Genomic DNA, 121,896 nt, shown 5'->3' with positions numbered 1-121,896 from the left:
GCGTAAGAGGGGCCGAGATTTCCTTCAATGTTTTTTTTCGTTGAAAAGGGCCCTAGAACTTTTAATTTCCGTTCAAATGAATCCTCTTCCGATTTTCTAGGACCATTGGTTCGATATGATCATCCCTGGGAAGAACAAAGAAAAAAGACCAACAAATCCACACGCATCAGTGATCTTTCTTCTGGCAAAAAATATAATTCTACATAATTCCAAAAATTCCGCATTTTCTCAGAGGGGAGTTTGAAATTGTTACAGTAGATTTTTCTGATGCGCTGAATCTGATGGTGCAGTTGTCAAAAAATTCCTTGACTTTTGGGAGTTATTTTCCCCCTTTTTCAAAAGGCTGGCAAGTTTACCCAGTTTCAGGCATCAAGTTGAAACCTTCAGGAACCTTTTTTTTGCGGGAGGGGTAAGGAGGGAAGTGTACGTTGATCTTCAACTTGGAGAAATAGGAAATCAAAGAGCCTTCACACATCCTGGCTATCAAACACCAAATTTGAAGGATCAATATATCATATAGTTTCAACTAGAAAAGTTGGGGAGTGGAGTTGAAAATTAAAGGGAAAGAAAGAAGCGGGAGGGGTGAGGGAACTTTTAATTTTGAAAGGAGGATTATTTTAAAAATTTCGTGTCTCTGGTAATTCAGCAATCTTGGGCTATAAGTTCCTATGGCAATTAGAATCTGATCACGTCTAAGTTTGAAGGCAAGTCAGAAGAAACTATATGGTACGAGGCTATCAAAATACAGTATCTGCAATATCCCTGTATTTTCTTGGATTATCAAGCTTACACTTTGAGGGAGTGTTAGGGCTGCAAAATGAAACTCAAGCTATGACTTGGAGGGAGGGTACAGAGGATAGAGGGGAGGGGTAAAATATTTTTTCTAAGTTCACCTAAACACTTTTGTTCTACAAGCATATATAGTACTTCTATTATATTGACTGTTAAATAATTACTATCTGCAGATACAGTATCTGCAATATGGCTGTATTTTCTTGGATTATCAAGCTTACACTTTGAGGGAGTGTTAGGACTGCAAAATAAAGCCCAAGCTATGACTTGGAGGGAGGGTACGGAAGATAGAGGGGAGGGGTAAAATATTTTTTCTAATTTCACCTAAATACTTTTGTTCTACAAGCCTATATAGTACTTCTATTATATTCACTGTTAAATAATTACTGAAATCTAAAGATCATATAAGTTGTCTAGCGATCTAAAAATCAATTCCTGGTTAAGTAGCAATGTAGACTAAAAGAAGCCTTGTGCACACAGGTTATCAAAATAGCATATCTTCATTATCTCAAGCACAAACTGGAATCGGGATTCGCTTGAAATTGTGGGGGAGGCTATTCTTTTTTTTTGGGGGGGGGGCCTGAATATTGACTTAAAAAGAGGGTCAGAGGATAATCGTAGGATAATGAGTGTCTAGGTTGTCAAAATAACATAGCCTTTTAAAACTACTAAAAGATTTGGGATGAGTTTCATGTCCCCAAATAGCTAGAAAGTGAAATCTGGGGGCTGATATCACCCCCAATCGAAAAAATTTCACAGAGGGAGATTTTCTGGAGGGGAAAATGTTCTGGGGGGAGAAACCCTCTCCCCAGAACAATTTTCCGGGGAGAAACCCTACCATTGTGGAATTCATAAATTTCTTGATTAAGTGAATTCCTACGCAACAAACAAGGAAATGCCCTATTTATTTTTCTTCTTGGCTTTTGGCTTACAGGGCTATTAGACAGTCGATTTTTCGACTATCTTGGAAAAACGGACAATTTCAAAATTTCGATCAATGTCTACCAGGGGCGGAGGGTCTAAAAGGAACGACGAAGGTTGTTACCCCCTTCCTGTCAATCACTTTCCAAAATCCCTTTCAACAACCCCTGAAAGCTTCAACTTAGTGCCCTTGGCTGTTCCATAGCTATTGCTTATAAACATTTTTATCAACCCGCATGCAAATAATATGTTTTGATGTTGACCAATAACCCCAGTAGAATGGGGTCTTATAGTCCGAACATTACCACGTGGTTTATGGTTTTCTCACTGAGAATGAAAAAACAGAATTTTCTCACTTGAAAAAACAGGAATTTTCTCACATTTATGGATGTTTCTTGGACGATTATGTGTGTTGGTCAATTTATTTGATGTTTTTCATGGACGTCAACATCAATTTATGTCTGTTTTATGGTGTTTGTCAGTGAGAATGAAAAAACAGGAACTTTCTCACTTTGATGGATGTCAACAGCAATTTATGTCTGTTTTATGGTGTTTGTCAGTGAGAATGAAAAAACAACGACGAGTATAGCAATTTATGTCTGTTTTATGGTTTTTGTCAGTGAGAATGAAAAAAAACAGCGACGAGTACAGCAATTTATGGATGTTTTATGGTTTTTGTCACTGAAAATGAAAAAACATGAATTTTCTCACTTTGATGGATGTTTTCTTGGACGGTTATGTGTGACGGTCAATTTATTTGTTGTTTTTCACGGATGTCAACAGTAATTTATGTCTGTTTTATGGTTTTTGTCAGTGAGAATGGAAAAACAGGTACTTTCACACTTTGATGGATGTTTTCTGGATTATTGAGTCTAACGGGGACAGAGTCAATGACACCTCTTTCAAGATCTTGTTTAATGTCTTTGATGTATTTCCAAGAGAATTGTTTCCGGGGCAAAGTTTATTAATATCTTTGGTGTTTGATCAGAAGAATTGTTTCCGGGGCAAAGTTTTTTAATTTCTGACAGATGATGTCATGGTTGATTGATTTGTCAAGAAAGGGGAATTAATTTGTTGTTTCTAAGGGGAATTATTGATTCACGAAAGGGAATTAATTTGTTGTTTCTAAGGGGAATTATTGATTCACGAAAGGGTTTCCAAGTAATTTGAAATGTGACAGCGCAAGATTGCCAAAAACAAAAGGAACACACTGAAATTACGTTTAGGGATCATTTGGGCAAAACCGTCTTAGATATTTTAGGGAATTATTTCGGTGAAACAGTTAGAAACATTTTAAAAGATGATTTTAAAAGATGTTTTAGAAAAGGATTTGAGGGTGAAACTCTGTGGTCGTTATAATACACAAGTTGTATTTGAACAGTGTCGTGAGGTCCCTACCCCAACCCCAAAGGGCTCCAATCCCCCGACCCTAACCCCGAAGGAAGCCCCGGTCCCCAAAGGTTCCCCGGGCGCCCAAAGAGCCCCCGGTCCTCAAGGGCCCCCCAGACCCCCAAAGGCCCTCCCTGGGCCCCCAAAGGCCCCTGAAACCCCATTTTTAAATACTTTTTTATGGATTTATTATATCTTTTCAGAACAACCCATTTTACAAGTTCAAGGACCCATGCTTTTCACCCACAACTTTACTATACTGCTTTTTGAATGCTCCAACACCAAACAATACTTTTCAAAGACATTTTCAGAACAAGTTCTTTTCTCAATGTCCCTCCTAAACCCATTTTACAAATTAAAGTACTCATCCTTTAAACCCACAACTTTACTTTACAGTGCTCACCCAAGTAATTTGTATATCTAATATAAAAAAGCATAAAAGGTATATGCTACTATTATGTAATAACTATGAGGTAGATTTATATCTAAATATTCAAGGAAATCACACAGCCTACTAGGTGTCTTACCTTAGCTTACATAAGGTAGGCTATCAATGGAAGTCATCAGGTCTGCAAAACTACCAATAGGGTAGCCTATATATTGATACTTTCTTTTAGAATCATTAATGTTTACCTTTAAACTGCTTCATGGTTAAAAGATCCTGGAATGCCAAAAATCCTAGTAACATCAAGGCTAGGCCTAGTCTAGCCAAGTTCTTTTAAGAAGCATTCCTTAAAAGTATTTTTCAAAGAAAAGAGCTTTGCTGAACTTGGTTCTGATTTCTGTTTTGCTCGAATATACAAGGAAAACATTACAATAGAGATGACTAAGATTTTTGGGGTTGACTCATAACATACAATGTCTACAGAACTTGCTGATGAAGAAGCATCATGAGCCTAATTTTCCTGGCCACATTAAGTCTCAGGTAGGTTGACTAAGTTTTAGGATTGATATATGACCACCAAGTTGCCTGAACTGCATTTTGAACTATGAAAAGCCATCTGTATGACTTTGTTGTTGTCTCTATGTATTAGTGGGTTAATGTAATTTCTTTTGTATGACATTTTAGTGTATCATATATTAAATAAGAAAACCAAAAAGTATTCTGTATAACTTTATTCCTGTTTCTCTATAATAATTTGATGATTAAAAATTGTCTATTGTTTTAACTTTATAGTGCTTTGTTTATAAGAGTAAATGACAATATTTGTTGCTTAGAGTTGCTTAGTCAAACAATGCTCACCTAAGTAATTTGTATATCTAATATAAAAAAGCATAAAAGGTATATGCTACTATTATGTAATAACTATGAGGTAGATTTATATCTAAATATTCAAGCAAATCACACAGCCTACTAGGTGTCTTACCGTGGCTTACATAAGGTAGGCTATCAATGGAAGTCATTAGGTCTGCAAAACTACCAATAGGGTAGCCTATATATTGATACTTTCTTTTAGAATCATTAATGTTTACCTTTAAACTGCTTCATGGTTAAAAGATCCTGGAATGCCAAAAATCCTAGTAACATCAAGGCTATGCCTAGTTTAGCTAAGCTCTTTTCAAGAAGCATTCCTTAAAAGTATTTTTCAAAGAAAAGAGCTTTGCTGAACTTTGTTCTGATTTCTGTTTTGCTCGAATATACAAGGAAACAACTCTTTCTAAGGCTATATGCTGATTTATTTATTTTTTGGACAGTTTCTACTCTTTAACAGCACACGTTCTTTATTTATGAAATTGGCTACGAACTTGCGTATTGGAATACATTATGTAAACTGGCGATCTATCTCCTTAAAAATGAATTATCGGTTTTTTATACTAATTTAAGACGTATATGGCTGTGTAAGTTTGCACTTGACCAATTTAATGAATTAGTTTTCATTTAGGTGTCCTTGGTACTTTAGGTTGAAAGTGTAGCTCATGGTTAAACGGAGGTTAAAAACGTATGTGTATGGGTGTTTTCACTGGGTTTAGATGAAGTAGGCTAATCAAAGAGATATGGTGAACAGGTCGTAGTAATTAACCGTAAGGAGAAAATAATATTTTGCTATAAGATATCTCAACACCAAGAAATACCTTTCAAAAGCATTTCAGAGCAACTTCTTTTCTTAATGTCACTTCTAAACCCATTTTCCAACTTGAAGTACCCATCTTTTTCACCCACAACTTTACTTTACAGCTTTTTGAATATCTCAACACCAAGCAATACTTTTCCAAAGGCATTTCAGAGCAAGTTCCTTTCTTAATGTCCCTTCTAAACCAATTTTACAAGTTGAAGCATCCATCCTTTTCACTCACAACTTTACTTTACAACTTTTTGGATATCTCAACACCAAGAAATACCATTCAAAAGGCATTTCAGAGCAACTTCTTTTCTTAATGTCCCTTCTAAACCCATTTGTCGTGATTTGCCATGTCATAGCTTAGAGTTTTTGTTGAAGTTCTAGTTAAGAGTTTAGTTTTTAGCTTAGAGTCTTAGCTTAGAGTTTTTGTTGAAGTTCTAGTTTAGTTTCCTAAACCCATTTTACAAGTTGAATCATCCATCCTTTTCACCGACAACTTTACTTTACATCTTTTCGAATATCTCAACACCTAGAAATACCATTAAAAAGGCATTTTAGAGCAATTTCTTTTCTTAATCCCTTCTAAGCCCATTTATCGCGGTTTACCGTGTCATAGCTTAGAGTTTTTGTTGAAGTTCTAGTTTAGTTTAGTTTTAGTTAAGTGTGTGGGGTTTTTTAGCTTAGAGTCTTATCTTAAAGTTTTAGTTAATAGTTCTATTTTAGTTTATTTATAGTTAAGAGTTTAGACTTTTATCTTAGAGTCTTAGCTTAGAGTTTTTGTTAGAGTTTTAGTTTAGTTTGGTTTCAGTTAAGAGTTTTGTGTTTTAGCTTAGAATCTTAGCTTAGAGTTTTTGTTGGAGTTCTAGTTTAGTTTAGTTTTAGTTAAGAGTTTAGAGTTTTAGCCTAGAGTCTTAGCCTAGAGTTTTAGTTAGAGTTGAAGTTTAGTTTAGTAATAGTTAAGAGTTTAGAGTTTTAGCGTCGAGTCTTAGCTTAGAATTTTTATCAGAGATCTAGTTTCATGTAGTTTTATTTAATAATTTATAGCTTCATATTAAATTCTTAGATTAGAGTTTTTTTTATAGGTTAAGTTCAGTTTATTTATAGTTAAGAAGTTAGAGTATAGATTAGAGTCTCAGCTTAGAGTTTTAGTTAAAGTTATAGTTTAGTTAAGTTATAGTTATTAGTTTAGAGTTTTAGCTTAGAGTCATAGCTTAGAATTTATGTTAGAGTTCTAGTTTAGTTTAGTTTTAGTTAAGAGTTTGGTGTTTTACCTTTGAGCCATAGCTTAGAGATTATGTTACAGTTATAGTTTAGTTTCGTTTTAGTTAAGAGTTTAGTGTTTTATAATAGAGTCTTAGCTTATAGTTTTTTTTATATTAATAATTTTAAATAAGAGTCTATTTTTTTATATTGTATTCTCGTATTAGATTTTTTGTTAGACTTCTAGTTTACTTTAGCTTTAGTTAAGAGTTTAGTGTTTAGTGTTTTTAGCTTAGAGTCTTAGTTTAGAGTTTTTGTTGAAGTTATAGTTTAGTTTAGCTTTAGTTTAGAGTTTTAGCTTAGACTTAGAGTTTTAATTAGAGTTCTAGTTTAGTTTTAGTTAAGAGTTTAGAGCTTTTAGCTTAGAGTCTTAGCTTAGTTTTATTTACAGTTCTAGTTTAGTTTAGTTTTATTTAATAGTTTAGAGTTTTACAATATAGTCTTAGCTTAGAGTTTTAGTTAATAGTTCTAGTTTAGTTTAGTTACAGTTAAGAGTTTAGACTTTTAGCTTAGAGTCTTAGCTTAGAGTTTTTGTTAGAGTTTTAGTTTAGTTTAGTTTTGGTTAAGAGTTTGGTGTTTTGGCTTAGAGTCTTAGCTTAGAGTTTTTGTTGGAGTTCTAGTTTAGTCTAGTTTAAGACCATAGAGTCTTAGCTTAGAGTTTTAGTTAGAGTTGAAGTTTAGTTTAGTAATAGTTAAGAGTTTAGAGTTTTAGCTTAGAGTCTTAGCTTAGAGTTTTTATAAGAGTTCTAGTTTCGTTTAGTTTTAGTTAAGACTTTAGAGTTTTAGCTTACAGTCTTAGCTTAGAGTTTTTGTTAGAGTTGAAGTTTAGTTTATTTATAGTTAAGAATTTAGAGTCTAGCTTAGAGTCATAGCTTAGAGTTTCAGTTAAAGTTATAGTTTAGTTAAGTTATATTTAAGAGTTTTGAGTTTTAGCTTAGAGTCATAGCTTAGACTTTTTGTTAGAGTTCTAGTTTAGTTTAGTTTTAGTTAAGAGTTTAGTGTTTTACCTTTGAGTCTTAGCTTAGAGTTTTGTTAGAGTTCTAGTTTAGTTTAGTTTTAGTTAATAGTTCAGTGTTTTATCATAGAGTATCAGCTTAGAGTTTTTGTTAGAGTTCTAGTTTTACTTAAGAGTTTAGAGTTTTAGCTTAGAGTCTCAGCTTAGAGTTTTTGTTAAAGTTCTAGTTTAGTTTGGTTTTAGTTAAGAGTTTAGTGTTTAGTGTTTTTAGCTTAGAGTCTTTGTTTAGAGTTTTTGTTGAAGTTCTAGTTTAGTTTAGCTTTAGTTTAGAGTTTTAGCTTAGACTTAGAGTTTTAATTAGAGTTCTAGTTTAGTTTTAGTTAAGAGTTTAGATTTTTTAGCTTAGAGTCTTAGCTTAGTTTTATTTTGAGTTCTAGTTTAGTTTAGTTTTAGTGAAGAGTTTAGAGTTTTAGCTTAGAGTCTTAGCTTAGAGTTTTAGTTAGAGTTAAAGTTTAGTTTAGTTACAGTTAAGAATTTAGAGTTTTAGTTTAGAGTCATAGCTTAGAGTTTTACTTAAAGTTATAGTTCGGTTAAGTTTTAGTTAAGAGTTTCCATCTCTCCATGTTTAATTTAGGTTAGGTTAGGCTAGATTAAGTTATGTTAGGTTAGGTTAGGTAAGGTTAGCCTACGTACGCGCGCGTACGTAGGCTAACCTTACCTAACCTAACTTAACCTAACCTAAGATAACTTAATCTAGCCTAACCTAACCTAAATTAAACATGGAGAGATGTTTACTACATAACCTAACCTAACTTAGCAAACCTAACCTGACTTACCTAATCTGACTTAACCTAACCTAGTCTAACCTAAATTAATCTAATCTACCCTAACACTCTAACTAAATCTCTAAGCTAAGATTCTAGGCTAAACCTCTAAGCTATAACTCTTAACTAAAACTAAACTAAACAATAACTCTAACTAAAACTCTAACCTAAGACTCTAAGCTAAAACTATAAAACTACAACTCTAAGTAAAACTCTAAGCTAAGACTCTAAGCTAAAAACTCTAAATTCTTAACTATGACTAAAATAAACTTCAACTTCAAATAAACTCTAAGCTAAGACTCTAAGCTAAAAACTCTAAACTCTTAACTAAAACTAAACTAAACTAGAACTATAACAAAAAACTCTAAGCTAAGACTCTAAGCTAAAATTATAAACTCTTAACTAAAACTAAACTAAACTAGAACTCAAACTAAAACTATAAGCAATGACTCTAATTTAAAACACCAAACTATTAACTAAAACTATACTAAACTAGAACTATAACAAAAACTCTAAGCTTAGAGTCTAAGCTAAAAAAACTCTAAACTCTTAACTAAAACTAAATTAAACTAAAAATCTAAGCTAAGTTTCGAAGGTAAGACTCCAAACTCTTAACTATATCTAAACTAAACTAGAACTCTAAAAAAAACTCTAAGATAAGACTATAAGGTAAAGCTCTAAAATATTAACTATTACTAAAATATAATTCAAATCTAACAAAAACTATATTCTTAGAATATAAAATAAAACTATAAAATATCAACTAAAATAAAATATAAATTCAACAAAAAAAACTATAAGCTAAGACTATAAGATAGCAACTCTAAACTATAAATTAAAAATAAAATAAACTATAACTATAACAAAAAATCTAAGCTAAGACTATAAGGTAAAATTCTAAACTCTTAACTAAAACTAAACTAGAACTCTAACTAAAACTCTAAGCTAAGACTCTAAGGTAAAACACCAAACTCATAACTAAAAGTAAACTAAACTAGAACTCTAACTGAAACTCAAAGGTAAAACATCAAACTCTTAACTAAAATTAAAATAAACTAGAACTCTAACAAATATTCTAAGCTAAGACTCTAAGGTAAAACTCTAAACTCTTAACTAAAACTAAACTAAACTAGAACTCTAACAAAAACTTTAAGCTAAGACTCAGCTAAAACTCGAAACTCTTAACTAAAACTTAACCAAACTATTACTTTAAGTAAAACTATAAGCTATGAATCTAATCTAAAACTATAAATTCTTAACTGTAATTAAACTAAACTTTAACTCTTACTAAAACTCCAAGCTATGACTCTATGGTAACACTATAGACTCTTAACTAAAACTAAATTAAACTAAAACTCTAAATGAAACTAAACTAAGGCTCTAAGCTAAAAACTTTAAACTCTTAACTAAAACTAAACTAGAACTCTAATTAAAACTCTAAGTATAAGCTAAAACTCTAAAATAAAGCTAAACTAAACTAGAACTTCAATAAAAACTCTAAACTCAGACTCTAAAGTAAAACACTAAACACTAAACTCTTAACTAAAACTAAACTAGAACTCTAAAAAAAATTCTAAGCTGAGACTCTAAGATAAAAATATAAAATCTTAAGTAAAACTAGAACTCTAACAAAAACTCTAAGCTAATACTATATGCTAAAACACTAAACTCTTAACTAAAACTAAACTAAACTAGAACTCTAACAAAAACTTTACGGTAAGACTCAAAGGTAAAACACTAAACTCTTAACTAAAACTAAACTAAACTAGAACTCTAACTAAAACTCTAAGCTATGACTCTAAGCTAAAACTCTAAACTATTAAATATAACTTAACTAAACTATAACTTTAACTGAAACTCTAAGCTATGACTCTAAGATAGAATATAAATTCTTAACTATAACTAAACTAAACTTAAACTCTAACAAAAACTATAAGATAAGACTTTAAGATAAAACTCTAAAGTCTTAAATAAAACTAAACGAAACTAGATCTCTGATAAAATCTCAAAGCTAAGACTCTAAGTTAAAACTCTAAACTCTTAACTGTAAGTATACTAAACTTCAACTCTAACTAAAACTCTAAGCTAAGACTCTATTATAAAACTTTAAAATATTAACTAAACTAATATATAACTCCAACTAAAACTATAAGCTAAAATTACAAGCTAAAAATCCAAATTATTAACTAAAACTAAACTAAACTAAAACTCTAACAAAAACTCTAAGCTAAGACTCTAAGCTAAAAGTCTAAACTCTTAACTATAACTAAACTACAACTCTTAACTAAAAATCCAAGCTAAGACTCTATGGTAACACTCTAAACTCTTAACTAAAACTAAACTAAACTAGAACTCTAAATAAAACTAAGCTAAGACTCTAAGCTAAAAACTCTAAACTCTTAACTAAAACTAAACTAGAACTATAATTAAAACTCGAAGTATAATCTAAAACTCTAAAATAAAGCTAAAATAAACTAGAACTTCAATAAAAACTCTAAACTCAGACTCTAGAGTAAAACACTAAACAATAAACTTATAACTAAAACTAAACTAGAACTCTAAAAAAAATTCTAAGCTGAGACTCTAAGCTAAAACTCTAAACTCTTAAGTAAAACTAGAACTCTAACAAAAACTCTAAGCTAAGACTCTATGCTAAAACACTAAACTCTTAACTAAAACTAAACTAAACTAGAACTGTAACAAAAACTCTAAGCTAAGACTCAAAGGTAAAACACCAAACTCTTAACTAAAACTAAACTAAACTAGAACTCTAACAAAAACTCTAAGCTATGACTCTAAGCTAAAACTCTAAACTCTTAAATATAACTTAACTAAACTATAACTTTAACTAAAACTCTAAGATATGACTCTAAGCTAGACTCTAAATTCTTAAATATAACTGAACTAAACTTCAACTCTAGCAAAAACTCTAAGCTAAGACTGTAAGCTAAAACTCCAAAGTATTAACTAAAACTAAACGAAACTAGAACTCTGACAAAAACTCTAAGCTAAGACTCTAATCTAAAACTCTAAACCATTAACTATTACTAAACTAAACTTCAACTCTAACAAAAACTCTAAGCTGAGACTCTAAGATAAAACTCTAAACTATTAAATAAAAATCAGCTAAACTAAAACTTAAACTACAACTCTAAGCTATAAGTTTAAGCCAAAACTCCAAACTATTAACCAAAATCAAACTAAACTAAAACTCAAACAAAAACTCTAAGCTAAGACTCTAAGCTAAAAGTCTAAAATCTTAACTATAACTAAACTAGAACTCTTAACTAAAACTCTAAGCTAAGACTCTAAGCTAAAACTCTAAACACTTAACTAAAACTAAACTAAACTAGAACTTCAACAAAAACTCTAAGCTATGACACGGTAAACCACGACAAATGGGTTTAGAAGGGATTAAGAAAAGAAGATGCTCTAAAATGTCTTTTTAAATGTATTTCTAGCTGTTGAGATATTCAAAAAGGTGTAAAGTAAAGTTGTCGGTGAAAAGGATGGATGCTTCAACTTGTAAAATGGGTTTAGGAAACTAAACTAGAACTTCAACAAAACTCTAAGCTAAGACTCTAAGCTAAAAACTAAACTCTTAACTAAAATTAAACTAAACTAGAACTCTAACAAAAACTCTAAGCTAAAACTCTAAACTCTTAACTAAAACTATAGTAAACTTCAACTCTAACTAAAACTCTAAGCTAAAACTCTAAACTCTTAACTAAAACTAAACTAAACTAGAACTTCAACAAAAACTCTAAGCTATGACATGGTAAACCACGAAAAATGGGTTTAGAAGGGACATTAATAAAATAAGTTGCTGTGAAATGCCTTTGGAATGGTATTTCTTGGTTCTGAGATATCCTAAAAGTTGTAATGTAAAGTTGTGTGTGAAAAGGATGGATGCTTCAACTTGTAAAATTGGTTTAGGAGGGACAATAAGAAAGGAACTTGCTCTGAAATGCCTTTGGAAAAGTATTGCTTGGTGTTGAGATATCCAAAAAGCTGTAAAGTAAAGTTGTGGGTGAAAAGGATGGCTACTTCAAGTTGGAAAATGGGTTTAGAAGTGACATTAAGAAAAGAAGTTGCTCTGAAATGCCTTTGAAAGGTATTTCTTGGTGTTGAGATATCTTATAGCAAAATATTATTTTCTCCTTACGGTTAATTACTACGACCTGTTCACCATATCTCTTTGATTAGCCTACTTCATCTAAACCCAGTGAAAACACCCATACACATACGTTTTTAACCTCCGTTTAACCATGAGCTACACTTTCAACCTAAAGTACCAAGGACACCTAAATAAAAACTAATTAATTAAATTGGTCAAGTGCAAACTTACACAGCCATATACGTCTTAAATTAGTATGAAAAACCGATAATTCATTTTTTAAGGAGAAAGATCGCCAGTTTACATAATGTATTCCAATAGGAAAGTTCGTGGCCAATTTCATAAATAAAGAACGTGTGCTGTTAAAGAGTAGAAAATGACCAAAAAATAAATAAATCAGCATATAGCCTTAGAAAGAGTTGTTTCCTTGTATATTCGAGCAAAACAGAAATCAGAACCAAGTTCAGCAAAGCTCTTTTCTTTGGAAAATACTTTTAAGGAATGCTTCTTGAAAAGAGCTTAGCTAAACTAGGCATAGCCTTGATGTTACTAGGATTTTTGGCATTCCAGGATCTTTTAACCATGAAGCAGTTTAAAGGTAAACATTAATGATTCTAAAAGAAAGTATCAATATATAGGCTACCCTATTGGTAGTTTTGCAGACCTGATGACTTCCACTGATAGCCTACCTTATGTAAGCTAAGGTAAGACACCTAGTAGGCTGTGTGATTTGCTTGAATATTTAGATATAAATCTACCTCATAGTTATTACATAATAGTAGCATATACCTTTTATGCTTTTTTTTTATATTAGATATACAAATTACTTAGGTGAGCATTGTTTGACTAAGCAACTCTAAGCAACAAATATTGTCATTTACTCTTATAAACAAAGCACTATAAAGTTAAAACAATAGACACTTTTTAATCATCAAATTATTATAGAGAAACAGGAATAAAGTTATACAGAATACTTTTTGGTTTTCTTATTTAATATATGATCCACTAAAATGTCATACAAAAGAAATTACATTACCCCACTAATACATAGAGACAACAACAAAGTCATACAGATGGCTTTTCATAGTTCAAAATGCAGTTCAGGCAACTTGGTGGTCATATATCAATCCTAAAACTTAGTCAACCTACCTGAGAATTAATGTGGCCAGGAAAATTAGGCTCATGATGCTTCTTCATCAGCAAGTTCTGTAGACATTGTATGTTATCAGTCAACCCCAAAAATCTTAGTCATCTCTATTGTAATGTTTTCCTTGTATATTCGAGCAAAACAGAAATCAGAACCAAGTTCAGCAAAGCTCTTTTCTTTGAAAAATACTTTTAAGGAATGCTTCTTGAAAAGATCTTCACTAGACTAGGCCTAGCCTTGATGTTACTAGGATTTTTGGCCTTCCAGGATCTTTTAACTATGAAGCAGTTTAAAGGTAAACATTAATGATTCTAAAAGAAAGTATCAATATATAGGCTACCCTATTGGTAGTTTTGCAGACCTGATGACTTCCATTGATAGCCTACCTTATGTAAGCCACGGTAAGACACCTAGTAGGCTGTGTGATTTGCTTGAATATTTAGATATAAATCTACCTCACAGTTATTACATAATAGTAGCATATACCTTTTATGCTTTTTTTATATTAGATATACAAATTACTTGGGTGAGCACTGTAAAGTAAAGTTGTGGGTGTAAAGGATGAGTACTTCAATTTGTAAAATGGGTTTAGGAGGGACATTAAGAAAAGAACTTGTTCTGAAATGTCTTTGAAAAGTATTGTTTGGTGTTGGAGCATTCAAAAAGCAGTATAGTAAAGTTGTGGGTGAAAAGGATGGGTACTTGAACTTGTAAAATGGGTTTTTCTGAAAAGATATAATAAGCCATAAAAAAAGTATTAAAAAATGTGGGCTCAGGGGCCTTTGGGGGCCCGGGAAGGGCCTTTGGGGGTCTGGGGGCCCTTGAGGACTGGGGGCCCTTTGGCGCCCGGGGAACGTTTGGGGACCGGGGGCTGCCTTTGGGGTTAGGGTAGGGGGAGTGGAGCCCTTTGGGGTTGGGGTAGGGACCTCACGACACTGTTCAAATACACCTTGTGTATTATAACGACCACAGAGTTTCACCCTCAAATCCTTTTCTAAAACATCTTTTAAAATCATCTTTTAAAATGTCTCTAACTGTTTCTCCAAAATAATTCCCTAAAATGTCTAAGACGGTTTTGCCCAAATAATCCCTAAACGTAATTTCAGCGTGTTCCTTTTGTTTTTGGCATCCCTGCGCTGTCACATTTCAAATTACTTGGAAACCCTTTTGTGAATCAATAATTCCCCTTAGAAACAACAAATTAATTCCCTTTCGTGAATCAATAATTCCCCTTAGAAACAACAAATTAATTCCCCTTTCTTGACAAATCAATCAACCATGACATCATCTGTCAGACATTAAAAAACTTTGCTCCGGAAACAATTCTTCTGATCAAACTCCAAAGATATTAAAAAACTTTGCCCCGGAAACAATTCTCTTGGAAATACATCAAAGACATTAAACAAGATCTTGAAAGAGGTGTCATTGACTCTGTCCCCGTTAGACTCAATAATCCAGAAAACATCCATCAAAGTGTGAAACTACCTGTTTTTCCATTCTCACTGACAAAAACCATAAAACAGACATAAATTACTGTTGACATCCGTGAAAAACAACAAATAAATTGACCGACACACATAACCGTCCAAGAAAACATCCATCAAAGTGAGAAAATTCATGTTTTTTCATTCTCACTGACAAAAACCATAAAACATCCATAAATTGCTGTACTCGTCGCTGTTTTTTTTCATTATCACGTAAAAAAAACAAAAGAAAGACATTAATTAATGTTGACATCCATGGAAAACATCAAATAAATTGACCAACACACATAACCGTCCAAGAAACATCCATAAAAGTGAGAAAATTCCTGTTTTTCCATTCTCACTGACAAAAACCATAAAACAGACATAAATTGCTGTACTCGTCGTTGTTTTTTAATTCTCACTGACAAAAAACAAAAAACATACATAAATTGCGGTTGACATCCATCAAATTGAGAAAGTTCCTGTTTTTTCATTCTCACTTAGAAACACCATAAAACAGACATAAATTGATGTTGACTACCATGAAAAACATAAAATAAATCGACCGACACACATAACCGTTCAAGAAACAACCACAAATTTTACAAAATTCCTGTTTTTTCAAGTGAGAAAAATTCTGTTTTTTCATTCTCACTGAGAAAACTATAAACCACGTGGTAATGTTCGGACTATAAGACCCCTTTCTACTAACCCCTTCAAAACGATTTGAAAGCAGTCACAATTAGGATTGGTCCAAGTCGCAATTAGTCGTAGTCGATTAATAAGTAGTCGCAGCCGTTGTAGAAGGAGCAGTAGTAGGGGGCCGGAAAGCTTCAAGTTGAGGCCCTCAGCTATTCTTATAGTATTGCAGATACACATTTTTTATAAACAGGATGCACATAGTGTCTTTTGGTTTAGTTCTAAATACCCTCAACATTCACTAAAGTTTCACATTGACACCCTTACTCTTTTGGGACACAACTGGGTTGAAACATTCCCCCCTTTCTCAATGATAATTCTTGTGCGTAAACATTCGAAAATGTCATAATTTTTAAATTGCCAAAATAATTTATCCCAAAATAAGCTTGTTCTTTATTGTAAATATTTTATAAATTATCCTACCGTTTTTTCATTAATTAATTATTTTCTAATTTGACTCAGTTTCACATTTAGACCCTTACCCTTTTGGGGTACAACCAGGTTGGAACAATTTTTCCCTTTCCCAATGATAAACCTTGTGTGTAAACAATCAAAAATTGCATAATCTATAAACTGTCAAATAATTTACCCAAAATAAGTGTATTCATTCTTGTCAATGTTCCATTAATTATCCTCGCGTCTTTTCTTTAATTGATTTCTTTTATTTACTCCTTTTACAACTTGACTAAAGGCTAATGCTAAAACGGAACAAAATTCTTCATGTGTCCACTTTTTACGTTTTTTTTGTGATTTCGTCTTTTAAAATCATGATACAAATGAAAACCCTACTCTTCAAATTTTGCTGGGTCAAGTAAAAGAACGCCTTCTAAACCCGTTTGCATTCACCAAAGTATACTGCCCCCTTTTTTTTACAGTATGTTCTCTTCTGTATAGCTAATTTTCGGTAATCGTAATTTCCGGCCTTAAGCAAAAAACTAAAAACACCCGTAAACCTTTTAAAGGTTATTGCGTCATTTAAGCTTTACTGTAATATATTACCAAATATATTTAGGACAGTTTTATTTTAATTATAATATTGGCAAGTTTCTGTTAGTAGTAGTAGTAGTATAATATTTAACTACACTAACCACAGTCCTGAGGTGGCGCAGTGGGTTTTGTGAGCGCGGTGGCACAGTCCTGAGGTGGCCGTATTACCAAGTCTCAACTTGGTAATACGGGACCCGGAGTTCAAACTCAGTTGTCAGCAAGACATTACATGGCCATAGTCAAGAAGCGTCGGTAATCAGATACAATAAAATATTTAAATATAAAAATAATCTACTAAATGAGATTATCAGGAATTAATACCACTGTATTTTGAACCCTCAGTTTATTTTCCTGCCATCTAGATTATTATAGAATTATTATGATATATTTATAAAGATTATTATAGGTGCTTAATTTTTTTCTGCCAAGGGTTCCCCTAAGAGGAGGGGGTGTCTTGCTCCCCTATAAACCCCAAATTCCACCGGACAATTCTTATTCAAACTATCAAATAATTTTTTTTAGTGGTTTAAAAAAAAAATCATGTGTAGGCTACGCGTTTGAATAGAAAAATATATTTCACCCCACTTTTCTAAGGGATTCTTTTAAAGAAATCTTGTTCTTACATAAACAGTGTATTTCATGCTAGCTTATCCTGGGACATATCAGGGATTTTTTCGGAAGGGGGGTATACAAAAGGATTTTTTGGAGGGGGGGGACAAAAAACACATAAAAACCTTGTTTATATTCATTTTTGTTACGTTTTTACGACTCGAAAAAATATTTGGGGGGGGGGGGGTAAAGCCTCCTAACCCCCTCCCTGGATAAGACCTTGAGTTTAATGGTAGTAAAAATTTTGTACGGACTATATTGCAAAAACATATAGGTTGTATTTATATACTAAAGGTAGCTTAGGCAATATATTTTCAATATTTTTAAGGTTTATTCTATTTTTGTTAAAGGGTTCGTAAGCTGTTATTTTTTAGACCATGTATTTAGTATCTAACAAAAGTGAACTACGATAAAATTTCATTAATTGACACGTTGAATATTCAACCACTTCCTTTTTGCCAGTGGCAATTTATTATTTTAATGCGAAAAGTCACTGATTAATTAGTGAATACACTTCTTTGACCTCAAACTATCTTGGGATTTAAGTAATTCAGTTATATTTCAACTGTTGATAACTAAAGATCTTATGCTTAGTTATAAATAACTGGTTACACTTCGTTTGACCTCAAAATAACTTTGGACTGTAGAATTTTGATCATACTTCATTAGTTGATTTCTTAAATGGTATGTCTATTTTAGTTTCTCATTATTTTTTGGTGGATTATGTTTTTATTGCTGTTGTTGATAAACTACTGTTAGTTTAATTTTTTTCTCTCAGTGAGAAAAACGAATTTCCTATCAAGGTTTCCGGTCTAGGTTATAAATCTTGCAATCCGAGAGTATATTAAAAGTAGGTATATACCTGGAAGGAAGCCTTATCAACCTATCCCTGGCCTACCAATTTTGCCATACTTCAGGATATACTGCAGTCCCTTTCACCTATTTTTTTGACCGTCTCTTCTCGGAAAGCACTCCTGCGCTGTATTCTAAAAATAAATTGACTTAAATTGAAATTGCATTTTTTTTTCTTATATTGGACAAGATTACAGTGCTTCAATGTATATAATATAATCGTATTTTTTCTTAATTATGGACATCCACATTTAAGCTTGCTGGAAAATACGGGTATTCAATTGAATTTTGTTTTAGATTCAAGTTGCTCTTTATATTCAATTTATCAAATATTCTTCTATCTCCTTATCATAGTATTTATAAGTATGCAAACTCTAAATTTTGAGGGCGATTACAATTGGTGGATCTTCAAGGGCCATCCCTTGTTTCTCAAGACATTCTTCTTTTTTTCATGTAATTCACTTCTCTAGTGCCTCGTCCATCTACATTAAGTAGGACTAAACGCTCATCTGTCAGAGAAACCCTTTGCTCTGCTATATACTTGTTTTCTGCGCGTGAAACATATGAACAAACATCACATTTGTGTCTTTAACGCCCACTGGGAGATCGAGGGGGGCGGGGAGACCCCGGCCCCCAAGATTTTTTCTGGCGTCGTCTTATCCTTTTTTTTCTCTTTTTTATTCTTTTTTCTAGAATAAATTTTTCAATTTGGTCAATTATTGGCACCTTTGTCAAATTCCCTCCCCGACGATTTTGCTCATTGGCGCCCTTGTCACATTGAGCATCCCCCAAGATTTTACTCTAGATCCGCTTCTGTTAACCCCCACCCCCTCTAACCTATTTTCGGTGTAAACCACTGTACCAGAAGTTGTTTTTATAGAAAGGGGGTTGAGGAAGTCATTTCCACAAAATGTATGGGAAAGGGAGCAAAGTGCACTTTTCACAATCTAAGGGAGGGCATTTGTTTTTGGTTTCAATTTCTTAGATGAAAATACCAAAGAAGCATTGTTCAGTGAAAATAGCCAAAAAAAAGGTATTTTTTACATGTTTTGTCCACATTTTCGAACAATTAAGTGTATTTCATCTACGGTTTCGAAACCTCCCGAAAAACATACCGGCTCTAATGCCATATTCTAAAAAACCTGATTTTTGTTCAAAATACATTTTTTTGTAGTGTCGAAGAAGATGCAGTATTTGCAAGCTCATAATGAAACTAGATGTTTTGGTAAATTTCTTGTTGAAGGGCAAAACAATTGAACTAAGTGAATGAAAATTCCGGGAATGAATCCCGGGTCTAAAATATATACTGGGAAGATGTTATTAAGGTACTAACTCTGTCCTATCCTTCTATCTTGGTATTAGAAGATTGTATATACGACAAGTCAATTCCTATCGAAATTTTGACAAAAATATTTTACCAAGAATTTTGGGTTTTCAGTCTCTTTCTCATTAGCTCTAGTTTTGGAAAATATAACTTAAATTATTTAAGCAGGATTTTAACCCATATCAAGACTTTCCCACCAAATTCAAGAAATAGGTTTAAAAATCCTTAGCACCGTATAAGCAGAATTGAGCAAAGGTATGAGGCTCAAAACAATTTTCTTGTGCCTCACTGGAGCAGTAGATCTATTTCTCAAGATGTCATTTTTATATCACAAAGATTTTCAAACGTCACCAAGGTCAGTGCACTTTGAAAAGAAAAGGAGTGGCGATGGGGCTCCAAAATACCTTTTCAGGATATCATTTAGGCCCTGAATCCAGTCCTGAAAGTTTCACTCGCCTAACTCATCTACTTTCCTAGGTAGGCAAAAGCCCTTCGTCTAGAATTCTACCATATTTTCTTCTATGCATACATACAATTCTTACACGTGCATAATGTACACTTCAATCTATTTGAAAATGATACTTATTGAACAGGGGCGAATCCCCTGGATCATTATTGAGGGAGGGCAAGAGGGGTTCATATCCGGATTTTCAAGGGGCATAGGATATATAATAATCTTCTTTTTACATTATTGGGAGCGCAGCTGTCCCCTTGCCCCTCCCAAACGACGCCCCTACTATTGAATGAATATCAGTCACGGCTGTAACTTTAATGTAGTATTGTAGTAGTTTGGGTGGTATTACTGTAGGCTTGTGCCCAGAAAGAGTCCTCTCAACTACCTCTTGACCTTATATTTTTGTCCTTATTTCCATTATAGACATTCTAAAACCTTCTGATTTAAGTTGAAATAATTCAAAGTTCTATTTTAAAACAATAGATTTTTAAAGTGTCTAATGACGTTACCACCCTTAAAAGTGCATAATATAATTATTCTTGTTTTTTATAATGGGATTTACATTCATCAAAAAGTACTTATTAAAGAACTGTAAGTAAGGAGTGACTCGGCCCAGAAGTAACCAGAACTCTTCAAAAAAATTTGATAACAGTGGGATACATGAAAAAAAGGCTTTTTCTGCTATTTCCAAATAATTAATATTTATTAAGTTCAAAGTTAACCATCAAAATCTACAAGCCTGAAAAAACTTGCTGGTTTTGAAAAAGAAAGGAAATATCCATAAAAAGCAAAGCAACCTCAGTGAAAATCGCACCATTAGATTCGGCATATCAAAAAACCCTCCAACGTATCAAAGAGCTCCTATCTACAAGGATGAGGACTTTTGATTTTTTTTTCAGAAGATGGTTGTGTGATTATTTGATTTTGGTTTTGTTTTTTTTTGTTCCTAGGGGTAATGTTATCAAACCAATGGTTCTAGAAGATTGGGAAAGGGTTTATTCAAACGGAAATAGAAAGTTCTAGTGCCATTTTAAATAGGCCTACACAAAAACACTGGAGGGAAGCTGACCTTCCCCCTCCCACACCTTTTTCCCCCAAGGACATTAGATAAAAAATTAAGTAGCATTTGATTCAGTATAGTTGAAAGGTCCAGGAGCTACACATCTGAAGATAACAATGCAATTTGTTCATTGTTTACATATAGTATTTTTTATCGGGAAACAAACAGGAATGTTTTGAGAAGGAGAAATTTTCCATGGGGGGAGTTTCTGCGAGAAATTTTCCACGGGGAATCTTACATGAAAGGGGAGGGGCAAGTGATTTCCCGTCATGATTTGAAAAACGGTAAGAAATTAAATAAGAAAACAGTTGTTTTTTTTCTCAATTGAAAGGAATGAGCAACTTTAAAACTTAAAACAAACAGAAATTATTCCGTATATGAACGAGGGCTGCCCCCTCCTCAGCTTTTGCTCTTTACGTTAAACTTTGACTTTTTGTCACAATTCTTCGAGAGAGACTGCTGATACACAAGGGGTGTTGGATTAGAATGGACAGTGTTTTTTAAAGAACTTGATTTTAGCATAAAGAACGATTGTCGAGGAGGAAGAAGCTCTCCTCTTATACTGAAAATATTTTAATCGTTTTAAGTTTTAATGTTGCTCCTTATTTTCGGTAGAAAAAAACTTGTTTTTTTATTGAATACTCACAAAAACACCAGTACCATCTAAAGGATTTTTTTTATGCCTTGTTTTATCGCTGCTCTCAGTTGCACCTTTTATTGTTGTTTAGAAAATATTCTCATCCACTTATCTTAGCACCCACAGGAAAGTGCAGTCTAAGTGGCGTTGGACAGTATAATGAACTCATACCCTAATCAGGAGATTTTTTTAGCCCCCTTCCCATGACTCAAGATTTTTTTTTTTTTTTTTTTTTTTTTTTTTTTTTTTGCTTTTGCCAAGTAATTACCTCTTAAACATAATATAAGAAATAATTTGATCTTCTTGCTATATACCCTACATGTCTCAGGCCAAACTTTGTCCTACTAGGGCACTATTTATCCCCCGCTGCAAAACCAACTTTGTTGCATTGTTTGGATAACGAGACTTGTTGTCAGTTTACTGCGGAGACAAAAAGGTGCTTAAGCCCTTTAGTCACTAGTTAACACCCTTCCTTATATGACTTCCTCTTTGTGCATCTGTATCACAAGCTGTATTTCGGGAAAGAGGGGCTTTAGCAGCTTTAGAATGTACTTGAGTTTCTTTGCTCTTAAGAAAATGTTATCATTTGTGTTTGTTCTACTTGGCTCAGACTGCCTTCTTATAGTTGATGTTAAACCAGGGCTTATTTTTGCTTTATATCTCTATCTCATTGAAAGGTGTACTATTTTCAGTAGTGTCCTTGAGGAATGTTTTCCAATTCTAGCCGGCAAGCGTACTCCGAGTACCGTCCCGATTCCTTTTATTGTGTGTCGAATAACCATCTCGAGCTAGATCACTCGCGGGATCGTGGCCATGGTTCGTTGTAATCAGTTCGTGGTAACGAACTATAAATAAGGAGGTAGCCTACTTGGCTCATTAGTAACTGAAACTCTACAAAACGGAATTTTGATATCAAGAGATACATCAACATATTTTGCGCACCCATCAAACGCTACGATCCTGAGAATATTTGCTTGATTTTAGAAAAAAGGGAAAACACCTCCAAAAAATCAAGGAATCTTACTGAAAATCGCACCCTCAGATTGAACGTATCAGAGAACGGAAACAGACGAGTCTGCCTACTTTCAAAAAGTCCCATATTGGAGCTAAGTAGACAAAGATCTTGAATTGAGATTCGAATTTGTGTCAACTAAAACCAAACTTGTTGCGAATTTTTTCGGTTCTGGTGGGCAGCACCGGACAAGCTCTGGTGGTTGTTAATTTCTAATGAACCCATGTTAAGCAAAAAAGTTTTCACTCTTATGAGTTTCACATATACATTGTGGGTCAGACAAAGTCTTAGTATATGACATTTTAACGTCGTTTTCTTTTGATTACGGAACTGAATTCTTCACTGTCTATTGGGGTTAATAACGTACGTTGGAGGAACAGTTTTCAGTCCAGGCCAACCCCTGACATGTCACGATTAAAACAAAAACCTTTAATTTTTGTAAAAATTCACGAGAATTCAATGTGTCGGGTTATTATGCTGCCCCCTTCTAGATGAAAACCTGCGTACCTCCACAATAGACGTGATAAAGGCGCAACTAGCATTTGAAAACAAAAGCTTAAAGAAATCCATGTTGGGTTTCCGTTATTTCAAAAAATTTAAATAAATTTTGCCTGGGGAAGGAGAAGTGATGTAATTTAACGTGTAGAAAGTAAGGAGCCTTATATTTCTCTTATATCTTAGATAATGTCAAGTCTTGCAAAAAGAGAAGAGGCGTGTCAGTTGGGGAGCAAGGAGCGCAAGCGTGCCATTCAACAACATAGTGACAGTGAGGAGCCTCTTCCATCTTTTCCACTGATTAAAAAGGTAGTATGTTTACCTAATTTAGCATATTAAAAATACAAGAGGAAATTAGGTTTATTTATCTCAAAAAGAAATGTAACCCTTAGTTATACACAAGAGTTAGCTTGTTTTGTAGGTTGGTCAAGATTTTCTGCGCTTACTAATCATTAGTATTGGGGCGGGGCTCATAATTTCAAATTGGATAAATTTGAAACGAAACTAGTAACTCCTAACAGCCCTAGACTATACATAGACATATCAGTGTAAGCTCAGGGTCCATACACACAAAAATATATACAAAACACGGAAATCCCTAATAGAACAAATTAAAAAGCAAGAAAACTTTATCTAGAAATAATATAACTTAGTCTCATAAACCTATCTTTCTTTTTAAGCTTTTACCTTTACACACCAGCTCGAGTTATCGTCTTTGAGTTTTTTGTTTTGTCGTATTGTCACCTTTTGTTGTATTGTTCGCTTTGTCGTATTGAAAATACCAGCTCGAGTTATTGTCGTTGGGTTTTTCATTTTATCGTTGTTGTATCGTCAAGTTATTGAATTTGAAGGATGTAAGGAATCAGCAGATCAATCCCACGTATATATTTTTCCCTGAATAAAGCACCGTATACTCTCTGAGAAAAGGGTCCAAATCTCCCCCCTCCCCTTTTAAAGAGGGGGCAAGTATATTTTCCTTCAGGAATCACACACACACACTATATATATATATATATATATATATATATATATATATATATATATATATATATATTATATATATATATATATATATATATATATATATATATATATATATATATATATATATATATATATATATATATATATATATATATATATATATATATATATATATATATATATATATATATATATATAGAAAGGTGCTATTTATATCAATTAAATAGAAAAATTTTTTTTTGTTCAATTGAGAGTTATGAGCAACATTAAAACTTTAAAACGAATAGAAATTCCCACATTTATGAGCGGTGCTAACCCATCCTCAATCCTCAGGCTCTTGTGTTTCAGGAGTTATTGGTAAACAATTAGAAAAAAAGTCAAACGTTGGTGCAAAGAGTGAGGGATTGAGGAGGGGACAGTCCCCTCTGATACGGAAAAATTTCTGTCAGCTATACGCTTTAATGTTATTCGTTTTAAAAGACATGCCTAAAATCCCCTCCTCTATATGTAAAATATCCCATGGACATTTAATCCTGAAACCCCCCCCCCCCCAGACAATTCTCATTAAAATTCTCTACGCATGTAAAATTGTATAGCCAAAGAAAAAGTAAGACAAAAAGAATTCCGTGCATGAATTCAGAATAATTCCCCCGAGAATTTCCTCCACATTAAAAATTTTCCCCTTGTAGAGAATCTCCCATAGCAAATTCCTGTATGTATCTCCCGACAACATATGCTATATGCAAACAATGGGACTTAGGAGCGGAAATCTCTCGGAATAGGCTGATTTCTGTTTATTTTGTGTTCATTTTAAATTGAAAGAGAAAAGTCAATCCGAACTTGGCCAAGTTAAATAATAAATTTAAAATAACAGTTTTTTTCAGCTGAAAGTAAGGAGCAGCATTGGGGGGGGGGGGTAACCCCCTCCTCAATACTTCGCTCTTCGTGCTAAAGTGTTTTAGAATTTTGAAAAAAACTTCTTATTCTAATTAAACGGCCCTTGTGTTTCAGAAGTCGTTCTAAAAGATCTGTGAAAACAGTCAAACGTTAGCGTAAAGAGCAAGGTATTGAGGAGGGGACCATGCTCCCTCATGTACAGAACAATTTCTGTTCGTTTCAAGTTTCAATGTTGCTCCTTAATTTCAGTTGAAAAACCTGTTTTTTTTGTTTCTGATCGTTTTTCAAATAATGTAGAGAAATCTAGCTTCCCAACACGGGAAATTCCCCCTGGACAATTCTTTCCTCGCCGAAAATCTCCAAAGGAAATTTCCTGCGTAAGATTCCACTTGAAAAATTTTCTTAGCATTACTTCATTTGAAAAAATACTTCAATTTCTGATCTTTTTCAAATCATGTCATATATCCTCCCTCCGTGGAATATTTTGTCAGACCACCTCCCCCAGTAGAAAGTTGCCTCCCTCAGAAAGTTCCCCAATGAAGAATTTCTCCCGTTGAAATTCCCCCCCCGTCCATGGAAAAATCCTGCAAACAGTCCCAACCCTGCTGAGAATTTCCCTCGGAATATCTCGACACGTCAAATTTAGCCGACAATGACAAAGTAAGACAAATAAACATACATTCCTAAAGGAATTCTAGTAAATTAAGTTTTGAGAGAAGAACGATGCGGTTTTAGATATTTTATTTTATCCAACCAATAATACAAAAATATGCCGGAGTACAATGAGAAAAGTACCAAGAACAGCACGAAAAACACTACTTCAAGAAACAACGATTAAACTATATAGACTATGTACATTCATAGATCGTAGATGACGTGCAACGGCAGGAAATCGTAAAGGTGCTGAAGTGCACCTTTTTTAGCATTACTTTCCATCTCTGCCACAACTTCACGGGGGTCTGGAATTCGATACTTCTCCAAGAGAAATGTATTTCTCTCAGAGTGGTATACTAGTCAAAAACTTCAAATACTTGCAAAAAACAGATTTGATCTTTAGTCGCTCTGTTTCTGTAAACCATTCCCATAGGGGGGGCAGGTAAAGAACATATGGCAAAGCCAACGCTCTTTATAGCCTTGCTAAAGTTTACCGATTGTAAGAGTACTTCAACGGGGCGAGTTTGCCATAACCCACTCGCAGGTTTGACCCAAGGGTGTCAAAGCAAAGAGTTTTAGTTGTTTTCTTTTCTCTACCATAGAAACTTTCTACGAACTTCCCGTGAGAGGAGTAAATTTGAACGGGGGAGGGGCAGATTTACCGGCATTATTTGAAAAAACGATGAGAAATTAAATAAAAAAAAGCTTTTTCAAATGAAGAAAGGACCACCATTAAAATTCAAAACGAACAGAAATTTATTCCTTGTTTGAGGGGGTTGCTCCCCTCCTCAATACCCTGCTCTGTACGCTAAAGTTTGACTGTTTGTTCAATTTTTAAGAACGACTCCTGAAATGCAAGGGCCTTTTAATTAGAACAAGACAACAGTTTTTTAAGAATGCTCCAGCTTTTTTAAGAATGCTAAAAACTTAAATATACAGAATAATTTCTGTTCGTTTTGAGTTTTAATGTTGCTCCTTACTTTCAGTTGAAAAACCTAACTTTTCATTTAATTTAAAGTAAAATCCAACAATTTCAGGTGATACGTGACAATGATCCGACGAGTCATATGATTTTCAATGTTCTTGGTGAATTTAATGTTGTTAAGTCGTCTATAATTAAGGGACAGGCTGACCTTATTGGGGTTGAAATAATGCCAGCCATTCCAGCTAAAACCAGGCTCTCGGACAAGGATATTGATACAGAGTTGCCAACAATCATACCAACTCCTGAAAAAGTGGTAAGAATGTGGCTAATATGCATTTGAAACTGTGAAAATGATTGTTAATTCTGGCATTTAGTTCCTTCATTAAAAGAAAGATAAACGATTAAGAAATAATTCCTTAAATTTTCGGAAAACAAAATGTTTTCTAACTCTTCCGCTTTCTACAAATAAGATCGTATTGATTAATTGCAATTCAAATGGCAAACAAACTACTACCAAGGGCAGCTTTGCAAATGGCCTTTGGCAATTATCTCACAAGACAGTATGAAAATGTCAGACATGAGCTTTAGGCATGATAGCAACGATATATAAAAAAAATTTCGTGATTTTCGATAACCTATATGCATTGGTTCATTGCATAGAATAAAAATGACGTGACATGCAACCTAACTCGGATGTGCAAAGTGAGAATGAGAACATTCAATATTTTATTTTATTTTTTTGGATGACTTCCCGCCGCTCATTGTTTTCTTAATTGTCAAATCAACAGTCAATTTGAAACCAATTAACTCGATCCATTTATATTACCTTAATGGGTTGATTTTAATTTTCAAATTTCTTCTAACGAGTTTCGGCGCGCCCTAAAACCGTTGCCTTTTAGTTTGAAATAAAAAACTTTGGAGCGATTTGCGCTTAGAGTTCTTAATTCATATAGAAAATAATAATGCTTTGTTTAAAAAAAAACACAAAACTATCTTTTTTACCAATAATAAACTTAAAATAACAAATTATATGATTCCCTTTTTTCCCGATGTGTCAAAGGCTGTTTAATGCTATGCTGAAAAAAATAACTTGACACATAGGCAGGACTCAGTTTTTTTATCTGAAGTGTGAAAAGATGAAAAAAGCACAATGGTAACAAATTACAATACCGATAACAATGGACCGATACTGTCAATTTTAAATATTTACAGTGTATTTCGACCTTGGATTCATTTACCAAATTTTGTTAATATTTCAGCCTTGTACAACTACAAGACCATCAATCCCAATATCTCCCGGGTTTCAGCCACCTACGAATACTCACCAGGTTAAGGAGCTGCAGGGTGAAACATTCAGTAGGAAGTTAGATACCATTTTAAAGGTAAAATCTTCAAGCACACCTTTTGCAATGTTTAAGCTATTTTTCCAAGAACCAGTCTTTCATAAAAAGAGACTTGTTTAGAAAATAAAATTTGACCCTCTTGTATTTGGCAGAACTTAACATCCCATATTGTGCCACATACACTGTCAATTCTTTCGTGTAATTAATTAAAAAAAACCTTTTTCACAAAATAAGTTTTTCAAAGAAAAGTAAAGAACTCCATTAAACAAAAAATGAGCAAAAATAAAATCAAATGATCTACCAAGCTCGAAACTACCACAAATCAGCATCGATAAATAAATGAAACCCAAAACGAACAGAAATTATAATAATTAGCCGAGTCAAACTCAAAAAAAGCAGAAATTAACATAAGTTGGGCGCAAAACACCTATGCCTTCCCAAGGCCAGAACAAAATTTGCACTTTACTGAAAAAATACAAATGAATGTTTTTACTTTTATAACTTTAATAAATCAAATAATTTTAATATTTTGATTACTAAATATCAGTAAATGTATAATAAACTGACAATGTACATTCATTTGTATTTTTTCAGTAAAGTGCAAATTTTGTTCTGGCCTTGGGAAGGAATAGGGGTTTTGTGCCCAACTTATGTTAATTTCTGTTCGTTTTGAGTTTGACTCGGTTATTTATTGTAATTTCTGTTCGTTTTGGGTATCATTTATTTATCGATGCTGATTTGTGGTAGTTTCAAGCTTGGTAGATTATTTGATTTTATTTTTGCTCATTTTTTGTTTAATCCTTCGATACGAAGTGCCCTGGTCTAAACAAAAACAACAACAAAAATATTACTAATCACTTTCGACTATTAAAAAGGGCACTAGCCTTTAAATTTCCAATCGAATTAGCCTTTTTTGAAGTTTCTACGACAACGCCTTCTATAAAAACCTTATATGCGCCCAGGGCGTATCTTAAAACCCTTGCCCTGAGGGTTGTGGGGAAGTGTCCTTCTCAAAAACATATTTTCTATCTGGAAATCAACCAGCCTACGCAAAAAAAAAAATGGCTATCTCAAAATTTTTATTGGATGTGTTTGGGTGAATGATGGCCATGGGGGGGGGGCTAGTTGCCCTCCAATCACTTTTGAGTATTAAAAAGGGCACACGCCCTTTGAATTTCCCATCGAATGAGCCTGTTTTGAAGTTTCTACGACAACGCCTTCTATAAAAACCTTATATGCCCCCAGGGCATAACTTGAAACCTTTGCCCTGAGGGTTGTGGGGGAGTGTTCTCCTCAAAAACATATTGTCTATCTGGAAATCAACCACGCTGAACGAAATGGCTATCTCAAAATTTTGATTGGGTGTGTTTGGGGGAATAATGGGCGTGGGGGGGCTAGTTGCCCTCCAATCTCTTTCGAGTTTTAAAAAGGGCACTAGCCCTTTGAATTTCCAATCGAATGAGCCTGTTTTGAAGTTTCTACGACAACGCCTCTATAAAAAAAAATCTTATATGGCCCCAGGGCGTAACTTAAAACCTTTGCCCTGAGGGTTGCGGGGGAGTGTCCTCCTCAAAAATATATTTTCTATCTAGAAATCAACTACGCTGAACAAAATGGCTATCTCAAAATTTTGAATGGTTGTGTTTGGGGGACTGATGGGCGTGGGGGGGGGGTGGTAGTCCCTGGGGAATAGGCGGTAAGTTACGTAATTTTCTTGTTGTTCACTTATAGCCTAGATTTGTTACTGGGAAATGCCACATTATTTGGTGGTTGGGGAATTTTCTGCCGGGGGGTCTGCTATAGGGAGAATTTTCCGTGAAAAAAAGTTCTCGGGGGAATTTTCCAGTGGAAATTTTCTACGGGGGAAGGAAAGAAATTTCTTGGCATGACTTGGAAACGGTCAAAAAGTGTATGTATCTATCTATATATATGAGGATCCTCTATAGGAGGACAACTGCAGCAGGGCCTAAGACCCAGATCTATGGACAACGACCTCTGCAAAGGGCTGCCTCGACCCTTTCGAGGTACCTGCAAGACTGGGGACCTTACAGTCAGCTCTATCCCTACTTGAGGAGTGGCCCCCTCGAAGGAATTATAACTCGAAGGAAGTAAACGACACTGTATTTGCACGGGATTCTGACTAAAGGATAATTCCTCTGGACTTGGCCTGATTTGGTGGGCGGGCTCGGGCTGAAAAGCGTCTTCCTAGCTAATTCATCTACTATGGGCTGCCTCCCCGTAGTTACATAATATTTATAGGCATGAATATATAATGAACCAGAGGTAATAGGCTTGAGACGGTCTGTGTAGGATTTCGACTCTCCTTGATAGAAGAGCAGCGCCAAGTCCAGAAAACCATGTTGTGACCAAGATGGGCCCAGGATTGCACAAAGCCTCCATTCATATTGGAGGTCCCAAGGACCTCCAAGGACCTTGCTATCCGGTTCTAAGCGCTTCGATGTAGACCTGGGAAGATATGTTGGTCCCCGCCCTGCACTGGTACCCGGGACCATTACTTTTCATGAGGCCAACATAAATTCAATGATTTAAAGAATGTGAAAATTGCAACTTGGAATGTTATGACATTAAAAAATAACTATTGTATTGGCGTTTTGACTGATGAATTTAGACGCTTCGAGCTGGGCTTATTAGGAGTTTCAGATACTTATATCCTAGGGATATGAAACATTAAAGTTGGTGATGCGAGATTTTTTTACTCAGGAAAGAAATATGGAGTACATTGCCAGAGAGTAGGGCTCACGATGAATAAGGAAGCTGCTTAGTCTTGTTTAGGCTGGGAAGGTATAAATAATAGAATACTAATAGCTCATTTTGTGACTAAAAAGCTCAGGGTATCAGTTATAGAAACCTATGTCCCTCTAGAACTGACTGACGGGGATAGTAATAACTCAGATGAATTTTACTTACAGTTACAGGAGCAAAAAGACAGGGTCCCAGGTAGAAATATGGTGTTATTATTAGGAGATTTTAACGCCCAGGTTGGTAGAAATAGGAAAATATGGTATCCTAGCCTAGGTGAATTTGGTGTAGGAAAAGAAAACAATAATGGCTACAGACTGCTTCAACTTTATATGTATAATAATCTAGTTATAACCAATAAGACGTTTTGTCATAAAATGGCTCTTACACTAACATGGTATTCACACAGACAACCTTATTATGTTATTGTAAACCGAAGACTGGCAACATCAATCCTTGACACTAGGGTAGCCAGGAGTGCTGTTATCGATGTTAAAAGTAAAAGATCATTATCTAGTAGTGTCTAGGGTTAATTTAATGCTGAATTTTTGGAAGGGTAACTACCTCCCGGGAAGTTATGATGTTAGTAGATTCCAGGATGAAATTTAAGAGAAAACTTTCCAGGAACAGTTGAATACTAAACATGAGAGGTCAAAATTTGACAATGTAGAAGATGGATGGAATAATTTTAGAAAAATAATTTGTGAAGTTTCTGATGGTGTCTTAGGGAAGAAAGTTGGGAGCGCAGAAAAGAATATTAGTGAAAATGCTTTATGTTTAATAGACATGAGAAGGGGCTTGTACAAGAATTATCTAAGCGATAGATCATTTAAAAACAAAAGGAATGCAAAGAAAGTGGAGAAAGCATTAAAATATGAAGTGAGGAGGTATGAAGTGCAGGCAATGGATAAAATTGCCGAGGATCTGAAAGATGCAGCTAGACGGCATAATTATAAAATATTGTACTGGCATGGTAATAAATGGAGAGGGAGGAGTCAATCCGGGCTTGTCCCAGTTAAAACCTAAGACTTCAAATATAAACTCTATAATCTAAGTCTCAAAGACTTCAAATCTAAACTGTATAATTTTTTTTTAAATAATACAAAATCTTAAATTATTTTCTACATTTCCTAAAATTATATTCAATCATAAATACAAATCATCTTCTATCCTGCACTTTATTTTCTTTTTTCCTTTCGACTGTATTATTGTATTATTATATATCTTATACTAGCCAATACATGCTGTTTCCGGTTTTCTATTCATCCTCTTTGATTCACACTTAGTATGGATGGTAGCACCTTTTTTATACGGTTCACTAATAGGCTACATTAGACATAATTCTGTAATCGCAATCTGTGATATTAACTGGCCTCCAGTTGTTGATGTCTTCAGGGCTACCTTTTTTCGGTATTAATTTCACCATCCCTAAACACTGTATCTTGATATCATCGTTATTTAGTAATCCAATAGAAATATCTGCCAGCCCTAAACACTGTATCTTGATATCATCGTTATTTAGTAATCCATTAGAAATATCTGCCAGATGTTCTGCGATTTCTTATTCGTAAGGTATTCCGTCCTGGTACTTTATTGCTATCCGTCTCCAGTATAGCTTTCTTTTATTTCTTCTTTTGTTAATTTAGCCGTTAGTACAGTATATCATTTTCTTCCTTTGTCAGTTGATTATATTCAGTCTTCCGCAAGAAATCGTCCATTTTCTCTTTCTCTTCTTCCGTCTCTCTTGTAAATACATTCCTATAGAAGGATTTCACTTCTTCCAGGATATCTTCCATTTTCTTAGTTGTTTCCCCATTTTTCTTTTTAACTCTTTTAAAATTAGTGCCTTTTGCTGACATTTTCTCGTTGCATATAAGTGTTGTTGTTAGTTGTTCATTCCTTATCTGGTCTTCGAATTTTGCTATTATGCCTTCTTTTTTTCTATTTCTCTTATTTCTAGTAGAGTCTCGAAGTATTCCTTATTTGAATTTTCCCCTTCATTTATCTCTAATTTTAGTTCACGAGCCATACTATAAGGGAACTTCAGATACTCATCGCCAGTTTTTGATAATTCTAGTGAAATTGTCTTTACCTCTTGCGTAATTCTGAACTTCATCCTCTGTTTCCAGTATTCGGGTAGCAACTTGGAATCTGTTTCCTTCACCGATTTAAATATCTTCCTTGTCTTTGTCTTACACTCATCACATTTTAGGACTGCAGTATTCATTTTCCGTGTAGATTTCTTTCTTCTTTCTTGCATTTTTTCATTTTTGTTTGTCCCCAATACTACATTTTGGTCCGTGAAAGACACTATCTTGTGTTCTATGTTTGCCACACTTTGTATCAGTACTTTTGATGCAGGAACTCTGTTAAGTCTTGCTCCACCTCCATGTTTTCCTATCCAGTTTAATCTTTTAAAGCTATTTATCTTCTTAAGTTTCTCTCAGACATATACCAATCCCAGTCCATTTATCAGCTCAACCAATACTCTGCAAATATTCTCTTCTCGGGCTATGGCATCTTTCTTACTTATTACACAGTTAAAATCTCCAAGTAATTTCAATTCATCAGTATTCTTGGGGATAAATGCTGCAATATCTTGCCGAAAAATTACTCTCTTTTTTTCCTATTTTGGGATCCGGATGGCGCATAAACATTGATATATGTTTTTCTATTTATCACGCAAGTGATAATTCTTCCTTCTTAGTCGATTCTGACATTTTGTGGCTCAAAATGACGTTTATATACCACTGCTACACTACTGCCGCCAATACAAGTGTTTGTTAAGTATTTGTTTGCGTGTTCTACGCTTTTTAAATTATTAGTATCACTTTCTTATATAAAAGCTAATTCTATACTTTCCGTCATCAGAAAGTCTCTTAAAAGCTGCTGCCTTTTTCTTTGCTTCAGTCCATTTACATTTAAACTTGTAAGTTTTTTGGTTCTCGTTTCATTCTCCTCTTCCTCGCGGGTTCTCGCTTTTTTGTTCTTTTTTTCTGAGCCACTAGATAATGTTGACGTATTCATTTCTGCCTCTACCATATTACCCAACGTATTATCCACGTACTCGTCCACCGCTAGCACCGGTGGACGCTATTCAGCATAGCTTCCATATTTTCCATGTGCTTCAACGTTCCAGATTCTATCTCTTTTTCTTCGTTTTTCTTAAACTGTCTGTTTTTATTTCTTTTCATCCCTCTTGTTGTGATTCCTGGTGTAGATTGGCTACGAGGCCACATATCTGCGTTCTCTTCTTCTTTTTCACTATCTTCGTCGTTTTCCGATGTTTCAGTTGTCTTCCTGTTGGGTTTTTTCATTGGCTCTTTCTTCGTAGCCTCTTTATTTTCTGTTTCAGTCTTCTGTTTCTTTTGTAGTTCTTCTCTCATTTTCTGCAATTCTTGGTCTACTGTTTGTTCAATTTTTCTTTCATCTTTGCTTGAGGCTTTATCTGTAATTAAATCTCTTCGTTGTAATTCTTTTGTCAAGGATGGAAATGACACATAATCATCAAGTTCTACTATCTCCCATTATTTTCTTTTATTTGTGACTGGTTTTGATGGAGACACAGAGCAGTTCACCGCCTTATGTTCTTCTTGTTTGCACCTGGCACACGTTTTTATCTGTCCATCGTACCATACTCGCAATCGAAGTCCATCCACAAAAACGAAAAATGGAATGTTCCTAGCTATTTTCATTTTCGCTGTAAATCTTGTTTTGAAGTTTCTATATATTGACCTCCCTGTTAAACACCCTTCTACACCTTACCTTATCGAGTCAATGCTTTTTGTACTGTTGACCCTTCCATCTCAAAGGGTACTCCTTCGACTTTAACGTAGCTAGGTCTATCCTCGCAGCTTTCAATAATTATATATTTTACTTCTCCATCTGTCGTTACGACTGGTAACATTCCGTTTCTTCTTTGATCCAAAAAGCTCTCAAGTTCTTCACAGTTTGTAAATTTAACAAAAAGTGTTTTCTTAAACTTCAAACCTGACGCATCTATGCCTATCAGATTTTGTTTTCGTATATCTTTCTGTTTCATCCATCTGTGTATCTCAAGTTCAGTTGGCAGGTTTTCCTCTGTAAATGCGGCGAAACTCATAAATGCTGGATTTTTTCGTGCATATTTCAGTGTTTTCCCATCTTTTCCACCAATTCCTAGTACACTCATCTTTCTTTCTCCTTTTTCAGAATACTCTAAACACGAGTAATTAAACTAAATAAGTAAAATGGCACTCACAGGCGAAAACGAAGCAAACAAAAAAATACGATCAAAGAACCACCAACACCACCAATAAACACTTCCAAAAAAGAAAAAAAAACACAAATTAAACAAATTACCAGATTAATTACTTCTACTTAATCTTTCCGGTGCTTATACTTTATTTCAACACTCTCTACACGCTACCAAGCGGTCCAAGCAAATCTAAGAAACATACGAATTATTTCAGCACTCTTTGCACGCTACCTAGCCGTCCATGCAAACCTACGAGATATACACTACTTAATGGCGTTCCATATTCACACTTAATACCTATCTTTCCTAAATAACTTACTTATCCTGCTTATTCTTATTAAAGCTATCCTAAATAACTTATTCTATTATTAAATAATGTTAAAACTAACCACAAAAACTGAAAACACTTTTTAATCTTATAAATCTATATAATCTTATTTTCGCTATGGAACGCTAACATTGTCTTCAATGTTGATAGCAACTATTGATATTGACAAAATAGTCTATAGGTTTGCAATAGTGAAGCCTTTTGAGTTTGCAGCGTCAACGTTTTCAAAAGCCTTGCTGAAACTCTTGTACCGCGTCAAATAAAGGGGTGATTCCAAAATCATGGGCAGAGGGACAGATGTTTCTGATAGTTTTTGCTCTTTTAATATGTCTAACCAAGAACAATTTGTCACCTATCACAATATGGCATAGGTTCGCCGTCACGCCGTAGCGATTTCTTATTCGTAAGGTATTCCGTCCTGGTACTTTATTGCTATCCGTCTCCAGTATAGCTTTCTTTTATTTCTTCTTTTGTTAATTTAGCCGTTAGTACAGTATATCATTTTCTTCCTTTGTCAGTTGATTATATTCAGTCTTCCGCAAGAAATCGTCCATTTTCTCTTTCTCTTCTTCCGTCTCTCTTGTAAATACATTCCTATAGAAGGATTTCACTTCTTCCAGGATATCTTCCATTTTCTTAGTTGTTTCCCCATTTTTCTTTTTAACTCTTTTAAAATTAGTGCCTTTTGCTGACATTTTCTCGTTGCATATAAGTGTTGTTGTTAGTTGTTCATTCCTTATCTGGTCTTCGAATTTTGCTATTATGCCTTCTTTTTTTCTATTTCTCTTATTTCTAGTAGAGTCTCGAAGTATTCCTTATTTGAATTTTCCCCTTCATTTATCTCTAATTTTAGTTCACGAGCCATACTATAAGGGAACTTCAGATACTCATCGCCAGTTTTTGATAATTCTAGTGAAATTGTCTTTACCTCTTGCGTAATTCTGAACTTCATCCTCTGTTTCCAGTATTCGGGTAGCAACTTGGAATCTGTTTCCTTCACCGATTTAAATATCTTCCTTGTCTTTGTCTTACACTCATCACATTTTAGGACTGCAGTATTCATTTTCCGTGTAGATTTCTTTCTTCTTTCTTGCATTTTTTCATTTTTGTTTGTCCCCAATACTACATTTTGGTCCGTGAAAGACACTATCTTGTGTTCTATGTTTGCCACACTTTGTATCAGTACTTTTGATGCAGGAACTCTGTTAAGTCTTGCTCCACCTCCATGTTTTCCTATCCAGTTTAATCTTTTAAAGCTATTTATCTTCTTAAGTTTCTCTCAGACATATACCAATCCCAGTCCATTTATCAGCTCAACCAATACTCTGCAAATATTCTCTTCTCGGGCTATGGCATCTTTCTTACTTATTACACAGTTAAAATCTCCAAGTAATTTCAATTCATCAGTATTCTTGGGGATAAATGCTGCAATATCTTGCCGAAAAATTACTCTCTTTTTTTCCTATTTTGGGATGCGGATGGTGCATAAACATTGATATATGTTCTTCTATTTATCACACAAGTGATAATTCTTCCTTCTTCGTCGATTCTGACATTTTTTGGCTCAAACTGACGTTTATATACCACTGCTACACTACCACCAATTCTGGTGTTTGCTAAGTATTTGTAGTCGGGCTCTACGCTTTTTAAATTATCAGTTTCACTTTTTTGTACAAAAGCTAATTCTATACTTTCTGTCATCAGAAAGTCTCTTAAAAGCTGTTGTCTCTTTCTTTGCTTCAGTCCATTTACATTTAAACTTGTAAGTTTTTTGGTTCTCGTTTCATTCTCCTCTTCCTCGCGGGTTCTCGCTTTTTTGTTCTTTTTTTCTGAGCCACTAGATAATGTTGACGTATTCATTTCTGCCTCTACCATATTACCCAACGTATTATCCACGTACTCGTCCACCGCTAGCACCGGTGGACGCTATTCAGCATAGCTTCCATATTTTCCATGTGCTTCAACGTTCCAGATTCTATCTCTTTTTCTTCGTTTTTCTTAAACTGTCTGTTTTCATTTCTTTTCATCCCTCTTGTTGTGATTCCTGGTGTAGATTGGCTACGAGGCCACATATCCGCGTTCTCTTCTTCTTTTTCACTATCTTCGTCGTTTTCCGATGTTTCAGTTGTCTTCCTGTTGGGTTTTTTCATTGGCTCTTTCTTCGTAGCCTCTTTATTTTCTGTTTCAGTCTTCTGTTTCTTTTGTAGTTCTTCTCTCATTTTCTGCAATTCTTGGTCTACTGTTTGTTCAATTTTTCTTTCATCTTTGCTTGAGGCTTTATCTGTAATTAAATCTCTTCGTTGTAATTCTTTTGTCAAGGATGGAAATGACACATAATCATCAAGTTCTACTATCTCCCATTATTTTCTTTTATTTGTGACTGGTTTTGATGGAGACACAGAGCAGTTCACCGCCTTATGTTCTTCTTGTTTGCACCTGGCACACGTTTTTATCTGTCCATCGTACCATACTCGCAATCGAAGTCCATCCACAAAAACGAAAAATGGAATGTTCCTAGCTATTTTCATTTTCGCTGTAAATCTTGTTTTGAAGTTTCTATATATTGACCTCCCTGTTAAACACCCTTCTACACCTTACCTTATCGAGTCAATGCTTTTTGTACTGTTGACCCTTCCATCTCAAAGGGTACTCCTTCGACTTTAACGTAGCTAGGTCTATCCTCGCAGCTTTCAATAATTATATATTTTACTTCTCCATCTGTCGTTACGACTGGTAACATTCCGTTTCTTCTTTGATCCAAAAAGCTCTCAAGTTCTTCACAGTTTGTAAATTTAACAAAAAGTGTTTTCTTAAACTTCAAACCTGACGCATCTATGCCTATCAGATTTTGTTTTCGTATATCTTTCTGTTTCATCCATCTGTGTATCTCAAGTTCAGTTGGCAGGTTTTCCTCTGTAAATGCGGCGAAACTCATAAATGCTGGATTTTTTCGTGCATATTTCAGTGTTTTCCCATCTTTTCCACCAATTCCTAGTACACTCATCTTTCTTTCTCCTTTTTCAGAATACTCTAAACACGAGTAATTAAACTAAATAAGTAAAATGGCACTCACAGGCGAAAACGAAGCAAACAAAAAAATACGATCAAAGAACCACCAACACCACCACTAAAAACTTCCAAAAAAGAAAAAAACAAATTAAACTAATTAACAGATTAAGTAATTTTATTTAATCCCTCCAGTGCTTATACTTTATCTCAAAACTTTCTGCACGCTACCTAGCGGTCCACGCAAATCTACGAATTATTTCAGCACTCTTTGCACGCTACCTAGCCGTCCATGCACACCTACGAGATATACACTACTTAATGGCGTTCCATATTCACACTTAATACCTATCTTTCCTAAATAACTTACTTATCCTGCTTATTCTTATTAAAGCTATCCTAAATAACTTATTCTATTATTAAATAATGTTAAAACTAACCACAAAAACTGAAAACACTTTTTAATCTTATAAATCTATATAATCTTATTTTCGCTATGGAACGCTAACATTGTCTTCAATGTTGATAGCAACTATTGATATTGACAAAATAGTCTATAGGTTTGCAATAGTGAAGCCTTTTGAGTTTGCAGCGTCAACGTTTTCAAAAGCCTTGCTGAAACTCTTGTACCGCGTCAAATAAAGGGGTGATTCCAAAATCATGGGCAGAGGGACAGATGTTTCTGATAGTTTTTGCTCTTTTAATATGTCTAACCAAGAACAATTTGTCACCTATCACAATATGGCATAGGTTCGCCGTCACTAGAATATAATAATAATAATAATATATTGAGAAAACAGGCTTGTGCCACTATCTACAGAAATTTTAATAATCAAATGCTTTTTCACTATAATGATTGTCAATCTTTTTCTTAAATGCATTGACTGAATCTGAGTTAACAGTGTCTGATGATAGTGCGTTCCACTCGGAGACAATGCGGTTGCTGAATGCCCATCTACCAACATCTCTTCTGAAACGTTCTTCAGTTAACTCAAACTCGTGACCTCTCAGGTTATTATTCTTGAATGTTATTATCTCTTCTGGAGGGATGTTGTCGCAGTATCTGTTACATATTTTGTATACTTCAATAAGATCTCCTCTCAAAAATCGGTATGAGAGGCTTGGGAGCGACAGTTTTTTCAAACGGTCTTGGTATGATAAGTCTCTAAGTGACGGAACAAATTTAGTAGCCCTCCATTGGATTTCTTCTATTGCATTGCTGTCTTTTTGAAAAAAATGGTCTGGTTGTTGTATGACCGTATTTGATCATTGGTCTCACTAACGATTTGAAGAGTATAGAAAACAGTAATGAGTCAGTAAGAGAGAAATTTCTTTGAATAATTCCCAAGACTTGTGATGACTTAGAGATGATTGATTCGTAGTGCTTGGTGAAAGTCATGTCACTGTCTATTGTCGCTCCCGAATCTAGCGCTTCTTCTTGTATAGGTATCTGTTATCCTTCAAAGCAGTACTACTGAGAAATATGTTTTGGGCCTAGCCCAATGTGACTACTTTTTTCTGTATTCACTTCCATGCTCCTTTTTTTTATCCATTCTGCTGTTTTTTTTAAGTGTTGCTGTAGTATTTCTGTATCTTCAAAGCTTGTTATTGCGCGAAAGATTTTTGTGTCATCTACATAAAGCAGTATCTCTGAATCTATGTTTTTTGGGAGATCATTTATGTAAATATTAAATAGTAAAGGCCCTAGAACACTACCTTGAACCACTCCACCTGTGACTTTTGTCTCATTGGTGCTAAGATATCCCTCCAGTTTTACTCGCTGAGATCTTCCTTTCAGAAAGTTGAGAACCCACTTTAGAATAGTATCGCCAACACCGATAGACTGTAGTTTTCGAAGAAGTTGACTTTGTAAGACTTTATCAAAGGTTTTTCTGAGATCTAAGCATAAAATATCTATCTGCATCCTATAATTCATATTTTTTCTCTGGGCTTTTGTTGCGACAAGTAGTTAATCTTCTCCTGATCTTTTTTCGAGAAATCCAAGCTATGCGGGTGAAATGAGTCTTCTTTTGATTAGGTTCTGTAATATATTATCCTGGAGTAAAGATTCTAGCATTTACTTGGATCTAAAGATACTAGTATTTACTAGTAATTACTTGGATCTGAGTTGCTTCCTTTTTTGAAGAGGGGTATCACCGCTGCTTGCTTCCATTTATCAGACAGATTCCCTGTTTGTAGCTACTTGACAAAAATGTAGTGCAATGGCGCTGCAATTTCTTGTGTCAGCTCTTTGAGCACTCTAGGATGTAGGGCATCTGGACCTTCTGATTTGTAAGGGTTTAGATTTTTTAGTTTTTTGTAGACCATTTGTTTTATCAGTTCTTTGTCTTCAAATTTACCTACGACTAGTGGCTGACATTCCTCTTGACTTTCATCTTTGTCCCTCTCTGTTTTGAAAACTGTGGAAAACTGCTGATCTAGTAGGTTGGCTTTAGCTATTGGGTCACTGATCGATAAATTTGTTGCTGAGTTTCTAAGATCGGGAATAACCGGCTGTTCTTTTCTTTTTGAGTTCACGAAGTTCCAAAACGCCTTGGGGTTGATCTTTGAGTTTTCGGGTACTTTCCTCTCCTTTTCGCTTGCTTCTTATCTAGTGGCTTTCCTGACTTTGTTGGTGATTCCGTGATAATTTCTAAAATAACTTTTTGTATCGGTCTGCTTGAGTGTCTCCCAGGCATACCGCTTGGTTTTTATTAGTTCAAGGATCTCCCGTTTTAGAGGCGGTCGTGTAAAAATATTGTCTATTTATATACACTTCTTTGTGAGGTCTGTGATTACCGATTCAAACTTTCTGTACATGCCATCTACTAGATCTGTGTTATTTAGTATTTCAGTCCAGTTGAAAACTTCTAGCTCCGTTCGCATGGTATTGTAATCACCTTTTGAATACATCCACCTCTCTTTTTTCTCATAGTTTCACAACTTATAATCACCTCTAAGTAAATAGTGGTCCGACTGGTCCGTGGTCCGATTTTCCAACAGGAGGACCTATAGTAAGTTCTTATATTAGTATAGGATATAGGATAACAACTATATTATTAGTATAATATAGGATAACAACTTTATACGAGCATTTGTTTCCTGTAAAAAATATTGTGTTTCATACAAATTAGGCTGCAATTTGACAAATATTTAAATTGTCAATAAGAATGAACCTAAGTCAAAAGAGCCAAATTTACTGATTTAGCGAAAAAGACAAAATTAATTCATAAACTCAAATATTTCTTGACCTCTCTAAGAGATAACTACTTTTACTACTAACAGCTCACCACAAACGCTAAGCAACCTAAAGTCAACAACGCGTATGATTCTCCTCTACCTGGCAGCATAAAACGGTCCTTTTTTCTCTCTTCCATGAAGCTTACATCTCCTTTAAATATTTTTATACCCTCTTCCCAGTCAATTTGACGCTCTCAGGCTTTTCATTTGGACACAAGTGCATGACTAGAAAGTCACAAATTATTCCCTGCAATGAAATAGCTTTGAGCAATAACGGTTTCAATTTTCGGGCTGTATGAAAAACTGGTATCAAATACTTTGTTTGGAAGAAAAGAAATTTAAAAATATAAACTTCAAAATATGTTTTAAAAATAAAAAAATATATTACCGGCATATAGCATGCGCATTTTAGTGGAAACAGGAAACACCTACACCAGGCCAAGAATGTCTTTCGACTTACTATTTAAATATTATTTTCTATATTGTTATCATCTCAACTTTCTCTTTTAAATTTTTTTTCTGTTTCCTGTCTTTATCATAAAAAAAATTATTTTGGTTTTGAGAATATCTTTGAACCTTAAGATAATAATCAAATTTGATATTTTTAGGATATGTCGGTTCCCAGTCCTATTGGTCAACTGGCTCCAACTCCAGGACGTTCGGAGCTGAACTCATACTTAGAAGAGGCACCAAGGTACACATCTAAATATAACCTTAATTTTTTTTTTTATGATATATATGAAGAAAAGGCAGATGTAAACGCAGGCCTTGGCCCTTAAGAAATTGACGTCTACTAAAATTTTCTCCTTGGGATGTAACCTTTCAACCAATCTAGATGAAGCCTAGATTGGAAGAAAAGCTAGCCAACTAGCCAATATCATACTAGCCGACCTTTTGTTCGCTAGTAAGATGAGTTGTTAAATAGAACTAGTATGTGAATACGCATGGCAAAATCAGTATTTTTTCAGTATCTTAAATGTGGCTTATTATTCTTATAAGCAATGTCCCAAAACTCAGCCAATGGTCAACTTTCCCGAACTATACCCTCAAGTCTAACATCCACCTTATAAAACAACATCAGCCGGTATGTAATCCTTGTTGGAAATTTGCCTATTCAATGCTCTTTAGTTAACACGGATAACTTACATTTTTGTATACAGGGGAAATCAGCTCGTCATTCATATTGACAAAAATTTCCAGTACCTGTAATGGCTTCAGTAACCCTTCATGTTTCCAAAAATAAATCGTATAAGATGTTTAGTCTGTGTGGGAATGAACTTCTGAATAATGCTTTTGTTTCTTTGCATCCTAACTTTCAGATATTCAGATCTTTCAGATATTCAGACCTTTCAGATATTCAGATATGTCAGATATTCAGATCTTTCTTACCCTTGTCTCCCTATTGCTGTTTCCCAGTGACTCTCAGAGATAGGAATGAAAGACTCAGGCTCCTTGCATATCAGTGATGTCCCAGCCTTAGATTCTTCATCGTCCAATTAATTACCTGTAATGCCTGAGTGTTCTTGCGCCACAACATCAGGACAGTTCGATTTTCGTTTGATTCTATACTGTTTAATTCTTCATAGCATCCAAACCGCTATATATTCTGTCTACTTTGATCCAAACAGACATTTTTTCTTGCTCTTAAAATTCTCAAGAGTCTTAGGAAACAATGGACCATTATAAATACCTCCTTCCCTATCTTTATTTGCACCAGTCAGTTAAATAGCTTAGTGTTCGTCAGTGTGTTTGTATCAGTCAGTTAGCTGCCTGCTTTTTCTCAAAAATTAAATAATTAAGAAATCAACTGAAAATAAGGAGCAACATTAATACTTAAGACGAGCGGAAACTCTTTAAAACGGATTTAAAAATAGTTCTTAAAACACTTTACATCCAAATTTGACGGCCTTTGTGTTTGAGCAGTCTTTCTAAAAGAAATATGACAAAAAGTCAAACTTTAACGTAATGAACGAGAGATTGAAGAGGGCACCACCCTTATACATGGAATAATCTCCGTTTATTTTAAGTTTTAATGTCGCTCCCTACCTTAAGTTGAAATTTTTTTTTTAATATCTGACTGTTTTTCAAGACATGCCAGGAAATCCCCTTCCCTTCCCTCATCGTACAAACTTTGTTCACCCTGGGAAAGTTTCTTTGTCTTTTTTACCTTCTTCTCCTTGACAATACCCACCTCCCACAGAAAATCCCCCCCAAGAAAAAATTTCGTATATTTCTCAATTGCAAATACTATATTTGAAGCATTGGTAACTTACGCCCCTTTCTAGAGGGACTAAAGGGGAAGGGGATCATGTCATCCCCAAAGAAACAGTCATAGGATCATTCAACAATGCTGAATCAAATGATTATCACAGAATTTTGATCGGATAGCTTCGGGGGTAAGTGCATGAGAGAGGGGCAAGCTGCCCTCCAATCGTTCTGATAAATTAAGATAAGCACTACAAATTTTGATTTCCGTTCACATAAGCCCTCTTCTGGTCGCCAAGAGTCGTGGATTTAATATGATCACTCCCAGAAAAAAAAAATAAAAGGCATCCATCATCTTTCATCTGGAATTTTTTTATACAAAATTCCAAATCTTGTAGATAGGAGCTTGAAACTTTTAAAGCAGAACTTCCTGATATGCTGAATCTGAATCTGTAGTTTTTCATTGAAATCACTTGACTTTCAATGAAAATATGACAAATTTTCTCAGACTCGTTGCCTCTAATGGCAACATTAAACTTAATGAATTTTATATATTTGGAATAAGCATAAAAAGTCAGTTCCTTTGACAGATCTACTGCTATCAAAATTCAATGTTTTAGAGTTCGCTTACTTTTAGGCCGAGTGGATCTGTACTTACAGTTTGTTACAACGAACTGTTTTGTTTTAGCCTCGTAGCAGATTCCTATAGGTAAGAGCCTTTTATCATATCATCCATTATATGAATTCTTGCATTCTCTTTTTTAGTCTACTTTGGGATGTCACTTCACAAAGCTGCAAGGGGCAAGTGTATGTTTTAAAATCTAAAACACAAGGCCGTACCCAGGATTTTTTTTCGGAGAGGGTTTTACTAAAAAAAACTTGAGGGGGGGGTACACAAAAAAACTCACAAATGCATACAAAAATTTGTTTATGTCAATTTTTGTTACGTTTTACAAGTCAGACGAACATTTCGGGGGGGGGGGTCGAACACCCTAACTCCCCTGGATACAGCCTAGCTAAAACATACAGGAGGAGGGGTTAGTTCGTTTGTTTTTTTTATGATAAAAACAAAAAAACTGATATTTAATATTTAGCAATATCTTTTAACCTAAGAATAATAATCCCGTCTGTTCCTTTTAGATTTCGATATGGCGTTTTACTTTTATTGAAAAGAATTATTTTTCCCTTTATGATCTTCTGTCTATTAAAAGACGCAAGTAAGTACAAGCAGCAATTTGGTTCTTCATAGGTAATCAAATAAAATAAAAACTGTCTTTTAACAAAAGTAAAGAGCAAAGCTATGTCTTGAGCAGAGCAAAGAACTACCAGAGATTATTGAACAATAAACTAAAAGTTAAAAGAAACAGATATTAAATTTAATAAAAATGAAACCAGTAATGAACATAGAATGTACCGAAAGTAAATCTGATGCTCAAGTCAAACTAAAAAAGAACAGAAATTACTAGATATATGAACTGGGAGGTCGTCCCCCTTGTACCCCAATTATAGTTTAAAGAAAAAACAGATATTGAAGTTCAAAGAAATAGATATCAGCCTTGATGAAAAAAATGAAACCAACAGTGAACTTATTATGCACCTGAAATAAAACTTCTATTCAACTCAAACTCAAAATGAACAGAAATTACTAAATATATGAACTGAGGAATAGCCTCTCTTACACCCCAATTATAATGCGATTGTTATTCGCGCTTTACTGAAAGCAATAAATATTTTAAGCAATTTTAAAGGGAAATAAAAAAATTTATGTTTTCAAATAAAACTCAAGGATGTATCCAGCATAAGGGGTTTACTGGGTTTTAGCTCACCCCCCCCCCGTTATTAAAATTTGGATCGTTAAGCTAAAAACATGCAAATAAACAAGCTGTGATATGTTTTGTAAAGTTTTTTTTTGTAACTACCCTCGAACAAAACATCCAAAAACAAGAATCCAGATTGAAGGGTTTTACCGGGCTTCAATCCCTCTCTCTCTCTCTCCCACCCAAAGTTTAAGTTCTACTTATAAAAGGTTACAAAAATGCATACAAATTTTGATGTGTTTTGTTGAGATTTTTTTGTACACGCCCCTCCCCCAAAACAAAATCATACTATCTCCTCCAAAAAAAACATAGATATGGTCTTAAAAAGATATACTATTCAAAATACCTATTTTTAAAATTAAATACAGTTGAAAATTTGTAAAACGGAATAAAAGCAAAAGAAAACACCATTTTTTTGTAAACATTGATTAGTCCCGAGACACCATTTTTTTGTAGTGTTGTTGTTGATGTTATAACAAATAAAGACCAATTAATTTTTAAATTGAATATTAAATAAAAGTATAATAATTGAAAAATAAAATCCCTCTAACAATCAAGATCACGCAAAAGTAAATACATGTTCAAGGAAAAAAAGTTTTATGTCTAGATTCTCCTCTTTCGGTCAATTTAATTTAAACATACAGAGCAATGGTGCCTAAATTACATTCTGAAACAGAATATTTTTGAAGAAATAAATTGTACTCTTATAGTAAAGTTTTACAAGGACAAACCTATGCGGCTTTTTTATGCATTTTGAAGGAATATGTTTAGAATGAAGAAACTATAAATAGAACTTTAGTTTCTATCAACCTGATGGAACTAGATTTGGGTTATTAAATACAATCGCATTAACTTAGAGAGCTTTCGTTAATCTATTGATTTATCAACTTTATAGTAATAAAAGGGAAATTACTTAAAATTTATATTGCTTTCAGTAAAGCGCGAATTACACTTGCACTATAATTTTGGGTGCAAGGGGTTGACTTCCCAATTTATGTTCGTTTTGAGTATGAGTTGAATATCAGTTTTATTTTCGGTAAATTATAATTTTATCGTTGGTTTAATTTTTTTATCTTATTAAGTTTAGGCTAATATCTGTTTCTTTTAACTTTTAGTCTATTGTTCATTATAATTTCTGGTAGATTTTTTTTTTGCTATACTCAAGACATATAGCTTTGCTCTTTACTTAAAAAAAAAAAAAATTGTTGTTTTTTATGTAATCTCGGTTCGTTGTTAATTCATTTAAGTAAAAAATGATAAATAAAAAAAGACAGAAGAAGACCTAAAAATATGGCTTTAAGACAATGATTGAGTAATTTATGATTTTATTCCAAGACCCTAATGGAATGAGCAATTAATATTGACCTTCCATTAAGGGCCCAAATAAAAAAAATAAACCTGAATTTACCAAATACCAAAGTTCTGAATGTATACTTTCTTTTTAGGAGTCTTAAAAGAGTGAATGAATAAAATCTTTAAGCATTTTTTGAAGTTTATATTTTGGTACTCTTTTACCCCAAAAAGTATTTAAATATTCCTCTTATCACTGCATTGTCACAGTCGTTAAATAGACTACAGATTGAGTTATAAATTGTTTCCTCATCAGTACAAGTAGCGCTATATTGTCTTTGAACGGTCACTATAAGCAAATGGCTGGGTGTTACAAATTTCATCCTCCTTTCAAATTAAAAACTATTTAAGATTACCGTTTATAGCTTTTTATATAAGAATTGTAGAATAATCAACATCGTTATTAAGATCAAGAAGATCTAACAGATCATTGTGCATTCTTAATCCTTTCTATTTTTAAAAAAGGTACTAGATAACATGGTTAATTAGCACGAAATAAATTAATTCTTGACCTAGTTTAAACTAGAATTGAAATCTAATTCAGCCGGTAATTTTTATACCTCAAGAATTTTGTTATAAATTATTCAAAATGCCAAGAGGAAGGTTGTACTCCATCATTTGCTCCAAATCGTTCCATATCCAAGTGCTGAATACGGCCTTGATTATTACGTATCCTTTTTTCGTACTGAAACTTAATAATTCTAATTAATTTCCCCATCCCCTCCTTCCAAACAATGCTTAGAAAATTAAAGCATAACTTTATCTAAACTAAAATAAATTTAATTCGTTTCTTCGTTCGTTTTGTTTTAAAATGTTTCAATAAACACATTGATTTCTTGACGATTAACTCGCGTCAATTTTTCATAGCTTTTTTTACACAAATGATTTCTTTACTTACTATTTCGGAGATTTACAATTCCTATAAAATTCCTCATGATTTCTTATAGTATTCAAACTAGTCATCTGGTTTTTAATTTTTATTTAGACATAGGAAACCTCCTCGCCCCCTTTCTTAAAAACAATTGTTTTTAAAATTAAATTATACTGTGATAATGCATCAAACAAATTTGTGTCACACGAAGAACTTTTATCACCCGAACCTGATTAGTTCTTCTGTACAAAATGTTAAGCCAATAAAATGCTGGCACTTTTGAGCGACAATATTTTTACAAGCAAAATTTGTTTCTCTATGGCTTAAATATTACAAGTTTGTATTAAGTCCTCTCTTAATACAAATCTAAAACCTTATTATTTCTTCAGTATAAAATGTTAAGCCAATAAAACGGTGGCACTTTTGAGCCATACTATCTTTTTACAAGCAAAATTTTGTTTCTCTTTGGCTTAAGTATAACAACTTTGTATGAAGACTGAATTATGATTTCTTTCTTTTGTCAGTATATACCTAATTATGCTTGTAATATTTATCAAAGTTTATATTTTAGGAACCTAATCGAAGATAAACCCACAGTATCAAATGCAAAGGTGAAAATTGACCTTAATCGCACAAAAGCACATGGTGTACCAATTTGTCCCCCAGTTAATACAGATAGACCTAGTCTTCATGAATCCAAACGTGGACCATCCCACCCGAGGAGATCATTAGGGCTAGATATGGTACTGTTTCGACCGCTTTCACCGATTGACAACCTGAGAATTGACATCTCTCAGATTGTCAATCAATTCAAGACGCACAAAGCTGTTTCTCCGCTTGGGTAAGTTTAATTCATTTATTACTAAATAATAACACTCTGGATATGATTATAAAATCTTCTGGTCCTTTTCGTAAAATGTATATGCTTCTAATAGTATTTTGTCGCGAAGTTTGAAGCAGTAATAATTTTATCACATTACCCACAATTTTTATTAATCGCTTTTAAAACATGTTTCGGGCAAAATTTGGGAATTTTATCGTTGATTTTTTTTATAATCCAAGCAATATATGATACAGATAACATTAACTTTCGTGAGGTCTATCTCCTTTTTCATCCATTTGACCAGAAAAGGTTTCGTATTCAATTTCTTCCCTAAAACTATCTGAATATATGTTTTAATTTTACCCTATGGTGGCATACCGCTTCTGGAGCTACTGCTGTTACATACTATTTTCAACTTCTTGCTGTGGTTGTTCACTGTTTGTTTATTGCAGTTATTTTCTATATTATTTGAAATTTGTTCAGGTAATATGTTTCACTTACAGACGAAATGCTTGCTGTGTAATCTCCTAAATAATATAAATGAAAATCATGTAACCTAGAACAAAAGAAGAAGAAATTTTTGAAAATAGCTTAAAAAGCGCTTAGATAATTGTTGGATTACCTCGTCAATAGGTTATTTATTTTGTACTGAAATTCCTTGCAATTAAACATCTTTTTCAATTAGCTTTTATAAAACATTAAAGAGACATTTTTATATGTTTGGTATTCATGAAATGTCCTATCTTCTTGTTTTATATTCATGATCAACAGAAAAGTCCTAGAATTAGTTTTCACCACCATTATGAGAGACTAAAAGCATCAATTTAAAACATCAAGTTCTTTTATGAATGAATAATGGTATTACCAATAAATTATATTCGGTTCTGAAGATTCAGAATATTTTTTGTGAACAAAAGAAATGAAAATTGTAGGGAAAAGAACAAAATAAAAAATACATACATTTCATCAAACATTCACAAACCGGCAAACAACAAACAAAGATCAATTTTCACATGTGATTGTTTAAAGAAAAAATGGCTCCAAAAAATCGGGAGCAGCTCTACTAAGTTAACTTTCTTTGTACAATGAAGGCCCTTGGTATAGATCTGCAGTTTTCAGATTTAGTTCGGGAACGGGGTTAATCCTTCGAATTGTGTTCATAGTCTACATTGTCATCTTAGGAAGATTTCCTCATGCCATGATGAAGGCGTAATTTTCACAATAAGTCGTAGTCTGGAAATCTACGTAAAAAGAATTGACTCATATTATTACTACAAATATTCGCTTTACTCTGAAAAGTTTAAACATGAACTTAAGATACAGGGTCTAGCCCTATCCCTAAATTGTCAAAGTTTACAAAGCGTGTGGATGTATGACTAACATCTTTATCAGTTTCTTTTTCTTCTATTTTAACTTCAATGGTTTAAATATTCAGCACGCATTTTTATTTTCATTTGTCTTTATTTTTTGTACTGACTGTTCGGGCAAGTTTAGCATTCTGTGTACATTCTCGAATTTTGTGTCAATAAAACATGACTCATTTAATCTTTGTTTTTCAAGAAACATGTAAAAACAATTTACACCTTTCAGAAAAGTTGAAATACTAAATCTTAGCTCCCATAGATATGATTGTTTTCCTATTTTATAACAAGTAAGGACTTACGTAACACGAAATTTCATCTTCACGTGCCTGTAGCTTTAATAAGAAACCCTGGTACCTCTAGCCAATATTTGGAAGCCAAATATTGCCAAAACAAAACTATCTTGCCAAAAAAACTAGCCAAAACTATTGGAAGCCAAAAAACTAGCCAAGTTCGGCTGTAAAAGTTCGGAATATTGTATGTGACATTTTTTGTCAAAACCGGGCAAACGTACCAACTCTTTAAATTGAGCAGACTATCTGATTTGGCCCCTAAGATCTTAAGGAGTTTCTCATCTATTTCTGATCACTAAATTTACACCATAATTTCTCATTTTCGCAATTAATTTGGAAGAATTTAGAAATTGTCTTTGGATAGAGGATTAAAATGGTTTTAGCCACAACAATTATTCAGCTCTCCAATAAATGCTATACAACATACACTTTTTTCGCACACGATTCGGCATGTTATTTTTGCATATTTGAATTATCCTTACTCTATGCCTTTTTACTTTAGTTCTGCTCTAGGATGAATGATGGAATTTCTACCAAAAAGTGAAATGAATCATTTTTATACAACTTGAAAACTGTTATGCCAGCTTTGCCTCTCACAGAGACCATCTATCTTGGGTTTACTCTATTTAGTCATGGCACTCAAGATTTTATTCACTTCCACCAAGTCAGTGGCGGATCCAGGGGGCGAGAGTGGGCCACGCCCCCCTAACATAGTCTAAAGTCCAATGCAAGTTTGCATTAATGAAACTTGCTCCTTCTACATGTTTATCCGATCAACCTATTTTGCCCCCCCCCCCTAAAAAAAATCCTGGATCCAAGTTGATTTTAATTCAAAAAATCAACAGACTCGCGCAATATAACAATGTTAATTATTACTTTTGAATAAATCTACTTGAAAAATGATGTGTTAATAAATTAGTTTATCAGTCAATATTGGATGTTATACACAATAAATGCAAAATATACGTACATTATACGCAACTAGAATAGTTGCCAGTAAAGCAAAGAAATATATACTCTAACTTTTATACGAGAAAAAACATTTTATTCGATTTGAATATTAAAATTAATTACACGAGTTGGCAAGAACAGTAATTACGAGTTTATAAATAGTGTTTGGTTTTTTTCTAGTGTGTGAAGTTTTTTTTTAATATTCTTTCTATCATTTGTATAATAGATGGCGCTATGGTATCAGCAATAAACAAACAATTTCAGCCGCGTTTTTAGGCTCAGCGGGTTCGAACACGGGTTGTTCTAGTCTAGTTTCAAGTTTCTAGTTTTTCGTCTAGTTTTTTCTAGTTTCAGCGGGTTTGAAGCTTCAACCCCGTGTTTGATGCACTAGATGCACTGCTGTACAATGCTTGATGCACTAAACCCAAACAACCCGTGTTTAAAGATGGGTTGTTCATGGATCAGCAGATTCAAACACGGGTTTTTCTCGTCTAGTGCATTAAGCATTGTGCATCTAGTGTATCCAACACGGGGTTAAAGCTTCAAACCCACTGAAACTAGACAAAACTAGACGAAAAACTACAAACTTGAAACTAGACGAGAACAACCCCTGTTCGAACCCGCTGAGCCTGAAAACGCGGCTTTCGCAACACCTGATAAGCACATATATACGATTAAAACTGCATTCTTTATAATAAAGCACACACATTTAATGTGGGAGGGTTCTTGTTTTCCCCCTGGACATAGGCAGAGCTGGCAGGGGGTACAGGTGGGCAATGCCTACCCTACCGGACCTTTTCTCTACCCTAGAAAAATTGCCTGTATTGAAAATAAAATTTTGTTCTGAGGATGAAGATTTAATCCCATTTTTTGTTAAATTAATTTGTCATCCCCGACAACCACCAGTTTACCAAACGTTATCTCAATTGTCACAGAATTTTCCAAAAAAAACTCTAAAAAGCTAATATATACAAGATTTCGATAAAATAAGGTTTCAGTACTTTCAAGTTTAATTTTTCTGCATTTAGTAATTCATGAAAAGTAGGTACCTATTACCTGATTAAAACAGTGTTTATTACCATATAGATTAAGTCAAAGATTACAAAATAAATACCATTGTGAAATCTATGATTAATTTGTTATTGCCTGCATCCTGAGATTCTTTCTGTACCGCATATGTAAACAGGGATAACTGTAAACATTTTTTAAAATGGAAGAAAGCATGAAGATTGACAGCTAAGTAATTTCTTAAACCACATTGGCCTGACATCACATAAAGAAAGAAAAACGAGCAAAAATGGGGTTTTTATAGGCCAAATGAAGATACTGAAAAAAGTTCATATTTTTTGGATTTTGTGCAAATTGCGGATATTGGCGAATAACTCGCTTTTATGGTTGTTAGGTAGTTGGTTTTAATTCTTTTAATTTTTGGCTTTTACTGATACATCGTTTCGTTTCGCGCTGAAGAAGAGAGGCGTTTGTCCTCTCGAAATATTCGCTTCGTTTTTTCAGTATCTTCATTTGGCCTATAAAAACCACAGCTAAGTAATGTTTCAATTATACTTTTATAAACATTAGGACAGTTTAATTTATTGAATTCAGTATATGCTTAAGCGCTGGTTTTAAGGTTAATATGGAGAAGTTTAACAAAGGTTACAAACAATCATCATATTAACTTCAATTTCGTGACATTGGAAATAAGATTTTTTTTTGTACCTGGGCTCAGTATATTTTGTGCTATGGATGCAGAGCTGCCAAGGAATTATCGGCATGACAAGCTGTGTATCTTAGAGATGCAAAGAAATCTTGACCTTTTTTATAAAGTCGTTTTTATCTGAGCCCAATTCTGGGGTTTGTAAGATTTCTAATAATTCTTGAAACGATGGCCATTGTTAGTAGAAATTACCCTATAACTCCGAACAGCACACCCTATATGGGCATAGAGTCCCTAGGGAGAACACGTTGTTAATGGGGTCAATGACCTCTTTTTCCAAGGTCGATTTATTTGTTGTTGTTGTAAGTGCACGCTCTCAGCGAATGTCAAGGTCGATTTATTTGATGTTGTTGTTCAAGCCAAATGTTATGAGTTTCCCGGAAACAGTTAGATCACATGTTTCCTTCTTAGCAAATCAGAGGGCTTGTTTACATAGTAGCGGCGGAGTGAATATAAAGAAAGGATTTTTGCTATAGTTTTATTAGTCTGTGAATAGAATTCAAGGAGTGAGAAGAACAGTTTGACTCTAATCATTTGGATATATATTTGTGATGGCGATGATTGGAATGTTTACCCTATTAGAAGTTGATAGTGGAGTTGATGATAATAGTACAAGAGCACCAAACATTGCGGTGGAAATTACGAAAGGATCGCGGCTTTGTCTGGAATGGGATGCAGTATATACAAGATATGTAATATCCTTGAGCAAATTTAAAATGGAGGATCAATTATGTTTTGCCGCTAAAGTTGATATAGCACATGTGAATAGACTTCAATGTGCTTTAAGTGCATTGATGAAACATATTGAAGACAATAAACAGTATCGTTAATTGTACATGCTCTGTATTATTGTTGTTGTTGTAATTATTCAATAAAATTGTTTCGAAATCGAAAATGTTCTCATTCTTTTATGGTTAGGGCTAACGAATCATGCTCAGTCTAGAGTCAGCAGTCAGAGTGAAAGGACTGAAAAATGTATAAATTTGAGAAAGAGAGAATTAGATCGAATCTGGTGTTTATGGACAAATATTTGATTTTGGATGATGATTTTCTCAAGTTATCACTTGAACGCAGGATATTCTCCTGTCAGGGAACCCTTGACAATATAATGAGGAGTGATTCTCCCCCATTGGACTATTGAATGAAACTTTTAAAATGTGACTCAAATGCTTATAGTCAATTTATTGATATATTAATTGGAACAAAGCAGAATCATATAGTGGATATACTTTTGAAAATATTGCCAATGGATTCAATGTAGATGGCTCCCCCCATCATTCGAAAGAGGTAACGGCAAAGAGTTACTCCTCTCCCCCCGTTCCATCTCATTGAATTTATAGAGCGAGGACGATCTGTTTCGGTTTATCTGGTAGTGAGTCTAAATAGGACACCGAAAAATGTTATCTGTGAGTACATTTTTAATGCACTCAATGGGCAGGTGGAATCAATGTGAGAATTGTACAATTATTAATGACTATAGTGAAAAGTGTAAATTATGTAATCCTTGTAAATTACATAGAGGCTATGCAGTACAAATTAACGGATGTAATTCAAGTCTTGAGGAGGTGTGTGACTCACATCCTAGAGGGCACCTGTGCTCCAATTGTCACTATGATAAATATGATCAGTGGGAGAATACTTACTCCGCTATGATTGGAAAGAATCCCAAACGTGATTTAAGTTTATTTCTATGAGATTGGTATCGTCGTGGATTTAAATTATTCTGGGAAGAGGAATCTGGTCTACGATTCAACTGTTTGGGTAACAAGACAATCTGGATTCTACGTCTTCGCTGCGATGACACTACCTACTATGATTATAAACTAAGTAATTTTTATTTGATAGTTACCGAATGTGACTCACCATTTGAAAACATTGTATGTGATATTGCTTCAAATAGACAGATTGAAACTCGTGAATTTCATAATATGAATGCAAATAGTATCATTGACTATACAAAGAGATATGACAAGAGTGAAGTTACATTGTACTGTAGAAAATGTGACCCTGACTTTGCAGTCAATCAAGATCAATATACAGTGAATCCAAAGGATTTACCAGCATTAGTGGTTCACGACAGTTGCCTATGCATCGAAGATGAAGAAATCTAAAGTGAAGATTTAAAGACATTGTTGTATATATATATATGCATTTTATTAATTAACAAATTTACTAACATTTTTTAAGCACTTTAAGCTTAGGGTACTGAAATCAATAGCATATAGGTCTGAGAGGATATTATCCACTAGAAAGTCATTCAGACGTGGATTGTCAACATAAATGTGGAGAAACTGCTTGTAAGTATAGCCGCGACATCGAAAAACAAAATATAGTAGTGCATGGAAGCCGCATCTTTTACTCGTTAGATCCTGCACCCTCTTCAGATTTTGAATAATTGTTTTCCCACTACTCTCGATATAGTTGCTAATGTGGGGTGTTTAGAATGTATATGGTAGACCAAGAGGATCAAAAAATTCAATCGCCTTCATTGTTTAAAAGATGAAGAGCCAATGATCCATCAACACCGTCGACGGACTGCTATTAACAATAATTAAGGTATTGTTGCCACTTTAAATTTTTCCAAGAAAGTCTGAGGGCAGACAATAGGATTTGTACTTAGACATGTAGGGGTCCATATTAAATACATTAATTATTTGACTGGTGTTCATGGCGCCAAGTCTAGTAGAACACTGCCTTCGGGAGTGATTTCCCAATAGGTTTCATATTGATTTAGTGAGATTAGTGCAATACTCTCAGCCAATGGGTCGGTAAATGTGCACTCTAAACGCACACTCCCCGTACGTACTATGCTCATATCCTGTGTACCCGACAAATCCAGTACAATGATACCATGTGTTTTAGCAAACATATCTTCGGTTATACCATTTTCAAATAGTTGAGAGTCATGATCTAGGGTTTGCATGGTCAACTCATACAATGTTCTATAGGATTTATCAAAAGATAGATTGTAGAGTGGGATGCCGTTTACTTTGCACACAAGAGATGAAAGTCCAAACATCTCGAATTTATTTGGGCATTCAGTCCATAATCATAGTGCACTGGCGCTTTTTAAAAATGCCAACGCTATGTTTGACGAGATTTCACCATTGATAAGGGATGAATCGGTGAAGGTGCGTGACCCCATAGCAATATGACGTTGATTGGTGATTTTATGAGGAACAAGTAATTTAACATTGTTGCCATTGGCTCTCAGTTTTTCCACGGCCAAAGCAACAGAACTCATGACCTGGTGTTTGAGTACATGAAGTATTGCCGAGGTGAGGGAGAGACTTACATCAGGATTGGCAGCAAGTTCTTTTCTCAATATGAAATTGGATGGTGCTAGAGTCAGTTTTATATCCAATTTAACATTGGGCGGCATCCATTGGGGTATATTAAATATTTCATGATATATTTTTCCAACTAGATGTAATTCACTAGTTGTAGCATTTTTAAGTGCATCTGTACTATGAGTAATAGTAATATATTCATATCCATTGGAGGTGCCTCTCAATTCATTGTATGACTTGGGTGTCATCAGCATGAATTACATATAGCTTGTATAATTTGAGAGATTGTTGCTTGTGCTCACCAGCGTGCCATTGATGTAGACACTGATTTGACGAAATAGATTATTTAGTATACAATTTTCATAGGATATTCCATCGCCCCGAATTGGCATTGTATTATCGGATTTCCGGAATTTCATTCGTAAATCTATAAATGTTGAAGACATGTCCATAAAGTTGTTTTCATTGGAATAAATTTGAAAGTGGATATTATCGGAAAGGGATTCTTGTGGATAAAATTGTTCATAGTATCCATGCTTGACACTCACATCAACATTTTCAGCATTCAAAAGATTCAATGAGGCGGTGATTGAAGGTTGAGAATCCTTATGCGGTAGGTAGGACATTTTAGGAGAAGAAATCTAGTTTCTATCTAACAATTTTCCTTCTGAGACTTCTGGTTACACTGCGTGTCGGATTTTCCTTCTTTTCTTTGACAAGAGGGGTGTTGTCTTTCGTTTCCGACCTGAGTAGAGACTGATGAGTGATGCATTGTTTCTTGACCTTTTTAAGCCTATACCATTCTGTTTTAATCTCTCGCCAAGGGTTCGCGCACTGGACCTATGATTTTCCGAAGCACTTTTTTGTAAATCCTTGCCAGAGCCCCAATCGTATAGTGTAGAGGATGCAAAATCTGTCGCAGCCGGTACAAGATATTTTCTAGCCAGTGGTAGTGAAGAGCGAAACATCTTAGCAAACCAACTGCCAAGACCGTAGCCAGACATTGACGAGCGTCCTTTGTAATAGTCCATTCCATTACCCTGTTGTCTTGGACCAAGAGTATTAGCATGGCAGTCAATATCAGAACAAGTGAATACCACTTTTTTATTAGACATCTTGCTTTGGAACAATTGGTTGAAAATGGCATGTAATCACAGCCAAACCTTTTGAAATTGTTATGGGATCACCCAATTCAGTTCTTAGTGTTAACTGACAGAGTTCCAAATGGGTAGTGTATAAATGAATATATTGAAGATGCTTTATATTGTAGTGGTGAATATGTTCTTGATTTGTTTTTAGTTCAAGAACTCGCAGGAGGGGAACATTTGAATTACCAACCCGGGATGTTTCCACAAATGAGGCGTAGAGAAATATACAGGTGTCTGTGGAGAAGACAGGTGGGTAGTCAGCAAAAATGAAATTAGTGTTTCCGGCACTTTTACCATTGATTATATTCAGCTTAAAACCAAGAACATCCTTTAGATTATCGTTGAGAATAACCTTTTCACTGGCAATAGGTGAACTAATGTAGATCTTGCCCTCCTCCTTTGAATAGTTGAAATGAAAAGCTCCTTTTTTACGAGTTGAAATTCTTTTATTAATAGAACGACTTAAATCATTCATACAGGTGAGTTTCTCGTAGGGTAATTCAATGTACGGATAATCCATCCAATTGATTTTTTGAATTTTTTCTTGATCACTTGAGGATGGTGGTGGCCAATCATAGGGTCTAATTTTTAGTTTATATTTACGATCCTTTCTCAGGATGTCGTAGGTATCTTTAAAATACAGTCGACAAGAGCCACTTCATACTTCCCGTCGTCGAATTTGATGGTGGGGGAGAGTTTCGTCCAAAAATCACTTGTTCTATTCAAGTCATTGTAGAGAGGATCATAAAAATTGGACATGAAAGTCACATAGAAATCATTGGGCATTGTCAATATCTTCAGCACTGACCCAAGAATCAAAATCTGAGTTGTATCCAAGCCAGCAAACATGCAACTTTTTCTTACCCCTACGAGTACGACTCTTTAATATCATTTCAATTTGATAAATTTCACTAGTGTTCCTAACTGTTTGCAGTTCATACTCATAAAAACCACCGAGAATTTCATCATCTTTGATCTTTCGCAGTCCATACGTTGTGGGCTCGGTGTTTAGAATTTTTGACACTTTAAAAAGTTTAGTGCTCCATAAATAATTCCCCGTTTCAAAAATATTGTTGTTTCTATTAATTCGAACAGTATCACGAACATTAAATTTCTTCTTCTTTTTCTTCTCATTGCTATTGGAGCATTTCTTTAGAAAAACATCAAATGTATTTTAATTGTAGTGAACATCCGTTGGTGTAGAGTTGGACAGAGATCGATGTGGTCGTTGATTATAAATCAACATGATTTTATCTAAATTATTAATAAAAGACGTTGTATTTTTCAATTTACAATATCTTGAAATTAATAGACGAATCGTTCTTATTAATATTTCAGCCAATGCAGCCTTTATCGGGCTGTGACTATGATAAAGTGTTGTATTATATTTCAAAAGAACCTTTTGCAAATGTGGATTAACAAATTCACTACCGCGATCCGATTGAATTTTTCTATACGAATCCCGTTCAAGAATACTTTCAATGGCCCGAGCAACTTCAACACCTCTCTTTGATCGTAGTGGAATGGCATAGGCATAGCGACTAAAGATACTGATTGCCACTATAATATATTTGTAGGGTGCATTGTGACGTTGTTGAAATGCGTCTAAAGTTAAAAGATCCATTTGCATTATATGCAGAGGGAAAAAGGCTTTAGTTTGTCGATATTGTTTAATGCGAAATCTGTGATTCCGATGCAGTGTGTAAATCGGTTTATTCTCTAGATACTCTTTTGAATTTTTCAATGTGGTGCCGGAGGCTATGGAAAGCGTTTTGGGAGAACTTAAACCCCCCGCATCGCAAATATTTTCATAGACACCTTTCAGAACTTCATCCATTTTGAGCGTAAACACGTAGTGTAATGTCCACTCCCCTTTTGCATACTTGCGGGCAAATTAATTCGTCTTCGCTTTTGACTAGCAGCCACAGGTGTTGTAAAATCAGTAGTGCTAGTATCTTCAAATATTGAATCTTCTTACTTTTTAAATGGTGTTGTTGGGGGAATATATTCTCTTAGTTTTTTTAGAATTTTCTTATTATCAACAAGACTTTTGGGGAAGTTTGATACACAGAGAAAAGTGTATAGATTATTGTCAAAGTATAAGAGACCTTTACTATTCGCCACCATATAACAAATTAAATAAAATACATTATAAATTTTTCCTTGAATTATAATTATTTTACCTGTGCTCTCGACTTGAACTCGATCTCCAGTTTCCAAAATGATATAAGATAATACTCTTTTACTCTGTTCTTGATAGGTGAGTGGCAATGGCTTTCCAATTTTAAAACAATTGAATTCAATTCCCTCTCCATTGATTGCACTGCAGAATCTTGAGATGTTTCCTGTTAAGTAGGATCAGTGACGGGTCCCTCACGATATGGTTTATGCTTGTCCACACGCCGCAATGCATCTAGAAGTAAAATCAGTTTTTTGTCATCGGCAATATTCTCGTCGTTAATGAATTTGCTTAGATTGTCTTCAAAATGTTCGATGGGCGAGAGGACAAGTTCAAATGGTGTCAATTTATAGGGTTTTGCCATTCTCACTAGAGAAAACTGTTTACAAGTCCTGCAATTATCGGTAGTAAAAGTGTGAAAAAGCTACCGCCCGCTTGAAGGAGCCGTTTTCTTTTAAAATTTTTTCCCCTTGTTTTTAAAATCTAAGGCGCGGACACTGGCAAGATGTTTCTTTTTGTTTTGTCTTAAACCTTCTGACAGTTGTAAATTTCCCTCGGTTAAATTTAAACAAAGTTCAGATATTAGATTAATGAAATCATTGTCAACCCCATGTTTGAGTATAGCCTTCCTAAGCAATGGTTTTGAAGTGCTTAAAACGGAAAATAAATGCCGTTGTTCGTGTAGTTTCTTCAGTGTCATAATGACGACTAATAGTCTTTTCTACTGTTCACCGGAAGATATACTGTAATTTCATTGTTGAAAATGTCGGTGATTCCACGTAGATCCTCGGGCGTGCTCTGATTAAGATCCAGCAAAATGTAGCCGTAGGGCTTGCTAGTCGCCTGAGTGTATGCTGACAACAGAAATTTTGGAGTGCCGGGGTATATCTGTTTATTGAGAGTTATGAGTGAGCTAGAATCACGAACGACTCGATAGATAATATAGAGGGTGCAATTCAAAGCAAGGGTTCGCATACATTTGCTCTGATGAAACAGATTGTGTAGAACCAGAGTAACGGAAATGTGTTCATGATGGGAGCGAACAGTAAATAGTTGTAGCATTTCCTGCGAGAACTGTTCAATGGATTCAGCCAAATCATCAATAATCAACAACGAGTTCGATTCAATACTATTGAAAACATCAAGTCCCCGTATGAATTGTATTGGTATGGTTGTGTCAATAGCTTTTATTTTATCATAGGACTCCTGCCAAATACTATAGCAATAGTAGATTTTTTTCGGTTTTTCTAAAAACATTTTATCGCAATTTTGAATTATTTTAGCTAAAAGTGTTGTTTTCCCCGACATTGAGGGACCACACAGAAACGATCTGAAGGGTGTTTTAAATTGATACATGCTGCTGACAACAGTTGGACTACAACTAACTGTAAATCATATGTCCTCAATGAATAAGTAGTAATTTCCCCCATAGATATATCTATTCAAGAACAACAAAAAAAACAATATTTCATGGCAGCTTTTATTTCGACACCGCATGAAAACAAATATTTGCAGTCAACATTAACCTGCAACCCTGCCACCCTGGGTGGCAACGGGAAGGGACCCCCCCCTCCCCCCGGGAGCCGCGATGGGAAGATAAGAGTTGTCGTCACTGCTACTGCGGGGGAGTGGTTAGGTTAGTGGTGATGGTTTGGGCTGTGGTTAGAGTAGTTGGCGCAGTTAATTTATGAACAGTTAGGGTGGTGGTGATGGTTAGTTCAGGTTAGGTTAATTTATCCAGACCACGTTGATTACGAGAGTCTATACATTCAACCTGATCTGAAATATGGTAGTGACCACGAGGTAGAGCAGTCAGACCATTCTCGAGCACATATACTTTGTCGGATATACACGACATTGCATTCTTTTCCGTTCCCAAAGTAAAATGTTCATTTTGTAGAGAGCAAATTGCACGCACTTGTGCTCTCAGCACAAGGCTACTTTCTACACAGTCTCTGTACACCCTCATGTTGAAATTGCTCTTTACAAAATGTGTAGGCACCCCTTTACACGCCTTCTTTTCATCACCACTATCTGTTTCAACGCAATAGACTTTGGGACCTGGGACCACCCCCCGGGATATCCAATTACTCCCCGTCTCTGATTTTAACATTAATAGTTGGTTGGGGGCTTGACGTTTCACCAACTCGGGGTAGAGAGATAGATTCCAGTCGGTGAAATCCATCCGCGAGCTGATGTGCACCCCATTTTGCAAATCACCCAATAAATCTTCAGTCCCATTTACCTTTAACAGCAGAGAATCTGTATCACCATAGTAAACTTGAACCTCCCCCTCCCGTGGCCATTACACCTTGCACACATTGTACAAGAACGACAACATGAGCTTTTTGGAAATTTCCAGTACTGAACTGCCGCCTGCTATATTCTTGTTCAGCACCACATTTCGCTTTCGCCTGAGTAGAAGAACCATGCCAGTCTCTATGCTCGTGAACGATGTAAAATTGGGGTCGGCAATAATTCGTGCACACTCTAGACGGTCAGTCACGACGTCGCAGCGAGATCTATTACGTACGCTCTCACACATTTTGCCAAACGCTGAATTTAGGATGAGCTTGTACATTTCCTTCTCCACCTTTGAATTTGCCTTAGAGCGTTTATCGACAAAAGTGTCGATAAACGTTTTCAAGTAGGGTCGCTGATTGAACTGTAGGACCCTGTGTATGTTAGTGATTTTGAAGCCATTGCTCACCATCCAGTGCAAAAGCACATGGTGAACAACAATATTCTCTTGAGGGTTCAAATCAGCAATCAGTTTCTGTTTGGAGGGAGTACAGTGCATCCCCATTTCCTCAACCACTGATCGATTGTAGTGGCTCAGAGAGTCCCTGCTCACAGGTCCATTGATACAGGGAAAGACAAAATCTTTGACTGAGTCGTGAAGCGCCAGCGGAATGTGACCGTCAACTTCAAAGAACCATCCTTGTGGCCCATTGTCCTCGACGGTGGTAATGTCGGGGAAATCACAAGGATTCTCAAGCCATTGATAGTTCCCACGCGGCAAAGAGTAGTGTGACATTGCCGAGGGGTACAATGAGTTCATGTCCAAGAACACTGCATTTGACTTTGCACCGGTGGTTTGTCCGCTCGGATCGGTTGATAAGACGCGGTCCCCATGAAAAACATACCCTCCCCTCATTGAACGCTCTACAAAAAGGTGCTGATCTAAATCGGTGATTAGGCCTATTTCCTCCCTGCTAATTTTTAAAATTAAATCCATCACTAGCTGGGATGTGGAAAAATAATAGCCTATATCTAACCAGAACTCTGAATAGATCTGGTCTGTGTTCTTAAAGAGTATATAAAACAGAGTTAGAACGTCACTGGCCAAGTACAGTCTACAATTAACCCACCCATTTTTACTATCCCCATTGGACAACACCTTATTGGCAAACTCATAATCCTCTGCTATGCATTCACTGTTGGTCAGTGAATTGTAAAAAGCTTCAATTGGAGGTAGTTTCTCCTCACTTAAGCGAGCGCCAGAACAGTAATAATCGTATGCATATATACCTTTGCAGGTCAACAGGTCATACATTTCATTGTCTGGAAAGTGCTGTTTAAGCAAGGGAAAGCTATCAAAATTGTCGCTTTTTTGCACTTGAATCAATTGACTCAATGCCTTGGGGAAAAAACTAAAGGAATCTAAAAACCTGATTTTATTCCAGCACGTATGTCCATTATCCACTGCCTGCCATTCCAGTTCAAGAAGCAACAACTTCTCAGCCGATTTGGTGATAAAATTATAGGTAAATGAACTATTTCCCCATGGAAAATCTACTCCCCCTCCCTCCCTCAGCATACGTGCCAGTGCCCGTAAAATAAATTTTAAGTCGTAATTAGAGTTGTGGATAAAATCAGGGATAAAAAACTGGTGGCTAACATTTAAATTACACGATTGATGCGCAACCCCCCTTAAATTACTACCCCCCGAGGATATGTCCTGCCACAAATGATTATGGTCTCTGACTTTCCCCCTCCCCCCTCTTTTCCCTTTTGTCCCCTTATCCCCCTCTGCAAACTCTCCCTTACAAACCCAACAAAGTTTTTGATTTTTATTCGCCAAACGATCCTCTGCGGACAGCACCATTGGATAATGTGTATTTATCAAACGAGAAATAGCACCATTAGCCGCGCCAATTAGTTTAGTCAGCGCCTTGTCCATGCACTCGAGCCCCTCATCCACGGTTACTACGATTTCTAACAACTGCATGGTGTTAGAATTGTCTCTTTGCGCATGGGCGTAGGACACTGCAATATCCTGATGTTCTTTGACTCCATTTGTATATTGGGGGTCATTCATTTTTACCAGCTTAGCTTCACAGTCTAAAGATATTTTGTTGCACTGGAGAAGGGTGTTTTGGAAATTTTTGAAGCGTAAAATTGCCCTATCCCGTGAAACCGTTACTACTGTCTGATAGCCGTGGCGTCTACAATGCCTCATGTGATTTCGCAACTTTAGTTCAGTCCAAAATCTAGAGAGACATGTTGGACAGTAGAAACGTACTCCTCGTCCCTTTTTACCCTCCCCCAGAACTCTACTAATTTCAGTGATTGGATTAAAATGCCCGATTGTGTTCGGTTGACTAGGTGGTGTGTAAAGCAACCAAACCCAGTGTTTAACCAAATCAACTGACGGACCCCGTACAAGGAAGACCATCCCTTTCTTTTTAGAACGATTTCCATCTTTAAATTCAATTTCGGATTGTACCACAGTAACGCCGATATTTAAGTGGGCATTAGCCCTTTCAAAAATATCAATAGATCGAAGCGTTACTGGGTATTTCCCCTCTAAGCATGAGAAATCTACAACTGGGAAATCGGACCCGTCCTTCCCATGCACAGCCCAATTGTCTAAATTCGTCTTAGTAGCGTCCCGAGCTAGAAGCTTGAATGCTGAGATGAGGAATGCATATCGGAAACACTTTTGACTTGTTTCAAAACAAATCCGCTTGAAACCATGACAACCTACTAGATCTGGATTATATTTTAAAACTACTGCCTTGTCCCCACCCTCTCTTAAAATAAAATCTTTATTAAATCTAAAAATATTTAAGCTTAAATTTTCAACAAAACGAACTAAAGAGCCACTATCGTTTTAGATAAAGTTCTCGAGATGCGTTATAATTTGATCCACCAAATCCGTGAAAGCATCCTCAAAATTTTCTAAATTTGAATAAACCAAACGCATCTCGGAATGTACATAATGATAGTAAACCTCGCTTTTTCCCTCATTTAAATAAAACACTTTTAAAACAATGGAAACCTTAATTGAATCCCTACCTCCCCACAACTGAATTTGATTCTCCAGAAGTGCACGAATTTTATCTACATAGTTGTGTACAATTTCTACAGGGTCAAAAACAAATTTTCCCCCCATAAGTGAATTAAAAGGGTCTCCAAACGTCGCAGTGTAAACAACTATTGCATTTAAAATTCTGTTGGTTAATTGAAAATCTGGAAATGGTGTACCCTCCTCCCCCTCTTGTATAATATCCCCTCCTCCCAGCTGTTCAACAATAACTGGCGACTGCACCACTTCAGTTGTTCGTAGTGGAGTCGTTATGGTAAAGGGGGTTTGTGGGGTACCGGGTTATTCCCCGGGAAAATCCTCAAAAATCAGCAAATGATTAGGCCTTAGCAAATGTAAGTCCCCCTGTTCAACTGTGCTACTATCTACATTAAAATAATCAGTTAAAAAATCATTGATATTTTCAGGTATTTCATTAACTATACCCTGCCAAGACATTTCATTTTGACAATACCCCAAAGATACATCGTCTTCTCCTTCTCCAACTGACGAGCAGGGGGGAAATGGTGAGTATGGAACCAGGACAGTCTATAATATATGAAAAAATAGCTTATTTTCAAAGTGTTCAAATCACCCCTACTGTTAAAATTTGGATTATTATTGCTTAATAACATTTGGTTAATTCAACTGAAAGTTCCAACTTAAGATAATCTAAGATATGACATAGAAGGCGGCAATTTGGTCGTTTATTTTCAAAGTGTTAAAAAATTTTTTTTTTTTTAGTGGCACTTTCCCGCAGCGCTTCTCGCAGCGCTTCCCGTGGCGCTTCTCGGGGCCCGCATCGCTTCCCACGATGCTTCTCGGGCCCGTGGCGCTTCTCGGGCCCGCGGTGCTTCCCCCGGCGCTTCCCTAACCTTGCCCCACAGCGCTTCCCGGACCCATCGGCGCATTCCGGGCTCCGCGGCCCCTGGTCAATTACATAATGTCCCAAAAAACCGCATTGTTAGGCGGCATAAGTCGTTTCGCCTACTTCCCGTACAGGTTGTCTAGGACTCCAAATGAGCCTAGATTATTTTTAATCTCATATTTGTTCTGTTTCCAAGCGTATTCTCTGGGAAACAGTACAATTAAATTCGAGAACCGTTAATTCTTATTTAGGAATGTCTCTCCATGCAAAATCTTGGCAAGTTGATCTAGACAATCGTTACGCAAATTAGAATTAGACCTATGTGTAAGAGATTGCAATGCTACAATCTATGTCCAACACAAATTGAGTGGGGGAAAAACATCTTTTAAAATCTATGAAATTTTAATTTAACATTGTTTAAAAAAAAGCGAAAAGAGAAAAGATGGAAGAAATGGGTAGAAACTAATCAGCTTTTCAAAAAACTGTGGTCTTTACTTTATAGCCTCCTCATACAAAATTGTGTTTAAATAGAACGGCAGTTTATAACACAAAGGCAGTTTTCTATGAGGAAATTATGTCCGGGATATAGTATCCCTTTTCGGCTTCACTACGAGCCGTTTCAGCAGACTGCTGAATGTATGCGATAACAGTGACCTGATTTAAAAGGGGGAACAATGTCCTTTAATATCTCTGACATAATTTTACTGTGATGAAATAAAAGGTTTACTTCTAGGCCACTTAAAACTATAATATTCTAGCAAAAGTAGCATTTTGAGTTTCAAAGGCGGTGATTATTAATAGAAATTAGCTAAAAATATTCACTTATGAGATATCGAAGAGATAGCAAAGATTAGAAAAGAGCGGTTTCTTTGCAAAAAAAATTACATTTAGATATGTAATATGGGGTTAATATCTCGCTGAGAAAAGTTTATATTTGGGATTGAAAAGGACTAAAACTTGGAAGAAATATAAAGGTAGGAAAAAATATTTACCTTTGCATAATCCGTGTGGGCTTGGGTGCCGGATGGTCCAGATAGTGCGTGTTGGAGGGTGGCCAGAGCAGGGTCGCTATGTTCTTGTGCAGATTGGACTGCGATGTTATGGGATTGCATAGATGAGCCGGCAGGGTTCACCATATTATAAGAAGCCGTCCATTCTCTTTTTGGTTTTTGACCGGACTGTATGGGGGCTGGCAGTGATGGCTGCACTTGGGCCGACAACACTTGTTTTGGGGTTGGGCCAGCATACTTAATAATTGATGGTCTTGGCTCATCCACTCTCTCTTTCTTAGCGGGTGACGGCGACAAGCATTCTTCGCTATTTGCCTTAAAGAAGAGAAAAAATTAGTATCAAAATAATTTCTCCCTTTTTAAAGAAAGAAAGTTATTAAACATAACCTAACCATAATTTTGTCTAGAAAAGCATTAATCACTAAGAAAGCACAACGTAAAAAAATTTCGTGAAATATACTAATTGCATCCTTTTGAATCTGAGAATTACGGCTCACTGAGCCGTTCAAAATTCAGTCAATATAAGTCAGCCTAATTTCTTATTTTTTGGTGTTTCTTTTCTTTTCTGGTTTTAATCTGCATTGAGCATGCCTTGTTTGATGCATTTAAAGTATTAGCAGTTTTTTTTTATCTTTCCATATCCTTTTACGATAGCTGGTATTTACCCCACCCACAGAAAAAACACCCCGAGGAAAATAATCCCCACGGAAAATATCCCTGAGAAAAGACATGGAAAAATACCCCCCCCCCCCCGAAAGATATCGCATCCTTTTCAATCTGAGAATTACGGCTCGCTGAGCCGTTCAAAAACCTGCCGAGTTTGTTTGAAGAAAATCCTCCCTTACTTTTAATGCAACGAACTCGTTTGTTTTTTTTTTACACTGATTGCGATAGCCTTGAATGCCTTTCGGTCCCCCTTTCCATAATGTACTTACAACTAAGCTGTTTGAAGCAATGTCTTTCCCCCTCCCCCCTGTCACATAATGTTCTAAATATATTGTTAAATTTAATTTTAAAATAATATCTTTAACCGCTTATCTGACAAATACAAGGTTACGAAACTGCAAGCTTAATATACAGCAATCTCTTTTTGCTTAAAACTGTTTTAATTTGAAAGTCAAAACAAAACCCTTTGACTAGACCGATAGTATGAACACACTGGGAAAGGGTGACAGCTAATTATAGGCCTCACATCGGAGTCTTGTGTCAAATCATAGCGAGGTAATAACAAGAGAGTGATGGATGTCTCATTTATAGAAAAGAATACAATTGAGAAAAGCCAAAATTTACCGAAAGGATAATTATTTCTTTTTGCGAGATTTTGGGATTGTAAAACATTGGTGGGGGGGGGGGGGTTAGGGTAAAAAGAATATATTTTATGTTTTCCATTGATTATAATGATGTTTGTATGATTTGGAGGGGGAGGGGTTTGGGGTAAAGGAATATATTTATGTTTTAGCTGAATATACTGGAGGATGTCCAAGGAAAATTCATTTGAAAATAAAAATACACTTACACTGCTAATTGCGGTTGCCAAGGCCTCAAGCTCATCAATTATGTTAATTGTTCTATCCATTCTTGTTGTGTGCACTGTGTCAAAATACTTTCTAATAATTTAATTGCATTACGTGTCCGTTATATACGACATATCACGGGCGACTTGTTATGTAGTGGCGAAAATTATATGTAAGCCGCCCTCTGATTGGCTGAGAAGGGGGATGTAACCGACTCGCTGATTGGCTGAGAAGGAAACACGTGATCTAACTGTTTCCTATTTCTGGAAACTCTTAACATTCGCCTCGAGCATGTACATGTCCAAAACAACAACAACATCAAATGCTGTTTCCTATTTCTGGACACCTTGACATTCGCTGAGAGCGTGCACTTGGACAAAACAACAACAACAACAAATACTGTTTCCTATTTCTGGACACCATGACATTCGCCGAGAGCGTCCACTTTGCAAAAACAACAAAAACATCGAATACTGTTTCCTATTCTAGGACACCTGGAAATTCACTTTGAGCATGCACTTACAAAAACAACAACAAATTAATCTACCTTGGAAAAAAGAGGTCATTGACCCCATTAACAACTTGTTCTCCCTAGGTAGTCTATGCCCATATATGGTGTGCTGTTCGGAGTTATAGGGTCATTTCTACTATTGTTTCCTTTATTTTTTCACGGTTAAAATTTTAGCCATTTGACAGTTAAAATGGCCAACTTTTAAATGTTAATAACTAGTGAACAATTGAAGATAGATAAAGGACGTTACATATGAAAAATGTTAAGAATTTTCTGTAGAATGTGCCATTAATATACGAAGAGTTCCATTTAACAAATGTATATCTTTTGTTCTTCGCAATTTTTTAAACACCCTGTATAGACAAAAATATATTATCTAAAAACTGCTTTTGAAGCTGTTGTATTTAAACATTTCCTCTACATCGTGCTACCAAAAAGTGAAGGGGGTGGGGGATACAAAAAATTACCCTGCACACAAATATGAGCAAAATAGGTGGAAATATTCAGATACAAAAAATTTAGGAATTGATAATAGATTTTCCCACAGAAATACAGAACCGGGAGTTTATCCTTAGAAAATTGTAAATGGAAATACTGAAAATATTTCAACATGCGCCGCATTTTATAGACAAGTGGAAGTTCTTATCAAAACTGAATTATTGTTGCATAAAGGCCGATGTGTTTACCGCATAAGGAGCAAACTTCTGTTTCTGTGTATGTTGTGTTTCTGTTGTCTGTGTCTGTGTGTATGTTACATTTCTAAAGTTGAAGGGTTTGAGGCCACTACAGTTTTAAGTACCAGAAAACACCATTCAGATGACCTACTGCGGGATACTAATCACTGAGCTTTTTCGAACAGGTTCAAACAGGCATCAAACACTTCGTGGTAATGAACTGCAAGTAAGAAGCGATGCGGCTCAATAGTAACTGAAACTCTAAGAAGCAGAGTCTTGACAAAAATAGATACATCAAAAGATTTGGATATTGATGCTGATCGAAAATATGTAAAATTCATTAAGTTTAATGCTACCCATCAAAAGTTAATAGCCTGATAAAAAATTGCTCAATTTTGGAAAAAGCCACCACCCCCCTCCTCCCCCAAAAAATATCAAATGATCTTAATGAAAAATCCACCATTAGTTTCAGCTTATTAGAGAACCCTACTGAAGAGGTTTCAAGCTCCTATACACATAAATATGAAATTATGTATATTTTTTTTGCCAGAAGAAAGATCACGGATGCGTGTTTATTTGTTTTGTTTATGTTTTCCCCAGGAGTGATCGTATCAAACAGTGATCCCTAGAAGATCGGAAGAGAGCTTATTTGATCGGAAATTAAAAGTTGTAATGCCCTTTTTAAGTGACCGAAGAATTAGAGGGCATCTAGTCCCCTCACATGCCTCTTTTTTCTCTAAAGTCGTCCGATCAAGATTTTGAGATAGCCATTCTATTCACCATAGATGAAAGACTCAATAACTATGTCTTTAGGGATAATATGACCGCCCACAATTCCTAGGAAAAGGGCTTTAAGTTAAAAAATTTGTTCATTGTTTACGTATAATATTTTTCAGCAAGGTTGGAATAATCTGGAGGCAGTGGCAGATCCAGAGAGGGGCGATGGGGGGCACGCCACCCCCTAGCGTAGTCTAAAGTAGTGTAATTTACTTAATTAACTCAAGTTATCGTTAATTAAACTTGCTCCTTACGCAAGTTTATCGGATCAGCCTATTTTGCGCCCCCTCAAATTTTTTTTGGATCAACCTAGTTTGCCCCCCCCCTAAAAAAATCCTGGATCCGCCCCTGTCTGGAGGAAATTTGAGGAGGAGGGGGAGGGGGTATTTTAAATGGGCGAACTTTCCATGCAGGAGTTTCCGGAAAGAGGAAATAATTTTTCATGAAGGGGAGCCTGATGTACTGGCATCATTTGAAAAACGATCGAAAAAAAACAGTTTTTTTTCAACTGAATGTAAGGAGCAGCATTGAAACTCAAAACGGACAGAAATTATTCAGTGTATGAAGAGGTAAGCCCCCTCTGCAATACCTTGCTCTTTACGCTAAAGTTTGACTGTTCGAAGAACGACTCCTAAAACACAAGGGCCGTTTAATTAGAATAATAACTTTTTTAAGAACTGTTAAAAACCTGAAGAATAACATCATTAGAACAAGGTTTCACTTACGTACCTCTCATTAAATTTGCTTCCAAATAACTTCCAAAATTAGTCAACTTTACTAAAGATGGATAAATCCTAAATTGAATTACTAGAAAGTGAGAACATGCTGTGACTTTCCATCAGCTGGTTGGCTGTCCCAACCACCTCCCCCCTAGTATAAATTCCTAGCTATGCCAATGTCCCTAAGAGGCTCTTTTCTGCTTCCTAAGAATTCTGGAGACGAATGAAGCTAATGTTGACATAACTAGATTAGTGTTGATTGCTCGGATCTTATAGTATTAGAAAAGATCAAGTTAATTTAATTCCATTGTTTAGATTGATATTGATAAAACTAATGTTATTGTATTTATGTTAATAGGCTATCTATAATTAAATAATGAATATTTATATCTTTAAAATTAATCAATAAAAACTAAAAGCATAGCGAAATTATAAAGGCAATCAGTTCTGTGGTAAGAATTAATTCGGTGACTGAGCCCCGTACCTTGAGTCAAATTATAAATTACTGTAACCATCGTACTCATTCCTAGAAGTAGAATTTACAAAATCTTCTATTGAAATTTTCTAATCCTACAGCACACATTTTAAAATTTTATCTTATTCATTTAAAATTGTTGGTTAGTTCTGTCACTTTAAAGCATTTTTTAATTAGGATCATTGTTGTTCTATATTTACCTATGGTTTTAGGATTGAAATACAAGATACGAAAATACACATCTTTTTTTGTTGTCATTGACAATCAGCTAATTGCACATTTTATGTCTAAAAGTTACAAAAAAAGTGACATTAGAAGTTTTAATTTGTAAATATTTCTGCAAGCAAGAAGAGAGAATATTATATATATATATATTTTTTTAATGCAGACACTTCTAAGAAGGAGGCACATGGGAATTTGTTTGAGGGGTCATAATATCAAAGTGGGGGAAGGAAGGTCTTATTTTAGGAATCCAAAAAGAAGTGGACCTAAATACATTTAACTTAGGGAAGATCACACAGTCTTTAGATTGGGACAAAGCCTGAAACTCCTGATGCAGAATGTACCTGCTTCAAATTATACCTGACCCAATAAGATATGTTTTAAAAACTCAATAGTTATGTTAAAATATTCCAGTTTGACTTTTTGCTGAAAACACTAATTTTGGGGCTTATTCATGCCCTTCCTAACCCTCCATGAGCTGTTTTTGACTTCTAAATACTGATTAATAGATTTCTTTTCTTTAGGAATTCGGAAGGTTGTAAATCCAAAAATCCGTTTGCCAATGAACTACCAACAATGGCAAATAAAAAGAATGAAAATGAAATAGCTGTAAGATCGAATCTCAACGCAAGTAGTGACTTAGAATCCAGAGGCCAAACACAAAAAAATGATGTGAACACAAGAAAAAGGGATATGGTTCAGCCACTTAGTAAAAATGAGTGGATAATGGACAGGAACAAAACAAGATCAATTCGCCAAGTGTTCCGAAAGAAGGGGAAAGCGATTTCTAAACAAGAAATAGAACAAACAAGTGACAATAAGAACCATGACGCGGGAAAGTGGGCTGACGAGTGTCACGAACAATGTGTACAAACAAAAGGCAAAGAGAATGTACCCACTCAAGTTCCCGTAGTTAAGTGTAGTTTGAACCTGTTGTTAATACGAAGACTACCCACTAGCCAGAAAACTACTATTGATAAAGATATTGATCAAGTGGTAAGAGATGGTGAGAGACCTTTGCTTGACAAAAACACCTTTGTTTTTGGTCAGACAAAAACACCTTTGTTTTTGGTCAGAGATGGCGAGAGACCTTTGTTTGACAAAAACACAAATCATTCTGGTGATGACTGTGCCAAAAGCAGTGCAACGGATTTGAATGCAGATACAAAGGTGAATGAAAGGGATGATAAATTCTTAATTCACAGAAAGGAAGAGAAACGAAAACGAGTAAATTCAAATAATTCTGTGGATGAGAAGAATAGTCTTTACTTGCCTAGTCAGGTACCATTTTTCCTTAGTGCTCTTTTTAAATGATATGGGGCATTGTTTTAAAAGTAAATTGATTCATCTTGGGGAGGGGGGTTGGGCTGGACATCATTGGAGTTTTTGTTGATGCACATAGGTCAGCCCTTTGAAGAGGAGGATGGAAAGTATTGTTAAATTTCTATAATCATATTTTTAATTTTTTAAGCATTTTTTATTAGAATTTCTTATAAGTGTTTTAGTTTAATACCCTAGAAATCTCCAGTACACCAACTAGTTGGGTAAATTGAAACTTTTTAAATCTGAAAGCTGCTCTGGCTTGGTACCATTAAACATATCTTTTTACTGATAACCTTCACACGACTAGGTGAAGTGGGATAGGAAGAATATGGTTTCTGGTGTTTTCCCATGTAACTCTCAGCCGAAAAATTATTTTGACAATGCCTGGTGACTATTGAAAATATTTAAAAGATAGTAAGTTTTGGAATTAATAAGGCAATGGTGTATATTTTGGAAACTTCGAATGACATCAGAAGATTTTCCAAGAGGCAATTTTTGAAATTTACAATTAATTAAAACATGTTAGCCCTCATTTCTTCATATATCTTTTCTGACATGCTGTATGGAAGATCTTCGTGAGTCAAGTTAATATTTTATCCAAGTCCAGGAAAGATTATCTAAACCCTGCGAAAATTTAATAATCCGGAACTATTGCTACAACTGGTTTAAGGTAAGATCAAAGCTGTGCTGCTGTTCGGGCACAAGGGCTGAAAATTAGCTAAGAAATAATGAACCAGCAATAGCATTCAGAAATTTGGTAACTTAACTGTAATTTAGTAAACTTTAACTCTATACCTTTCTATGAAATGATTTTATTATCCTATAAATTGTACTAGAGGCTTACTATCAAACAGTTCGTGGTAACGAACCATAAGTAAGGAGTGACCCGGCTCAATAGTAACTGAAACTCTAAAAAAAACGGAATTTTGATACCAATAAATACATCAAATGAATTGGATTTTTATGTTGATTTCAAATATATAAGATTTTTCAAGAAAATTTGCTTTATTTTCAAAGTAAGGAAAAACAGCCCTTAAAAGGTCATGGAATCTTAATGAAAATCATACCAACAGATTCAGCATATCAGAGAACCCTAATGTAAAACTCTCAAGCTCTTATCTACAAAAATGTGGAACTTCATATTCAAGGAAATGAATTATGTTCTTTTAATTTAAGAAATTTTAAATTTCAGTCGGTCGCTCACTCAAATTCGTCAGTTCAAAACGGCCTGGATACAGATAACGACAGGTCGGAAAATGACCTTCCTTATCTAGACATTGAAGCTGACCAACCATCAGGACGTTATGAACAAGGGCTCCCTCAATCTGATGCAACAGGCGAAAGTGGCTATCAAAGTTTACGTGTTGTTGCCTCTGACCAGGAAGAATATCAGAATTTGCAACATTCGCCCTGTTTTTTATCCAGCTATTACAAAAGAATGAAAATGGAAGCTGAAGACAAGTCTGATGAAAGGTAAAAATGTTCTACTACTACTACACTAACAATTCACCGCAGGACCAAGCCACCTGATGCCAACAAAGCTACGCACGCTCCTTCTCCAACTTAATCTATTCAAAGCCTCTCTTTTTACACCCTCCCATGAGTAGAAGGGCCTTATTGACTCGTGACATTATCACGTGGTTTATGGTCCTAATATGGGCATAGAGCCCCTAGGGGAGATGGATTTCTGAGAAATTGATTGCGTAATCAAAGTGTGTCAATGACCTCTTTTTCCAAGGTCGATTTATTTGTTGTTTCTATGTGTAATAACTCTGGGGCGAAGGTTCCACATGCGCATTGAATTCTAACGGGAACAATGTTATTGATCTAGGACTCTAGGGGGAAGTAAATTTCCGAGAACTTGGTTGCTTAATCGATCGCGAATGTCATGGTGTCCAGAAATAGTATTTGTTGTTGTTGTAAGTGCACGCTCTCAGCGAATATTATGATCTAGAAATAGTATTTGTTGTTGTTTTGGTCATGTACATGCTCGAGGCGAATGTCATGGTGTGGGTGTGTAAGTTTTTGTGTGTGTGTGTGTGTAAGTTTTAGTGTGTGTATGTAATTTTTCGTGTTTATGTGTCAGTTTTTGTGTGTGCGTGTAAGATTTTGTGTGTGTGTAATTTTTTGTGTGCATGTAAGATTTTATGTGCATGTAAGTTTTCGTGTGCATGTGTAATTTTTTTGTGTGTTTGTGTGTGTGTGTGTGTGTGTGTGTGAATAAGTTTTCGTGTGTGTGTGTAAGTTTTTGTGTGTGTGTGTTTGTGTTTTTGTGTGTGTGTAAGTTTTAGTGTGTGTAAGTTTTTGTGTACATGTAAGTTTTTGTGTGCATGTAAGTTTTTGCGTGTGGGTGTAAGTTTTTGCGTGTGGGTGTAAGTTCTTATGCGTGTGTGTGTGTAAGTTTTTGTGTGTCTAAGCTTTTGTGTGTGTTAGTTTTGACGTGTGTGTGTGTGTTAGTCTTAGTGTGTGTGTGTGTGTGTGTGTGTGTCAGTTTTTGTGTGAAGAAAACTAGCTCATAAAAGACAAAAATATCAAACCACTCATCTCAATCATAGGTTTCAGTCAACACACACCTATGAAAGGCTAATAAATCCAGCCCAGAAAAGTCAAAAATAGCAAACTACATAATCCAAATCATAGGTTTCTGAAAGGACACACCTATGAAAGGCTAAGAAATCTAGCTCAGAAAAGTCAAAAATATCAAACTAGTCATCACAAACTATAGGTTTCAGACAAAACTCACCTATGAAAGGCTAAGAAATACAGCTCAGAAAAGTCAAAAGTAGCAATCCATCCATCCCAAATCATATGTTTCAGACAACACACACCAACGAAAGACTAAGAAATCTAGCTTAGAAAAGCCCGAAATAGTAATTTACATATCCCAAATCATAGGTTTCAGACAACATTCACCTATGAACGGCTAAGAAACCTAGCTCAGAAAAGTCAAAAATAGCAAACTAGTCATCCCAAACTATAGGTTTCAGATAACAAACACCTATGAAAGTCTAAGAAATTCAGCTCAGAAAAGTCAAAAGTAGCAATCCACCCATCCCAAATCATAGGTTTCAGACAACACACACCTATGAAACACTAAGAAATCCAACTCAGAAAAGCCCGAAATAGTAATTTACATATCCCAAATCATAAGTTTCAGACAGCATTCACCTACGAAATACTAAGAAACCTTAGCTTAGAAAAGTCTGAAATAGCCAAGTACTCATCCCAAACTCGAAGTTTCAGACAACAAACACCTATGAGTGACTAAGAATCCTATCTCTGAAAAGTCCAAAAAGCAAACTATATCTCCCTAATCATAATTTTCTGAAAGGACACACCTATGAAAGGCTAAGAAATCTAGCTCAGAAAAGTCAAAAATAGCAAATTAACCATCCCAAATCATAGGTTTCAGTCAACACACACCTACGAATGGCTAAGAAATCCTGCTCAGAAAAGTCAAAAAATAGCAACACACACACCCCAAAACATAGGTTTCAGACACCACACACCTATGAAAGACTAAGAAATCCGTTTATGAAAGGTCAAAAATAGCAAAATACATATCCCAAATCATAGGTTTCATACAAAACTCACCTAGGAACGGCTAAGAAACATAGCTCAGAAAAGTCAAAAATAGCTAACTAGTCATCCCAAACAATAGGTTTAAGACAACAAAAACCTATGAAAGGCTAAGAAAACAAGCTCAGAAAAGTCAAAATTAGCAAACAACACATCCCAAATCATAGTTTTCAGACAACACACACCTATGAAAGACTAAGATATCAAGCTCAGAAAAGTCAACAATAGCAAACTATATATCCCAAATCATAGGTTTCAGTCAACACACACCAACGAAATACTAAGAAACCTAGCTCAGAAAAGTCAAAATAGCAAACTACTCATCCCAAACTATTGGTTTCAGACAATATTCACCTACGAAATACTCGAAAACCTTAGCTCAGAAAAGCCTGAAATAGCAAACTAAACATCCCAAATCATAATGTTCTGACAACACTCACCTATGAACGTCTAAGAAACCTAGCTCAGAAAAGTCTAAAATAGCAAACTACACATTCCCAAATCATAGGTTTCAGACACTACACACCTAGGAAAGACTAAGAAATCCAACTCAGAAAAGCCCGAAATAGTAATTTACATATCCCAAACTATAGGTTTCAGACAGCATTCACCTAAGAAATACTAAGAAAGCTTAGCTCAGAAAAGTCTGAAATAGCCAACTACTCATCCCAAACTCGAAGTTTCAGACAACAAACACCTATGAGTGACTAAGAATCCTAGCTCTGAAAAGTCCAAAAGCAAACTACACCTCCCGAATCAGCGTCTTCAGTCAACACACACCGACGAATTGCTAAGAAATCCAGCTCAGAAATTTCAAAAATAGAAATTTAACCATCCCAAATCATAGGTTTCAGTCAACACTCACCTAAGAAATTCTAAGAAATCCAGCTCAGAAAAGACAGAACATAGCAAACCACATATCCTAAATAATAGGTTTCAGACACCACACACCTACGAAAGACTAAGAAATCTGGTTATGAAAAGTCGGAAATAGCAAATTACATATCCCAAACCCTAGGTTTCAGACAAAACTCACCTATGAACGGCTAAGAAACCTAGCTCAGAAAAGTCAAAAATAGCAAACTAGTCATCCCAAACTATAGCTTTCAGACAACAAACATCTATGAAAGGCTAAGAAATCCAGCTCAGAAAAGTCAAAATTAGCAAATCACATATCCCAAATCATAGGTTTCAGACAACACACACCTATGAAAGACTAAGAAATCCAGCCCAGAAAAGTCATACATAGCAAACTACATATCCAAAATCATCGGTTTCAGTCAACATACACCAATGAGAGACTAAGAAACCTAGCTCAGAAAAGTCAAAAATAGCAAACGACACATCCCAAACTATTGGTTTCAGACAACATTCACCTAGGAAATACTAGGAAACCTTAGCTCAGAAAAGCCTGAAGTAGCAAACTACACATCCCAAATCATAGGTTTCAGACAACACACATCAACGAAAGACGGGTGCACGGTGGGGGGGGCACAGGGAGGGCCGTTGGGGGTCCGGAGGGACATTTGGGGACCGGTGGGCCTTTGGGGCACAGGGAGGGCCGTTTGGGGTCCGGAGGGACATTTGGGGGCCGGGAGAGGGCCTTTGGGGGTCCGTTGGTCCTTTGGGAGCTCGATGGGCCTTTGGGGGCCCGGGGTGTCCTTTGGGGGTCTGGGTGGGCCTTTGGGGGCGCCGGTGGCCCTTTGGGAGCTTGGGGGCCTTTGTGGCACAGGGAGGGCCTTTGGGTGCCTGGGGGACATTTGGGGACCGGTGGAGGGCCTTTGGGACCCGTTAGTCCTTTGGGAGCTCTGATGGGCCTTTCGGGGGGGGGCCTGGGGATGTCCTTTGAGGGTCTGAGGAGGGCGTTTGGGGGGCGGGGGCTCTATGGGACCTTGGGAGACCTTTGGGGCTGGTGTAGGGCCTTTGGGACCCCGTTGGTCCTTTGGGAGCTCGATGGTCCTTTGGGGGCCCGGGGATGGCCTTTGGGGGTCTGGGTGGGCCTTTGGGGGCACCGGTGGCTCTTTGGGAGCCCGGGGGACCATTGAGGACCGGGGGAGGGCCTCTGTGGTCCGGGGGCCCTTTGGGGTCTGGGGGCCCTTTGAGGACCAGAGGAGGGCCTTTGAGGGTCTGAGGAGGGCGTTTGGGGGCTGGGGCTCTTTGGGAGCTTGGGGGACCTTTGAGTACCGGGGGGTTAGGTTAGGTTAGATTAAGTTAGGTTAGGTTAAGTTAGGTTAGGCTAGGTTAGCCTACGTCCGCGCGCGTACGTAGGCTAACCTAGCCAAACCTAACTTAACCTAACCTAACTTAACCTAACCTAACTTAATCTAACCTAACCTAACCCCCCCGGTACTCAAAGGTCCCCCAAGCTCCCAAAGAGCCCCAGCCCCCCAAACGCCCTCCTCAGACCCTCAAAGGCCCTCCTCTGGTCCTCAAAGGGCCCCCGGCCCCCCCAACGGCCCCCCCGCCCCCAGCGGCCCGCCCCCCCGGCCTCAAGGGTCCCCCGGGCTCCCAAAGGAGCCACCGGCGCCCCCAAAGGACCACCCAGACCCCCAAAGGCCATCCCCGGGCCCCCCAAAGGACCATCGAGCTCCCAAAGGACCAACGGGGTCCCAAAGGCCCTACACCGGCCACAATGGTCTCCCAAGGTCCCATAGAGTCCCAGCCCCCCAAACGCCCTCCTCAGACCCTCAAAGGACCTCCCCGGCCCCCCCCCAAAGGCCCATCGAGCTCCCAAAGGACCAACGGGTCCCAAAGGCCCTCCACCGGTCCCCAAATGTCCCCCAGGCACCCAAAGGCCCTCCCTGTGCCCCAAAGGCCCCCCCAGCTCCCAAAGGGCCACCGGCGCCCCCAAAGGCCCACCCAGACCCCCAAAGGACACCCCCCGGCCCCCCAAAGGCCCATCGAGCTCCCAAAGGACCAACGGACCCCCAAAGGGCCGGCCCCGGGCCCCCCAGGGGCCTCCCGGCCCCCCCAGGCCCGCCCCGGGGCCCACCGGCCCCCCGGGCCCCAAAAGGCCCTCTCGGCCCCCACAGGCCCACCCTGTGCCCCCCCCCCGGGCACCCGGCTTTCGTTGGTGGGTGTTGTCTGAAACCTATGTTTTGGGATGTGTAGTTTGCTACTTAAGGCTTTTCTGAGCTAAGGTTTCCTAGTCTTTGCTAGGTGAATGTTGTCTGAAACCAATAGTTTGGGATGTGTAGTTTGCTATTTTTGACTTTTTCTGAGCTAGGTTTCTTAGTCTTTCGTTGGTGTATGTTGACTGAAACCGATGATTTGGGATATGTAGTTTGCTATTTTTGACTTTTCTGAGCTGGATTTCATAGTCTTTCATAGGTGTGTGTTGTCTGAAACCTATGATTTGGGATGGGTGGATTGCTACTCTTGACTTTTCTGAGCTGGATTTCTTAGCATTTCATAGGTGTTTGTTGTCTGAAAGCTATAGTTTGGGATGACTAGTTTGCTATTTTTGACTTTTCTGAGCTAGGTTTCTTAGCCGTTCATAGGTGAGTGTTGTCTGAAACCTATGATTTGGGATATGTAATTTGCTATTTCCGACTTTTTATAACCGGATTTCTTAGTCTTTCGTAGGTGTGTGGTGTCTGAAATCTATGATTTAGGATGTGTGGGTTGCTATTTTCTGACATTTCTGAGCTGGATTTCTTAACCATTCGTAGCTGTGTGTTGACTGAAACCTATTATTTGGGATGGTTTATTGTATATTTTTGACTTATCTGAGCTGGATTTCTTAGCCATTCGTAGGTGTGTGTTGACTGAAGCCTATGATTTAGGAAATGTAGTTTGTTTTTTGGACATTTAAGAGCTAGGATTATTAGTCACTCATAGGTGTTTGTTGTCTGAAACTTCGAGTTTGGGATGAGTAGTTGGCTATTTCAGACTTTTCTGAGCTAAGGTTTCTTAGTATTTCGTAGGTGAATGCTGTCTGAAACCTATAGTTTGGGATATGTAAATTATTATTTCAGGCTTTTCTGAGTTGGATTTCTTAGTCTTTCATAGGCGTGTGGTGTCTGAAACCTATGATTTGGGAATGTCTAATTTGCTATTTTCGACTTTTCTGAGCTAGGTTTCTTAGCCTTTCATAGGTATGTGTTGTCAGAACATTATGATTTGGGATGTGTAGTTTGCTATTTCAGGCTTTTCTGAGCTAAGGTTTTCTAGTATTTCGTAGGTGAATGTTGTCTGAAACCAATAGTTTGGGATGAGTAGTTTGCTATTTTGACTTTTCTGAGCTAGGTTTCTTAGTATTTCGTTGGTGTGTGTTGACTGAAACCTATGATTTTGGGATATGTAGTTTGCTATTTTTGACTTTTCTGAGCTGGATTTCTTAGTCTTTCATAGGTGTGTGTTGTCTGAAACCTATGATTTGGGATGGGTGGATTGCTACTTTTGACTTTTCTGAGCTGGATTTCTTAGCCTTTCATAGGTGTTTGCTGTCTGAAACCTATAGTTTGGGATGACAAGTTTGCTATTTTTGACTTTTCTGAGCTAGTTTTCGTAGACTTTCATTGGTGTGTATTGACTGAAACCTATGATTTTAGATTTGACTTTTGCTATTTTTGCCATTTCAGATAAGATTTTCTTAGTCTTTAATAGGTGAGTGGTGTCTGAAACCTCGGATTTGGGGTGAGTGGGTTGCTATGTTTTTACTTTTCTGAGCAGGATTTCTTAGCCATTCGTCGGTGTGTGTTGACTGAAACCTATGATTTGGGATAGTTAATTTGCTATTTTTGACTTTTCTGAGCTAGATTTCTTAGCCTTTCATAGGTGTGTCCTTTCAGAAAATTATGATTTGGGAGATATAGTTTGCTTTTTGGACTTTTCAGAGCTAGGATTCATAGTCACTCATAGGTGTTTGTTGTCTGAAACTTCGAGTTTGGGATGAGTACTTGGCTATTTCAGACTTTTCTGAGCTAAGGTTTCTTAGTATTTCGTAGGTGAATGCTGTCTGAAACTTATGATTTGGGATATGTAAATTACTATTTCGGTCTTTTCTGAGTTGGATTTCTTAGTCTTTCATAGGTTTGTGTTGTCTGAAACCTATGATTTGGGATGGCTGGATTGCTACTTTTGACTTTTCTGAGCTGAATTTCTTAGACTTTCATAGGTGTTTGTTGTCTGAAACCTATAGTTTGGAATGACTAGTTTGCTATTTTTGACTTTTCTGAGCTAGTTTTCTTAGCCGTTCATAGGTGAATGGTGTCTGAAACCTATGATTTGGGATATGTAAATTACTATTTCGGGCTTTTCTAAGCTAGATTTCTTAGTCTTTAGTTGGTGTGTGTTGACTGAAACCTATGATTTGGGATGGGTGGATTGCTACTTTTGACTTTTCTGAGCAGGATTTCTTAGCCTTTCATAGGTGTTTGTTGACTGAAACCTATAGTTTGGGATGACTAGTTTGCTATTTTTGACTTTTCTGAGCTAGATTTCTTAGCCTTTCATAGGTGTGTCCTTTCAGAAACCTATGATTTGGATTTTGTAGTTTGCTATTTTTGACTTTTCTGGGCTGGATTTATTAGCCTTTCATAGGTGTGTGTTGACTGAAACCTATGATTGAGATGAGTGGTTTGATATTTTTGTCGTTTCTGAGCAAGTTTTCTTCACACAAAAAATTACACACACACACACACGAAAACTTACACACACACACGAAAAAACATACACACACAAAATCTCACACACACAAAAACTTACACACACACACACACAAAAACTTACACACACACACAAAAACTTACACCCACACGCAAAAACTTACATGCACACAAAAACTTACATGTACACAAAAACTTACACACACACTAAAACTTACACACACACACAAAAACTTACACACACACACACAAACTTACACACACACACTAAAACTTATGCACACACACACACACACACACATAAAAACAAACAAAAAAAAAATGACCTAGAAAAAAAAAAAGAACAAAAAAAAAAAAATTAACACAAAAAATTACACACACACAAAATATTAAACGCTCACAAACAAACTTACACATACACACGAAAACTTACACTCACACACGAAAACTTACACACACACACACACAAAAACTTACACACCCACACCATGACATTCGCCTCGAGCATGTACATGACCAAAACAACAACAAATACTATTTCTGGATCATAACATTCGCTGAGAGCGTGCACTTACAACAACAACAAATACTATTTCTGGACACCATGACATTCGCGATCGATTACGCAATCAAGTTCTCAGAAATTCACTTCCCCCTAGAGTCCTAGATCAATAACATTGTTTCCCGTTAGAATTCAATGCGCATGTGCAACCTTCGCCCCAGAGTTATTACACATAGAAACAACAAATAGATCGACCTTGGAAAAAGAGGTCATTGACACACTTTGATTACGCAATCAATTTCTCAGAAATCCATCTCCCCTAGGGGCTCTATGCCCATATTAGGACCATAAACCACGTGGTAATGTCACGAGTCAATAAGGCCCTTCTACTCCCATGAGGTTCCCATTTCCTTTAAATCTTTCTTTACGACGTCCTCCCATCCCAGACGAGGACGACCTGCTTTCCGTTTAGCCCTAGACGGTTGGCCAAAAATGACAATCTTCGGGAATCTGTCATTCTTCATCCACGCAACGTGCCCTAGCCATCTCAACCTTTCTTTCATTATAGCCCTAGAGAGTGGTATTGACCCACATTTTTTGTCCAGTCTATTGTTTGGAATACGGTCAGTCAGCCGGGTACCCCAGAACAATCCTTAAGCAATTTCTCTGGAAAACATCTAGCAAATCTTCATCCGTTTTTCGAAGCGCCCATGCTTCAGAGCCATATTTGACTACTGTCATCACTGTAGTTTCTAATATTCTAACCTTGGTTCTTGGTTTGCCGACTTATCTTCCTATTCTTCGAAACTTTTTTTTAGCTGTGAAAAATCACCCTGAGCCTTGGCTATTCTACTTCTAACATCCTCACTGCTCCCACCATCTTTACTAATAATACTACCAAGGTAAGAGAAGCTGCCCACTTGATCAATCTTTTCATTACCCAGCGTCACCTTTTCATCTTCACTTATTCCTAGCCTTAGTGACTTAGTCTTCTTAACATTGGAAAATACAAATCCAAAGTTAATGCTGATCAGAAAGGTATAGTAGGTTTTTAAAGGTGAGAATCAAGTGATGATAAAAATAGGTAAAAGGGTAAAAATAAGAATTTTTAGGGACCGCCCTTTCCTGAACTCTGGAACGAAAATTCTGCTCTGTTTAATTGAAAAAAAAAATTCACACTTTCTAGTGATATAACCTTCATAAAAAATGAACCACTCCGTCTCCGGTACAAAACGAGAGAAGCCAGTGTTTTTTCTAATATTTTTGGGAAGGCAGATGTCAGCATTTTTTAGCTTTATGTTGTTTATTTGGATCTCTTATCCAAGCTCTTACAAGTTATGGCACGAGCCAATTCAATATTTTTGGCCCCACTGAATAAACACGTTTATTATTATAGTAGGCCGATTCTTTAAAGTATGGAATCCCCTTAAGTGGTTACGTATTCTTTTTTTTTCTCTCTCTTTTCCGCTCTTATTTATTTTTTTTTCAATTACAGGAATCGTAATGACTACATAAATGAAGCAAAGCGACTGAAGTATGTAGCTGATAGAGGACGTGATATAGTGCTTCAATATATATTTTATGTTAAGGCAGCCATGTTTTTTGTTCTGGCGGGGGCTTCAATGGATTCAGATGGCAAGCAACCCAATAAAGGAAGCCAGAATATGTACAGTGAAGCTAATACCCTAATTAAGTAAGTTTTCAGGCTATACTTTCTTTTCTTCCTAATTATTTCCAATACTACCAGGAAGGGGCATTTATCTTTCCAATGGTTTTGTTAGTGTTGCCTCTAAATGTTTTGTCATCTTTTTAGTTCAAAATTCCGTTATTATTACTGCTGCAATTTTTTTTTTTTTTTTTTTTTTTTTTACTAGCACTTCGAACTAGACAAGCGTCTTTTTAGTGGCTGTGTTGGGTAGCTCTGGTTAGCCACAGTAGACTTTTGAGACCCCGGTAGGTACTGCTTGACAGTAGCAAGTGCTGCAAGGTACCTTCTACTAACTGTTCGTTATCAGCATCTTTGCTAAAAGCAAGTATAAGGTCAGTGGTCAACCCTGGCTTGTTGAACAAATTGTTTTTATGGAAATTCGTGTTGATTCCATAGAACTACACATACAGCTGACTCATTGCCTAGAATAGTCGAATGCCAATTAGTAATTTTTGGAGGCACAAATCTGGCTATATAGCAAATTTGACTTGTATTTTGTCCCGAAAATGAACAAATATCCTTGTCATAATGTTTATTTTTTGTTTTTTTTCTGTCTAACATCTAGAAAAACAACTTTAAAACGATTAAAAAATGAAAATTAACAAATGTCCTTGTCACAATGTTAATTTTTTGTTTTTTTCTGTTTAACATTTAGAAAAACAACTTTAAAACGAGGAAAAAGAATAATCCGAGGATGAAAAAAAAGAATAATCATAAGTAGCCTCGAAATTTGAAATAGGCTTAATTCTTCAACCATGTTCTTTTAAGATTCTTAAATCCAAGGTATTTTTTCTATCCTCCAAATATGGCAAATTTTTCACATGAAGAATGAAACAATGGATTTCTGGATAATTAAATGTAATGTACAATCTCAGTAGCATGAGTTTATTCAAATGGAATTGCTAGATTGTGTCAAGCTCCACCTGCTGAAATGTTCAAGAAGAACCTGGTAGACCATTAGAAAAAGCGTTATGAAAGAACTTTCGGTTTGAGTTTTAAGTCATTTAAACCAAAAGAGCCCCAACAATGCCAGAGCTGTAGATAATCGCTCTACTGAGGTACACTGAGACAAATACAGTTCTATGAGAGAGGCCTTAATAGTTGTTAATAGGAAGCCCAGAATTTCTATTAGATAATAGGGGAAACTCAGAAAGAATTTTTATTTATTTGGTATTTTGTTGGCATTTTATACATTTCCTTTTATTTATTGTCTGTCTTTCTAACTTGCTTTGCTTTCTTAAAACTATGTTATTGAAACTTTCACATGATTAGTGCTTTTCATATTCGATCTTAGACCAGTCCTGGTATAGAACACGTATTATTTTTTCCTCTTTTTTAAATAAGGCTACATATTCATCAATTTTAAAAAATGATAGTTTTGGTAGTTTTTATGATTAATTAAGCTCTCTTTCATCTCCTAAAAATTTGATATTCAAATACATAGAAGAAACTCTCTTTCACGACAAATTTTTGGTAAAGAATTATCTATGTAATTGGCTCCAGGGTTTTCCTAAAATCATATTGAAAATAAAAATTAATTTTGATACCAGATTTTCAAAAGAGGTGGAATTGCTGGGACTACTAAAAGGTTTTATCTCGTCTTTAAAATAATCAGTTCAAAAGACTGAGCTCTGTTTTATTTTAACTAGATTGAGTTTCTTCTAAATAGATTCTGTTTTGTCTTCTCCCCTACTCACTACAGAAAACAATTTCTTTTTAAAGAATTGTTTACCACAAAGAGACTTTTTAAACTCCAAGAGGCTAATTATAGAAAAAAGGTAGCTATATCTTGCCTATAGAAAAAAGGTAGCTGTATCTTGCCTATAGAAAAAAGAAAAACGGGGTTGGCCATGGTCTGCGTTGTGCAGGTACCGATCTCCCGATTCAATGCCTTCGGCCGGGAGTGCAATGAGTGGTTAGGAGCAAACCATTCGACGCTTTTCGTGTCTTCCCCCAGTTTCCTCAAGGTATCCATTTAAGCTGGGTCGACTCTGGCTGAGCTTAATGAGCCGCATCATGGGCCCCGGTTCCAAACCAAACGAAGAGCTTATTATTTATGGATCTTTAATTCACGGTGATTAGATAATTCATTTCAGAATTGTTTGAAGTGGTTAAAGCTGTTTTTCTCTAAGTTTGAAATATTTTTAGGAACACTTCTCGAAAGCTTCGACCCCAAGATTCCAGTTCACCTCACAGGGAAACTATAACCGTACTCCTGATTTTAAGGTATATTTTATTATTTAGTAGAAATTAGATTTTCAGAAATGCAATTGTAGTAATAGTTTTAGTGCAAAGCTTTTCCACCATGTCCTTAAAACGATCTTTTGCCTATGGTCCCTGGTGTTTGCCAAAAAAAAAAAAAATTATTCAGTAATAGCGAAAAGGCAAATGAATAAAAACCGATATATATAAAAGACATGTACAAAATAAATTCCCTATTGAAAGTCTTGTCTGCCCTTCCATATCGGCTTTTTTCATTCAGTTCCATTTTCACCGTTACTGAAGAAAGGGCTTTTACACTTTTTGTTTCACTTGTCTTGGCTTGGTCTTGGTCCAATGTCTTTGGTCCAAAGTCTATCTTCCTTGTGGAAATATTTTGTATGTAACTTTTCTGTAGTTCTGCTTGTTTAATGCCTCAAGGCAAGACGTTAATTTCGCTAAAATGTTTTAGCTTAGATTTAGTTTTATTAATTTATCAAATTACATTTTGAAATTTGCTTGTATTTTTAAAGATTTAAAAATATATCAGAACCATTCAAGTAATTGTTGTTAATTACTTGTAATTTTCAAATACAGACAAGTATTTTTTATGAAAGTTAGGTCCTTCTCTAAAAAAAATCTGTGTAACATAACAAAAATGGCTCGAGAATACACCTGAATCTGATGAATCAAGTGAAATAAGTATCTTGTCCTTCGTTGTAAGTTACAGCTGTAGTCTTGACATAAAATCGTATATTTTTCAAAGAATAAAAACCTTTGCTATTAGAATATTCAAGGGAGACAAAAAAACTCCTTGATTGTTTCCAGAGGCGTGCAACCAGAATGGCATACAACTTAAGCATCCCTTAACATAAGAGGCTGTATTGAAAATTCCATCACTTGATTACTGTAGGAAAAGGGGTGATGCCATCACAGTTTTTAAGTCTTTGCAAGTCAACCATCGCTCAAGCCTTCTCCACATCCACCTGAACCAGAAAACCACAGGAAACCTTCTGAAAATTACCAGACAAACTGCCAGCCGCAGACAACGCTACCCCTTCTCTTCCGACCGTGTTGCTCCATTTCGGCACTCTTTAAGCAATGAAACAATCCAGTCTCATTCCCCAGAGTCATTCAAGCTTGATGTGGACAGGGAATGGGAGCAGAAGGGATGGCTTCTACACTGGGACACCCGAGAGCCCTCAACCAAACTTTTAATTCATCATCAGCAGGCGTATCACAAGGCACATCCTTTCATGCCCGCATAATGGAACTTAAGGTGATTTAAGGAATAGTTCCAGAACTGTGTGCAATTACTTATTCTATTTATAATATTTTTTTCTTATTTAATTTGCATATACTTAGTCAACTGCATTTAATTATAAACAATTAAACTCTGAATCCAATTTAGCCTCTTCAGAAGGACACACGCTAGAAAAGAAAGAGGCACATTTTATATTGATAATTTTATGCTTATTTTCATGGTTTGGTTTGCTTTTTTGAAAATTCGTCTCCAGCCCCCTACAATGTGTCACATAGCCTTAGGCTATGTATAAAAAATTAAAATAATAATGGATTGAAACTGATTAAACAGATAAAAATGGGACATACTTTCTGCTTAGTATAAAGTAAGAATTCCATCATTTTTATAAGTTTGTTTATATAGCCTAGAGCTATATGACACCATTAGAGGGAGGGGGATGGGGATGAGTTGTAAAAACACGTACCAAAATATAAATATGAGAATGGAATTAGCCATCTAAAAGTGTCTCTCTTTTTTTTTTAACACATCTCCTTCTGAAGAAGACAAGCTCTAGACCTTTACCGCCTTTTAAAATTGTACATACGCAGCTTGTGGAATAGCTCAATAAAGAAGCCGTTGAGTACAACACTGTCAACGCCACAATCCTCGTATACACTCAAAAGTGGGCTTTGGAATTTAATATAATCCTTCTTGGACTATAAATTTTTGGTTGTCGATAAAGCATCGGTCTCTGAAATCCTTCAGTGTCAGAAGCTTTCATTTTACTCTTTTTTCTTTTTATAATTGATTGCTCGAGTTTTTTCGGTGGTTTATTTTTAGATTAAAATTAAATTATTATTTAATTTTATAAAATGTTGTCCGATAAGACTGTTCTTATTTTCTAATTCTTTACTGAAGTTTGATTAAAACAACGCTTACAATACTCGATTTCAAAAATTAAAATGGCAGATAAAATCCATAGAAACCTAGAGAGATGACCGAACTGGGCTCTAGCCCCCTCCCTTACTCCAGGAAGACAAAAGATCGATAAACTGCCACATGTTAAAATTTTGAAATTTTAATGACCAAAAACACCCTTTGCCAAACTTAGCTTTTCTCGAAATTTTGTTCCTCCCTTCAGGTAGAAAACTATTTCCTGGTGCCCATGGAATGCATACAAGAACAACAAATTTGTTTGCAATGTATGAAGTCAACACAGAAATATTTTTTAAGAACTAAAATTATTTCCCCGTAGAAACGATCAATCTAGAAACGATCGTTGTTTATTTCAGCATTTAATTATATCCATTCCACATATTAACATTCTTCATTTTATTGCAGTATGAAAGCACAAGCAATACTGCAATTGAAGTTGTACAAATCAAAGCGTTCAGAGATCCAGGAGCACGCTAGGATGCTAAACAGATATTTTGCAAAAGTAAGATTTTTTTATTTATGATAAAATTCATAGTGCAGGCTACCAAAAAAATTAAGGCATGTTATCCCACTAGTCAACGTTTTATCTAAGGCTTCTTTATATAAAATTGTCTGTTGAATTTCCTATACAGGAAACAATAATTGAGTATTTAATAATAACATCCCTCGAGAGACCATTCCAAATGAAGGAGCAACATCTTACAAGTTTCGAAGCCGTTCATCAAGTTATCAGCACAGGTTGTCTTCTATTTAGACAATCCAAAGGTACAGTGTTTCATTGTGTTTACTGTTTTCAACAGGAAAGTAGTGGAAAAAATAGAAATATTTCGTCAGAAGAAAGATAATGGATGTGCTTGCTTAAAAGAGCCATTGAATCCACATAGAGTATTTTTCTGACAGGTTGTGAAACTATGTTGTGAAGTGTATTTTATGGTATTTGGGGGTTGTAGTCGTAGATACATTTATTTCTCCCTTTATAGGGGAGGTAAACTCTGGCCCTAAGGTAATTCAACTTTGGTAGCGTGCCTTAGGCTATGACCAAACTAATGAGGCGTACCAGCTGGGTATGTTCGAGGGGCTAAAGGTAGATTGTATCGAGGTTGTCTATAATACAATACTTTTATTCAATTAACATATAATAATTCCAGATATCGATATTCTACTGGGACTGGCTGTCCCAAGTACACCACAAGTCTCAGAAACTACAATAATATTTAATAAGATACGGACGCATACAATTATCCGACAAGATTCTAAGGTATTTCTAAAAACAACGGATCAGAGGTCAGTCCTCCATAAAGTTAGTACTAGATCTAAATCTAGTTATTAACAGTCCACCCCTTCCGATAAAATGTATCTTTTATACATTCTTATCAACCACACCTTCCTTTAACCAACCAACGCAATAGCTAGGAAGTGATATTTCTCAATTTCCCGTTAAGCAGAAACTTGGCAGGATATATTCTTTATCTTAATAAAAAGGGACATATCCAAACTTTGTATTTTTGTCTTACATATTTTTACTAAATTAATAATTGAATTAGTTTGAAGGATTTACTAAAGTGCTACCGATTTCAAGAATAGCTGTTCAAATTATTAGTATTTTACTTTTAAAACAACTTAATTTTGTTTACAGCTATTATGCTGCCATCTTTGGGTCATTATGTGAATCTACCCTCAATGGGTTTCCTTAGGGTCATGTTTCTGGTCCAATATAGGCCATGTTCTTTTTTTCTTAGGATTTCAATTTGAAATTCATCCTTGTTTCTCTTTTTCTCTGTCTCTAGGACTGAAAAATACTCTTTTACCCTTCTTCATATTCATCTTCTGTTTTAACTTAACCCCATGCGGCTTTAGCATTATATTAGTGGTTCTGCCTAAATTAGATTTCAAGCTATATTAGAAACGCTTATTAATTATTTGAGTTTAAATTTAATTCCCATTAATAATTTAATTTATCTGTGTGATGTGGTTGATAAACCGTTTATTTTTAGTTTTAGAAATACCTTGGATGAATTACACATAACATTTTTGATTTTTAAATTTTCACATATTTTCCAGCACAAAGCATTTTCACATATTTCAATAACATAAGCCATTGGGCGATGTTGCACATTTTCTAGGCCTAAATTAAGTTCTGATGTTATCTCACTTTCTGACGAACTTGTAGTAAAGTCTGTATTACTGCTATAGTTTCCAAAATATCAGTTGATCGAGTATGGTTTGGTTTCTGATGGTATGAGATGATAGTATCAGGATACATTTGAAGTGGCTTCAAAATTTGTTACTTTCCAAAAATGTGTCAAACACTTTCCAATATGATTGAAAAAATGGATCCGAAAAGATGCTACGAAAAATTTGATTTCCAAAAAAAAATAGTTAAGGCTGTATCTAAAATAAATATTCACATTAGTATACATATAAAAGCATATAGTTTTACATATATAGTAGAAAGAAACACTCAAAATTTGTATATATCAATGTATTCTTTTTTTTTTCTTTAACGAAAGTTAATTACTTTTAATTACTTTCTCCTCTTTTTTTATTACTCCAAAAATAATATCCCGCTTAAATCGAAACATTATGTTTCTTGCTGGATTATTCTTTCAAACTTAATACTTAACGGATTATTTCACAATAAAAATTATTTATACGTTTAGTCGAAGTCAAACATTTACATATAACATTAAATCACTAGTTAAAACCTAAAGTAAGTTAAAGCAGAGTATATATATATAAGCATTGTGTAATAACTTACACAAGTATTGTTTTTATTTGCAAATCTAGATAGGATATTTAACTACTGGTTAAAACTTAAAGCATTACAAAAAAAAACACAGTATAGACTAGCATTGGAATTAATTCCAATTAGTGTTTTGTTAATTGCTTATGAAGTATTAATGTAGAATACTTCTTGCATGATATAAAAATAAAAAAACACAATTACTCAACATTTAATTCACTATATTTACATGGATAGTTTAGGTTATATAAATATTTATTAGGTTATATATATTGTATATATATAATTATATATATATTAACCAAAGTTATGCTGATACTTAATTGTTAAAAACAAATAATAATTATGTACCCTAATAATTTTTTTAATCACTGCAATATTTGTTCTTTTTACAACTTTTAATTAAGTCCGTCAAGACTTTTATGTGATAAGTCCTAACTGCCATTAAAATATTTACAAAGCAAAAGCAACTCCAACAAATAGATTTATGCAATATAACTGATAACTGTGATTAGCCTCTCTATAAGGGCTTGGCAATAGTTCATATAACATGACTTTGCTCAATCTTTTCAGACTTTTGAGCTTTCTAATTCTTTTCGAATTTTTGGTACTTGAGACAGTTTTATAACGTTTTTGTCTGTAATCTCTCTTTTTTTCAGCTTTAATGTCCATTTGGTATAAAGCTCCATTTACAGCTTAGACGTGATAAGCTAAAAATTTTTGCTGTACATTTTATACCTCTTATGCTATTATCAAATGGCTCTTGCCTTTACCCTGAAGGTTTGCTTACCAGGACTGCCTTCTGGTAGCTCCTTATAACGTTTCCAGGTCCTCTTGTCATGGCTACAGCTAAAAGGACTATTATGAACCTGCACACATAATAGTTAATTATTTAATAATGTATTGCTACAGTTTTCCCTTAGGCTATTCTTTTTTCAGAAAATGTGACCTTTCTTTATGAAAGGATTGGGCTTCAAGGCACACAGTAGTTCTGTTCTAAACATAAAAGTGACAATGACTATTTTCATTTTAACTTCAGTAATGTCAGTAGTTTTCGTTAAGGTTTGAACTTTAAGTTAAGTCCTTTCGAATATTATGTGATTTTTTTTTTAATTTTTCATGCCATGTTAGTCATTTTTCTGAAAACGAGTTCCAGATAAGTGAGCCAAATTTCTTTTCTTGACTACTTTGAGCATTTCTCCAATATTTCTATTAATCTCGGCCCGCTTTAACCAGTGTAACGGTGGCCCCGTAGCATTAATGCTACTTATTTGTACTTATTTAGTACAATTTTCATACTAGTTTCGTTCGGCAAAGTCAATAAGTGCGCATAACAAAGTTTAGCTGACTTCATTCAGTTTATTTTGCTTTTAATTTCGTCTGGCTATATTTTCAACTTGAGCCCTTCTCCTTTTTTTTCTTTACTTCAATGAAGCCTAAGGTTTTTTTTCAAGTTTTTATTCCGTTTTTTCTCAGTAAGATAGGTCTTTTCTAAGCCTATATTGATATGTTTCATGTTTTATCAATAACTTTTTCAAGTTTTTATCCTAATTACCCTTCTATGGTTAAATTCATTATCCCTTTATTTTTAAGGGGTGGGGGTGTCTATTGTTGCACCCTGTATTTTTTGAAATTATTTAAATTTCTTCATCCGAAAGTTTTCGTGTTAGAAAAGTACTTTATTTTTTCAACTGAATTTTAGAACAATTTTAATTAAGTTTTTAACCGCGTTTGCTAGTTCTCATTTATTCATAAAAATATAAGTTTTTACGATATCCTGATTGCCAGTTTTATCCTAGCTTTAATTACTTTTATATTTGCCAAAGAAAGAGAGACAATAATTTCCTTGGCAAGGTTACATAGCTTTGAATGCGATTTCCACTATCTTTGGTTTATTGATAAGCTTAAATCTGGGAACTTTGTATGAATGAATTTCTGTTCATTACTGCAAGTTCTTTTGTTGTGTAATGTTATATTTTATTTTCAAAGAAAAAGTGGATACGTTTAGTTTCTGTTAGGGTTTGACGGCTTGGGATTTGGGTGTTTGGGTTGGCACAGGTGAAAGCCAATTGTTTAAACTAGGATTCTCCTATGCCAGTTCGTTTTCTCAGATCCAATACATCGCTAGAGTTAAAATTATTACCTTGAACTATTATTGTAGTTTGCTTGTGACGATGGGGTTAATTTTTGGCTTAATTTTAATGGATTTTGTCGTTGGCTTTTACCTCCTGGTAAGTTTTTATGTTATGATTTATTTTTATATTGCTTTTCGTTCTTTTACCTCGCACTTTTTTTGCTTCCTAAGCTTATTCTAAGTTTCACTTAAATCTTTATAGCACTTAATTATTGTCTTTAATTTTTTTTTTCTTTTTGCCAAAAATTATTATATTAGACTATAAATAATTATAATAAGATTACAGTTAGCTTGTTCACGAATCGCACACTTAATGTACACTCTTGATGTTTTTCCTATTATAATTATTTTAAAATTCTTCAAAAACAATTTTTTTCAAATTCGATTTGAAGTGTCACCTCAGAGAGTCAAAGGTTAGTAGATGCTTCGAATTTACTTAACAACGAGATACCAGCAGTGATTGAGTTCAACTCCAAATTTGCTAGCTTCCAATGACCCTATTTCAGTAGACTAACCTCCTTCGTTTTTTTTAAATTATCACCCCAAAATATATTTTTCAATATACATATCAAAAGAATTGTCTTTTAATGCTGATTCTAAATATATAGTGTTTATTAAGTTTACCTTAACCCGTATAAAGTTAGTAATTTGAACGTTAATTATTTTAATATAAACTGTAACGTCCTGTGTAATTATTTCCGTAATATTATTTCTATTTAGTTCCTGGATACAATCTACTTTTAGGCTAATTTGAATATAAGGGACAATTGGCTTCATTCTATTTGATTTCTACTATCAGACCGTGTTTTATCTGATATACACTCTATATGATATTCGACTAAACCTTACTGATTTATAATCAGACTAGACTTGAGGATGATTCGTCATTGAGTAACCGTAAGAGCGGACCAGAATTATCAATATTAGCTATCCCAAAAGGATGAATTGCCTTCTCTGTTTGTCCTAATGTGGCTTATATTCTATGTAAACAAGCATAACAGTTTTCATACACTGGTAGCTTTACATCCACATGGCTCGAAAGCAGCCATGGCTTAAAATTCAAATTATAACTTTCTTTGGACGCATTTTGTGCGGCTAATTCAGAATTTGAACTTTTTCTAACACCATTATTCAGATGAAGGTCCTCTGTGTAGGTAAAGAAGACCCTTTTAAGACCTATCCCCATTCCTCCATTTTCTGTGATTAACGGTTTCTTTCGCCGAATTTCTCGCCTTATGCAGAGTTCCCATCAGAGATGGGTAACAACTCTTTTTTTCGCTTCCTTCGGCGACTTTTGCTAAGCTTCCATATTTGCTTTCTTACTTATAAGGTTATTTTTCTCGTTTTTTCCATCCCTTTCCTCAAGTACATTAATTATATATTTATATATCTTTTCCTTCCCTTTGCTTGTGAAACTACATAACTAACCTAGTATTTGTTAGCTTTAACAAAGATAATTCTGTTGCTTATTACGTCGTAAGATGCCATATTTTCGAAGCATCTCTACTCCTAAAACACTCGGAAATGGCAGCTCCTAACCAATGATTATTCGGACCACAATTTATATGCTTTCTTTGCTAAATTGTAGCAGTGTTATCCTTGAACAGTATGTCTATAACCTCTACCTGTAGTAAGGCTGACTTAGGACCCTATTTGCTACTATTATGTCTAAAATTCTTTTATTTCTACCAGCGTTTCATCAGTCCAGCTAGACTTTTTTTTTATTTACGTATTATTTTTTTATTTTATTCTTTCAATTCACGGTACAAATACTTTATTATTTAGTAATATACGGCAATACTGCATTGTATTTATCTTTAACACTAAAAAAACTACTAATTATACACTTACTTCTACTTGATAAGAACTAGATACAACATTTTTTTCTATTTTACAAATTTTGATTGAGCCTTTTTTTCATTTTCTCTATTGTACCCAAATCTTTGAGGGGTCACAAACCTATTTCTATTTGCCAAAGTTTGAGCAAAGCTGCTCGAAGTTTTGCTAATTCGAGCATCGCTAAAAGCGAAGTTCATTTACTTTCCCCTTCTAATACGGTCATTTCGATTTGTTTATTTTTTATTTTGCAATCTTATTTAGTCTCCTCGACCCATTTCTTCTGCAATGCCACCAGTTGTTGTGAAGTGTATTTTATGGTATTTGGGGGTTGTAGTTGTAGATGCCTTTATTCTCCCTTTATAGGGGAGATAAACTCTGGCCCTAAGGTAATTAAACTTTGGTAGCGTGCCTTAGGCTATGACCGGACTAATTAGGCGTACCAGCTGGGTATGTTCGAGGGGCTAAAGGTAGATTTTATAGAGGTTGTCTATAATACAATACTTTTATTCAATTAACATATAATAATTCCAGATATAGATATTCTACTGGGACTGGCTGTCCCAAGTAGACCACAAGTCTCAGAAACTACAATAATACATAATAAGATACAGACACTTACAATGATCCGACAAGATTCCAAGATATTTCTAAAAACAACGGACCAGAGGTCAGTCCGGCATAAAGTTAGTATCAGTCTAAATCTAGTTATTAACAGTCCGCCCCTTCCCATAAAATGTATCTTTTATACATTTTATGAACCACACCTTCCTTTAACCAACCAACGCAATATGTAGTAATTAACACTTTTAAATTTCCTGTTAGGCAGATATTTGGCACAATATATTCTTTATATTAATAAAGAGGGATATATCTAAACTTCGTATTTGTATCTTATATATTTTAACTAAATTATTCAATACCTTAAATAGAAAGACATACAAAAACTAGCCAATATAAACCCGAATGACTGTTTATAAATATAAACTCATGGGTGAATGGCTTCACCCATGAAGCTAATCTAGGGATGTTAACGCATGACCTGGAATGCAAATTTTCAAAAGATTCTCCTATTCCACCTTTTACTTTATCCCGTTTTTTTCTCTTTGTCTCCCCTATCTCTTTATCTGTTTCTCTCTTACTTTGTGTGCAATTTCACGTTCCCTATTGTTGTTCCTAGGGTTAATATATCGTCATTTTTATTCTATATTTCTTTCTATCATCTTATATGTTTTATTATGCTCTTTTTTAAACCTATCTTTGTTGTGTTCATCTCTTCTTCAGCTTCTGTACGGCTCCCCTTACTATTTCTTTCCTAGCTTTTTTAATATTTCATAAAATTGCAATTCATTTGAAGTTATTTAATAAGTTTTAATACACCTTAGAGCAATTTATCATGGTTCGCAAAACAAATAACACTTCCAAAAAGTGATTTAATTTTTTTTCCTTTGACAAGGGAATATCTCTCGTTTAAAAAAATAGTCTTATATTGCCTGCTTTTAGATACTTTTGATGTTGTTCAATCCTAAAACAAAGAAAAAGAGAAATCTCACAACGAAGAAAACAAATGGAACTATGGCCAGTAGAAGGAAAAAACAAAATTAAAGCAACATGGATATTATGCCTGTATCAAACGAGACGTCTTCAACGCTAAGAAAACAAAGATAAAACTAAAATAACCTAAATCAAATAAAATCTAAAATCGAGAAATAAAAAATACAAATATCTGTATGCATAATTGTGTTCTAGTTGCTTTAGTCTAATCGCTTTATGGCTGGCCAGTTTGGCTTTTGATCTTTTGTTGTACAATCCTGCTCACCAATTCCTGAAATAATATTCTTATGACGAGCCATCAAACGCATTAAAAGAACCTTAAAACTAAAGGCGGTGCTTCAGTACTCCTGTTGATCTAATACCAGGGATGCTGATTGCTAATTTCAATGCCCAGAAAATTAATAAAGTAATGTAGATAACAGTAATAGTAACAGTAATGTAGATATAAAGTAATAGTAATAGATAACAGTAACAACAGTACTAGTAATAACAGTAATAGTAGATAACAGTAATAGTAATAACAGATAACAGTAAAAGATACCAGATAACAGTAATAAAGAGAACAGTAAAAGCAATAACAGTAATAGTAGCACTTATGTAGATATAAAGTAATAGTAATAGATAACAGTAACAACAGTAATAGTAATAGTAGATAACAGTAATAGCAATAACAGATAACAGTAAAAGATAAGAGATATCAGTAATAAAGATAACAGTAAAAGTAATAACAGTAATAGTAGATAACAGTAATAGCAATGTAGATATAAAGTAATAGTAATAGTAATAGATAACAGTAACAACAGTAATGATAATAACGGTAATAGTAATAGTAGATAACAGTAATAGCAATAACAGATAACAGTAAAAGATAACAGATAGCAGTAATAAAGATAACAGTAATAGTAGATAACAGTAATTGTAATGTAGATATAAAGTAATAGTAATAGATAACAGTAACAACAGTAATAGTAATATTAGATAATAGTAATAGTAATAGCCATAACAGATAATAGTAGAAGATAAAAGATAACAGTAATAAAGATAACAGTAAAAGTAATAACATTAATAGTAATGTAGATATAAAGTAATAGTAACAGATAACAGTAACAACAGTAATAGTAATAACAGTTATAGTAATAGTAGATAACAGTAATAGTAATAACAGATAACAGTAATGAAGATTACAGTAAAAGTAATAACAGTAATAGTAGACAACATTAATAGTAACGTAGATATAAAGTAATAGTAATGTAGATAAAGTAATTGGCAGTTGGGCACTAGTGGGATCGGTAGTTGCCAAAAATGCTTTGCTATGAAAAAATAATTCAATAATGTAGGTGAAAGAAAACAAGGGACAAATGTTTGCCCATGTACAGCCTCATCCCTCTTCCTAAGAGTCAAAAATGTAAGGTTATAAGAATAAAAGATTATATTTTGATTTATTGAACACCCATCATTCACATAATATAAGCTGGAGTAAAGAAAAACGAAACAAAATCAGCACATGAACAGGGAACAAAACACTGCTCTAACTCTGGTCGTAACGACATATAACGCTAAGAATAAGACATGAAAACGAACACAAGTTTAAATATTAGTGGACTAAAAATGGTCTTGACAAAGACACACATAATTACGTGAAAAATTAAGTTTTCGGTTTTGCTTAGAAATCAGCTTGGAAATAAGCATTAGATTCTTTAGTTGATAAATGTTCATATGATATCTAAAAAAAATCTAAAAGAGAGCGATATCTCTTACATCCATTCGATGCTTGCATATTCCTCTACACTCACTTTGTCGTTCCGTTGATGATTTTGTGTTTTTTGTGTTTTTTTTCTTTCTTTCTTTACTCCAAAGACAATTCTGTTATATAATGAGAACGGTAAACATAAATTGTTGCCATGGTTAGGATTGTCTCTTCAAGTTTTAAACTTAGAAACGTTTGTTTTCAGAAAATTGTTCCACTTTCTTCAGTAGAGGTACCCAATGGCTGTGTAAATTTCACGTCCTCTAATTCATCACCAAGCGGCAGGGTCAAAAGTGCTGGTCTTCCGTCAAGTTATGGTTCTCTGCCTGCAAGCCAGAATAAGAATTCAAAACAAGTGAGTTTGGCTTTTAAATTGATAAAGCTATATTGACAAATCTTAATAGGTGTTGTTTGTTTTGTAAACTTTTATCACGGTGAGATCCTGTTAATATTTGTAGTTATGTGGAAAATGCATTCACAATATACGTTATCGAAATTTAGAAGGTGTGTGCATTCTGGGTTTGTACACCCGGCCTTACCTTTTCCAGACAAATTTAATAGTTATAATTGTGTTCATCCTAATCTTAAAATTTGTAAATAAACTCTTTTTTTTTAATTTTCCTGTTTTGACAAGGTTTAAAACTTGTGCTATACCTATTTCAGCGAAGAATTGCTTAGTTGCAAAAATTCCAATGTAAACATGATAGGTAAATAAAATATACACAATTCAGACTTGGCTTAGGGCCGTTGCAAGGGTCGAAAGTCCGAGGGCCTTATTTTGGAGAACACATGGCCGTTGGTGTTTTTTTATAGTTGAAAAAAGTTTGGAAGAATTGGAACATAAGTCTGCAAATTAAGATTAGAATATTGAAAGCTTCAGTGATGACTGTGGTCAATCATGGTTCTGAAGCACGGGCACACCGAAAAACTGAGGTAGATTTGCTAGATGTTTTCCAGAGAAATTGCCTACGGATCGTTTCGGGTACCCGGATGATTCACTGTATTTCAAACAGTAGGCTCTACGAAAAGTATGGTTCAATCCCTCTTTGCACATTCTGCGGATGAAGGATGACACACACACACATATATATATATATATATATATATATATATATATATATATATATATATATATATATATATATATATATATATATATATATATATATATATATATATATATATAATTGCCCTTTTCGGTCAACCGTCTAAGGCTAAATGGAAAACAGGTCGTCCGTGGTTGGGGTGGGAGGATGTCGTAAAGAAATATTTAAGGAGAATGGGAACTTCCTAGGAGGGTGTATAGTGGAAGGCCTTGAATAGATTAGGATAGAGGAGGAGCATACATGACTGTGATGGCCTCAAGCAGCTTGGTACTGCGGTGAGTTGTTAGTAGTAGTAGTATGGCTGTTGTTCCGAGCCTACTATTGGTAAGGAGTGAAGGCCCCAGCGACTGAAGGAAGGTGGCCAAAACCAGCGAAGCTAGTTAGCATATATTTTGGTTTAAACGTCATAGTGACGTGTTTGTAATCTGTTACGTAGTTTCCCTATTTTCCATGGATGATCTTTATGAATACTTTGCTGTGATAATTTCCCTTCTGGTTGCCGTGTGTGCGTTATTTCTATCACAGCTATGAACCACAAAAGGCTTTGTTCATTCAAGAGCAGAGTATCTTTGTATCTATCGGTTTCCAAAATGGGTTAAATCCATGTTCCACAGTTTTGAATCAGAAAAACCGAACACAATCAACAACCCTATCGTATTTATTATTAGCTCTATGTAAAATTTTAGAAGGTGTCTTTATAAATTCTAAGATCCCAAAAATATTTGTATCATGAAAAAAATCCCTATAAGAATACATGAAGTCTCAAACGTGCTCCTTCCAGTGAATTTTGAAGGGGGGACCTTCTTCTATAGTCTAGGCTTCCTTTAGTCTAGAAGAATATACTTGGAGTAAACACGCAATGCAACTGATGAGCTCTTCGTATAGAAGACCTTTATATTGAAGTAAAAAAATTACATTCACTGTTTACCTGCACAGACAGGGAAGGGAAGGAGAAAAGACCAAACCAATGAACCGTTCTGGTAATTGAAAAATTACGACCTGTATAATATTTTTTTTGCATTTAAGATCAATTAAGAGTCAATAAATTAATATTTCTTTTTAGTCTTCTCAAATGGTTGTGGTTCCAGTGTCAATTCACACAACTTTAATGAAGAACCATTATAATGTAGGATTGTTACAAGCTTCCTTGGATCTTTGGGATCAGGCACATCAAATGGTTTTGAGAATCTCCTATGAAGGTGAGTAAACCATATTTTTTGTGTATCTTGCGTATATTTCATTTTATGTGTACTTTAGTTAATCTGTTTGCAACGTATATTCGAAACATGTGTTTTACTTCAAGCAAATAAGCCAGTTAAAAAAAGCCAGAGCTTTTTTATTTTTACGGAAAAAATGAAATATTTTATCAATCTTTTTTAATATCTTGCTTATGTATTAAACAGTTCGTGGTAACGAACTGTAAGTAAGGAGCGACCCGGCTCAATGGTAACCAAAACTCTAGAAAACGGTATTTTGATACAAATAGATACATCACAAGAATCAGATTTTAATGCTGATTTCAAATATATAAGTTTCATCAAGTTTAATCAAAGTTTAATCAAGTTTAATCCTACCCATCAAAAGTTAGGCACCTGAGAAAATTTGGCTGATTTTCGAAAAAAGGGGGAAAGACCCCCTAAAAGTTAGAACCTTAATGAAAATCACACCATCATATTTCGCGTATCAGAGAACCCTACTATAGAGGTTTCAACCTCGCATCTACAAAAATATGGAATTTAGCATTTTTTGCCAGAAGAAAGATCACGGGTACGTGTTTATTTGTTTGTTTGTTTGTTTTTGTTTTTTTTTCCCCAGGGGTGATCGTATCAACCCAGTTGTCCTAGAATATCGTGGGAGGCCTCATTGGAATGGAAAGTTCTAGTGCCCTTTTTAAGTGACCCAAAAAAATGGAGGGCAACTAGGCCCCCTCCCCCCGCTCATGTTTTCCCTAAGTCACCTGATCAAAATTTTGAGATAGCCATTTTTTTCAGCATGTTCGAAAATATTATAAGCATGTCTTTTAGGATGACTTAATCCCCCGAAGTTCCCGGGGGGAGGACTGAAAGTTATGAACTTTACCCAATGTTAACATATAGCATTGGTTATTTGGAAGTATACAGACGTTTTCAGGGGATATTTTTCCTGGTAGTGGGGGGGAGTGGGTGGGTCGGGGGTTATATGGGACGATCTTTCCATGAAGGAAGTTTTCATGGGGGAAGAGACATTGCTATGAAGGGGACGCCGGACTTCCCAGCATTATTTTAAAAAGATCAGAAATTTAATATAAAAAAACAAGTATTTCAACTGCAACAGCAGCAACATCGAAACTTTAAACGAACAGAAAATATTAAATATATAATTGGGTTCACCCCGTAGTCAATGCCTCACTCTTTAAGCCAAAGATTGTTTAGTACTTTCATAAGAGCTATTTATTCTAATTAACGGCCTTTGTGATTAAGCGGTCATTTTTAAAGAATTAGAACAAAATTCGAAATTTCTCTTCAAGAGCAAGGTATTGACTAGGGGGCGAACCCCCTAATAAAAGTATGAAAAATATATGAATATAGAAGTTTGTTGCGGTAGTTAATTCGTTAGTTACGTATATCTATTGCTAATAAAAACTTTAGTAAATAAAATTAAACAAGTTTTGAGAAAGCCATTTCATAAAAGTAAATCAATATGAAAAAATTGTTTTAACTATTCATGTACGGTGAGCCAAGATCAAAACCTGCATTTATTCAAAAACGTTCAGAAATTAAATAAAAAAAATAAGTTTTTTAAACTGAAAGTAAGGAGCGACATTAAAACTTAAAAAGAACAGAAATTATTCCGTATGTGAAAGGGACTGTCCCCTCCTCAACGCCTCGCTCTTTACGCTAAGGTTTGACTCTGTCTCACAACTCTATTTTTTAAAACAATAAATAACTTTAGCGTAAAGAGCGAGGCGTTGAGGAGGGGACAGTCCCTTTCATATACGGAATAATTTCTGTTCGTTTTAAGTTTTAATGTCGCTCCTTTCTTTCAGTTTAAAAAACTTGTTTTTTTTAAAGCTAGTTTTTTTTTTTTTTTTTTTTTTAATTTAAGCTAGGATGCATGCAGCGGCGTAACTGCGGCGTTTTTTATTTTATAAAAATTGTTTTACTACTTCAGAATAAAAAAAAGGTTATCCAAACAAAAAGAAAAATACACATGCTACTATTTACAGAATACAATTATCATTTAACAAAACAAATCAGCCACTAGGCGTTTGAAACTGACAAAGGAATAACAGTCCCTTACCTCAGCTGAGAGCATCTTCTGTATTCTTGAATATTCCACCAGAAGACTAAAATCAGACCAATCACAAGGCATGGCTGGGTATCCATGTTTCCTGAGCAATGTAAGTTATATGACGAACTGTCAGATGCAAAAATAGGAGGCTGGAGGACAGTTGGAAGTGTCCCATACAGCCGTGCAAAAATAAAAGAAGTTCTTTTTTTCTCCAGTAGTAGCGGGTCACTGGAACCTCGTAGGAGCGTTGAAATGGGTAACCCGCCAAGGCTCCCAAAATTAGAGTTTAATTTCAGCACACCATAAAGGTCTGCGTGAATTGTTCACTGGTTTTGATGCTATACAGTATACTTCACCCGAAAGTTCCAAATAAAAAAAAAGACAATTGATTCACTATTCAAAGTTGCTCCTGAGTATATTAATAGCTACCGTTGCATTCTTCTTCTAGAGCCTTTTTTGTAGCAGAAATTTTTAACCCTGTAAAACTTTTTTCTACTCTACACTTCTCAGTTTTTATTCAAATTCTTCTTTATTATTGTGTTCCTAGCCGTCCTATGCCCACTCAGCTAGGAGCCGTCCTAGCCAAATGGTTAACATGCCAGAGTTGAGATCCTTTGCCCTTGAGGACAAGGTTTGAGTCCAGGTTACTTGGTTTGGAACGAGGGCCAGCAGTGTGACTCTCTAAGCTCATCCAGAGTAGACCTAGCTCTAAATAGGTACTTGGAAAAATCGGAGGGAAAACACGGGAAGCGTCGGATTATTTGCCCCAACCACGGTTTGAACTCCCGGCCGAAGGAAGAGAATCGGGAGATCGGTACCTGCACTACACAGACCATTGGTCAGCATACAAAAATTTAATCTTTTTTTTCTAGACTAGGTACTGCATCTTATTAAAATTTAAGCCCGACCTCAGAAAAATCTATTTCTAGTGATGGAATCAATGCCCAAATACAACGACCCTCCGTCCTCCTGATTTAAACATTTTAAAATAAACTAGCCACAATATTCACCGAGAAGAAAATCTTGAGGTTCTAATCAGGGCTAGTTTGAAGATTTTCTTTGGGGGGTTGAGTTAAATAGAGGTTGATTTAAATGGGACTGAATAAAAACAGGGGTTGGGTTACAAGGGGTTGAGCTAAACGGGTGTTCAGTCAAATTAGGGTTGAGTTCAGTGGGGTTCAATTGGATGAGAGTTAAGTTAAACGGAGGTTCAGTTGAACAAGGGCTCAATTGCTTGGCTCTCAATTAAATTGAAAGAATCAGTTAAGTATATACCATAATTCGATGTCCACTTACTTCTTCAAAGTACCCTTAAGGTTTTATTTTAATACTCAAAGCCGTTCGTGAGATGATGCAAATACCCTATTTTGACATCTTGGCAGAACTGATGTTTTTAGATTTTTCCCGGTGCTTCATTGTCCATGAATTATGAGTGCCATAGGATCGTAAAGTAGAAAAATGTTTATTTTGTCTGAATTGGAGCTAAAATTTGCGCAACCTCTTTCCTCAATAATTAGTTTTAATTTCCATCTCCACCTCCTTTCTCTCCTGAGACGTGCGAGAAAGCTTTAACCCTCCTCTAACCCTATTCTTCTCCTAATGCATCAACTACAGAATCAGTTAATTTAATGAGTATATCATCATAAGTCTTGATAACTCTTTAGTAGTTTAAAGTACTGCAAAATCATAGATTAATCCATAATCTTTTGTGAGGATTCGCAAATCTCGGACTTTTTTGTGAACGGAAAAGTTATAATTATTTCAAAATTACTTCATTTAAAAAAAAGACCAAACTTGTAAATTTTTGGGAATTAAAATCTATCCTGGGTTTCTGAAATTTAGCAGTAGTAACAGAAGTGGAACAATAATTTGTTATCAATCAAATTCCATATACTGATCAGTATTATAGCAAAAGCTAAGCTTTGTGAGGCTATGCTGCCAAAACAATGACACGAAATATAGTGATAAAAACATGAAATTTTCAGGAAATTACTGTTTCTCTTTCTAATAATTTCCTTTTCTTGAGAATAATGTCACTATACATTTTTAGAAAAATCTAACATTTAAGGTTATGTGTAAACTTTCAACCATCTTTTTCTGTAAATCAAGCTGGTGTGTAAGAACATGATTGACTATCTTTTCTTCATCAATCACTGATTTGTATAATTTTATCTTACAGACTTTTTTATCCGAATTGCCGACAAATTTGGGTCACTGACTCTTCATAGCTCTATAAGAGAATTAGTTCGTACAGTCAATGATGTATTGGAAGCCCTTGGCAACGATTACAGGGATTATTCTATTTTCTGTGATATGAACTCACCTCAAGATGATTTAAAAAAACTCAAAATATGAGCAGTCTAATGAGCAAGATTTCACTCAGTCAATTTAAAACGCCATAGTGGAGACAAAGTGTAAATTGGTCATAATACCATACTTAATGCACGTTGACAATGCATAGGAAGAGTGTCTTTTGGGAGTCTTTTCAAGTATTTGTGTGAGCGAGTTTGTTGTTGTGTGTGTATACATTTATTCACATATATTTATACTTACCTATGTTTATTTTAATACATATACAGTAATTTTTATATTTTTTACATTATAGTATGTGTTCGAGTCTAGATCTCCGAATGATGAAAAAAATATTGGCACGTTAAACTTTATAAATAGTAAGATAGATTCTAATGGACGTATCCGACCATTACCCAGTCGTACTACGCTAGTTCTAGCTGCAATAACTTGTTATGTTTTTTTTTTTTTTTGTTGTGTTGAATAAGTGTCTGTTTTATCTTGTAAGCCAATTTTTGAAAGAGGGTAAAGAACATCTATTTTGATCGTATTTTAAGCCGGTCAGAGCTCTTCTTTAACCATTGGAAAATACAAAAGTTAGTAAACGTAGCAGTAAGGGTTTTCTCGTTGATGTATACCTGGTCAAATACAGAGGTAAAAGCACAGAGAATTTCCTGCTTAAATTTCTCTTAAGGGACTCTTTACTAAACATATCAGTTTTTGGAGAAAAGACCTAGCAGCCAGAATTTTCAAGATCAATAACCTGACATTACTGCTACCCAGAGGCGGTTTAAGGGGAGGGACAGAGGATGCACTTACCCCGGGCGCAGGAATTTTAGGGGCACAAAATTTCAAACACATAATCTAACGCCACTGCTGCTACCGCTATCTACCCATCGGAGTAGTTCAAAACAAACAGATTTTTTATGAGTAGGCCTATAGCCCACTAAGCCCTGAAATTTCGGTTTGGTTAAATTCAGATTGTTTTTCTTCTGTCCCTTCCTGCTTAGTGAAACATGTTCTATGTATACGATGCAGTGAATTATTAAATTCTTCTTGTCCTTAGTGTATAGTAAGGTGAGTAAATCAGTACTATTTTTCTTGTGGTGGGTTTTTAAAGGGATTAGTTTGACCCTCAAGGCAATTGATGTCTTTCAGTCGAAGAGCCTGAGGAGGATCGAAGGTCTACGATGGTTCGACTTTGTCAGCAATGAGAAGCTGCTGCAGCTCACCAAGAAGTCTCGGTTTTTGACCCAAGCAGCCGAGCGAACACTACGATGGTTCGGACACCTACTTCGAATGCCTCCACACATACCTGCGAAAACGATCCATGACTTCGACCCTGTCAAAGCCGGTTGAAAGCGACCTCGCGGCCGACAGAAGAAATGATGGTCTGACAGCCTGTCCGAGTTCCTGGCGATGGCAAATATCAGGTTGAGCGATGTGCAAACGCTTGCCATGGACCGAAGTGGATGGAGGAGGCAGACGTCACTCTCTACGCCGAGCAGCGCCCGGCAGGAGACATAAGTCAAGTCTGTTGAACTAGCGTCTGTTTCACACATCAAACATCTAGATTGATCGTTTTTAATGTTAATTAAATGAAAAAACAAGTTATTTTTAACTTAAAGTAAGGAACGACGTTAAAATATAAAACGAACAGAAATTATACCGTATATGAAAGGGGCTGTCCTCTCCTCAACGCCTCGCTCTATACACTAAAGTTTTTTATTGCTTTGAAAAATAGAGCTGTGAGAAAGTCAAACTTTAGCGTAAAGAGCGAGGCGTTGAGGAGGGGACAGCCCTTTTCATATACGGTATAATTTCTGTTTGTTTTAAGTTTTAACGTCATTTCTTACTTTCAGTTAAAAAAACTTGTTTTTTTATTTAATTTTGAAAGTTTTTGAATTAATGTAGGTTTTGATTTTGGCTCACCGTACATAAATAATTAAAATAAAATTTGCATATTAATTTTTCTTTTAATTGGTTAAATGGATTTCTCGAAACTTGTTTAATTTTATTTACGAACGTTTTTATTAGTAATAAATATAGGTAACTTACGAATTAACTTACGCAACGAACTTTTATATTCATATATATTTAATATGTACATTAGGGGGTTCACTTCCAAGTCAATACCTCGCTATTTTCGCTACAGTCCGATTTTTGTTCCAATTATTTAAAAGTGACCCTTAATAAAAAATGCCACTACTCATAATAAAAATCTCTTGTGAAAGTACTAACAAATCTTTGGCTTAAAGAGCAAGGTATTGACTAGGGGGTGAACTCAATTATACACGTAATATTTTCTATTCGTTTTAAGTTTTGATGTTACTCCTTATTCTCAGTTGGAAAACTTGTTTTTTTTTTATATTTAATTTCCGATCGTTTTTTAAATAATGCTGGGAAATTCGGCGCCCCCTTCATAGCAATGTCTCTTTCCCCAGGAAAACTTCCTTCATGAAAAGATCCTCCCATATAACCCCCGAATCACCCCCACCCCCCACCACCAGAAAAATTCCCCCTGAAAACGTCTGTATGCTTCCCAATAACCAATACTATATGTTAACATTGGGTAAAGTTCATAACTTTCAGCCCTCCCCCCGGGGGCTTCGAGGAATAAAGTCATCCTAAAAGGCATAGTTATAATATTTTCGACCATGCTGAACAATTTTCAGTTGGAAAACTTGTTTTTTTTACATTTAATTTCTTACCTTTTTTCTAAATAATGCTGGGAAATCTGGCGCCCCCTTCATAGCAATGTCCCTTCCCCCAGGAAAACTACCTTCATGGAAAGATCTCCCTAAATAACCCCCAACCTGACCACCCCCCTACTACCAGAAAAAATCCCTCCTGAAAACGTCTGTATACTTCCTAATAACCAATACTATATGTTAACATTGGGTAAAGTTCATAAATTTCAGCCCTCTCCCCCGGGACTTCGGGGGATTAAGTCATCTTAAAGGACATAATTATCATATTTTCAACCATGCTGAACTAAATGGCTATCTCAAAATTTTGATCAGGGGACTTTGGGAAAAAAATTAGCGTGGGCGAGGGCCTAGTTGCCCTCCATTTTTTCGGTCACTTAAAAAGGGCACCAGAACTTTTAATTTCTGTTCCAATGAGTCCTCCTACGATATTCTAGGACCAATGGATCGATACGATCACCCCTGGAATAAAAAAAAAAAATAAATAAATAAACACGCATCGGTGATCTTTCTTCTGGCAAAAAATGCAAAATTCCATATTTTTGTAGATAGGAGCTTGAAACCTCTACAGTAGGGTTCTCTGATACGCTGAATATGATGGTGTGATTTTCATTAAGGTTTTATAACTTTTAGGGGGTCTTTCCCTCTTTTTTCCAAAATTAATTAAAAAAACTTTTTCCACAAAATAAGTTTTTAAAAGAAAAGTAAAGAACTCCATTAAACAAAAAATGATCAAAAATAAAATAAAATAATCTACCAAGCTCGAAACTACCACAAATCAGCATCGATAAATAAACAAAACACAAAACAAACATAAATTACAATAAATAACCGAATCAAACTCAGAACGAGCAGAAATTAACATAAGTTGGGCGCAAAACCCTTATGCCTTCCCAAGGCCAGAACAAAATTTGCACTTTACTGAAAAAAATACAAATGAATGTGCATTGTCAGTTTAATATACATATGCTGATATTTAGTAATCAAAATGTTAAAATTATTTGATACATTTAAAGTTATAAAAGTAAAAAACATTTATATTTTTTTTAGTAAAGTGCAAATTTTGTTCTGGCCTTGAGAAGGCATAAGGGTTTTGCACCCAACTTATGTTAATTTCTGCTCCTTTTGAGTTTGACTCGGTTATTCATTTTAATTTCTGTTCGTTTCGGGTTTCATTTATTTATCGATGCCGATTTGTGGTAGTTTCGAGCTTGGTAGATTATTTCATTTTTGCTTATTTTTTGGTTAATGGAGTTCTTTACTTTTCTTTGAAAAACTTATTTTGTGGAAAAAGTTTTTTTAATTAATTTCTGTTCGTTTTATATTGACATAGTCTTTTCAGGGAAAGAGAATATAACACTTTAAATATTTTCGTTTTTAAAAACTTTATAGTTTGGCCTGCTATTTGTATGCTGCAGAAAAATTTTCAGCAATTTTTAACAACATACACCATTTTAAAAATCTGGACACAAATAGTAATGTTTAACTTAGTTTCATGCCTCCTCTAGTTGACCTGAAATGGAAAACTTAATACCATTCGCAAAAAAATCTCTTTACTTTCTTTGATAGCTTTGATACAATTACACTATTTTGATTTGGTTAAATTTTAAAAGCAGAAGTTGCCTCGAAAGTTTGAACATAATACCCTCAGTCGTTCTTGGGATACTGCTGAGATGCCTTATTGGGAATTAGCATTATCACAGTGCATTTTGAATTAATCTTGAGGCCACATTTAGTTTTTAAACATAATGGGAAAATGGGAGGGCGGGAGTGGAAGGGGGATTAGTAGCCCTCCAATCACTTTTGACTATTAAAAAGGGCATCATCCCTTTCTATTATCAATCGAATGAGTCCCTTTCGAAGTTCCCACGAAAACTCCTTCGATATGAAGTGCCCTGGTCTAAACAACAGCAACAGCAAAAAATATTACTAATCACTTCCGACAATTAAAAAGGGCACTAGCCCTTTGAATTTCAAATCGAATGAGCCCTTTTCTGACGTTTCTACGACAATGACTTCTATAAAAACCTTATATGCCCCCAGGGCTTAACTTAAAACCCTTGCACTGAGAGCTGTGGCGGAGTATCCTCCTCAAAAACATATTCTCTATCTGTAAATCAATTACACTGAACAAAATGGCTATCTCAATATTTTGATTTAATTTGTTTGGGGGAATGATGAGCGCGGGGGGGGGGGGGGATATTTGCCCTCCAATCACTTTCGACTATTAAAACTGGCACTAGCCGTTTGAATTTCCAATCGAATGAGCCTTTTTTTGAAGTTTCTACGACAACGCCTTCTATAAAAACATTATATGCCCCCTGGGCATAACTGAAAACCCTTGCCCTGAGGGTTGTGGGGGTGTGTGCTCCTCAAAAACATATTTTCTATCTGGAAATCAACCACGTTGAACAAAATAGCTATCTCAAAATTTTGATTGGATGTGTTTGGGTGAATGATGGACGGGAGGGGGGGGGGCTAGTTGCCGTCCAATAACTTTTAACTATTAAAAAGGGCACTAGCCCTTTGAATTTCCAATCAAATGAGCCCCTTTTGAAGTTTCTATGACAACGCCTTCTATAAAAACCTGATAATCCCAAGGATATAACTTAAAACCCTTGCCCTGAGGGTTGTTGGGGAGTGTCCTCCCCAAAAATGTATTTTCTATCAGGAAATCAACTACGCTGAACAAAATGGCTATCTCAAAATTTTAATTGGATGTGTTAGGGAGAATGATGGGCGTAGAGGAGGGGCTAGTTCCCCTCCAATCACTTTCGACTATTAAGAATGGAACTAGCCCTTTGAATTTCCAATTGAATGAGACTGTTTTGAAGTTTCTACGACAATGCCTTCTATAAAAATCTTATATGCCCCCAGGGCATAACTTAAAACCCTTGCCCTGAGGGTTGTGGGGGAGTAACCTCCTCAGAAACATATTTTCTATATGGAAATCAACTACGGTGAACAAAATAGCTACATCAAAATTTTGATTGGATGTATTTGGGGTAATGATGGGCGTTGGGGGGGGACAAGTTGCCCTCCAATCATTTTATACTATTAAAAAGGGCACTGGCCCTTTGAATTTCCAATCGAAAGAGCCTGTTTTGAAGTTTCTACGACAACGCCTTCTATAAAAACCTTATATGCCCAAAGGGCATAACTTAAAACCCTTGCCCTGAGGGTTGTGGGGGAGTGTCCTCCTCAAAAACATATTTTCTATCTGGAAATAAACTACGCTGAACAAAATGACTATCTCAAAATTTTGATTGGATGTTTTTCGGGAAAGGATGGGCGTGGGGGGGGGGGGCTAGTTGCCCTCCAATCGCTTTCGACTATTAAAAAGGGCAATAGCCCGTTGAATTTCTAATCGAATGAGCTTTTTTGAAGTTTCTACGACAACGCCTTCTATAAAATCATTAAATGCCCCCTGGGCATAACTTAAAACCCTTGCCCAAAGGGTTGTGGGGGAGTGTCCTCCTCAAAAACATATTTTCTATCCGGAAATCAACTATGCTGAACAAAATGGCTATCTCAAAATTTTGATTGGATGTATTTTGGGGAATGATGGGCGTGGGAGGGGGGGGCTAGTTGCCATCCAATCACTTTCGACTATTAAAAAGGGTACTAGCCCTTTGAATTTCCAATCGAATGAGCCTGTTTTGAAGTTTCTACGACAATACCTTCTATAAAAACCTTATATGCCCCCAGGGCATAACTTAAAACCCTTGCCCCGAGGGCTGTGGTGGAGTATCCTCCTCAAAAACATATAATCTATCTGGAAATCAACTACTCTGAACAAAAAGGCTATCACAAAATTTTGATTGGATGTATTTGGGGGAATGATGGGCGTGGGAGGGGGAGGGGCTAGTTACCGTCCAATCACTTTCAACTATTAAAACTGGCACTAGCCGTTTGAATTTCCAATCAAATGAGCCTTTTTTGAAGTTTCTACGACAACGCCTTCTATATAAACATTATATGCCTCCTCTGCATAACTTAAAACCCTTGCCCTGAGGGCTATGGTGGAGTATCCTCCTCAAAAACATATTCTCTATCTGTAAATCAACTACACTGAACAAAATGGCTATCTCAGAATTTTAATTTGATGTGTTTGGGGGAATGATGGGCGCAGGGGGGGGGGGCTAGTTGCCCTCTAATCACTTTCGACTATTAAAACTGGCACTAGCCGTTTGAATTTCCAATTGAATGAGCCTTTTTTGAAGTTTCTACTACAACACCTTCTATAAAAACATTATATGCCCCCTGGGCATAACTTAAAACCCTTGCCCTGAGGGTCGTGGGGGAGTGTCCTCCTCAAAAACATATTTTCTATTTGGAAATCAAATACGCTGAAAAGAAGACATATTTCAACATGTTTAATCTTGGTGTTTGGGTTAATGATGGACGTGGGGGGGGCGAGTTGCCTTTGAACCCAATTCAACAATTAAAAAGGGCACCAGCCCATTTAATTTCAGATTAAATGAGCCCCTTTGAAGTTTCTATGACAACGCCTTCTATAAAAACCTGATACACCCAAGGATATCACTTAAAATCCTTGCCCTGGGGGTTGTTGGGGAGTGTCGTCCTCAAAAATGTATTTTCTATCAGGAAATCAGCTACGTTAAACAAAATGGCTATCTCAAAACTTTATTTGGATGTGTTTGGGAGAATGATGGGCGTGGGGGAGGAGCTAGTTCCCCTCCAATCACTTTCGACTGTCAAGAATGGAACTAGCGCTTTGAATTTCCAATTGAATGAACATGTTTTGAAGTTTCTACGACAACGCCTTCTATAAAAACCTTATATGCTCCCAGGGCATAAGTTAAAACCCTTGCCCTGAGGGTTGTGGGGCAGTGACCTCCTCAAAAACATGTATTTGGGATGAATGATGGGCGTGGGGGGACAAGTTTCCCTCCAATCACTTTCGACTATTAAAAAGGGTACTAGTCCTTTGAATTTCCAATCGAAAGACCCTGTTTTGAAGTTTCTACGACAACGCCTTCTATACACACATTAAATGCCCCCTGGGCATAATCTAAAACCCTTGCCCTGAGGGTTGTGGGGGAGTGACCTCCTAAAAAACATATTTTCTATCTGGAAATCAACTACGCTGAACAAAATGGCTATCCCAAAACTTTGATTGGATGTATTTGGGGTAATGATGGGCGTGGGCGGGGGGGGGCTAGTTGCCATCCAATCACTTTCGACTATAAAAAAGGGTACTAGCCCTTTGAATTTCCAATCGAATGAGCCTGTTTTGAAGTTTCTACGACAACACCTTCTATAAAAACCTTATATGCCCCCAGGGCATAACTTAAAACCCTTTCCCCGAGGGCTATGGCTGAGTATTCTCCTCAAAAACATATTCTCTATTTGTAAATCAACTACACTGAACAAAATGAATATCTCAAAATTTTGATTTGATGGGTTTGGGGGAATGATGGGCGCGGGGGGGGGACGCTATTTGCCCTCCAATCACTTTCGACTATTAAAACTGGCACTAGCCGTTTGAATTTCCAATCGAATGAGCCTTTTTTGAAGTTTCTACGACAACGTCTTCTATATAAACATTATATACCCCCTGGGCAAAACTTAAAACCCTTGCCCTGAGGGTTGTGGGGGAGTGTCCTCCCCAAAAACATATTTTCTATTTGGAAATCAACCGCGCTGAACGAAATGGCTATCTCAAAATTTTGAGTGGATGTGTTTGGGTGAATGATGGACGTGGAGGGGGGGGCTAGCTACCCTCCAATCAGTTTCTACTATCAAAAAGAGCACTAGTCCTTTGAATTTCCAATCAAATGAGCCCCTTTTGAAGTTTCTATGACAACGCCTTCTATAAAAACCTGATACACCCAAGGATATAACTTAAAACCCTTGCCCTGAGGGTTGTTGGGGAGTGTCCTCCTCAAAAATGTTTTTTCTATCAGGAAATCAACTACGCTGAACAAAATGGCTATCTCAAAATTTTAATTGGATGTGTTAGGGAGAATGATGGGCGTAGAGGAGGGGCTAGTTCCCCTCCAATCACTTTCGACTATTAAGAATGGAACTAGCCCTTTGAATTTCCAATTGAATGAACATGTTTTGAAGTTTCTACGACAACGCCTTCTATAAAAACCTTATATGCTCCCAGGGCATAAGTTAAAACCCTTGCCCTGAGGGTTGTGGGGCAGTCACCTTCTCAAAAACATAATTTAGATCTGGAAATCAACTACGCTGAACAAAATGGCTATCTCAAAATTTTGATTGGATGTATTTGGGAGAATGATGGGCGTGGGGGGACAAGTTTCCCTCCAATCACTTTCGACTATTAAAAAGGGTACTAGTCCTTTGAATTTCCAATCGAAAGAGCCTGTTTTGAAGTTTCTACGACAACGCCTTCTATACACACATTAAATGCCCCCTGGGCATAATCTAAAACCCTTGCCCTGAGGGTTTTGGGGGAGTGACCTCCTAAAAAACATATTTTCTATCTGGAAATCAACTACGCTGAACAAAATGGCTATCCCAAAACTTTGATTGGATGTATTTGGGGGACGGATGGGCGTGGGAGTGGGGGGGCGAGTTGCCCTCCGATCACGTTCGACTTTAAAAAAGGGTACTAGCCCTTCGAATTTCCAATCGAATGAGCCTGTTTTGAAGTTTCTACGACAACACCTTCTATAAAAAACTTATATGCCCCCAGGGCATAACTTAAAACCCTTTCCCCGAGGGCTATGGCTGAGTATTCTCCTCAAAAACATATTCTCTATTTGTAAATCAACTACACTGAACAAAATGAATATCTCAAAATTTTGATTTGATGTGTTTGGGGGAATGATGGACGCGGGGGGGGACGCTATTTGCCCTCCAATCACTTTCGACTATTAAAACTGGCACTAGCCGTTTGAATTTCCAATCGAATGAGCCTTTTTTGAAGTTTCTACGACAACGTCTTCTATATAAACATTATATACCCCCTGGGCATAACTTAAAACCCTTGCCCTGAGGGTTGTGGGGGAGTGTGCTCCTCTCAAAATGGCTATCTCAAAATTTTAATTGGATGTGTTTGGGAGAATGATGGGCGTGGGGGAGGGGCTAGTTCCCCTCCAATCACTTTCGACTATTAAGAATGGAACTAGCCCTTTGAATTTCCAATTGAATGAGCCTGTTTTGAAGTTTCTACGACAACGCCTTCTATAAAAATCTTATATGCCCCCAGGGCATAACTTAAAACCCTTGCCCTGAGGGTTGTGGGGGAGTAACCTTCTCCAAAACATATTTTCTGTCTGGAAATCAACTACCCTGAACAAAATGCCTACCTCAAAATTTTGATTGGATGTTTTTGGGGGAATGATGGACGTGGGGGGAGGACAAGTTTCCCTCCAATCACTTTCGACTATTAAAAAGGGTACTTTTAATAGCCCTTTTAATTTCCAATCGAAGAGGCTGTTTTGAAGATTCTACGACAAAGCCTTCTATAATTACCTCATATGGCCCCAAGGCATAACTTAAAACCCTTGCCCTGAGGGTTGTGAGGGAGTGTCCTCCTCAAAACATATTTCCTATCTGGAAATAAACTACGCTGAACAAAATGACTATCTCAATATTTTGATTGGATGTGTTCCAGGGAATGATGGGCGTGGGGGGGGGGGGCTAGTTGCCATCTAATCACTTTTGACTATTAAAAAGGGCACTAGGCCTTTGAATTTCCAATCGAATGAGCTTTTTTGAAGTTTCTACGACAACGCCTTCTATAAAAACATTAAATGCCCCCTGGGCATAACTTAAAACCCTTGCCCTGAGGGTTGTGGGGGAGTGACCTCCTCAACAACATTTTTTTCTCTCTGGAAAACAACTACGCTGAACAAAATGGCTATCTCAAAATTTTGGTTGGATGTATTTGGGGGAACGATGGGCGTGGGAGGAGGGGGGTCGGGGCTAGTTGCCATCCAATCACTTTCGACTATTAAAAAGGGTACTAGCCCTTTGAATTTTCAATCGAAAGAGCCTGTTTTGAAGTTTCTACGAACACTCCTTCTATAAAAACCTTATATGCCCCCAGGGCATAACTTAAATCCCTTTCCCTGAGGGCTGTGGCGGAGTATCCTCCTCAAAAACATATTCTATATCTGTAAATCAACTACACTTAACTAAATGGCTATCTCAAAATTTCGATTTGATGTGTTTGGGGGAATGGTGGGCGCGGGGGGGCTGTTTGCCCTCCAATCACTTTCGACTATTAGAACTGGCACTAGCCGTTTCAATTTCCAATCGAATGAGCCTTTTTTTGAAGTTTCTATGACAACGACTTCTATATAAACATTATATGCCCCCTGGGCATAACTTAAAACCCTTGCCCTGAGGGTTGTGGGGGAGTGTGCTCCTCAAAAATATATTTTCTCTCTGGAAATCAACCACGCTGAACAAAATGGCCATATCAAAATTTTGATTGGATGTGTTTGGGTGAATGATGGACGTGGGGGTGGGCTAGTTGCCCTCCAATCCCATTCAACTATTAAAAAAGGCACTAGCCCTTTTTAAGTTTCTATGACAACGCCTTCTATAAAAACCTGATACACCCAAGGATATAACTTAAAACCCTTGCCCTGAGGGTTGTTGGGGAGTGCCCTCCTCAAAAATGTATTTTCTATCAGGAAATCAACTACGCTGAACAAAATGGCTATCTCAAATTTTAATTGGATGTGTTTCGGAGAATGATAGGCGTGGGGGAGGGGCTAGTTCCGCTCCAATCACTTTCGACTATTAAGAACGGAACTAGCCCTTTGAATTTCCAATTGAATGAGCCTGTTTTGAAGTTTCTACGACAACACCTTCTATAAAAACCTTATATGCCCCCAGGGCATAACTTAAACCCTTGCCCTGAGGGTTTTGGGGGAGTGACCTCCTCAAAAAGATATTTTCTGTCTGGAAATCAACTACACTGAACAAAATACCTATCTCAAATTTTGATTGGATATATTTGGGAGAATGATGGGTGTGGGGGGGACCAGTTGCCCTCCAATCACTTTCGACTATTATAAAAGGCACGAGCAGTTCGGAGGTCTAATCGAATGGACCTAATTTAAATTTTCTCCGGCAATGCCTCCTATAAACACTTGTTATGCTCTCATGGTGCAGACGAGAGTACGAGACCTAAGGGTTGTGGGGGAAAGTCCTTCTCAAAAACATATTTTCTCTTTTTAAATCAACTACGCTGAACACAATGGCTATTTCAAAATTTTTATTGGATGTGTTTCGGGGAATGATGGGCGTGGGGGGGGGCGGCGTGTTGCCCTCCAATCACTTTCGACTATTAAAGAGGGCACTAGCCCTCTGAATTTACAATCGAATGAGCTTTTTCTTAATTTTATACGACAACGCCTTCTACAAAAACCTTAAATGCCCCCTAGGCATGACTTAAAACCGTTGCCCTGAGGGTTGTAGGGGAGTGTCCTCCTCAACAACATTTTTTTCTATCTGGAAATCAACTACGCTGAACAAAATGGCTATCTCAAAATTTTGGTTGGATGTATTTGGGGGAATGATGGGCGTGGGAGGGGGGGGGGCTAGTTGCCATCCAATCACTTTCGACTATTAAAAAGGTTACTAGCCCTTTGAATTTCCAATCGAAAGAGACTGTTTTGAAGTTTCTACGAACACACCTTTTATAAAAACCTTATATGCCCCCAGGGCATAACTTAAATCCCTTTCCCCGAGGGCTGTGGCGGAGTATCCTCCTCAAAAACATATTCTATATCTGTAAATCAACTACACTTAACTAAATGGCTATCTCAAAATTTCGATTTGATGTGTTTGGGGGAATGGTGGGCGCGGGGGGGCTGTTTGCCCTCCAATCACTTTCGACTATTAGAACTGGCACTAGCCGTTTCAATTTCCAATCGAATGAGCCTTTTTTTGAAGTTTTTATGACAACGCCTTCTATATAAACATTATATGCCCCCTGGGCATAACTTAAAACCCTTGCCCTGGGGGTTGTGGGGGAGTGTGCTCCTCAAAAACACATTTTCTATCTGGAAATAAACCACGCTGAACAAAATGGCTATCTCAAAATTTTGATTGGATGTGTTTGGGTGAATGATGGACGTGGGGGGGCTAGATGCCCTCCAATCACTTTCAACTATTAAAAAGGGCACTAGCCCTTTTTAAGTTTCTATGACAACGCCTTCTATAAAAACCTGATACACCCAAGGATATAACTTAAAACCCTTGCCCTGAGGGTTGTTGGGGAGTGCCCTCCTCAAAAATGTATTTTCTATCAGGAAATCAACTACGCTGAACAAAATGGCTATCTCAAATTTTAATTGGATGTGTTTGGGAGAATGATGGGCGTGGGGGAGGGGCTAGTTCCGCTCCATTCACTTTCGACTATTAAGAACGGAACTAGCCCTTTGAATTTCCAATTGAATGAGCCTGTTTTGAAGTTTCTACGACAACACCTTCTATAAAAACCTTATATGCCCCCAGGGCATAACTTAAACCCTTGCCCTGAGGGTTTTGGGGGAGTGACCTCCTCAAAAAGATATTTTCTGTCTGGAAATCAACTACACTGAACAAAATACCTATCTCAAAATTTTGATTGGATATATTTGGGAGAATGATGGGTGTGGGGGGGACCAGTTTCCATTCAATCACTTTCGACTATTAAAAAGGTACTAGCCCTTTGAATTTCTAATCGAAAGAGCCTGTTTTGAAGTTTCTATGACAACGCCTTCTATAAAAACCTTATATGCCCCCAGGGCATAAGGTAAAACACTTGCACTGAGGGCTGTAGGTGAGTGACCTCCACAAAAACATATTTTCCAAGTTGAAATCAATTACGCTGAACACAATGGCTATCTCCAAATTTTGATTGGATGTGTTTGGGGTAATGATGGGCGTGGGGGGGGGGGGCGGCGTGTTGCCTTCCAAACGCTTTCGACTATTGAAAAGGGCACTAGCCCTCTGAATTTCCAATCGAATGAGCTTTTTTGAAGTTTCTACGACAACGCCTTCTATAAAAACATTAAATGCCCCCTGGGCATAACTTAAAACCCTTGCCCTGAGGGGTTTGGGGGAGTTTCCTCCTAAAAAGATATTTTCTATCTGAAAAACAACTATGCTGAACATAATGGCTATCTCAAAATTTTGATTGGATGTATTTAGGGGAATGATGGGCGTGGGAGGGGGGGGGTCTAGTTGCCATCCAATAACTTTCGACTATTAAAAAGGGGACTGGCCCTTTCAATATCCAATCGAATGAGCCGGTTTTGAAGTTTCTACGACAACACCTTCTATAAAAACCTTACTTGCCCCCTGGGCATAACTTAAAACCCTTGCCCCGAGGGCTGTGGCGGAGTATCCTCCTCAAAAACATATTCTCTATCTGTAAATCAACTACACTGAACAAAATGGCTATCTCATAATTTTGATTTGATGTGTTTGCAGGAACGATGGGTGCGGGGGGGGGGGGCTATTTGCCCTCTAATGACTTTCGACTATTAAAACTGGCACTAGCCGATTGAATTTCCAATCGAATGAGCCTTTTTTGAAGTTTTTACGACAGCGCCTTCTATGAAACCATTATATGCCCACTGGGCATAACTTAAAACCCTTGCCCTGAGGGTTGTGGGGGAGTGTGCTCCTCAAAAACATATTTTCTATCTGGAAATCAACCACGCTGAACAAAATGGCTATCTTAAAATTTGATTGGATGTGTTTGGGTGAATGATGGACGTGTGGGGGGGGGGGGGGTAGTTGCCCTCCAATAACTCTCAACTATTAAAAAGGGCACTAGCCCTTTGAATTTCCAATCAAATGAGCCCCTTTTGAAGTTTCTATGACAACGCCTTCTATAAAAACCTGATACACCCCAGGATATAACTTAAAACCCTTGCCCTGAGGGTTGTTGGGGAGTGTCCTCCTCAAAAATGTATTTTCTATCAGGAAATCAACTACGCCTGAACAAAATGGCTATCTCAAAATTTTAATTGGATGTGTTTGGGAGAATGATGGGCATGGGGGAGGGGCTAGTTCCCCTCCAATCACTTTCAACTATTAAGAATGGAACTAGCCCTTTGAATTTCCAATTGAATGAGCCTGTTTTGAAGTTTCAGTAGAAGGGCCTTATTGACTCCAACGATTCACCCCTGCTGCCACCTATAACTTTTTTGCACCCCAAATAAGGGCATAGCCTCCCTAGGGAGAACACGTGGTTAATGGGGTCAATGACCTAAATTTCCAAAGGTCGATGTTGTTGTTGTTTCCGAGGCAATTGTCAAGGTAAGTGCACGCTCTCAGCGAATGTCAAGGTCGATGTTGTTGTTGTTGTAAGTGCACGCTCTCAGCGAATGTCAAGGTCAATGTTGTTGTTGTTGTTTCTGGCACGCTCTCAGTGAATGTCATGGTGTCCAGAAATAGTATTTGTTATTGTTGTTCAAGCCAAATGTTATGAGTTTCCCGGAATTTGGAACACCTGTGCTGTCGACCTCAATTCACCTATCGTGAATCAATAATTCCCCTTAGAAACAATAAATTAATTCCCCTTTCTTGACGGATCAATCAACCAATGACATCATCTGTCAGACTTTAAAAATTTTCGCATAGAAACGATTCTCCAGGAATAGATCCAAGTCATTAATGTCTTTGCCTCGGAAACAACTCTTTTGGTCGAACTCCAAAGAATATTAATAGCCAAAGGCCATGGAAACAATTCTCCAAGAAACATCTTAGCGATGAATTGTTTTAGCGCGGGAATCAGGTTTCTTATTAATTTGAAATGCATGAGCGCAGAGATGCCAAAAACAAAAGGAACACGCTGAATTACGTTTAGGGATTATTTGGGCGAAACTGTTTTAGACAGGTTATGGAACTATTTCGGCGAAACAGATAGAGACATTTTAAAAGATGATTTTTGAAGAGATTTTAGAAGAGAATTTAATGGTGAAACTCTGTGGTCGTTATAATACACAAGTTTCATTTTAACAGTGTTGTGAGGTCCTATAACCCAACCCCAAAGGGTTCCAATCCTCTACCCCAACCCCAAAGGCTTCCAATCCCCCTACCCCAACCCCGAAGGGTTCCGATCCCCCTACCCCAACCCCGAAGGAAGCCCCCGGTCCTCAAAGGCCCCCCAAGCTCCCAAAGGGCCACCGGCGCCCCCAAAGGCCCACCCAGACCCCCAAAGGCCATCCCCGGGCCCCCCAAAGGCCCATCGAGCTCCCAAAGGACCAACGGGGTCCCAAAGGCCTCCACCGGTCCCCAAATGTCCCCCGGGCCCCCAACTGCCCCCCAGACCCCCAAAGGCCCTCCCTGTGCCCCAAAGGCCCTCCCTGTGCCCCCAAGGCCCTCCCCAGGCCCCCAAAGGTCCCCCGGCCCAGAGAAGCGCCACCGGGATGCGCCGTGGGCCAGGAAAGCGCCGCAGGTTGCGCCGCAGGGATGCGCCGCGGGTCAGGAAAGCGCCGCAGGGGATGCGCCGTAGGGAGGCACCCCAGGAAAGCGCCGCAGGATGCACCGCAGGGATGCGCCGCAAAAAAAAAGTAAACTAAAAAGTAAAAATTTCGAAATGTTATCCCCCAAACGCCCTCCTCAGACCCCCAACTGCCCCCCGGACCCCCAAAGGTCCTCCCGGTGCCCCAAAGGCCCTCCCGGTGCCCCAAAGGCCCCCCCCCGGCCCCCAAAGGTCCCCCGGCCCAGAGAAGCGCCGCCGGGGTGCGCCGTGGGCCAGAAAAGCGAGGCAGGATGCGCCACAGGGATGCGCCGCGGGTCAGGAAAGCGCCGCAGAGGATGTGCCGTAGGGAGGCACCGCAGGAAAGCGCCGCAGGATGCGCCGCAGGGATGCGCCGCAAAAAAAAAGTAAACTAAAAAGTAAAAATTTCGAAATGTTATCCCCCAAACGCCCTCCTCAGACCCCCA

The 121,896-nt window shown here is 36.1% G+C and overlaps 1 protein-coding gene across 1 annotated transcript; it reads left to right on the top strand.

Annotated features, from left to right (window-relative positions):
- Positions 1 to 17,812: 17,812 nt before the first annotated feature.
- On the top strand, positions 17,813 to 105,492 carry LOC148947639 (uncharacterized). Its single transcript, XM_089095967.1, has 14 exons — positions 17,813 to 17,910; positions 23,247 to 23,369; positions 26,633 to 26,833; positions 27,780 to 27,902; positions 42,043 to 42,128; positions 48,249 to 48,518; positions 72,039 to 72,795; positions 74,030 to 74,310; positions 84,023 to 84,220; positions 86,384 to 86,461; positions 89,019 to 89,115; positions 98,833 to 98,982; positions 100,797 to 100,932; positions 105,183 to 105,492. The coding sequence occupies exons 1-14, from the start codon at positions 17,908 to 17,910 to the stop codon at positions 105,356 to 105,358; spliced, it is 2,679 nt and encodes an 892-aa protein (XP_088952093.1). The 5' UTR covers positions 17,813 to 17,907; the 3' UTR covers positions 105,359 to 105,492.
- The last annotated feature ends 16,404 nt before the right edge of the window (positions 105,493 to 121,896 follow it).

Source organism: Artemia sp. Qi Xiang Cuo, chromosome 10, assembly GCF_049724085.1.
Source record: "Artemia sp. Qi Xiang Cuo chromosome 10, ASM4972408v1, whole genome shotgun sequence".
NCBI lineage: Eukaryota > Metazoa > Arthropoda > Branchiopoda > Anostraca > Artemiidae > Artemia > Artemia sp. Qi Xiang Cuo.
The sequence above is the reverse complement of the archived record's forward strand: the minus strand, read 5'-3'. Positions and strand labels throughout refer to the sequence as shown.

Bases quoted from the DNA above. Each gene is read 5' to 3' on its own strand.
- LOC148947639 (XM_089095967.1), top strand. The intron at 74,311-84,022 runs GTAAAAATGTTC...TTTCAATTACAG, and splicing joins GAAGACAAGTCTGATGAAAG to GAATCGTAATGACTACATAA. The intron at 98,983-100,796 runs GTGAGTTTGGCT...ATTTCTTTTTAG, and splicing joins AGAATAAGAATTCAAAACAA to TCTTCTCAAATGGTTGTGGT.